Genomic DNA, 119487 nt, shown 5'->3' on the forward strand with positions numbered 1-119487 from the left:
TTCCTTTGGCCCGCTACCTTTTTTTTTTTTTTTTTTCATTGGCCAACTTGGGATAGAAGTTTTAGTTTCTTTGTCATCAGGTATTTCTTAGAAGCAAGTTGAAAATAATCATAGAATGTCTTGATGTTTTGTCAGGTACAATGGTGGCGCGCACTGGAGTATTTGGCCTCGAAATTCGGTCAAGAATATTCATCACTTAGTATCATAAAATAACCGATTCAATTAAATTGTTTTGAATTTACCTACATTTTTAAAGATACATTACCGCCAAAACTCGTTTGAATATTTTCCTTTGTCCTTTTAACTATAGTTTTCTCTTGTGATTTCCTTTGCCATTGTTTAATAGGGATTTTGTAGGCTAAGTCAGTGTTTTATTTACGAATTTTCTAGAGGGGAGGGGAATCTTGAATCTTGGGCTAGCAGTTAACCACATAAGAATTGCAGCCCTACCCCGCCCTCGGCCGAGGGGAGACCATCTCTCCAATTACTTGGGCGCAATTTCCCCCCGAATATACTAATCACCCCCAAAGCAGAATGCTTAATATCTTAGCGAGATTCCCCCTATTCAATGAGTTTTCACACTGGTTTGCATGTCGAATACATTGCAGGCTACATCACTTAATAGTCCTTATCCATTCTTTCTAAACAGGATCAGTCTATACTGTATTTTCTTCCAATTTCCGTCATAATTTTATCCTTTCAAGCCACAGAGACTACATTCATTCACCTTCACAGTTGCCGTTCTTAAAAGGAAAATTATAGTATAATTAAAAGTGCTATTCTGTCATTTTGAAAGAGAATATTCCCTCCCCAACAAAAGAAAGTCTATCGGGTCCAACGCCCTAAAACCAGTCTGTGTGCACCCCTGCCTGCTCCAAATAGGAAATAGAATTTACATATTTGCTGGGTGAGTATTTGAGATTAATTATTACATTTTGATAAGTATATAAAATTTCATATACACCGACTATTTACTTGGAAATAAAATTCATATAGTTAGCAAGTAATTGTTTTTGTATAAATATAACTGTGCGGAACAGCCATAAATAAATGTTTTGTATTATTAGGGTAAATGTGCCAGTCCTCGACTACTTAACTCATTTACGTATAATCCTTAATCGTTGTTCAGAGAGCGGAACAACTTAGGAGGATGGAACTCGCTCACATGTGTTCCTAAAGCTATATTTCATCTATATTTTATCCAAAACGGAGATAACTTATACCATTTATGTAATATTAGTCGGACAAACACCAATGATTGAATTATTTTTAGTGTTCGACCTAGAGCTGGATTTGATGTCTTGCCACCCCTAGGTCCAAAAGCGTTTGGCGCTCCCCCCAACCCCGTCGTTGTACAAAATTTTAACAATACAAAATAATTATATAGAAAAACTTATTTTCTAAATATATTTGCTTTTGTAAAAATTTTAATGCATTTTCACTTTGTATCCTATAAAGAAAGGTTTGAATTGTTACAAATTCATTTTTAATTAAATTTACAGAGAATGATTAATTTGAGTTTTACAATACGAGCTAATTCAATAATACAAGAAATTCGTTTCGAATTTTCGACTGTAAGTAATAGTTTTAATATTGAAACTACCGAGGGTATATCTAAAATGACCAGAATAACTGTTTGGACTGTTGAAATTTATATAGATAGAGATTGGTAAGCTGGCAGATGTCGAGGGTGACATGCGAGAGAGAACTTAGAGAAGGAGGCGAAGCGCATCATACGGACAGACCTCTATGCAATTGTCTACTGCAAGTGTAAGGTTAAAATTTCACTTAACTTCGACCAATCATTCAAGCCATAGATTTGCAAAATCAATTAGGTTTAGGAGAACTTCATTTTTACTTTTATTATTATTATTATTATTATTATTATTATTATTATTATTATTATTATTATTATTATTATTATTATTATTATTATTATTATTATTGAACTTTGACTTTTTGGGGGCCACGGTGGTTCAGTGTAGTAAATATATATATCGCTTCCGATTTTAGTAGATTGTTAAAGATGGAAATAAAAGGTCTTCTTGGGACGCTGGATCAATTGGAAGAAACCATGTCTCGCTATATGTTACTGTCTTTGCTCTATAGTAATCAATGTTAAACCGAAAATGGCTAATTTCTACCTCTATTCGCGTGTGAAGCAAAAGTCGTACGGGCGTACGAACTAATATTACAATATTGTAAATCCCACTTGGGTGATCCTGATAAATCGACGTGTGTTTGCCATATTTGTTTATATCAGGTAGTAATCCTGTGGAACAGAGAACGTTGAAGTATTGAAAGTCTAAGTCCTGTTATATGAAGAGGTTTCGTTATGTAGTGAAAGTGGTATCGGTATACCTTGATATTGAAAACAAGAAAACATCGAAAACTATCCAAATACTGAAAACTATCGAAAAATCGACATCGCAAATTCCCGACATTTCAAACTATCGATCGATACATCGAAATATCGCAAGTTGTACCCACGACCGTGTGCACCAAAGGTGCGCGTGCTTGGCAATAGGTTAGCGGGAAGATCTGTGCCCAAACTCACGGAATCGACGCTCACGAGTTCGGAAGTCACGCTCACTCGACCTCAACCTCATGACGTGAGCGTGAGGTTGAGTGAGTGTGAGGTCAGACTAGTGAGGTTGAGTGAGTGTGAGGTTGCGTCAGCGTGAGATCAGACTGGTGATGTGAGCGTGACGTTGAGTGAACGAGACCGCATGAGGTCGAAATGAGTTTGTGAGCGTGAGGTTGAGTGAGGTTAGGTCAAAGTGGTCATCTCTGCTCTGCGGAAGCCTCTAGTACGTCTTGTTATCTCACAATATTAGTGTTCAAATACTGGGATAAGAATTAAACGGTTTATGATATTTTCAGTTATTTGGAAGATTCAAAGAATACTTTGAGAACTTTGGAAATTATTCGGATAGTAGCAAGACAGCGATGTCGGAGTGGTACCAAAATCTTTTTCCTGTCTATTCTCTTTGAGTTCCAGAAGTGCGAATCAAACATTTTGAAACCCTACAGACATAGGCAAAAAGACTATGGCTGCTTTCTGAAATTCGAACTTTATTTTTAATTACATTTAAGTGCTTTTCCCTTCTCATCTCGGTAACGAATATTATCTATCTATTAAAATGCTACAGTACCAATTAAGAGCGACCGAGCTCTAACCTATAACCTTAGCTTTCAAACCTTTGATTTACGGTTATTTGTGATTTCACGTTTATAACAAAGACAAATATTTTTAAAAGAGTATACTTTAAATAAATTACCTAAAGAAATATTTTTCAGAAAATTTTTATCCTTTTAAATTATTGTTCAAAGGCCTTTGCCTTTAATAAGCCTTCTCCGAAATAAATGCAAATGAATTGTGCTGCCATATTTGGAGCTCTTTTAAACTACGTTTATATGTTTGTGGACAATCCTTTCGACAATGAGATCTCGGAAACTACAGGCTCTAGAAAGATGGCGTTTTCACTGATCGATTGCAAATTGCAGGTAGATTGTCCAGTTCAAATTGAATATTTAAAAAAACATGGCCACTATTTCTTTATTACATTTTTACGGATACATTGGAAGTGTTGAAATTTAAAAAAAAACTAAAGCATCACATCCTAAGCATTATACATCCCAACATCACACTGTTGTATATAGGGGTTGTATATGTCTCAGGCGTTTGTTTCATGGCCAAATAATAATGGAAAAGGAAGGATAACCATTTCTCCAGTCTAAGATGAACCTTTTTTAGAGTGTTTTGCCCCATGAACACCATATATAACTGACATTATAATTAATGGTGTGTGTAATGTATTTGCTTATTACATACTGCATGCAAGAACAAAGAAAACACTAGTCATACATGAATTAGAAACTTCAACCGGGAGCAGGCTCAAATCTTGCAAACGGTGCGAGATATTGAGAAAAATAATCGAAAAAAGTCTCCCCTTTATGATACCCCTTGACTTTTTTTTAATCAATACGTCTTTCACTTGTGTCTGTAAAGGGACATGTACACATGTTGTAAGGAATGATAAGGAGATTTATGCTCATATGCGAATGATGAGCTGTGTAAAGAGCGCAGGTTCAGCTAGTCATTTAAATAGATTGGAAAATGACCTCAGTCAAATGCATAGTCATTCTCATTATACTCGTATTATATTCACAGTTTAAAGTCTTTTTTGCAGGCTATTGTTCATAATTGAACATTTTATACTCTTCCACATATTTTAATTATTCTTTAAACAAGTACGTTACTTCGTTATTAACCTCGATATAGTTTCTATTTTTTACGAATTGCGTCACTAAAGGTTGCGTGATAATAAATGTTGATATGTTTCCGTCTTTTGATCGTGTAGAAACAAGAGCTTACATACTCCGGGAAACACTCGTATGTCCTTGAAAATTCAAGTTATTCTCTAGGTTGTAATAATGAAAAAAGTATTCATAATTTCGCAATGTAATATTATCTGTGAGTCGTAAGAAAATACACATCCGAATTTTCTCCCACAATACCAAATGAACAAACATGATATCTTTATTACAGTTTGTTGCTGGAAGGGTATATTTGAGTGGTATTGTTGTATTGTAAGTACACCTAAAATATTTGTTGACGCAATATTGTTCTGTATTTTGTTTCATTTTGTGAACAGTCTTTAAGAGTTATTGAAGATATTTGCTTACTTAGTTCTATGTAAAAGTTTGTTAGTTTACTAAATGAATTAATGCATATGTTTATTAACAAATCCTTTGCAGACAAGAGCAAACGGTTACTTTCTTCTTCCAAGCTTCTACTAATGGACTTGATTTATTATAACCCAAATGAAACTTTGCGAAGTATGTTACACTTCTAAGTAACTAAGTCTAGTCTAAGTCTGCTATTAGATGTATGTGTGTCACTGTTATAACTCCATGTGTCACTGTTACAAGAAGACAACAACGGATGCGGTCTGGTAGTGAACAGTGTATTTTTCACATACAGTGACTAGCCAAATCATTATGACCGCCCAGTACTTTTAAACGAAGTCGATCGGCTGACAATGCTTCACGGGGTTGTTACTTGTCGTGTGTTCGTGATTAGCTTTGTTTAATGTCCCCTAAAGCTGGGGAAAAGGCAGTGAAAGTATCATCAAACCACGAGAAGCCGCGTGACCACACCTTATTAAAAATGTTGGAGGTTATTGACTGTTGGTACAACATTATAAAGCGCAAACTGTAGCGTAATTAACAACAGACTCTAAGAGTAGAGAAATCACGAGCGTCTGATTATACACAGTTAGATCATAGTACACAGTTAGATATGGGTCTTCGTACTCCACATTCCACACGTGTACAAATGTTAACCGCATGCCATCATCGACAACGACTGGAAGGGGCACATTCTCCTCGTCATTGGACTGCTGCGCAGTGGAACAACGTTACATGGTTTGATAAATCACGGTACTGCCTTTATCATATCTATGGCCAGGTCAGAATCTATCGTCTTCAAGGGGAACAACTACAGGGTGTCCAATATACAATGGGATAGTATTACTTTTGAACCTGACGTAATACACGAATAATGGTTATACCAAAATGAAGCCTTGTTCATGCATACATTTTTAAACTAGGAAGCAACGATTGCAGTACTCTAGAAACCACACAGTGTTGCCAGATGTAACCGAAGGTGTAATTTTTTTTTTTTTTTTTTTTTTTTTGCAATACATGTAAATTGACCCATAACTCATAAGTATGGATGTTCTGTCGTTAATTTTCAGTTTGTTTATTTGTCGTAGGTTGGAAACTATGGAGCATAAAAAAGTTTTTCATTTCCACCGATAATCGGATGAGGCCTCTGTAATGGGTAACTAGGGAAATCGTAGTTTTCATAAATTCACACTCTGAATTGGCAACTTTGCTGATGTTTCAGTGCATCAAAAGCTGTGTTAAGGATCTGTCTACATTATGCAATTTCTGAAAACAATGAAAAACAAACTTTGAAATTATCATGATAAAACGTTTACTTACATGCACCCGGCAACACTGCTACTATCAGAAATGAGTTACCAGCTATACAGCGGATGCTGGGAGTGTACCCTGTTCTGATTCAAACACTGGTTCACACGTTTCACCAGGTTGGCAGTAACTTTACGAAGATTACAAGTGTTAATGTTCTCAGTGTTACTGCGAATGTTCGTTTCCAGGTCTTGAATAGTTCGAGAATTGTTCTTGTATACCTCTTGCTTTAAATAGCCCCATAGAAATGAATATCAGTGTTACCGAGTGCATGTAAGTAAACGTTTTATCATGATAATTTCAAAGTGTGTTTTTCATTGTTTTCAGGAATTGCATAATGTAGACATATCTTTAACACACCTTTTGATGCACTGAAACATCAGCAAAGTTGCCAATTCAGAGTGTTAATTTATGAAAACTACGATTTCCCTAGTTACCCATTACAGAGGCCACATCCGATTATCGGTGGAAATGAAGAATCCTTTTTTCTGCTCTATAGTTTCCAAACTGCTCCAACGAAACAAACTGAAAATTAACGACAGAACATCCATACGTATGAGTTATGAGCCAATTTACATGTTTTGCAAATTTGCAAAAATAAATAAATAAATAAATAAATAATAATAATAATAATAATAATAATAATAATAATAATAATAATAATAATAATAATAATAATAATAATAATAATAATAATATATGCATGAACAAGGCTTCATTTTGGTATAACCATTATTTGTTTATCACTTCAGATTCGAAAGTTCTACTATCCCAAACTCCGGGTTGCATTGTATATTGGATACCCTGTACTTGAGACGTGCAAAGTAGGACGACGACAGGCCGGTGGTAGCTTTCTTATGACTTGTGCTACCTTCACATGGTCATGCAGGGCCAACTAGTGTGTGTGAAGGGCACCATAATGTCTCCTGGCTATCAGGAGGTCATTGCTGATCACGTACATCCATTCAAGTAGATCATATTTCCAACTGGAAATGACCTCTTTCAGTAGGACATCGCTTCTTGTGACAAGACCAAAGTCCTGCTGCAGTGGTTTGAGCATAGTGGTGAATCACATTTGCTGCAATGGTTGTCAAATTAATCCAATCTTAAACGCAATTGACCACTTTTGAAATGTCATTGAACGCCAGATTCAAACTCATCTACACTCTCCGGGGAATTTGCAGAAATTAAATGACTTGTATGTGCAGATGTCATGCTTCCATCCACTACCCAAGGTCCCATTAGTTCGATGCCAAACCGCATTTCTGCACTTCTGCGAGCGAAAGGTGGGCATACCACATTTTAGGCATTTGGGCATAACGTTAACTGATAAGTTCATATAACGCATAAATAAGTAACCCGTACGTTTCAGACAAATAAAGAAAGTAAAAACTATTAGCTATTATTAGCAACGAACGACGTACTCTCTACATCGTAAAAATGGTTTCTCCTTAATTTTTTCGTACACTACAAGCAACTAGGTGATGACCAGTTGTGCTCAACCCAATGTTCCCATTGTTACCCTCCCTAAAACTTTCAGTTATATGTTGTTTAGATAAATATGTTCCAAAACTGAGCAGTCAAGAACAAAAGATGAGCTCCTCCTAAAAGTTATTTCGGCCCCCTGTCTTAGTACTCTAGCTACGGGCCAGATGTGGCACCTGTAGAAATAAGTTCCTTAGATTTCACCAGGATGCAAAATCCTGGGATAGTTGATGGACAATTCCAGCGGCGGATCTAGAAGGTAGAAACTGGGGAGGCAGCCAGAACCCAGACTATGATAGATATATCATGAGTTTACTATAACTTTCAAAAATATATAACTAATACCTTAAATTATTTTTGACGCTCAAAAAGCTGGGACCTAGCCCCCAGCCCCCGTTCTGGGCTAGGTTTGCTATTGGACAATTCCTTCCACTAAATACTTTTGGAAGATAATACCACCTTTCTGAAAATGTAACAGGGGTGATTTAAATGATAGTACTGTCAGAAGTTTGCGTATTAATTACAGTAATTCGTATATGGAGATAATTAAGGTTATTTCATATGTATACGTAATTAATGGGTGAATTAGTACTCAATGGAAACCTTAGTCTTACATAGTTTAATGATTATGGATGTTCAAATATGCTGACTCTCCATAAAGAATCATTTCAGGGCCAAGAGTATTTTTTTCGCATCTTTCCGTCCCGCTCTTCCGACTTCGATTGTTATGATTTCTCATTCTGGATGTTACTGTGTCTTAGTATTCCCTACGAGACTAGGTTCAAGGTTCTCTTGTCTCGAAAAGGTGCCGAGAAAGTGCTGACTCACTTCGAAATTATATCAGATTTTACTGGAAGGACTGTGCCTTCTTGTATCTGGTCACAAAAATTCTGTCTCGGCTCGAATCGGCTCGTCTTGCAGCAAACACTGCTTTTTTCTGTTAAGCATCAGTAGATCTTACACGTAAATTTTCTAAGTAGGGAGACCCATATTCTTAATGTGGACCTTTTCCTGTCAAATTTACGTTGTCTTCAAAATGGTCCACAAGCGCCAACAATTTAGTATCTATTGTTATTGTTTTTAGCAGAATTCACAATACACCTCTCACTTCACGCTTTTGTGTAGAAATAATTGTCCATCACCATGATAGCGGAGAAAAAAATGATGACGTCGCTCTTTTAGCCTATTCTATTCCTGAGGTGTTTTCAGGCTAAGGCAGCACACTAAAGACTTGACGTGATTATGATTCAAGTATTTATTTATTTATGTTTAGTTATGCAGCAATTCGTAAAGATTGAATGAAACATGTTAGCTCCGAACTTGAACATGCAACATGGCTAAGGCTGTTAATTTCAAAAAATAAAACTGCTTGTATCTCATTACAAACTAGTCCTCAGTTCGGAACAACAGGCACAAAAACTAGGAAAACAAGAAAGAGAAAGAGAAACATGAGAAAAATTGTAAATTTGCTAACAAGAATAATAAGTACACAATAAAAGAAATTAGAAACCACACAGAATTCAAAAGTTCTTTTTAATAATAATTCTACTAACTTGAATGCCTTAATTATGCTCCGTAAAAATCCCCAAAAATAGATAGATAATAATTAAAATTTGACCTTGAAATATATAGTTGAGCCTGACAGAAGTTATGTATCACAAATTAAATTTATTAAGTAAATTTCCGTTGGATGTATTACTCTCAATATTTTTATCTTCACTTAATAGTGTTAAAAAGAAAATAAATACCATCCCATAAATGGCAGGTAAAGAGTCTGTGCCCAAGGTATTTAAAATAACAGGTAACTCCAGTTCGATTTTAGCATTCTGATTCGCTCTCTGTCCGTGACGTCTTGTGGAGGAACTTTTGCTCATCTTGCAACACTATACCAACTAGCGTAATTGCGTATACAGTATGTCACTTGTTCTCCTGAACGATACCTCGCAATACCCAAGGATGTTATAAAATAGATCTACTCATATGTATTTTCATCCTATTAGATAACTGAATGACCTCCATATACCTCGTATGTTGGCTCAAAACATTGATATCTTCATTTGTAGTATGTCTTTCGTTTATTTTTATTTAAGCCATTGCTTCAGATTTATAGTATACAATAATTATATGCTGCACGTATGGGTGTACAAATAGAAGTGAGAAGAAATTACAAGAAAAAAACCTTCCATAGATAAGAAAATCACCAATCATAGGATACGTATGGCTGTGACGTACGGCTTCATGATTTTGTGGTATGGGCAGATTCTCTATTTTGAAACATCCTTGCCGATACCTCCACATGACATCACCGATAGGATTGTATAAGAAATCAAATTTTGTCATGATCTTACCTCTTAAATGTGGAATAAGGGAGAAACGCAAAATGGCAAGTGAGCTCAGTACCACGTAGTACTCGATAAGGAACACATAATGAAGTTAAATGTTATATGAAGACAGTGTAGAAAACTACCAAAGAAGTGTCGCAAAGCTGTGCCATAAGCAAGGCATGTCTTTTATGCCGTATGAAGTGTTCTTCCATTATCCTCGTTTACGCGCATATCTACCGTCTCGGGTGCACTTGGTCCCTACAGACGTACCCTTGCACGGACCAGTCTACTATGATCTTCCTCCGGTTAGATAGCATTTGTGCGTTTAGTGGCCACTTAACACAAACTGGTTTGTGTTTTTAAGTTGTTTCGTGTTTTATGCACTGCAGTTTTCATGCCATGTGTCCTCACGCTGTATTTATATTCAGTTTTTCTAAAAATCAATATTCATTAATAGAACTTCCTTAAGAATACTTTCTAAGGCAGTAAGAGCGCATTTCCTCCTAAGATAAGTTCTTATTTCATAAATATAGGTATGCCCTCATAAAATTGTATAGCATGACTTCTTTTTATTTTTACTATTTGGGCCTTTTTAGTATACAATAAATATTCTTATCGTTTATAACTTCTCAAATTACACATTGATTAACTATATATCCATAGGGACAGAAAGCACTAGAAAATAAAATGACATCAATTGAAAATTTGAATTTGTGGAAAAGAAGATTGAAATAGCTTATTCTGTGATTTTTAAAGCTTACTTGAAACTTGTGTTCGAAAATTTGTATTTGAACATTTATTTATTTATTTTTAATGAACGTATGCGTTTAGAAGCAATATGTTGAGAGAAATTTTGTGCTTGGTATTCTCTGTATTGACTTTCGCCCAAATTGAATGTATTTCGAAATATCCAATAGTTATAATTATATCTTTCGATGGCTTCAGGTATAACTATTTAGAAAGAGTTCCAACGCCTAATATAGATTTTCTTATGTCAGTTGGAACGTCTTCTCCATATGTGAGAAACGTTTTTGTAACAAGCACGTCTCCTAATCATCATTCCATTGCAACAGGAGTTTATCCTGAAATTCACGGAATAATAGATAATAGCGTGTTCGATCCTGCGTGCAAAAAGATTCTAAGTATTTGTGATAAGGAGTTTTGGACATATAATAATAAAGTTGTACCAATTTGGATACTCAATGAAGAGACTAGTTCTGATAGACACAGCGGTGTTTTGATGTGGCCAGGTGGAGAGTTCAAGTACAGAGGGAGGTATCCTACTTACAATATGCCCTTCACGGAAAGCTATCCATGGCACGAAAGAATACATTTACTTGTAGAGTGGATAACAGATCCTAATAGACCAGCAAATCTAGTTATGATGTATTTCGAGGAACCTGATCTTACGGGACATTCATATGGACCAGAATGTCACCATGTTGATAAAGTAATTAAGCGAGTGGATAGAACGTGTGGTTATTTATGGACACAATTGTTAAAATATAATTTGACAAAATTTGTCCATGTGTTTATCACAAGTGACCATGGTATGGCAACTGTAACTGCCGAATCGGTTATCAGTTTAAGAGAGAGAATTGGAGACCACAGTTTCATAGCAGTCGGGAAATCACCTGTACTGCACTTATGGGTTAGTGAGAATGTAACAAATATAGTTTATAAAAATCTTAAAGAAGGATCGACGCAAGATAACTACAGAGTTTATTGTAAGCAAGAAATTCCAGAAAGGTGGCATATTAGGAACAACAGGCGAATAGCTCCTATTCTGGTAGTGGCCAATGAAGGGTATGCGTTCGAAGACATTGACAAGAAGTTGAGTTTACGTTCACGTTCTGGTATACCGGTCTATGGAGTACATGGATATGATAACAATGAACTAAATATGCATCCGTTTTTCTTCGCGTGGGGGCCACACATTAAACAAAATTATTCCATAAATCCATTTGATTCTGTTGATCTGTATTTAGTTTTCTGTAAATTATTGCAAATTACAAATACACTTCCAGCAACGAATGGAAACTTTGAAAATGTTAAAGATATGATAACCAATGTAGTATGAGACAACAAAACAAGAAACGGTGGAATATGATTGAATTAACGTTTTGCTAGGTATTTCATGTTCCTAAAAACCATCTGAACATGAACTATAAACATCTGAAGATGAAAAATGTTTACACCATATGCGAATTGTGACTTGGAGCAGTGTTGGATACGAATTCAGGAATGTATCGCATAAACAGTTTGTGGTATATATAATAGAGGGTTCGCGCCAGCAGACGGTTCTACCAAATAGAAAATTTATAGGTAAAGTACGATGTGAAACATTTTCTGTGAAGGAACGAGAGTGTGAATATATTGTAAGTAATTACTGTCAGTCCACGGCATATTGAAATGAACTTTGAGTGACAGTGAAAGTATTGCATGTGTAAGTGTGCTTTTCCACCATTCTCGTTTATGTGTATAACCCTTGTCGCTGACGTGCCTGCTCTCTATAGATGCATTCCCTCGCTAACCCTCGGCCACTCCTGCTGCGCTCCTTCCCTGACTCGGTTAAATAAGATTAGTGATTTTTAATGGTCACCTACTACAAGTTATGTTCGTGTTTTATGCACTGGTTTTTGTGTCATACGTCCACACCAGAGATGGAGTGGGTCAGTGAGTCAAGTTTTCTGAGTGGGTCAGTGGGTCATGGGTCAACAGCATGTGACCCACTGTGACCCACCACCCACCGTGACCGACTGCGACCCACCACCCACCATGACCCACTGCGACCCACCACCCACCATGACCCACTGCGACCCACCGACTCAATATGATTTACCGACGAACTCTGCTCACTGCGTTGTAGACAGTATCTTCTGAAGACTGGTAAATTTGTCTTCGTTTCACTTTCAAGACTTTCATTTCCCTTCCTTTTCCATTTGTTTCTGTCTGCTTACCTGAGGTGAGTATATATAACCAAGTGAAAAAATGAACTTCAGGCACTTTTGGATATTGATATTTTTAATTGTAATAATAGCAATAGGACTTACACTACTACTTGGCTTTCGAGACCTGTGAGTCTTTAGAGGAGCTAACTACTGGAAAAAATACATTTTTGAATCACTGTAATATATAAATTATTATATAAAAAACGAATGTAACAATGTGTGCCTGATCATCACGGTCAAATTGCAAAGTCAAATGAAATTACCTTTGGTATATAGTTAGGCCTTAATCCAAACTGGGATGTTATATTGCTTTCATTATAATGCATATTATCCTAAGGAGGTAGTGAGAATCCGAATTTTTGCGAAGAAAAATTAGTATTTCGCATGCCGTTAAACTTACGGAGCTGAAATTCAGTGTATTAACTCTTTATTGAAAATAAACAGAATGTATCCTAGCATTTTTAAAAATTCTTCTTTATGGGGGGGGGGGGCGGTGCACTCTCTATATATGGAAAATTGGTAGTGAGTTGGTTTGTAAAAATGATCGAAAACGATCGATGTTATTTAAGAAAAAAAATCAGAAACAAAAAATACAGTGCTTGGCTTCATATATTCATTGCTTTCTACTATAATAATTGCTGAAGCTTATGAAAATAGACATAAAATTTGTACTGTAAGCTTAGTTACACGGAAATTTTAGGTTTGGATTGTACGCATAATTATATAAAAAAATTTACACTCTTTTTCTTTTTACGTTGGTCTACTTACCTTGATTTGGAACTTTCAAATTTCATCCCTTTTTACACTGAAAAGTATCGATAATTCAACAAAGAAATAATTATGCTACGATAATTTAATTGAAATTCATCGTAATTTGGCACATGGGAAACATCAGTGTGGTAATTGAAGGGGAAGAAGGAGGGAAATTCCCATTCACCTCTGAACACTTTCCAAGAACCTCGTTCCCTTTCGCTTTCTAGACAGGGAAGGGAACTTGGTAATGGCATCAAACCTTCATGTGTAATTACGAAAAATTAAATTCATAAACAAATAAGAAATCATCAGTTTATCAGGCTCTAATTGATAATTTATTCACAAGATTCCCTATCGAAGGCGTGGTAGATGAAGTTTCTGTTGTCCATGATTCGACATTGCCAACTGACATGGTCGATGTGGAAAAGATGTTGTATGGTGATAGAGAGATGATACTTCTTCCTGAGTATTTCAAAACTGACCAAGAAAAATCGTTATCAGACTTAAATCTAACAAGCAGATTGTCGATGAGGAGTTGCAGAAATTGGGTAGAACTATTATCAATTTCCACAACAGAGTGCGAACGGGGATTTCCCCTTATGAATTTACAGATTACTGATATTAGAAATAGACTCGAACGGGGATTTCCCCTTATGAATTTACAGATGACTGATATTAGAAATAGACTAAGTGCTCAAACAACGTCTCACTTGTTCATCAATGTTAATGGCCCACCGCTAGAGAAGCTCAAAGTAGACGAGCTAGTTATTTCTTGGCTGAAAGATGGACATCATTCCGCTGCGGATGATTTACCACGAAAAAGTTACCAACAGGAAATAAACCCGATTTCGGACTTGTTTTAAGGTGGAAAATTACGAGTTATGGAAAATGTATACTTGTATTACTAATGGCTTATTTGTGTTATTCAACTTTGTACCTAATTTTTAGTAAGTCTCTTCTTTGCTTTAGGTAAACTACTTTGAATAAATATTTATAATAATTGCAATTATGCATATTTGTAACTTAAATTTAACTTGGTGTTTTAGTGATTACACAAATTACAATTATGAGCATACTTTATGGAGATGCTCTCACAAAGGGTACCCGAGCATCTTTATACACTATGAAAAACTGATTTTTGAAGTCTTTTGTGAGAAAAATACTGTGAACTGAGAAACTATAACCTTTTCCATATTGTTCAGGGGTATTTTCCTGCGAATAGAAGTTTCTTTTGGAATGCGTTCAGAAATTAACACTTGCAAGAATACTCTCTTAGTACAAGTATATTTTAGGCACACACTAATTTCCCCCCACCTCGGACTGTTTGAATTTCCTCACTGACAAACACTTTACCATATTATATCGTAAAGGTAAGATCCACCGTTATTGTAACAGAGTGTTGCTTGATCGATAGACTAGAAATTCAAACTCCGATTAGTGACAATTTCACAGTCTTGTTTTATTACAAGTGTAAACTCTTTAGTCAGTACAGAAGAGGCCGTGAATCGTGTTCAGAGTTGATGACGATGGATTTTGGATTGGTTCATGGTGGGTGGTGGGTCAGAGTGGGTCACGGTGGGTGGTTGGTCATGGTGGGTCAGAGTGGGACACGGTGGATGGTGGGTCACAGTGGGTCATGGTGGGTGGTGGGTCAGAGTGGGTCATGGTGGGTGGTGAGTCAGTGGGTCGTGGGTCATAGTGGGTGGTGGGTCAAGTTTTCATTGACCCACGCCAACTCTGGTCCACACTGTATTTATACTTTACAACTGTATAAGCTCTCCTGAAGTCAATCTAGAATTAGTAATGGAGCCACTCATTTAGTGCATGATCTCCTAAAAGAAATGCAAAGCTTTGACTTAACCTGAATATGAAAGACATTTGAAATGAAATGAAATGAAATCTTTTACATCCCACGGTTATGCCAGCTAGGCTAAAGGAGACGGTGAAAGAAATTTTGGTGGAACCGTCTGGACGACTAATGTTACAATAGATACCACCTATCTAGCTTGATGTGGCGGAAGGACTAGCTTGATGACAAGAAACCTGGATAGGTCGGAGTGGTATAATTGCTCACTTTCTCCCTCACCATTACTGTTAAAAACATTTTTATACCAAAATCTGCTGTTATATATATTTTCTGATCTCTTACAAGGGAAGTATTTGAACTGGTATGCGGGGATCTGTATGCGTTATATATCGTTGGAAAGGTCACACCAAGTAGAACTCACATGTGAAATATCTTGCTTGAATGGGCCGGTAGAGGGCGTGGCTACCGTTTGAAATTCATAACAAGGCACGATCGGAAACACCAGAAAATTGGGACAAAATAGAAAGCTATGATGTAATTGTTTTGAGACGTGGTGTATATATAGATTTAAGAGGTAGCTAAATACGAATATGACATCAAATATTTACAAATCAATCCAATATTTCGGACAAAAATTACAAGGAAAAGCTATGGATCTGAAATTGTGTATATAGAGATAGATATTCGACGTCGTTATGTATGAATCGAATATCAAAATTGTAAAATTCAAAATGGTGGATCCAACATGGCGGACAAAATGTAAAACACTACAATGGAACAAAGCGGACAGGTAGAGTTTTCCATGGTCACGGAGTTACGAATTCAATGTTAAAAGTACAAAACGAAATATGATTCCAGCCTTCTTCTTAATGATTTGGTTTTCTGTTCAACTTGCCTATCTTTAAGCTTTGGTTCCTTCGACTTCTTTCCTACCTTCAACATTAACATAGAAGCTTCGTTTTCACAACATTAAAATAGAAGCTTCATAGATTACACAAAACAAATCAAAGCTTGACAAAAGGCATTCAGCAGCGATTGTAGGTTTCACAAAGCATAGTGTCAATGGAATGTTGTTAGTAACATATTTTATTTATAAGTATTCAGTTTTGTAATCATTTCTCACTAGTATGGGATTAATTTCAGATCTCTAGTATAAGCAGATTAAAATTTCGTGTTGGCATGGTAATCTCTAAAATAAACGATTGTGGAATGAGAATAATGATTACGTTTCCCGTGCTCCATTAAAGACGCTATCTACTATTTCCTAACCAGAAACATGATTTTCTCAGAACACATTCAACAATAACGTGATGCCGAAAAAGGAGTTGTGATGTACGTAGAAGACTAAGAGTCCTTCCTAAGGGCCATCTTATGCATCCTCTTGCATTATTTGTTTAATATATGGCCAAGCATGTCTTGAGGATATGAACTGTGCCACCTTTTACGTACTGTGAACCTTAGCATATTGCAGACGATCTACTGTAAAACTGAATAAAATTTTGTTGTGAAATAACTTGATATTAGACTTGATAAGTTCCTTTTATGATCATTTCAGTTACAATGTCAAACGGCCATCTTGCAACTGAGGCAATCAATTTTCCATTTCCTTGCAGGTATTTTTTAAAATAACATTCGTTTTTACTAAAGTAGTTGTAAATAACACTGCAAATAACAGAACTATATCCTAGTCATTTTTCCGAGAACAAGTAGAATCACATCTAAAATTTATGATGGAACTTAACACTTTCGAGCCTAAGCCCGAGTCAGACTCGTTTTTCCAGTTTATTCCAAAACTCTGGAGCCCGAGTTCAACTCTTTTTTTTTTTTTTTTTTTTTTTTTTACATAATAGCCTTTATGTAACTTATTATGTGTTTCGGTGGTTGCCGACTGTATTAAATACTTACTGAGACTCAGTTCTTGAAGAAATACTATTCACCTGGCATCCAGCGAAGAGTAAAAGAATTTTTGCAGATTAATTGTTGTAATCAACTTTTTGCGTTTGACTGCCGCTCGTTCAATAATATAGTGGAATATTTTGTTTCGAAAGCTATTTAATTTTACAGATGTTGTTTTGTTTGAAGCAAGTAAAAATCAATATAGAAGAAATATCAAAAATTTTAATATAGTACAGTTTAGATCCCGTTCGGAAGGTGATATTAATGATTCAAATTTAGATCCTGATTTCGAAATTTAAAAAGCAGTTTAGTACATAAGCAGTGCCGTGCCGTGGAAAATCAGCGTCCGGAGCGAAAGTATGCAACGGCGCCCTTCCCCCGTATATATGAGTGAAGTCGACAGACAAGCCGCGAAGCGCCACCATGGTTGGCGCGAATCGCAAAAAAAAAAAAAAAAAAAAAAAAAAATCAAAATTAAACCCTACTTTTCCTTGATTTTGAGCACTTCTTATTACTCCTTCCTTCCATTTTGCGCCTCCCCCCCCACCCTTCGTGGCACAGTACTGTACATGAAAACACCCATACAAAAACATTTGTATGAGGCCAATACAGAAAGTAACTTTCCCACGCATCCCATAGCTAAGAAACTGTACGTGGCGCCCAGCGATTGCATTGGCGTGAGAGAGTAAGGTCCTAGCTTGGCACATGCGCCAGTGGAAATTTTCTAGTGCTCTCAGAAGCGTCGTAGCAGTGGTTGAAGATGGAAGTGGTTTCCTATTCCAGCTCCGCCGCGTGTGAAGTGCGAACAGTTATAAAGTCTCTGAAGGCATAGAGCATAACGTCGATTGAAATCCATCGTCAGTTTTACCAGGTCTATGGACCTAACGTTATGAGCGAGCTGATCGTGCGTTGCTGGTGTAGACAATTTGCAGCAGGACGCTAAAACGTGAAGGGTAAGGAGCACAGTGGGAGGCCAACCGTCATCACAGACGATCTTGTGGACCTTGTTCGGGAAAGCATCATGCAGAATCGTCGCTTCACTATAATGAAACTCAGCGGTCAGTTCCCGCAGATTTCCCGCTTCTTATTACACACCATTGTCACTGCTCGTACTTCACACGCAGCGGGAGTGTTATTTTTCTATTGTATTTTTTTTTTCGTTTGTTCAAAAAGTACATATTTCAAACAGCAATGTAGCGAACTACCTCTTCTTACATCACCAAATTATATATTCATAATAAAATCTTAAGTCCAAAAACTTGAGTCCAATGTTTTTAGTGCATCTATTATTATTTAACAATGTGTTATAAACTTTTTTAAAAGGCCTAAAAAGGCAGGATACTGGAATAAACAAGGTCAGATTAGCCCAGGATCAAAAGTGTTAAAGAAATAATTCTTCCTCTTACAGAATCTGTTAGAGTTAGTAAAGAAAAATTCCCTAGAAACAATCCCTCCCTGCATAGAATTCCCCGTCTCGAATGATTAGGCAGAACGGAAAAACACGTTTCGAACTCCTAGATTGTCAAAATATCACACTTGTGCAGTGTTTAAGTTGCAACTGAAGAACGTACAAGAACCACGTTATTACACAATCCAATTCAACTAGTATATCATCCCCTTTTCATGTTGGCCCGGAAACTTTTCAAAACGCTAGAATTCTCTGCTTGTGTATATTATTACAATTTCAATTTGGAAACATATTCCCGATTCATAAATATATGTAATAATAAAAACCGTGTTAGAACGAAACCCGAATTCTTGACAAGACACACTTTTCGATGTAGGTGCAGTAGATGAACGTGAAACAAACTATATTATGTTTTATATTTCAGAAAGGAAATGATGTCTGAAAAAAATAAAGCTTACCATTCTCTTTCTTTTGAAACGGAATCTAAACTTTCACTGCCAGAAGCTTATGACAATGCTCTCAAACAGGAGAAAATAAAGCAAGCCTTGGAAGAATTGAGACGTTATATCAGAGGTGAGATTTTAAACGTCAATCTATAAGCGGTTTTTCTAATCGAGAGTCAATTTAGAAGAAGAATAACAAGAACTAATTTTCGTTTTAAGTGTTTGTGTTGCTGGTTCACTAACAAAGTACACTTTGATAAATTATAACTACTATTTAATAATAATAAAAATTATTAAGAAATTCTTAGCTTAATTGACACTCTTACTGAAGATATTACCTGCAGATCAATACTATATAATCAGTTGCATGTATGTTATACGTTATATTATAAATAAGTCAAGAATTATTGTCGTCTGCATGGTATTTATAATATAGAAATATTTTACTGATAATGTATTACTTCAGCTTACTGAATAGTTTCCCCGTATTATTATTACGGCTAGATTTCCATTTCTTCAAATGAATCTATAATATTTGTTTTAATGTAATACTAATTCTAAGCTAAAACTAATTATAATGAGTACACCGATTATTATAATAATAAAACTCTCTTAATAGAAAGTATGAGATAGTAGAATGCAGTATAAACATATTGCCTGTTTACTTCAAGACTGACGTAACTCAAAGATGCCATATGGACTTCTTTCAATGTAAGCTGGTTTCAACATTGTATGAAACATTTCTGTAAATACAGTAATACATTTTCTTCAAAATTGGCGCTTACTTCTGTTTGACTATTATATAGACACTCTGTGTAATGTTAGTTGCTTAAAGATAAATCTTATTTCACTTGATGCTAAAATTAGGTAATTTATTCTTTGCTTTAAAATCCTTTTATATACCCTTCACATTATACATATTTAAAAGAATTAGTTTCCTAAAACTAAATTTCGAATGGTGTTCTAATGTTTGATTGAGACAGAGTAGTTCCATACTCCGTTTATTTTATGTAATATAAGATTTTTAATATAAAAGTAATTTGAATAATAAATTTCATTTAAAGTAACTAGAGGTTTATTGTTTATTATTTAAAAAATAAATAATGTATGTTGTAGGATAGTGTAGTAATTACCGAATTATCAATTTCTTTATTAACAAGATAACCATACATATTACAATCGGTTAACTATTATAGATGATTATGTCTTGATTTGAGTTCGAGATAAAAATATTTTAACTAAAATTTAATCTTTCTATTTTATAACTAGGTGAAAAGAATTTAAAAACAAGAACGGATGACAACTACCTAATGAAGTTTCTTTGGACACACGAACTCGACCCAGAAAAAGCATTTGATAAAGTAAGTTAATTACATTTAAATTTCTATAACTTTTTTTTTTTTTTTTTTTTTTTTGTAAATATCAAATACACTGGTGTGAACAACTTAAAAACGATACAGTTGAGTTGATTTTCAGTTTAACGTCCCTTTCAGTAGCGAGTATGAGAGGGACTTACTGATTAACGTGGAATCCGAATCACATGAACTGATGCCGGGAATCAAACCCGGGTCTCTCACGCCAAAGACACGTGCGCTAACCGTTAATAATGATATAGGTAAAGTAACATAAAATACTGTCTAGTCGGTGCAAATGAACTTAAGCCCAGCTGCATGTTCCAGAGCTCTTTTACATGAAGTACACATGAAGCAAGATGTTATAGGGCGTAAAGTCAGCGTGACCGTAACGCCGAATGGATCTGCTTCCCTAACATGAACCAACTGAATGAAAGGAACGAGACAGTGTATGTCAGCCAGAGAGCTGCTAAGATTATTGTGGTTGTGTTACTCAACAACATAGCCATGAGATAAAATTTGGATGACTTCATACGGTGAAGAATCATCGGGAAACTTGAAGAAGGACGAAATGGGACGAGTGTAGCCCAGGACTTTGTTATGCCCTCAGCATTGTTTCATGTGCATGGGAAGCGTCCCAAACCACAAGGAATGCTGTGCGAAGAAGTGGTGAAGATCAACTACTGTCAACTACGGCAGCAGAGGACCGCTACATTGTGCAACAGGGGCAGACTTCAAGCTCAGCGAAATTGCAAACACATTTAACAGTATTGCAAGGCAATTAATTTCACACTTTACAGTGACACGTCGGCTGCATGGGGGTGATATTTTTGTATTCCGTTGACATCCGTAATTGGCAGCACCGTTTGAGGGAGGTCACGAAAATCAGGACTGGCCTGAGGAGGAGTGGAATCGAATTCTCTCCTAAGATAAGAACAGAATCAGTCTGAGTAGTGGTTCTGTTCTTTTACTCATCTGGCGAAAGGTGAGAACAGGCCAATAAACCCAAGAACATAGTTGAAGATGTCGTTTTGTTTTTTTAATTGTTTTATGTAAGAAGTAATAATGTTATTTGGGAATACCGACGTCCAACCTTTTGAGCATAGTACACTCATACCAGTCAATGTTGTTGTGACACTATATTTTTGTCCCCGTGTGACATTTTAGAGGTACATTCGGCTCCGATTTCATCTTCATCGCTAATAATGCGGGACGGCATTGAATGGTTCAGGTAGCGGAGCTTTGAGAACGCGAGGATGTTTGGCAAATGGAGTGGCCTGTCTATTTTACTGACTGGGATTACATCGAACACTTTTGGAGTGCTATAGTAAGACGTCTTGCATCACTACCTGATACACCAAGGTTCATAAGTAGCTGTCAACAGCGTTGATGGAAGAATGTAACCCCATGCCACAACCACGCATTACCAACCTTGGGAAATGCATAGTAGCACGTTACAGACCATGCATCAGTGTCCGTAATAGTCACACACCTTTCTAAGAACCATTTCTCTTCTCTATAATGTCAAGGGGACTATCATGAATTGCAGTAACTCTAATATGTTATTATTTTTGTATAAAAGTGACATTTTTTCTTCTAACCACGCGTTACAACCTGTTGTTTAGATAGTATGGCATCAACTTTTCACCACTAAAGTATGTTATTTCGACCTGTGTTTTTGTCTTAATTTGATGGAAGAATCGTTGATTATACACAGAAAGACTTACGTTAGAGTTTGTTTTCCATTCGAAAAATATATAGTAAACTAAATTTGTTAACTATGAAAATCTAGAATTACAGATAGCCCTAATATGGACATTTCCTTGAAGCTATATTACACTTAATGTAAAGAAAAAATTCAAATCATTAAAATAACATATGTAAGATTTAACTATGCTTGTCTTCAACTGAGATACAGGTACTTGAAGAATATAATACTAAGTAGTCCTTAAAAACTATAGTATATATTGTTTAACATATCACAGTATTACACTAAATTTACAATAAGAAGTTTGATATGAGTAGTGTTATATCCTAAACGTACTTCATATTTGTCAACAAAGCAATTTGCTTCCCTACAATTACTACAAGAAAGCAAACCACGGTCATCATCGTAATCTACATATGGTCCTGGAAAGGACGAACTCATAACCACCCCGAGGTTCTATGAGGACTCAAGAGGATAGGATATATAAGACGCCACAGCACCTTCGAAAGCATCAGTTTCGTGTGGTCACACCTACACTTCTCTCTTAGTTGCCTGAAGCTCTGAGAGACTTGACCTAACTCAAACCTCTTAGCTTGCCTAGAGCTCAGAAGTTTCTCGTTCATTTAGCTTTCCTAGAGCTCCATGGGTAATAAACCACACTATATTTTCTTGCTGAGAGCTTGTAACCGCAACTTCTTAGCTTGTCAGAGCTATGAGTTTCATTTGTTTTGACTTGTCTGGGTCTGGGGACCTACCATTTACCAGTAAAACCAATAGAGAACATTATTTCGGTCTCCGAACGGCAGTTATACTGATTTGCATCATATTTGAATATGACGGGATTTGGATCATAAAAACGGTTGTGGGAAAAAGTCCAAAAGCCCGTGTATTAATTTCTCTACCCCCTGCCTTAGCAGACTAATTTTACAGTAGTATAATAATATTTTTATGGTTAAACATGGAAGACAAGTTTATGCTAAGAATATATGAAACAGGATTGTTCAGAAAAATATTATTTTTACCTTGAATATGTTGCCGAATGTACATAGATTAGAAATTATGGTTTTACTTAAATTAAAATTTAGTATTCATAAAATTTTATCTATATTTAACTTTAAACAATGGAATTAAGTATCTTTCAAGAATATATAAGCAAAAAGCATTAAAGTGATTTAAAACTTCAGTAGCAGTCTTCCATCGATCATCCTGATGTAGCATATCACTATCTTGCCTCGAGATCATCTTTTATAATTAATAATATCTACAGCAACGTACTGCTATGCCACAATTTAACGCTAATGTTCCTTTTTAAACACTAACTTACGTTTAAATCAATTCAAACTTGACATTTATTTGGTAGAAGAATTTGTGACCTTTCTTTCTAACATCATTTTTGAGAATAAAATGAAACTGTTAACTATGGATATTTTTAAAACTTTAATTCTAATTTATCCTGAGACAATCCAAACGTGGCAAAGCACTAGCTTGTTCAGAGTTCTTCAAATCGTTATTTAGGGGTGTTCGGTACAAAATCACATCTAAGGCTACGCAGGAGACAAAATGACACATCAATTTCACGATATATTTTCGAAATGAAGTACATTTTCGATGTCTTCGGCGCTTCCCAAGTTACATCTTTCTTTGTGTTCTAAACTATATTAAGGGACACCGCTTATGGCATTTAAAGGCGACGTTCTGAGTTCTTTTTAAATGCTTTGTGAAGATAAGGCTTCACACTCTCATAACCTCGGTACTACCGAGAGGACTGCAGTTGATCTTAGAATAATAATGATTCATATTTAAGTAACAATCAATAATAGTAAAGACTAATCATTGTTTATTTTAACATCAATACTGTTCCTCCTGTTACGTATTACTGTAATTCAAAGATGACGGAATGATAGCGTTTTTGCCTATGATCAACTTGTTCCTAGCGGAAATATGTTTTCTCTTTTGTTTCCAGTAATGTGACATTTTATTTCGTTCCTCCAATAGGGAAGAATACATTTTTGCGCAGAAGTCTGGAAACATCCTAACAAGTGGTAAATGCTGCAAAATATAAGCAAAGTAACAATACAGCTGAAGAATATGTTTGACAGAAATGTTTGGAGATACATCACAATGACATCCACCATCTTGAAGTCCACTATCTTGAATTTTGTGCAATTGAATTAAATGCAATCTATAGTAAGTGGTATATCACTTTAATAGCAATTGTTCGCAGAAATTGAATGGTATTGTTATTTTGCTCTAGAGCTAACCATTACGAAGTTATGACTTTTTATTTGTTTGTATCGTTGCAGCTGATTTACTAGCAAAAGATGATTTTGATGCATGCATAGTGCATTGAGATCGTGCTGATTTTTGGAGGAAAAAGCACAAGGGTAACTACATATTATTTTAACTGCCGTCATCCGAAAAGGAATCTTATAAGCAATGGTACTGTGTAAAAAGTGCTGGAGAAATTCAAAGAAACCGAATCTTGTTTACAGATGAGGCAGATGTTTACGCATCAAGCAATATTAACAAACAGAACGCACGTTACTGATCGGATACTAGTCTGCATTGCTTTGACACATCCTCAGATTTCCCCTTCAATGGTGTGGTGTGATGTGTAAAGGACTCGTGTTGTGGCTCCATTCTTTATTGACGGGATCCTGACAGCAATGAGTTATCAGTGCAGGTTAAAAATGACATCTTGCCATCACTCCTGTCAGATGATAGGTCACTCTTTACGTTTTCCATCATGATGGCGCCCTATTCCATTATGGTACCTGCGTCCGTGAGTACTTTGATCAGCAGTTTCCTACTAATAGGACCTTTGTTGGATAGATTGATCTGTGATTTCCTCTTTTGCGCCCCTGGCTTGATCCACTGGACTACTACCAGTGATTCCATGTAAAAAAAAAAAAAAAAAAAAGTATGTGGTGAAAATCAGGGTTATTCAGCATCTCAAGGAATGAACTGTGGACGCAGGTTTTAACATTGCAATCAGCACTTTAATGTTGACAATCGGAGAGCACATTGAACATGACCTGTAAAAGTGAGTAAGAGTGAGAGTGAGCGTGTGGCCCCCCTCACTCCCATTCCATTTTAAATTTCCCAGTTACTGTTGGCTGAATTGGAATGAGGCTCTATGTACTGTTCGTCGACGTAAACTGTGTTCTAGTTTTATCTTTTTATAAGTTGGCAATCCTGTGAGTGGTGACTCGTGCTTCCTGTTCACCGAACAAAGGATGTGCAATATGGTCAAAATGATGCAAAACATAGTTCGTCGAATTCAAACATCATCGAGACTTACTTTTACTGTTTTTAACATTTCAATTATTTCGCTTTAATGGTGAACTCCTTTAGCACCTCTCAATGTGTATATTTTTTATAAAAAAAACATTTACTATTGATATTTTTAAAATATTATTTTGTTAGGTATAGCGCAAGCTTACTGACTCCCAGTAAGAAGCGCGGGTGTGCTTATCGATGGCGGCAAGCTGAATGGTTCCGTATACATCACGTTCACTAAAAATCAAAGGATTCTTCAACCATCTTCATGAGAATTTTAAATCTAGTTACGTAACGTACTAAAGTAACGCCGAAGTAAGTATAAAAATGTAAAATTAGTGCAAAACCAAGGGATGTATAAAAACAGCGCTTGACATTCGAAATAGTGAAAAGCAATGATTTGTGAGCATGGAACCTTAAGGCTGTTGCTACCTCTTCGCTGAGTCGAGTTTTCTCCTATCTAATAACATTGGAACTTTTTTCGTGTTTTTCTCAGCAACCAATGAACAAATCCTTATAAAAATTTGCATAGAGTCAGGTCGATAATAAAGGATTTGTTATATGAGCTTATAATTTTACTAAAAGCCTCCAATTAAGTTATTCATTCCCCCCTTTTTTTCATGTGAAGATTTGCAACAGTGCGATCTCTGCTTCTCCCTGTTTGTATTAGCAGCGTGAGGGAAATTCGGGCTAGCCATTTAAAACAGGTTTTTAAACTCTGTCCATATCGCATCTCTGGAATGAAATTTTCTAGCCCTCCCGTCCTTTTCGAGGACAGATTTATGGCACTGAGAAGGAGGGGGCGCTCTTTATTTCCTTTGCTAAACCTATTGCTTTTAGTATATTCGTCTAGTCTCATTCGGAGTTCTTGTGGTTACTTTCAAACATAGCAAGATGCCTCTTGCGTCTCATGTATTTCAGTCTTATACCTGGTGATTGGTTATACAAATATAAATTAGCAGACGATTGTGATAGCAGATAAATTTCCTGTATGGGGGCCGCGGTGGCTCAGTGGTAGAGCATTCATCTCAGTTGCATGGGGTCCTTGGTTTGATCCCAGCTCGCGCTAAGTGAACTTTGTGGTGGACAAACATCGTGTGCATGGGTTTTCTCGGGGTTCTCCTGTTTTCTCCCACTTTCTTCATTCCACCATTTCATTCATTACTTATCATCACTGTCTCCTTTAGCCTAACCGGCATAACTGTGGGACGTAAAACTTACAGATTTCATTTTATTTTCAAATTTCCTGTGTGAAATAATAATAATAATAATAATAATAATAATAATAATAATAATAATAATAATAATAATTATTATTATTATTATTATTATTATTATTATTATTATTATTATTATTATTATTATTATTATTATTATTATTATTATAGGAAATTCTTGGCACAAGAGATTGTAACGAGCAAGGAATATCAGTGCGGCTTGGCACTAGTAATTTAGTTAAAATTTGTGGTCACCACATCGGTTCCTCCTTGCCGGTGTTTCCTTGACCAGAGACTGGACGCTCTGCCGACACCAGTGGGGTTTTCACATTGAAAACACCAGCGCTCTTTGACTTTTGCAACCTCACGGAAACAGGTAAACCAGTGGAGATAGCATTTTGGAATAATTATATATATATGTATATGCAGACCCGTATTCAGGAGGATCTAGGGGTTTGCCCCCCTAAATTTTCGCTGGCCTCTCTAAACTTTTCACGGTAGGCTTGCAAATGAAATATAATATGGTGATAAACTATGATATGGTTGGATCGGGCTCCCCTAACTTCAGCCGCCCCCCTACATTTTTGGGCTGGCTACCGGCCTCTGTATATGTATTTGAAACTGTGAATAGTAGTATAGAATGTTTATGCTAAATAATAATAATTTCATTTTTACCACATACGAAGGAAATTTAGAAATAAACTTTTTTGTTACACAAATGTGTTCTTAGCGTGAATGCTGTCGAATTCTATTCCTAATGATGACAGATTTTTCGGTGTTGTTTCAGTATCGTGAGGCAACTGGGAAACTGAAAAACTGACCACACATTACCCTTCTAACAGAGCACATTTGTAGGAAAAGTGAAGTGTAATATCAGGGATTCTTTTACTAAACAGAAAAACATCTATACATAATGAAATATGTAGTGTTAATGTAGATACAAATGTCATTTTCTTGGTAACGTCTTTTCTTGGTTATTACTTTACGAAACATGAATAGGGACTTATTTCTTGGTAACAGGGAATAGGGACTTATTAGTGTTACTAACCTTGTAACTTACGCATTCTAAATAAGAAATATTTATTTTCCAGATGGTGAACGCGAAATTTCATCTATAGCTACTATATATATATATATATATATATATATATATATATATATAGTACAACACATATTAACAGAATAATTTTAATTTTATGCATTATTTTTTCATGCTTCATTTTAAAATATATTGCTTTTTTTTGTTGAGGTACACCAATTTGTCATTGTCATACATATTAAACTAAAGCATTACCGTATGAGTATAAAAATATGTGATGGAATACTTCGTTACATCAAGCCACAACATTATGTAAATGAAGTTATTAAAAAATAATAAACAAGCAGTATAATCAAAATGCTAAATGTCACCGAAGCACTATTCACAATTTAAATATCTATGAGCATACTCCAAAATCCCTGGTAAGTTTCTATATTGAAAAAAAAAAAAGTAAACAAAATTCACAAGGCCACGCTAAACATAAATACAGGAAAAGTTAAATAAAAAAAATGTTATCAGTAAAATTTTTACTCTTCCCCTCCAAAATTATGTCTCAAATCAAGTAAGTAACTTGCTTAAATTATACTGGTCTACGACTTTTTAATTTTGTTGATAAGTGGTCAAAGTTACACTCGAAGTATTGACTTCAATCAATACAAATAAATCAAACAAACACTAATATTTCACATTTATTTATACAATGAGTATGTCATAGTTTTTTAAAAAACAATTTTCATTTCATGTATAAATTTTAAAGAAATAATTCGGTTTCAAATGTTACTTTCACGCAAAAAAAAAAAAAGAAAAAAAAAGAAAGAAAATATACTATGGTAAATTAAAGTGAGATTACAGTGTTACGTTAGTTCAAATAAGATGTTAACGAAATTTTGCGGACAACTCTCGAAACTTATCTGAGAAGCAACTTTAAAAATTGACAAAAGTTATAGATATACTTCATGAGTGAGTAAAGAAAGAATACAATTGTAGATTAAAAAGAGATCTTTTTAAAAAATCTGCAGTTAACAGGAATATAGTTAACAAATCTAAAAGATTCTATAAAATAGATTTAAACAAATCTTCAATCAGATCAATTGATTCCCTAAATTTTCTTTGTATCACCTTATATATAAATATAAAAAATATATAAAAACAAGAATTTTAGGAATAATCCAAAAAAATGGATCTGATCCAAAAAGTGCATAAAAAGATTGCGATCTTGCCAAATAATTAGTTTTTGTATCAGGGGCCACAAAAGTTAGCAACGGTTCCTAAATCGAGTTTTCGTATTTTCTACGGAATTTGCACATCATACTGAGTAAATTGTTAGTTTGGGTTTGGCTACACTACCTGTAGTTCTCCAGATATAAGGCTACAAGAAAATGTTTGATTGTATGAAATATATTGGATTTTTTGGATCAGGGTTCACAAAATTTTTGAATGGGCCCTAAACCGAATTTTCGTATTTTTTACGGAATAAGCACATCATGCGGGCTAAATTGTTACTTTTTGGTTTGGCTATACTATATGTAGTTCTCAAAATATGGGACGTACAAGAAAATGTTTGAATGGGTGAAATATATATTGATTTTTTTGGATCAGGGCCCACAAATTTTTTGAATGGCAGCTGAATCTTTTTTTTTTTTTTTTTTTTTTTTTTTACGGAATAAGCACATCATGCTGAGTAAATTGTTAGTTTTGGTTTGGCCACACCCTTTGTAATTGTCAAAATATGGGGCGCACAAGAAAATTTTTGATTGAATGTAATATATTGAATTTTGTGGATCAGGGCCCACAAAATTTTTGAACGGTCCTTAAATCGAGTTTTTGTATTTTTTACGCAATAAGCACATCATACTAAGTTAAGTCATAGTTTGGGTACGCTATATGTAGTTCTCGAGATATAAGGCCTACAAGAAAATTTTTGTCTGAAATAGATTGCATCTTTTGATCCAATAGGGTCTAAATGTATACAATATATATTGGTGTTGTTGTCCATTATTATGTTTGATCTAAATCTATAGTTGACTGGTAATAGGTGCTGTTTTGAGCACTATTCGTTGTTACAAACGATACACTTTATTTTAAATTGAAATATAATAAATAAAATACAAATAATACGTCACTATAAAAGTAGCTTTTCTTTTAGCAGTATAGAAGTTTATTATAAATACCTCATATATAGATAAAATGGGCACTGGAGTCAAGAAAGGTATGTCTCTTCATGTTTTGAAAAATGTAATAATAATAATAATAATAATAATAATAGTGATAAAGTGACATTCGCTTTCGTATACATTAAAAGTATCTTTATTCAATAGAGACAGTTCGCTTCTAATTACTTGTAACTGTCTATACTTGACGGGAGGAAAAGCTAATGTAAAGAAGAATGGATCTGTTCTCGCTGTGTTTATTTTTTTCTGCTTTCAGCAAAGAAAACGTACTCCAACGCCTCCTCACTGAAATGCCATAAATATGTCATTGTTGAAAAGGGTCCCCTCACAGCTGTGGACAATGTTGAAACTTCAAAGTAACCCTCAGTTACTCGCCGCAACCTGCTAGAAGAGAGAACGCAGTGTCGTCAATGCGTTGTTGCAAATCTTCACATGAAAAAAAGGGGGGAATGAATAACTTAATTGGAGGCTTTTAGTAAAATTATAAGCTCATATAACGAATTCTTTATTATCGACCTGACTCCATGCAAATTTTTGTAAGGATTTGTTCATTGCTTGCTGAGAAAAACACGAAAAAAGTTCCAATGTTATTAGATAGGGGAAAACTCGACTCAGCGAAGAGGTAGCAACAGCCTTAAGAAACAAATAGTTGAATGTATTCGCAGTTGAGAAAGAAAACTAAAACGGAGCCTAAATGATGACCATTGATCAATCAACCAGCATCTATAAAAACTTTTCATCAATGGGAATAACAATGTAACCCCCCCCCCCAAAGCCACCAATTTTTAGTGCAACAAAATATAGTGTGAATAAGTAGCGTGTGTTAAGTGTTTGTGCATTGTATAATTTAAGTATCAGCCGGCATTCACAATCGATTATTTTCTTCAAAGAAAGAAAGAAATCAATAATTCACCATTATTTCTTCGTAATGTTTGCGTATGAAAATCGTTATGGGCTTATGATGTGCTAATGTACGTTGAGTAAATTTTACTATAATATGTAATAATATTGTGTACGTAAGTATTACATATAACTTGTGTTCATTGAATAAAAGTTACATATGGTACATGTTTGGTTTGCAATCACCTTTACTGTGTGCTCTACACAAATCACTACTGAAATGGTGGATATTCCATCTAACTACTTGTAATTATTTTGTTGATGTCAGCAGGCGTGGTGAGGACGGTGGGCGCCCGAAGTCGCAACCTCAATTGAGTGTCATATTGGTTCGAGATCCTGCTTGGAGGTTTGCTCATGTTTTATTTTAATGTTGTCTGCTGTCCGGCGAATGTCCTCTTTCCACCAATTGCCGAAATCCACCGCAGGTAAGGCGTACCGAACAAGACTCGAACTCAGAAGGGTATGTGAATTAGCTCATCCCGAATGGGACCAGGTAAGAATCAAACCCTTCCGGTCATAAGAATGGCGCTCCGAAACAGGAACAGAACTCCTTCACCGTACATGTAAAAAGTAGTGATTTATGTGTAGAAACGTAAAGGTATAAAGTATCTGACTCGTACTTAGAAATTTTCTGCAATTGTGAAAAATGGATGAAAGTAATGTTAAGTTAGTGCTGGACGCACTTAAAGCAAATAAAACTGAAATGCAAAATTTACGTGAATCTTTAGAAAACAAAATTGAAAGGGTTAGTGAACAAACTAATATGGTACGCGAATCATTAGAAAATAAAGTTGAAAAAGTTAATGAATCTTTAGAAAATAAAATAGCTGAAATAAATGAATCTTTGGAAGGAAAAATAGAAAAAGTTAATGAGTCTTTAGAAAACAAAATAGTGGAAGTTTCTGAAATAACAAAAAAGCAGATTGACGATAAGCTTGAGGTGCAATTAGAAATATTCAGAAAAGAATGCGTGGGTAGATATGAACAAATATCGAAAGAAATAGACGAGAAATGTGAGAAGGTAAATGATAAATGTGAAAAAATATGAGGGAAAACACTTCAGAATTATCAAGAACTTGAGAACATTACGGTCGATTTGGGTAAATGTGAAGAAAAGGCGGACCGAGCTTTTGAGAAAATTGAAGCAATTGAGGGGTCAGTAAATAAAATTGAAGGTAATTTAGAAAATAAAGAAAAAATGTTAGTGGGATTAAGTGATACGACCCACAAGTTAGAAAGAAAGGTCGCTGTATTCCATAGTAGGGTTGATACTCTATCACAGAACACTATCCCTCCCGGTATTGACGTTGTTAACATGAACCAAAATATTGCTTTGATAGGTGACAGGTTGTTAGGTTTAGAAATTAAGGTAGATGAAACCCAAACGAAGTTAACCTCATTGACTGAACATGCTAGCAGAGAGGGGAGTGAACGTAACTGGCGTAGATTAAGTACATCCGGTGATGATAGGAGTAGCCATAAGTCAAAATACAGCAGTAAGGAAGAAATTAGTAGTGACAACCAAACAGATTGTAGTTCCTCGACGGCTAGTGAGACAACAAAACTAAAGAAACGTATTAAAGTGAGAAAATCAGAAAGGGGTGACGTAAAAAGGGCTAAACGACGAATATTGCGTCATGGTGACATTGAAATGTTCCCAAAGTTTTCTGGTTTAGAAGATGACGAGTCACCAACTTCGTTTTTAGAGCAGTTTAAGATTGCAGCGCACGCTGTAGATGTACCTGAATCCCAATATTTGGATGTACTAGGGTTTATTTTTACCGGTAACGCTCGTGAGTGGTACAAGTCAAAATTAGGTACATTTCGTTCATTTAAAGATTTCACTAAAGAATTCAAAGCTCAATTTGGTTCTGAACAAGTCATCGCAAGCAAACTCTCAGTGTTGCAATCGCAAGCGTTCAACCCGAAAACTGATGGTACGGTTACTGATTTCGTTCACAAAAGGTTCAATAAGATACGTGGTTTGTCACCTAATATACCGGATACTTTTATTGTGAATACAATTAAACAGTTGATCCCTATTTCTTACCGACGACAATTAGCGTTGTTCCCAAATTTAGATTTCAGTTCATTTTTAACAGCCCTACAAAATCTTGAAGCACTGTATTATGACAGCAGAAATACTAATGATAGAAACAATTTTTATGGTAGAACTGTACGTGTCTATCAGGTAGATGAAGTGCAAGGGAATTACGAGAATTTTAATAAAAGGGGAAATTATGGTAATGAAAACCACAAAAACTCAGGTAAAGGTAAGTTTGACGGACCCAGAAGAAAGGGAACTCCGAACAAGAGAAAGTTCCATTGGAACAAAGGTAAGAATAATCATAGAAGGAATAATGATCGCAATGAAAGTCAGGGTAATAATCGTAGTAATTACGAAGATGATCACGAGTATGAAAATTCAAATCAAAACGAAAGAGTGAGCTTTGTAAATAGTAACCATGATGAAGGTATGAACCGAACACAGCCAATGTCTACATATACTCAATCTGCACCACAATTTCCGTATTATGGCCCAAGAGTTATGTTTCCACAAAACAAAGATCAAACTTTAAACTAAAGTTGCTCTCCAACGCGAGTGCGGTTGGCAGAGTTGGTAATGTAAATGGTAATTTTGGTACTGAAAGTCAAAATGCACTCAAAAATGATTCGCAATGCGAGTTTGTTGTAATTGGAAAGAATGTAGTGAATGTAGTAAGTTGGGACACTGATTCATCTGAAAGTAGTGATGAAGAACAGAAATTTAATAGCCAAGCTAGGTCAGCTGAAATAAAAGTACATATTTTAAATCAACCGGTAGTAGCCTTGTGTGACTCTGGAGCTTCGGTTAGTATCTTGTCGTTAGAGACATGGAAACGTATAGCGTCAATCATATCACACCCTCACTTGCGACCAGCTCCACATATTTTGTTGGTGGATTTTTCAGGTAAGAAAAAGAAACAGGTGCAAGGTGAAACAATATTGTGTATTGAAATAGGGAAAGTTAGTTTTGACGTACGTGTGCTAGTTGTCTCTGATTTGAATACTGAATGCTTATTGGGTAGAAATTTTCTCACACAATCCAAGGCAAAGATAGATTTTGGTGATAATTCTATTACGGTTGAAAAGGAAGGAGAAATTGTTAACGTACCTATGCTAGGTGGTCAAGCTGACAACATGAAAGTTACAAAAATTCTGACCAAAGGTGATGTACAGAAAAAGGTAAATCTTGTATCTCAAGTTGGTATTGATATTAAAATGAATGTTACTAGCGACAGCGAGGATGAATCAGAAATTTTATTTGAGATTGGAAAGGTAAATGTAGAGTGTCCCATAGTAAATAATTTGGTAAGTGAAAAACAAAAATTAGAAAAGGAATGGGTTAATCATGTTGTTCTTTCTGATCAAGCTTATAATAAAATTCGTAATTCTTGTATTAATGAAAAGGAAATGAAAGTGTTAAATTTAGAAGTTGCTAACGAAGATAAATTTTTGTTTGATTACTATTCACAGCAAATTTCAGAAATAGATTGTGAGATCGAAAAATCGCATTGTAAATCGTTAGATAGAGCTGCAGTTTGTAATACATTTGATAGTAAAATTGAAAGTGAATTTGTTCCAATTTCAGAAATACGGGAAAGGGTTATGGAAGCACAATTGTCTGATTTTGAGAAAGAAAAATTGTTCAAATTGTTGTTGAAACATAGGAAAATTTTTAAAAATATTCCCGGGCGTTGTACCAAATTTGAATATGAAATTGAGGTAGACACTGATCAACCTTTGGTTAAAAGGCAGTATACATTACCATATAAATTCAAAGAACATATTGATTCGCAAATCGATGAGTGGTTACAATGTGGCGTAATAGAATCTTGTGTGTCAATCCATTCTCACCCAATCTTTTGCGTGCCAAAGAAAAACACTAGTAAAATGCGAGTAGTAGTCGATTTAACTGTCTTGAACAAGCATGTAAAAATAAAACAATTAAAGGTAAATAAAATTGATGATCTGTTGTTAAAGTTTCAGGGTGCTAAGTACGTATCAAATATTGATCTAGTAGGAAGTTACACACAAGTTCCAATTTCTGAAAATTGTAGAGATTACACAGCCTTCTCGTGGAATGGCAAAATGTATAGATTTACATCTATCCCTTTTGGATATGCAAATGGAGGTGTAGGATTAATGGCTTGTCTTTTGGTTGTCTTAGGTCATGCATTGTTTGATAAATTAGTTACGTACATCGATGACATTTCTGTACCAACATTTTCTTTTGATGAACAGTTAGAAATTTTAAATTTGTTGTTTACAAAATTAGAAGAAGCCAATATGACTGTAAATTTAAAGAAATCTTCATTTTGCAATACGAGTTTTCAATTTCTTGGTTTCGTAGTCACACCTGAAGGCGTGAAAAAAAATCCGTCGTATGTAGAAACAATTCGAACATTGCCTCGTCCGAAAAATGTAAAGGAACTTAAGCGAGTGTTAGGTTTGTTCGAGTGGTGTTCTAAATTTGTATATCATTTCGCTCATTTAGCCAATCCATTGTTTGAACTTCTGAAAAAGAATAAAAAATGGGTTTGGACTGACGAATGTGAGCAAAGTTTTACTCAGTTAAAAGCATCGTTAGCTGAAGAAGTGTTGTTAAATCATCCGCTGTTAGATCACGATTTTTGTTTAGTGACAGACAGTTCCTTGGTAGCAGTGGGGAGTATATTATTTCAAGAAGTTAACGGTGAAAAACACATACTTGGTTTTTACAGTAAAACTTTGAATAGTGCACAGCGAAATTTCACTATCACAGAATTAGAGGCGTATGCAATCGTTACAGCCGTACGTAAATGGGGACATTTATTATATGGCCATCATGTGAAAGTTTACACAGACCATAACTCATTAATGTTTTTGAATAAAATTCGCCATTGGAACTCTCGTTTGGCTCGGTGGAGTCTTGAACTACAGGGATTTGATTTAGAAATAACGCACATTTCAGGGAGTGAAAATGTAGCTAGTGATGCATTGTCCAGGATAGTTTTAGCTCCTCCTAGTGAAATTTTGGACATAAACAATTTAGAAGTACTTCCATCATTCTTCAGAAATCTCACACCAGGAGAGTTAACCGAAAAACAAAAGGAACATCCTGAGTATAATAAAATTATCAAATTTCTAGAGAAACCAAACGATCCCTACAGTAAGATGCAAAACAGAAATGTAGAAAAATTCTACAAACTGGAAAATGGTATATTGTTATATAAGAACTTTCACTTTCCCAATAGTTGGAGAATTTGCGTCCCACCATCTTTAGTAAATCTGGTAATTGAAGAAATGCATAATAACCGTGGACATTTCGGGTGCGAAAGAACAGTAAGCTTCATCAGCGAGATCTGTTATTGGAAATCTATGCGGCGAGACGTGATGAATTATATTAACGATTGTCTCGAGTGTAAACGAACTAAAGTCGATACTCGACCCCCGGCGAGACCTTTAGAAACCATACAGGTGAAAGGCCCCAGGAGATTAATTTCGATTGACATTATCGGACCTCTTGTGCCATCTCCCTCAAAGTGTAAATTTATACTCTCAGTTTTGGACGTCTTTACCCGTTACCTTGTTCTATATCCGATCCGGAACGCTACTACGAAGTGCGTAGTTAAATGTTTGGAGACATTGTACTTTGTGCACTTAGGAATACCTTCAGCTATATTGGCGGACAATGGTAGTTGTTTTATCTCTAAAAACTTCAAACAGAAAATGGAAGAATATGGTGTTAAGATATTTTATTCAACGCCTTACCATCCGGCGTCGAACGCGGTGGAGAGAATCCATCGGGACACGAACAGGTTGTTCAGACTGTTTTGTAAAGATGATCATGGTTCTTGGGAGAAATTTATACCACAAGTCGTTGTGTTGCTGAACTATTCTATATCTAGCAGTCTTGGCGCGAGTCCAGCCAGTTTACATTTGAACATACAGGCTGAAAAACCTATCTTCGAACATTTTGGCATTTTTACAAATGATACAAACGAAAATGACAATGAAAGTTGGAACAATAAATTGGTAATGGCTGATTTTAAAAGAGAGGAAGTGATCCGAAAGCGAAATGAAAGGTATAACTCACAACAGGAGAGTAAACACAAAATACAGGTGAATGATCTGGTCTTTTTGAAACAGACAAACTTAAGTTCCGCAACAGACAAGAAAATCGCCAAATTTTTCAATGTGTTCAAAGGACCCTATCTTTGTGTTAACAAACCCTCCAATTCAGAAAAGGTGTTCGAATTGTTAGATCCTTTAACTGGTAAATCAATTGGATCACATTCTGTGGATAGACTTAAGATGTGGAAACCTACGAAACAAACTCGTAAAATCTGGTTAGATCTTGCAGTAAAACATAGTTCTGAGAAATACCATGATGTAATTTCAAGCGAATTTAAAAATTCAGATCTAGAAAGTAGTGTTGAAATTGTTCTTTGCAATGCATTAACCACAACACCAGTGTGTTTATCTCAAAGTGTTCAATCCAGAAGTAATAACCAACGAATACATAAAATCTTGGAGAAATTGTTGGGTATTGATAAGTATTTGAATTTTCTGTACTGTAAAAATTTATGTTCATCTGATGTATTGGAATTTGCGTTAGTAAATCTACAGAATCCTTATGTGGCACTAAATGAACAAGTACAAGGAATGTAAAAAAAAAAGTCGTTTCATATGATATATGCAGGCATCTGTGACCCGCTATGCGACCTCCAGATGGCCGTTGATATTTCTTTTCCAAAGTAATGGAAAAACTAGTAAAGAAATATGCCAAGTCATGGAGATGAGGTTCTCCCCCCCTTTTTTATATATATTTTGGGTAACACTATATTTATGTAATGCTCGAAGTAAGCTATTTTGGTACAATCCCATACCTTATTATTTTAAGTTTTTAACCTTGCATTCTTTAATTCTGCCTCATCGCAGGGTGGTAAAATAAATAATTTATCGTGGGTAGGTTTCTTCAAAATTTTGCCAGGCAGATCTAGTCGAGTGATCAGAGAGAGTCATAGTTGAATTATTACGTTGTAAAAATTTAGCTGTGAATCTTAAAGGCGCCGATAAATTTTATTAAATCTCGACAAAACGTATATTACTCAATATTGTGTAAAAATAAAGTTCTTAACATGTAGTATGTTTTGAAAAATTATTTACTAATGAGAGAACTCATTTCGTATCTTCATGTCACTATACTATTGCATTATATTTGAAAATTAACTTGTAAGTTGATATAGTGTTGCTTAAATGTTGTATTTTAAAGGTTTGAAGAATGGAAATATTACATTATTAGGAGTTATTTTGGGAATTAGTTATAAGGAAGCATATATTGATGAAAAGGTTATTTTTGCATTTCATGTGTCATTTTTCTTAAAATATTGAAAATTTTATGTGTTATGTGTGAAAATTTTATGTGTTTAGTATGATAAGAATATTTAGTGTGAGGTGTAATAATACGAGTCAGATACTTACAAAAAAAAAAAAAAAAAAGATTGAAATTTTATAATTTAAGTAATGGTGTAAGAAATATATTAGTTTGATGTTAATAAATAGAATATGAATAGTATAAAATATAAAATGAAAATATAATAGATAATCAATATTACTCAACTTATATTGAAATATTGTCTTATAAAAACAAATGTAATTTTATATTTTCGCATACACATACACAAAAAAAAGAAGAAAGCCCATTTAAAGTGAATAGCCCATAAAATAAAAAGCAAATCTACGTTTGTGTAAAGTGTTAATGAACCATAATGGATCAAATGTTAATAATGGAAGAAAGAAGAGGAATAATAACCGGAAAAATAACTTTAAGAAGAGGGAACCCAAGATCCCAGGATTCTGATAATCTTCAAAGAAGATCATCGTCCGTGTCGCACGCCATTTGTGAGCGTGTGGCCCCCCTCACTCCCATTCCATTTTAAATTTCCCAGTTACTGTTGGCTGAATTGGAATGAGGCTCTATGTACTGTTCGTCGACGTAAACTGTGTTCTAGTTTTATCTTTTTATAAGTTGGCAATCCTGTGAGTGGTGACTCGTGCTTCCTGTTCACCGAACAAAGGATGTGCAATATGGTCAAAATGATGCAAAACATAGTTCGTCGAATTCAAACATCATCGAGACTTACTTTTACTGTTTTTAACATTTCAATTATTTCGCTTTAATGGTGAACTCCTTTAGCACCTCTCAATGTGTATATTTTTTATAAAAAAAACATTTACTATTGATATTTTTAAAATATTATTTTGTTAGGTATAGCGCAAGCTTACTGACTCCCAGTAAGAAGCGCGGGTGTGCTTATCGATGGCGGCAAGCTGAATGGTTCCGTATACATCACGTTCACTAAAAATCAAAGGATTCTTCAACCATCTTCATGAGAATTTTAAATCTAGTTACGTAACGTACTAAAGTAACGCCGAAGTAAGTATAAAAATGTAAAATTAGTGCAAAACCAAGGGATGTATAAAAACAGCGCTTGACATTCGAAATAGTGAAAAGCAATGATTTGTGAGCATGGAACCTTAAGAAACAAATAGTTGAATGTATTCGCAGTTGAGAAAGAAAACTAAAACGGAGCCTAAATGATGACCATTGATCAATCAACCAGCATCTATAAAAACTTTTCATCAATGGGAATAACAATGTAACCCCCCCCCCAAAGCCACCAATTTTTAGTGCAACAAAATATAGTGTGAATAAGTAGCGTGTGTTAAGTGTTTGTGCATTGTATAATTTAAGTATCAGCCGGCATTCACAATCGATTATTTTCTTCAAAGAAAGAAAGAAATCAATAATTCACCATTATTTCTTCGTAATGTTTGCGTATGAAAATCGTTATGGGCTTATGATGTGCTAATGTACGTTGAGTAAATTTTACTATAATATGTAATAATATTGTGTACGTAAGTATTACATATAACTTGTGTTCATTGAATAAAAGTTACATATGGTACATGTTTGGTTTGCAATCACCTTTACTGTGTGCTCTACACAAATCACTACTGAAATGGTGGATATTCCATCTAACTACTTGTAATTATTTTGTTGATGTCAGCAGGCGTGGTGAGGACGGTGGGCGCCCGAAGTCGCAACCTCAATTGAGTGTCATATTGGTTCGAGATCCTGCTTGGAGGTTTGCTCATGTTTTATTTTAATGTTGTCTGCTGTCCGGCGAATGTCCTCTTTCCACCAATTGCCGAAATCCACCGCAGGTAAGGCGTACCGAACAAGACTCGAACTCAGAAGGGTATGTGAATTAGCTCATCCCGAATGGGACCAGGTAAGAATCAAACCCTTCCGGTCATATGACTAGGTCTTTTGTTGGACACAACAAAGAAACAGTCATAGCTTCGCAATAGTTAGCACCAGACCAAACATAATAGTGCTCATCTAATTTCTATTTTAAAAATGTTATTAAAATTACATATCACATATGATTTCCAGTTTGCGTAAAATTCAAGATGGTGGACGTCATTGTGAAATGTTTTCAACCATTTTTCCCTATCCCTATTCCACCTACTTTGTTACTTTTGTTATATTTTGCAACATTTACCACTTATTAGAATGTTTCCATACTTTTGGACCATCCTGTGTTTATTCGTTGTTCTGTTAGAAGTAATTAACCCCCTAAGTCTGAGATACAGAAAAAAGATATTATGTATGATCAAGAACAATGATATTATGTCTAAGAATGTGAACATAAGACTAAGAGAAACATAGAACTTATATTAGTGATCTATATTATAAAATTGAAAGTGACTATGTTTGTTACTCTTAATCTCTTGGACCAGCCGAGCGATCTCGATCAAATTTTCAACATTCATGAGGTTCTAGTCTGGAAGTGTTTTTATCATTTCACTTTGACGGTAGAACTGAGAGGTGGGGGAGGTATGAGAATTAGAATAAAATAAATACAACTTAATAACTCTTGAACCAAACGACCAATGTCGATCAAATTTTCAGCATGGATAAAGTTCGTGCCTAGGATAATTTTTATAATTTCACTTTGACAGAGCAACGTATGGAAGGAGGAAGAGTGCAGATATATGTTAAAAAATAAAAATAAAAGTTACTGTCTTTGTGACTTCATCACGCTTAAACCACCCGACCGATCTTAATCAAATTTTCAATATAGATGAAGTTCGGATCTGATGGTTTTCTATCTATTACTTTGACAGTAGAACTTAAGGAAAGGGAGGAAAGGGGAGATTTATAAATAAAAATAAATAAAAGTTAATAACTCGAACAATCCCATGCATCTCTATTAAATTTCCAACATAGATGAGGTTCGGGACTGGAAGTTGTTTTTTTTTTTTTTTTTTTTTTTAATTTTCAATTAATAGAGCCTAGGGTGGGTGAGGGAAAGGAAGATTTATATATAAAAATAAATAAAACTTAACTGTTGAACCACCCAACCGATCTCGATCAAATTTTCAACAGAGATGGGGTTCGGGCCAGGGGCGGATCCAGGACCGACTTCAGAGAAGGGGGTTGTCATACTGTTACTTAGAGCTACTTTTAAGAGTTTCAAACTCTGGGCTGGGCTTTATTTATATATATAAAATAAGAAAGTTTCCTCTTCTGGGGGATCGATCGCCCCCTGGATCCGCCACTGGTTCGGGTCTGGGATGGTATTTATCTATTCACTTTGACAATTGAACGTAAGGAAGGGGGAAGGGTAAGTTAAAAAAATAAATAAAGCTTAGTAACTATTGAACCAAACGATCAATCTAAATCAAATCTTTAATATAGATTAGGTTTGGGCCTGAGATGTTTTTCATCATTTCAGTTTGACAGTAGAACTTAGGGGAAGGAGATGGGAGGGGAAGATACACACACACACAAAATAAAACTTAATAACTCTTGAACCACCAGACCAATCTCGATCAAATATTAAACCTATATGAAGGTCGAACCTGAGATGATTTTTGCCGTATTACTTCGACATTGTAACTTAAGGGAGGGGAAGGGGGAAAGACATTTAAAAATGATCGATATTAGTGTAGAATCTGTAGGTTTTGGGGTCGCTGAGATGAGAGGCACTTCTGATGCCGTTTAAATCCTAATTCAGCTTGCAACTTGGAGGAAAGGAGAAATATATATCAAATAAAAAAAGTTCTAATAAACATAGGGCGAAAATCGCTTCGTTTACGTGTTATAAGCTGCCGAAAACGTGGGAAAACAAGCTTTAGAGTTAAATATTGCACATACTACTGAGCGTAGACGTGATGCGGCATGATATCATCAAAGGATCCTTACCTGCCTATTCAAATTTGTAGTTTTCAGATTTGTGCAATGGCGGCGCTGGAGATTCCCCAAAGGACGTTAGGGATTCCCGGACATTTTATGACGTAAATTGAGCTGACAAGAGTATGTAAAAGACATCTCACTACCTTGGTCAATACTCATACACGAAGATAAAAAAGAAATGACGGATAAGGTAATGATCACTGTGCGTGGTTGCATACCTCCTTAAAAAGCACAAGTAAAGACGTTGTGCAAGATTTCACTTGAAACGTCACGTCACCACAATGTAAAAATACGTACAACACAAGCCGATAGGTAACAGAAAATGAAGATATTTAGATTACTAATCTGCTCATATTAATGACAACCGAATTCTTTTCATGACGATCTGTTATTGATTGGAAAAAAGAAAGTACTCTAGTCTCATTTGTGTGATGTACTGATCGAAATGAATGTGCTCAAACAGTTATGTGTATTATTATTATTATTATTATTATTATTATTATTATTATTATTAATAATAATAATAATAATATTATTATTATTATTATTATTATTACGCGTTCTTTGTTTGTCTCTTGATAGTAGTTCTTGTTTAATTCCCGTCTCAAAAGTGTTGCGATATCATTAATATGAGCAGATTAGCAATCGGAATTTCTTTATTTTCTGTTACCTATCGGCTTGTATTGTACGTATTTTTACATGACGTGACGTTTTAGCGACGTGACGTTTCCAGTGAAATCTTTACTAGTCTTAACTAGTACTTTTTAAGGGGGTATGCAACCATGCACAGTGATCATTATCTCATCTCCCATCTTTTATTTGCGTCTATGTATATTAACCTGCCACGTAGTATTATTTCTAGGTAGTGAAACGTCTTTTACATACTCTTGTCAACTCAATTTACGTCATAAAATGTTCGGAAATCTCTAACGTCCTTTGGGGAATCCCTTGCGCCGCCATTGCACAAGTCTGAAAACTGCAAATTTGGATAGAGCAGGTTAGGATCATTTGATGGTATCATGTCGCAAAGGTAGTTTGTTTTCCCACGCTTTCGGCAGCTTATAACACGTAAACGAAGCGATTTTCACTCTGTTTATTAGAACTTCTTTGTTTGTTTTGCTCTCAGGAATCACCCCTCTGGTTTTGTACAAGGAATTTAGCGCCATACTGTACATAGCGCTATACAGTATCGAATTCATTGTTTTCGGGGTCGCTGAGATGAACAATTATATACTTCCGATGCCGTTACCAGCAGAGTAGGGAGGTTACGGGGATATATAAAAAATCATCGAAAATGACCGATATCAAAGGAGTGCTTAGGAATAATAAAAACTGACTGCGTAACGCAACTATTTTTTGTTAACTTAACCCAGCGAAGCCGGTAATTGATGCTATTAATTAACGTAGCCCAAATAATTTAGTAATGATTTTCTAAAATAAAAAAAGTTATATCTCAAAATTAATTAGAAATATAGTTATAATTGTAATATTATGTAATTGAAGTACATATTTTTAGGTATCTTCCAAATACAATGAAAAATAAAAATTTTGACATAAAACTATGACTGTCATTATTCATATTTAGTAAGAGTTATCTGTTGGTTTCGAATATCAAGGAATTTAATCAGTTTCGTGTACATAATGTCTTTCATGACTTCTGTCAAAAAAATTTCAGTTCAAACTCGGTATAAAAAGTTTAGTTTGTGTGAATATAACGCATTTGACAATTTTGTTTGACGATTTGAAATCTTTGCAGAAGGAAATTTAATTTCCTGCAGGGCAAAATAATGATGTAAGAACACTAATATATCTTGCCTCTGCATCCAGAAAAATAATCTTAAGACTATAAACCGGAACTGGTCCATTATCATTTCTTCTCATAAATCAACTATCTTTAGAGATATCATAGGTGTATAATTGGTTTCATACTATTGTCTATGACGGATAGCTTTATAATATTGAATTTTAATGTGATTACCAAAAAATAAAAATAAAAAACTCAAAGTTGACCATACTTTTGTTTTTGTACAGATAACAAAGTTTCATCGAACGCGATCCGAGCACAAAGGAAGATTTCTTCTGGGTTCCCCTCTAGAACTCAAGCATCATTTTGGTCTTAATATCTACAGAATATTGAAGACCAGAGGGAAAGATGGACAATTAATTCTTTTGTGCTACGAAGGTAAGTATATATCGCAATTAATACTTTTTGAGGCAATGACTCAGAAAATCGTCACGCTAGTTAATCGATGTAGTATTACCAATTTTATGCTATTACCTGGAACAATATTTTGCCAACAAAATAGCACATTGTCGCTTTCCTTATATTTTTACGTTGTCACTATTATCAGAGATCAAACTTCAGAATCCTCCAGGTGATGAAAATTATACAGCCATCACTTATATACAGTTCATAAATATTCGGCATATTATTTAACAGCAAGAATTGTTTCCAGGAGACAATGAAACTATTGGGCTTATTACTGTTTCTTGAAGTTCATATACTTCTCAATAACAGAAAATTCAATTATTAGTGAAATTCATATGCATGATCATAAGTGCTACTAAATTCAGGTCACGCCTTCTGAAAGCTCTAGTGGTTATAGTAATGCCTTTCTGTTACATCGACATCAGTACCATGAATACTGTAATATTTGATAGAACAAACGGTACACGGGTGTTTTGTCCTTCACTTTTATTATGAAAGTTCCTGTTATATCCAAATATAGCATAACTCACTATACAGTGTAACTGTGATCCAAAGAACAAAATAATGTTCTCTATAGGTTTTTGCTGGTAAATGGGTAGTCCCTAAGCCCAGAAAAACAACCGAAAGGATACTCCGGAGTTGAACTCTCAGTGCTCCATGCAAGCAAAGAAATTGTGATTAAATACCCACGGCTCCTGGAAAGCTAAGTGGGCGACAAACCTCAGAGCTCCAGACAAACTGAGAAGCTTCGGTTAGGTTAAGTTCCTCAGAGTTCCAAGCAAGATAAGAGAGAGAGAAAGTTCAGACCTGCAGACAAATTAAGAAGTAGAAGTGACCAGTCGAAACTGATGTCTTCCGCCTTGAAACGTACGTTTATATAACCAATATTCACAGTGCATATGGAAGGGTGTTGGAAGGAGTCCTTTACGTGTTCTGTCAGTGACGATGATATCAGTCGTCTCCTTACTGGCAATGGTGTTGATGGGCGTGGATTTATTTATCAATATAGACATGTGGTGTCCACTGCCAATATAAATGGATTATGCGATAGTAAACCAACAATCAGTCAATTTGTAAAACACCTGAAGTGGGAATCTATGAAAAGAAAATAATATAGATAGATTGTCTGAATATTATATTAGCAATGATACTTTCATACCATGAAGTGATGACTTCAGAACTGATCCGGGGAAAAAATTCCCTCAAAGCTGCGAAGTTCGCTTACTGCAGAAGCATAACTCCAGTAATTTACCATCAAGGTTATTAGCATTTTTGCAGTACTATTTTACGCCCTCCGCGTGTTGAAAATCTCACCCTCAATCTTTCAAATCACAGTGGTTGAAACTTTTTTTTTTTTTTTTTTTTTTTTTTTTTTTTTTTTTTTTTACGAGGCAAGACTTGACGATAGAGATATCTTTCAATATAAACATACATTTTTCGAGATTGGGCAGCCTCAACGCTTGTCTTGAGCGTATCCATACATGACAAGATTTTCATACAGAATAGAAACTGAAAAAAAAGTACTGTTTGGCAAATCACTGAGTAATTTTACAACATATTCTGAAAACATTTTATAAACGTTCAACCATCCTACCACCATAGTAACTTCATATCAAGTAATGACTAATTTGTGATGACATGTAATTACGATTTTGTTTTGTAATATCATTAGACTGAGAATAAAATATATTAAAAGATTGCTTACTCTTATTATTATTTTCGCGCACTGCCTCGTATTCTGCATACTTACCATAAGGTATAAATCACCGTTCACTGAAATATTATGTTCCATAAATTGAACTAATTATGTGTCCGGTGTTTATATTAAGATATTTACATTATGTTTACAAACTTTATGTGTGCGTGTGAACATACTGTATTTCCTTCTTATAAAACGTATGTTTGTTAAGTTTTAGTAGATATAGCCTGATAAGCATTTTACTTCAAAATAATTCGAGATAGAAAATTATAATGAATTTATGCAACAAAAAAATCGTCCAAGGTATATACATTAAAGGTTCCTCTGTATAGGCATTTCTCTGATTAAACTGGAAAATATTGTGCAAAACTTTCGGATAAGCAGCAGTTAGATTCGAACATGGGACATCATTGTCCCTGGACCAGAATGTTAACAACTCACCTACGCCGTATTTCACACAATATTCTCAGATTTTGTTCATTTATTTTTGTTTTTATTATTTATTTTTGAATGTGTGACGTCTTTATCTTCGTTGTACTTTTAATTCAACATGCTGAACTACAACACATACTAAATACATTCTAACATCATTTTACGTTATAAGGGATAATCGAATTTTATATCACATTGTGCTGCTAATAATTTAGTCATTTACTATAGGCAATAATTTGGCACCAAGAACTGTTCAAATACTTCTTTGATTGTTGAACATTAAATTTATATTATGATTTCTTCATGTAATTCACTGTAAAATGTCATTACACATTAGTTATATCTTTAATTGAACTACATAGGTTCAATATATGTAGCTAATCGTAATTTCTCCTTTCCTCTATTATAGCACCAGGGATTTTGTATGACATATTCAAAGTGTTAAATGTATATTTGTTTTTTTAAAGCCTATTCTGAAATTAATGAATATTATTTTATTGCTACATATCTTGTTATCAATCAAAAGTAAAGTTTTGAAGTTTAATAGTGTGAGAACTTACGTAAAAGAATATAACAATATGATTGGTTATTTCCATTATCTTTAAACATTAATTAAGTAAAATGACAACGTACCATTTATATTCTAAAAAAAATGTTTTTGAATACAAAGTGTGATATGGATTTAATAACTTTAAAGGTGGAAAGGTAAAAATTGGTAAAACGTGATGTACAATAATTATCACCTGAAAACATTTCATATACACCATGTTTCAAAAAGAATATACGTATTTCGAATGCATATATTTATTAAACTTGAAGACATACGAATATGAAGAATATAAAATTTTACACACATATTTACGAACCTCTCAAGTTCAAATTACAGATGATCAATATGTCCTCCATCAGCAACACGAACAATATCACATCGATACTCAAATTCCTCCCATACTCGGGCAAGCATTTCGTGCGTCACTGATTTTATGGCAGTACAGATCCGGTTCTTCAACTCTTCCAGGTTCTGTGGGAGTGGTGGTACATAAACGTTGTCTTTAACGAAATCCCACAGGAAGAAGCCACAGGGTGTTAAATCCGGTGACCGTGGAGGCCAGCTGAGACATGCTAAGTCGCCAGCTCCTTGACGACCAATTCCACGGTTCGGTAGAGTTTCATTCAGATATTCACGCACTTGGTGACTCCAGTGAGGGGGTGCCCCGTCTTGTTGAAAAATGAAGTTGTCTTCGTGCAGCCTCGGAAACAACCAGTTAACAGTGTTTCCATTAAAGAAGAATGGACTGTAAACAGATGATCGGGATATCGCACAAAACACATTGACTTTACATACACATCCTGTATCTACAAACTGTCGATACCATCCGTGAATGTTCCACCCATTCGGAGGATCAATTTGGTGCCTCAACCTGAAGCGTCTTTGCACTGTAATCACGGAATTGCGCTTCGCAAATTCGAGAACACAAAATGATTTCTGCCGCGGAGTAGAAATTTTAAACGTATGACGGTTACCAAGCAAAACAGAAGACAGCTGACGTCTAGCGGCTATTAATCTAAATTGGACTATGTATTCGTTTCTCCAATAGCCGAGCCGAGTTGCAGCGATCGATAGTTTGGACAAAATAATTCTTCGTAATACGTATATGCTTTTTGAAATAGGGTGTATTTTCTGGCTTTACATATAAAGAATAGAAGTAGCAAAAACACACATACAAAAGAAGATAATTTTCTAATATCTTGACAATAATGATAAACACGCCTAACACTTCTCGATTTTTTGTGGATATTTTAAGAAAAAGATATTGGAGGTACTCTGAAGTATTACTTACTTAAAATCTGTGATTTAACATCACCAGGATTATGCCTATAAAATTTAGAAGGGAACTTCACTGAAATATATGAATAACCTGGAAGAACCCTGATTATTTCTGTATTAATTATGAGTTCTTCAGTCGTACGAAATTTTCTACAGTTATGAATATTGTAATGCACTTTTCACCAATATATTGAACTGTAAAAGTTATTAAATTTCTTACGTATAAGTGTTTCATTTGCTGTTCTAGATTGTGTGCAACGTAGTACTTCTAGTCTGGACAGTTCAACATTAAAGGAATGGCACAAATATGCTGTAAACCTTATGATGCGATTGACAGAGTCATTCCTTATAGAATGTCAATGGTTAGAACATAAGAGATATGTGTTCAGTGCTCAGATATGTGCTTACAGTGTTTTTAACTACTCACGTGTACTCTTGTTCTTGATGTCCATGGGGAATGCAACTCCAGATTTTGGTATACACTTTCAATACACAGAACTTTCTTAATGCAGTAGCAGAAACTTTCTCGCATAACCAAGTTCGATACCCTCCTTGAGCCTAAAGTCTGTCTGAAGAAATATATGCGCAAAAGGGTGGTGGTCTTCATCTCTGGACGAGAGGACGATGGCACTTCATCTTCAGTCTTCAGGTGGTGAACATCGAGGTTCGAGATGACTGTCATCACAAGCATCTTGATTTACTGATGAAATGAAAGTGATGAGTATGTCGTCGAACACTTATCATCATAATCGAAATTCAATCAGGTCCGTTTCAATCAAATGGAAATGAATAGTTCTGTGTTAGTCTTGTCTTGTCTTAATACGCTAGGTTCCGTTAAATAGTTGGAGAAGAATTCTAGCTGGTCACAAAACACAGACGGTGACAAAGCACCATGTTCGCTTTATGAAAATATCGCGGTCTGTTCTAGATTACGATTGCTTGACAAATGACCAAGAGATAGGTGGCTTGAACACATGACGTCTATATTGTAACCTTCAAAACGGCTCCTTGTGAATGATAAATAAGTAACCATACATTTTTATCAAGACAATTGATTAGAAGTTGCTAAAGATACGTCTGCTTAAGAGAGAACGGAAGCAAATCAAGACTCAGTATTTTAAAAAAAATATTCAAGGTGGTATATTAAACTCGATGGGATTAATTAAACCTTGGTAAAGCAAAATCGTGATGACAGCATTCGGCATTCATTTTTTCATTTTCAACAAAAAAATAAAGATATAGAAAGATAGACAGATAAGTACAAATTACAAGCATAGTAATATAAACTACAGGGAATAAATAAGTTTTCATTAAGTATTGTCTGAAATGCATCCTGCATTTCTGATTTCAGTAAATTTAATTTGTATGCCATGTACTTTTTCCAGCGATTTCTGAATATTAAATTTAATTAACACACTTCGTGTTATTTAAGCTATGTACCTCATGTTTTAATTTTATTTTAATTAACAATATTTAATCTTCCTTTTGCTTGAATAGGAAATATCGATCCATCAAAGATAACATTTGATGAATTTATGCAATTGACAGACTTAATGATGCATGTTCTTATTGAACATGAGGAAACTGTGAAAGCACGGGGAGCTCGAGTTATTCTTTCTGGGCGAAATATAAGTTGGCGATTAGTAAAGTGGTTCAGTTTCACGAATGTGGCCTTTTTAGCTAAGTTATGGAAGGTAAGTCATATGTTAATTATAATACATTCATTTCCTTTAACTGGTTTACCTGCATGTATTCCTGACTTATTACGGAAAATTGATTGAATCATTCCTGTTAAGTTGATTCCTTCAAGAACCAATACAAATCCTGGAAGGAAGGTATAACAACATGGACATTCTTTTAGTCGTATTAACTATCACTGAAAATGAAACAACTTTTTCCTTAAAATTTACATTTGTAGCTAACGCAATTAAGATGTGCCTCACATAATAACTTAAATAAAGTGTCTTACAAATATAATTTAATATTTGATGTTCATTTGTTTTCTCTAATTTTGGGTAAGAAGGAACTGTATCATGAGGGACGTGCTAGAGGGTATGATGGCAGGAAAGAGAAGGAAAGGGCGAAAGAGACTACAATTAATGGACGATATCAAAACAGAAAAATCGTACGTGAATACGAAGAAGATAGCGGAAGACCATGGAACATGGAAGCTTCTCAGTTGCAGGAAGTGACCTGCCAATAATGACAGAATACCTATGATGATATGATAAATGATGTTTTCTCTAAACTCTTGCAAGTAAATTCTTATGAGAAATTTGCTCTGAAGGAAATCAAATCCTTTATTTCAGATGATACTAGGAATCTTCTCTTGAAGTTTGGTTATAGATTCCTTTAAACCTAATATAAAAAAGTTTGTTTATACGATAATCCTCGTAATAGGGTCAATCCATATGAAGTGGTCCAGAGGTGGTTGCTCGACCATCTCCGAAAATGATAAAAATTTGAGTGTGATGAACCTTGTGTATGAAAGGTCAATAACATCATCCACGTTGTCGTATGTACGAGTGTTCCTGAATAGCGGCCATCTTTGTTGTCGGTGGAGTGCCAATTTTTGTATTTGCAAGCGTTTACGGAAACTACAGTTGCTCAGGATATACGAATCAGACGAACATCAAACAAAAACGAATGTTTAGAGGAAGGACTGAGGTACATTATGCACTGAAAAAAAGGTTTGGTCAAATTGACCAAAAAATAGGTGCTGGTTACCAAATCGTTTGGTCAATATAGCGCCAACCAAACGCTTGGTCACCAGCACTAAATCATTTGGTCACGATTTGTTTGGTTGCAGGAACCTGTTATTTGGTTACCAGTACCAAATATGCATTTGGTAATTTTGACCAAATAATGACCAAACAAGTAGAATTTGGTTGGGAATACCAAAAATTTGGTTAAAATGAACGAAATTTGGTTCTTGGAACCAAATAATTTGGTTGCAAATACTAAACCCGTATTTAGTGAATTTGACCAAACCATTTGGTAGCAATTACCAAATACTGTTGCTATAGGTACTAAGCTGAAAATAATACGAGGGTTATCTCAAAATTCATGGGAAATTTTTTCTAACGAAAATGGTAACAAAGCAAGAAATTCTTAAACATGCAAATGGAAAGTTAATACATATGTAAATATTACGTATAAATTGGATATAAATACACATCCCATAATACGAACAATTATTTTTACTTTTTTTTCTCTCGTGCTATATTCTGATGGAGATGTGTATGTTTACACAATTCCTTACATGTAACGTTTACGTATATGCTAACCTTCCATTTGGATATTTCAGAAGTTTTTGATGCGTGACCATTTTCGTAAGAAAGGAAAAAAAAAAAAAGGTTGCCATGACTTTTGCGGTAACCGACATATAAAGTTAGAAGTTATTGCTTCTAGTTATTAAGAACTTCTTCACAAATAAGATTTGCATATATACTTTGAAGCAACATACGAAATATGTACACGAATACATGTAAATTTAAAATTCTATGTATATGTACACAAAGTTTCAAATCAATTTTTTGAGGAAAATAAAACTATTTAATATATAAAGAATTTACACACAACATTTTTCTACAAAATCATTTTACTGTAAATAATAATAGTAAAAAAAAAAAAAAAAAAAACAGCAACTGAGTCAATGGCTTCAAAATTAAACAATGATATTAACATCTGTTAAAGTACTGAAAGTAAGATTTTTAGATCAAATGCAAAACTTCAAGAAAAACCGTAAAGAACTTAAAGCAAACTTATGCTGTAATTTTACTCCCAGTAAACAACATTGAAGATTTTTCAAATAAATTAGAAACTAGTTGCTGAAAAACTTCGCATACGTATTTAAAATGTTAATGCCAGAAAAAAGTTTATCTACGACTTTGGTCGGAAATACATATTTACGTAACTGGGGCCAATTTAAGATAATCAATAGAAATGTTCCCAGGAGCGGCTACAATGAATAAAACAACCGAGAAACGTCGCACACGTGTTCAGAACCTCACTATAAGTAAAGAGTTTATTTGCGACTTCGGTTGGAAAAGCCTAATTACAGAAATGAGGCCAATTGAAGGTAAGTAGAACATACTTACTTTTCCGTAATCAAACGTTTCGGATCAAATTAAAACAACCCTCTCGTATCGAGGTACTCAACCGTATGCAAAGTTCCTCGATTGTTTTATTCAATGTAGTATCCTATGATCAATTTAAATAATTACATTAATATATTGATAAATTGAGAAAACAACCAATTTTGTCACACCAGACCCTTTGTAGGCACGAAATCAAAGATATACAAAGACTGAAAAACATATAACTGAACCGGAATTCCAACCTGGAACCTCCCGCTTACCATGCAGATGCGCTACCACTGCACCATTCAGTCCGCTCCCAGAACAGCCATACATTCTTCCACCTTGTGGAACAGCATCGTTATAGAGAGTGAAAGAATGTATTGTTGTTACTGAGAGCGGACTGGGTAGCACATCTGCATGGTAAGACGAAGATCCCGGGTTCGAGTCACGGCACAGACGCATTTTTTCACTCTTGTATGTCTTAAATTATCTTAAATTGGTGTCATTTGCATAATTATGCGCTTCCGACCAAAGTTGCAAATAAACTTGGTTTTCTTATACTGAGGTCCTGAACACATATTCGAGGCTTGTCGGTTTATTCCTAGAATAGCATGCATGTACATGAATACATGTACATTTTCATGAAGTTCTAATACATGTACACACATATATGAACAAAGTTATAAATCAACTTTTGGAGAAAAATAGAACGAATTTAGGATATAAAGCATGTACTTACAATACTTTTCTACACAAGAATTTTATTATAACTGAGTATAGTAACTGAGCCATACAGACTTCAAAATTAAACAAAAATATTAAATTCAAAATTAAACAATGATATTAACATTTATCAACTGCTGACTGAAAATAAAATAGCATTTTAGGCCAAATATAAATCTTTTCAAAATTGCATAACGAAACTAACTGTTTACTGAAGATAAAGTAACATTTTTAGGCCAAATATAAATCTATTCAAAATTAAACAATGATATTAACATGTATCAACTGGTTAGTGAAAACAAAATAACATTTTTAGTCCAAATATAAATCTTTATAACAAAAAAGGTAAAAAACTGTGAGAAAAGTTATAATTTTACTCCCAGCAAACAGCATTGAAGATCTTTCAAATAAATTATAAACTATTCTTAACTGAGCTAGACAACGTGCTCAGGGGTGTGGACATATGTTTTAAAACTTTTTTGTGTTTAACGCAGAATTCCCTAAGGAAGGGGAACATCTTTGGCTTCTTCTGCAAAAAGTTGTATATGACATAAGTACTCCTCACGATAAACAGACGATACACTATTGTTGGATATGATTTTTTTTTTTTAACTGATATGAAATATCTGTAAACAATAGTGGTCGAAACAGATACAACTACTGATATTTTATGCTTGCTTGAATCACGTTTCTCTAAACAAATGTTATTTCAGTACCATGCGTTATACGTAATTGAATGAATTATATAGAATTGTTTGTAACAATGCCTGTTTGTTCAATTTGCAAATCAAATTTTATGCTAGTAGCAACACTTATCCTTCATTTAAAGCTCAAACACAGAATATCCTTCAATGGAGTCTTTAGATGTATTGATGAAGGTTGTTTTCGCGAATTTCAAGGGGCCAAATCACTTAGAGTTCATTTTCGGAGGAAACACAAAAATCTATATTGCAGACGAAAGTTATTTAACGTAGCTGTATGTAAAGCAGCTCCTTATTCCGTAATTGCCAACAACGAACACTCAACGAATGTTGCAGGTCTCTCGTTTCCATGAAAGGTTGAACATCACCCATTACCTGTTGGAATCAGAGAGAGGTTAACTGATCATGTTACATACTTAAATAATTTTTCTTACATATAAGAACAAAGACACTTCTTCTTCCTCAATAGTCTGAAAGCATTATTTATTGCACATTTACAATGACATATGCATTTTGTGCCTATAAATATATGTTATTTTGAAGCTAAAAAATTGGTAAGTAATACTAATACTGCAAATGTTTTAAAAGCTATTAAATGCTTTAAAAGCTGCAAAGGTTTTCAAAAGCTATTTATATCTGACTGCAAAAACGATACGTTCAAACAAGACAGAAGCTACTAAATTACGAAAACTCGACAACTTGTCCTCAAATAGACATAAGAACTTCCTCACTAGCATTTACCAACAGAGAATATAGAACAGTTCACATTTATCCTCAGTAAGTGATTTTGGTTATTAAAATGAAATGAAAGTTTTGAGTTTTATGCCCCACGGTTATGCCGGCTAGGCTTAAGGAGACTGTGATGAGAAATGAATGAAATTGTGTAATGAAGAAAGTGGGAGGTAACTGGAGAACCCCGAGGAAACCCACGCACACGGTGTTTGTTCACCACAAAGTTCACTTGGTGGGAGCAAGATTAGAACCCGGGACCTCATGCACCAGAGGTGAACGGTCTATCACTGAGCCACTGAGGCCACTATTTTGGTTATTATTAAATAAATGTATCGAGTTCGTATTTGTTCATACGTAATGAAACGTCGTAGCTCAGCTTCACACTCCGAAAACAGGGTTCTTGGCGTAACCTTAATTTTCTTTCCAACGTATGTCTTTGAAGAGTGTGTGTGTGTGGGGGGGGGGAGAATTATTGGCGGGAACAGTTTTATACTACTTTGAAAGGCACAAGTGACTTTAGTTTACGCTACAATCCTATGTATACAACTAATGTATAACTATTAATATGATCATTACAACATACTTGTTGCAATAAAACTGGATTCAGATAGAAAAATCTACTTCATTCGTACAAGTAATTACAATTTCAAGTTAATGAAACAGAAATAAAGGAAGAATAAAAAACATAAAAATAATATTACCTTCTGTAACACTTTCTGTGTCTAACAGACTTAAAAGTTCGACTGCTGAGGCGTCATGTAGCCGTTTCTTCCTTAGTTTTTCCAATTTTTTACTGACAGAATCCCATTTCACGAACAAGGATGTATGATCAGGATATAAGTCTTTGTTATCTTGAACAATCTGGAAATGGAATTCCATTGTATTAAAAGATTTACATTGATAACATTATATCATTGTTACATAAACTCAGTGATGACTTCCACGAACATGTGTTCCTTACCATTTGTTATTTTACTTTTCAGTCAGTATTTTATCTATTTCTTATAAGAATCACAACTTCCTTTAAGTGCATAAATGAAATTTCTTAACTGTAACAATTTCAATACAAACTACTGGTTACAGCGTGTACTTTTACGGACTTGGACTTGGGTTCAAATTCAACCTGCTTTCCCCTGGTGTTGTCCAACATCTTGAGGAAATTGACTTACTGCTAGCTTAAATAAGTAGATCACAAAAGCCACATACGTAGTGCAAGAAGATGTTACATTGACGATAACTGCCAGTTAGACCCATATTGAGGTTGTGGCATCACGGGCTTTCGTCGTGTTATGATGGTTTTTGGTTATATTGCTTAATATAAACAAAGGTCTATTTACTCGGATAGATTAGGCAAGGATGGGGAAAGTATTGATCTGGACTTAATATTACAGGTACCATCCCGGCATTTGCTGGAATGACTGAGGAAAAACCCACGGAAATTTCACTCACGATGACCGGATTTGAGCCCGGAAGCTTCCGAACGTAAAGCCAAGGTTCTACATGCTGAAATAAGGCCACTAGGGTTTCATATTGATTTGTCAAAGGGCAAAGTGAAGAAAATTCTACAATATTGTTAGCGTTTATCAGACAATAAAACCACTTATTGCCATCTACTGAGAAAAAGGCTTATTGAATCGAAAAGTACTTTATGCATTAAAAAAAAATCACCGTCAAAGTTTCTATTGCTGTACGTATATGCTTGGTTGATACGCAATCACAAGAAAGATTGTTTATCAGTCATGTAAGTATTGTCCTTCTGAGATCTCGCTTTCATAAACAAGTGACATCGTGTTGCAAGAACTCAGTTCTCAATTTTTATCTTACTGAATATGACTACCTTTCTTTCCATTGCAAGGTAAACTCAGTGCAAGTGTTCGTAATGTATGGCCACTTAATCATATGCGTCTTAAAAATGGAAACAATAATTTTAGGTTTAGAGCATTTGTTTTCAGACTTGCAATTGAGCATTTCATCTAGTTGTTCAAAGCAAGATCGAGTTGCTAATAAACTGAACTTAATACTTTCCCACTTTGTGTTCCATGCGTGGGGATGAATATGTTACAAAGAACCAGCAAGAAAAATTATTTCCAGCTAAAAAGACATGTTTTAGTTCTTCAAACATGCAATCTGAATACAATGCAAAATATTCCCTTTTTGAAAAGGAAACTGCAAAACTTTTAAGATTCATTGATTGTCTCTATCCTCTTTCATCACCGGAGCTACACAGGAGGGAATCTATAATTTGTAGTTGAATCTGAATTACTTTTATACAATTATACACCTACCGGGCATCGAACCGATAACCACCAACCCACAGGCAGTTCAGACCTGCTTCAACATATCTCAACATTCATGAACAGATATTACATAAGAGGACAAGGAAGTAATTTATTTGTCCATCATTTATATATATTTTTATTATGGTTTTATGACAACTAAGGTCTATTAGCTCAGACATACAAATACCTAAACTAGTATATGTCATTTCAATATTTAGTATGACTTTATCCTGAAGGTTTTTACTATTTTCTGTACAAACGCGACACAATTTTAAAGGAAACTTCTGTTCTAAAATGTACGTTATGAAAAAATCAACTTCTGGACGTAAGTAAAAGATTTTATATGAATGTTCTCAGCCCCAAAGAATAATTTATGCTTGTAAATTATGGCCTATTCAATAACAACACAGTACTTAGTAGTAAAACAGAATGAAGGTTAATTAAATGAAACTTACCAATGTATAGCCCAAAGGCTGCTTCAATGCTAGCCAAGTTGAAATTATTTCATGAACAGTTTTGCCCTCTTGCTTGCATCGAACTTTCAACGTTTTCTTCCAAAGATCAAGTACTTCCTGCCAGGGCTCGACACTATGCTTTAACCACGCTAAGCTGTTTTCAATATCTATGCCACATTCTGAAAGAGAAGAATAAACTTACCAAACAGATCTGTATTACATTAAAAACTTAGTAATAAATTCCTATATTTTTCAAATATCAGTTAAAATGATTCTATATTTTCATAAGTCCTCTGTACAAGTATTTATATCCATATGTAATATATAATAAAAAAAAGAAAGAAATATATTTACAAAAAAAAAAAAAAAAAAAACTGTTCTGGAACTGTTCCTGTGAAGCTGAACTTGAAAATTGCCTTCAAATGTTAATCTATATTTCCGGCACAAATATCGAATGCCTTTCATCAGAATGGTTTAATTCTTCAAATATGTAGAACTTATGTAAATTACATGTTCTAGCTTAGTACTTCAATGGTATAACGTAATAGTGGTACTATATAAGTATAATGACTATCTACGACGAAGAAAGTCGCAAAATATTTAGTAATAAATGCTACTTATCATTTCTTATGAACAGAGTAACTCTTGTAATGAAGGATTTGAAGATTAAGCACACAAAATTTGGACTTGTTCAGTCTTGTAAATAGAAACACACAGAATCTTAGTATTGATTAATATAGTGCACTATTTAATCCTTAATAGATTAGTTGGTTGCTTAACTGAAGAGTAGGTGAAAAATTTCTCGACTGTAGTTTTATGTTGCAAACAGTAACAATATCTACACAGTCCCATTATTACCTTCTACTATTGAAATACTCAGCTTGAACTGAGCTTGAACGCATATGCACTTTAAGTTTTGAGCCATCCTGATGAAAGGCACTCGATATTTTTGCCAGAAATACATGTGAACATTGAAGAACCACGTTTTAATCTTACAGGAATATTTTCAGGTTAGTATCGACTTATATTAATGTGTGTTTCATACGTTCAATTAGCAGAGAAAAAAGAATTAAACGAAACTAAACCATTTTTTAAAACATGGTTCTTGCAAACCCTGGCACAAAATAGGTAAATCATTGGCACTTTTTAAAGTATGATCGCGGCCTCGGTAGTTCAGTGGTAGAGCGTTCACCTCTGACGTGTGAGATACCTTGTTTGATCCCAAATCGCGCTAAGTGACACCGTCTGCGTGGATTTTTCGGGGTTCTCCCGTTCCTTCCCACTTTATTCATTTCTTATCATCATCACCATCTCCTTTGGTCTACCTGGCATAACTATGGGACATAAAACTCAAAGGTTTACTTACATTTTTAAACGTATGATCAGAGATGAATAAATCATTTACTAGATTACATTTTAAACATTACCATCTAGCGTAGAAGTTCCAGTGTCACGCTTTTCTGTTGAAGGGCCTGACTCTGCAACAATGCCAAACTTTCTTAACGACTTGCGTGTATTTCTATATTTGTCAACGAGTTTTCCTTTTGAAATCTTCTGATTTGGACCTTGTGACTGGTGGAATATAATACACTTCCTAAAAAAGACATTGTTACTGTAAGATTTAGAATTATAACCTTAATAAATTAAATTATGTATAAAAAACATTTCAGACAATTACAGAATAATTTATCATATTTATACTCTTCTATGTGATGTTCCACTTTTAGTATAGCATACGTTATCTACAAACAAACCCTCCATTCTGCATGGGGTATTCTCGCATGTATATATATATATATATATATATATATATATATATATATATATATATATATTTGGGAGGGGGAATAGATAAACTATTCTTGTCTCATAGTCACATAGACTGGTAACATTACAAAGCACACGTTAAGATTTTCAGCATAAAATTTACCCTATAAAGTCAGCATATTTGCTTCCCCACCTTATTTGCTTCAATAGTTCTCCAAATTCTCGTCGAACTCATTCTCCCACATTAAAAGGTCGAAGTTATGCTATTCAAATGTCCAGCAGTAACATTGATTGAAAGTTATGTGAGTAAAGTGTCTATATAATAACTGAAACGTTAGTTATATGCATACCTGACATTCCGTTGGAAACAGCTCCTTTATCTGTAATGCCAAATGTTGAAATATTTCATTGCAAAGAGTTACATTCGTTTCCATAAAATGATCAATTAACATTGTAACTAACTGCTTCCTAGTGATAGCAGACAATTTGTTGTTTTGAAGATATTCATTGCAAACTTTTCTGCCTGTTAAGCTCTGTTTTAGAAAAGTCTTAAGATTCTGAGGAAAAAACAAACAGCATTATATGTACGATTACGTCATTCAAGATCACTTAATCGAATTCACTGAAATAGAATTTCAATTTTGCATTTCTGTATAAATTAATAGCTGATTAACTTCTGTTGAAGGATAACCATATTTAATAATACATAACTATATAAATAAATAAATGAATGAATAATAATTACGCCTAGAAATCAAACTGAGAATTTCTGCTTTTCACGTATTCCTTACACAAATTATTGGTGATTGATATTCAAAGAAACACAATTTTGCTTAAAATATACAATGTCCCTTATTACATTTAAGTCTGTTTGTTCTATAAACTAAGGAAATTAACTTACGAGGAGCTCACAGCAGCATTGGTGTTTTCACTTCAAACATAATAAGCTCTGTGCAGCTCTAAAATTGCACTATTCTTATAGAACACACTTTTGAAATGACACCATTACTATATACGCGAATCTTTGGGTTTATTGTTTGACAAATACTAAAGTGTATCGACCTGGCGTGACAAGAAACGAAAGTTGGTATTTTAGTATGATCTATTTTTACTAAGTCCAAGGAAATATAAATTTTATAGATAAACGCAGTAAAAAAAAAAGTTACAATTTTAAAGATCCTGCATATCGTGATATCATTTCGCTTAAATTGAAGTAACCGAAAATATAACTGAATACCAATCTCTTCGCCCTCCCAGCTACTCTAGTGGATAACGCGTGTATCCTTGATGTATGTGGTCCTGGATTCAATTCCCGGTGAGAGCACAAAAAAAAATGCGATCGTTCACTTTCATTAATCACCTGTTTACCTTAGTCTAAACAGCATAACCGTGGGACGTTCCAAAAGCTCTTTCAATGTACCTGATGCTTTCCTGGTATCGTGATGCAAATAAATTTTCTTGGGATATCAGCCAGGTGATGTGTTCGTTGTGCAAAGTCTCGAGAACAAACATTGTTCTCATGATACTGACCCTGATGATGAGAACAACATCTGTTCTCGAAACTTTGGACAACGAGCACATCATGTGATTGATATCCCGAGAGAAGTTACTTGCACTAACAAAGATGGAATAAATATAACGCAGGCTGTCACCAGATTAAAAGGTGAACGCCAACATCTTTTACATTTCGACTGGCAATGAATCATATTTGCACAGTTCATATTTGCAGCATAAGTATCACTGTATCAATTCATATTCAAGTGACTAAAGGCAGAACACTTACAAAATCTGTCAGCTTGAAGAGCTTCGAACTCCGAGACTCTGTAGAGAAATTTGTCTCTCGTTTCAGCATCGTATCAGTTCCTCTTTTAGTAGGTGCTGGCATGGAACAACTGCTTTCTGTAGTTTCAGATCGAACTGACACTGAGTCATCTGGCGTTGACACTGATGGTGAAGCAAATGAGAGAGAACCGTCATCTAGCACATCATAAATTTCAACTGTGTTTGTTTCTACAAATTCCTTAAATTTTGCTCATAATTTTGCACATGTCCCTATTTTGGGAATTAACTGAGTAATTAGTTCATCAGTTAATGAATTAAATGCTGCTTCGTCTATTTCCTGTTCTGAAATATAGATTGAAAGTTTATAATTAACCAGATATTTACTGAATATCAAAAAAGAATTATACACTGGTGAAAGCATTTAAGTTTTATTACACTACCAAGCGAAATTTGGTATGTTACGCGATCATGTGCCACACAAAGAGTATAGGAAGTTGCTCACCCCAGTTTTTTTTTTTTTTTTTTTTTTTTTTGCCTTTACAGAAATGGGTGTATTTGGGCTAAGCTAAAGAGAATAATGTTCATGGTAACTTCATACATCAGCTTCATACTGTCAAAGTTACAAGGGTATAGAAGCAACAACAAGAATTTAAGAGCATTTTTAACTCATGCAAATCATTTTGTAATTTGGTACATAACGGGTACCTATGGCTAACAATAAGTCTAGTGCTAACCGATTGTTTTCAAAGACTAATGTACTTCTAACAAACAATGAAAGATTCTATGCAGAAATCATAGCCTGTCTCCTCTCTCTCTCTCTCTCTCCTCTTTGCAATTTCTGACATTGGTCGTTTTGCTCAAAACCACAGAATTATCTTTTGGAGATAATACACTATTCTCTGAATGCTTTGAAGAATGTAATATTTTCCGAATACCTAATAAGAAGTATACACTCGAATATATATAGGGAGGGGGTAGTGGTTCATGTTACGGAAGCACAATTTTGTAAAATTTACAGAAGAAATATGATATAGTGTACACAAGCTGAATTTTACGTTTACAAGTGGAGCGTTACTAGTGTCAAAGCATGACAAGTGCTATTGAAACTCGTATCATTGCAATATCCCACCTCTTTTCATATCTTTACTTACGCGTATACCCGCCATCACTGACGTGCCTGCTCCCTGCGCTGCCGCTTCGGCCCACCATCTTTGCTTAGTCCTGACTGTTAGATAGCATTCGCGCTTTTTAGTGTCCACCTAGCACAGGTTACGTTTATGCACTGTATATTTATGACAATCAGAAAGTTTTATTTATACGCAAATCGTAAAAGAACTGTGATTTTTTCACAATTACTTCTGGTGTGGCCATCGATATTTACCTGTAATAAGTGAGATATTTTCATGTCGCCCAGCGTAAGTCTTTTAGGGGTCAGTAAGAAGTAAATTAGTGAAACTTATATTTTTTTAAACAATTATTTCGAGTGGTGTACCGAAAGTAAAAATGCACGCTTTTATCAGCGTATGTCACGATAAATATCGATTTCAAAGGTAAGGATTCTATATTTGCGTTCCATGAAATGTTCTTTCAAACTTATGCTTTATATTTCGGATGACATTTAGTATCTCTCCCAAATCCATCGACGGCTCAGGACCCAGTACTGTTGACTTAGAGTAAGCTGTTGTTAACTACCTCGTTTATGCGAATACCCACCGTCGCTGACGCGTTTACTCCCTACGGACGCACATCGTTTCTAACTGTCGGGCCCCCGCTGCTACGCTTCTGTTCTGATTCTGTTCGATAGCATAAATGGTTTTCAGTGTCCACATAGCACAAGTTAGTTAGTGTTTTATGCGTAGTTTTTATGCTATACGTTCGCACTGTACTTATACTCATGACTACTTTACATTTACAAATAACGAATGGTAACCCCTACCATGTAAGTCAGAGTCAATACCAAGTGATCTGGAGGGGAAACTAAATAATAACCCATATTTCTTCCGTAAATTTTAGATTTTTGTTCATCTGTAAACTATAAATGAACCAATTTATTTTGCAAACTACTAGCGTTAGTGTCACTTTATTTACCCCTTTCCGGAAGTATCTAGTGGTAATAGAAATTACCCCAACTCTTGCCCCTGCAACTTTATACCCTGCTCTAGTGTCGTTAATGCCCCCTTTATCCATATGTAAGGGCCTAGGTTTTACTTAATAATGCCCGCTCCGGGTGGTAAACTCACTTTGAAACCAGAAATTACTCTCTGTTAATTCTATGAAAATTGATCAAAAATTCCCTAACCTTAAGCGAACCCGTTCCTACAACTACCTTACTCTACTGTACCCTACCCTACTCTAATCTACTACACCTTTGAAAGCGGTTCTACATATCGATGCGCAGTTGGGGCGTGCATTGTAAAGTTTACCCAAGGCGTATTTGTTACGCCAAATTTACAGCCAATAGAATAAGTACATGTGAACTAACAGCAAAAGTAATAGGTAAGTCTTTACTTTGACTCCAACTGTGACTTTAATCGGTTCTTATAGGTTCAGTTACTTCCTGGAACTGTTTGTGCGTGAGTCACTTGTTAGAACTGTTCGTGGCTTTGGTGTGACGGCTTAGTTCATATTTTTCCCACTAGGTGTCTGTGTAGTCATATGGTAGTTGGTTAGTAGTCACATGTTCTGTGTGCATGTATGTGTGTGCTGCTGTTTGTGGCATGCGGGAGCGCGTAATTGAATTGGTTGAATTGAGTTAGAGAAAACCTATCATAGTTGTGGTCTAAACTGAAGATATTTTCGACGTATTCTAAAAGTGGACGTTTATTGGTTTCTTGTTTGTAATAATAGCAAGTGTGCTCGGTTTAATAAAACGACGTGTGTGCGGAAAGGAACATTTTTCAGTAATGTTGAGTATTGTGCATGTGTTCTTGGTATCTTATTTTTTCGTGTGTGGAATCAGCAGTTATGAGTTCATTATTCATGAGATTTCTCCTATGGCGAAATGGTGAGTGTTTTCTTTCACTGTTAATTCATATTATTTTTATTCTTGATTTGTTTTGCATTTGAGTATTAGGCAAAGTATTTGGTTTGCTGCTGCTTGTCCTATTGTCTTGTTGAGATGTAATTTTTTTTCTTTGTCATGCACTCATTTATGATTAGAGACGAGTGTTTTTTTTTTAATTTTTCCCTTCTTATCTTAGCTTTATAGTAGTGGTGTGATTATTTATTATTATTTTGGATGTTTTTATGGTACTTGAGCTGGGGGTTGGGGGGCGGTAGCCCCCCATTTAGATCTCAAAATTCATAGTCACCGCTTCACCTGAATTGATGTTTAGTAACATTGTGGCCCTTGTACTTATAGTATAATTCTTAACTTCGTATAGTAACATTGTGGCCCTTGTACTTATAGTATAATTCTTAACATCGTATAGTAACATTGTGGCCCTTGTACTTATACTATAATTCTTAACATCGTACATTACTTTCACTGTGTTAGTAATTGTAATCGATTCATGTGATCCGGTTCCGGGAGCAGTTTAGGAATGATTCCTAAACTGCTCCGGGAACCGGATCACATGAATCGGTTGAAGTCACAGTTGGAGTCAAAGTAAAAATTTGCCAAGTAATATATACGAAAAAGTACACTTACCTTGAAACACGTCGATTAGCTGCGGTAAATTCCAGCTTCTTAATAAATTTATATCATGGATCCATTACGTCGTTGAAAAGTAACAATTACTTCTCACTTCACATCACTGTGACTTCGTTGAGAAAGTTGTATAGTGCACACTACACTCATTTACACACAGTTCTTTTACGGTGTCCCTTATGATTGTTGTTGTACGTGTATTTTTATTTTTGCGATCCACACTTTCGTAATCGAAATGTTTATCCAGAATGCAAATAAACACATGTGACCTTGTAAATAGACATTTTGGTCCGCAAAACCAAATAATTACCAAATCAGTTAAAATTTGGTTCGCATAACCAAATTAATCAACCAAATGTTCTGACCAAAAAATATAGTGTTCATGACCAAACACGATTGGTCAAAATGACCAAATTTTGGTTAAATTAACCAAAAAAAGTGACAAAATGCTCTGACCAAACAAATTTGGTATTCCTGACCAAGCCCTTTTTTTCAGTGTGTATGTGAGTTTTTGCGTCTAAATAAATATGCAGGGTTGCAAACCACTACATGAAATCAGCAGGAAAACTAGAGAAAATTACACTTTTAAATGGGCTGTATTTTGGAATGGCATAAAGTGGGGGTTCATAAATTTTGTGCTGAATACTATTGCATATAAAGATACTGTAGAAATATCCACGGCTATGATACTACTGACACCGTAGATTTATGGGATCCGAAAGTTGAAGTTTGTGATTTTGATGTCATTTTTGGGGCGTAATGTCTCTGGGGGGCAAATTGCTAAAAATTGCTGCTTATACCACAAAATAATTCTGTATGTGAATAAACTATTGGAAAAAAATCATGACTGATAATACATGCAGAAAAAAGTGAGAACATGGTAAAAACGCAAAAAATTGACCTGCGTGACAATGGTTAGCTCCCGCTTGCATCCAGGACACAAATAGTCAAACTGGATCGCGGTATTAAGGCATTTAATGTATCAGCAAAGTGTCATTTAAATCCAATCCACGTTACGTAAGTTAATATGTTCACAAGGTTACGTTATAAAGGATAGGTTAGCTTTAGCTACCTGAGAACTTCGCTCCAGACCCCCGTGTTTGCTTGGCTTACGGTTTCGAACCTAAAAACCTACAATTCTACCAAACTTCAAGTTTCTTTTCGTATTTCAATTATCTACACTGAGAAAAAATGTATTTGGCGTACTTAAAAAGATAGGTTACATGAGTAATTCCTGTAGTTTTTGGACTTAACATACAGCAGACGTATAACTGAAAACGCATGTTTTATAATACTTTCTGTATATAAGTGTTCCATCTGTGCGTACTTTCCGCATGAAACACTATAGGCGGTCAGGATCTCACATACAAATGGACGTATATAACATACAGCTGAGGAATGTAACATAAGTATATGCATGTGATATACTGAACACTGTTAGATGTCAGACATACTGGAACGGCATGATGCAACATCCAAGGGCAGTGCCTAAGTAGCATACGGATAACGTATGCTCCGTACTGATTTCTGTAGTAAGCAAGTGGGTAACGTATATTTGTACAATATACTGCTGTCTGGAGAACGGATTTTTCTCAGTGTAAGAGATAAGATTTTGTATCACAAGAAAACACCCATTTAAATAACATGGAAATTACTTCATCCCCCCAATAGGTACCTTAAAAACTAAAAATATTCACTTTTGGCAATTTTCCTGTGGGTTAGTCACAGAAGTCTACAATCATGCCAAATGTCATCATTCTAATCCTACCAGAAGTGCCTACACATTTTGGGGTGTAGAAGATTTCCCATATAAATAACACTGAAGAGATCTTTCAGTTCCCCATAAAACCTCTGTAGGTTGAAAATCTTTATTTTTTGGTCATTTACCTAAGTAACGCTAAAGGTAACATACAAGCATCCAAATTTAAAGTTTTTATTCCAACTCCAAGTATCTAAATTATGAGATTATAAGTCCAAAAACGGGCTCATTTAAAAAACATAGAGAATTTCTTAATCCTCCTTTTAGTACCCCTTAAAAATTCAAAATATTAACTTTTGGCAATTTTCCTGTGGGTTAGTAATTGAAAGCTACAATCATGCTAAATTTAGCCTTTCCACGTCAACCAGAATTACCCTTTTATTTTATATCAGTTTATGTAGTTTTATATTCAGTTCATGTAGTTTTCAGTTAGGATAGATGTGACGCAACTTTGTGAACATATTAACATCCGTAACGTGGATTGGATTTCAATATCACTTTGCTGATACATTAAGTGCCTTAGTACTGTGGTTCAGTTCGACGATGGGTGTAGTGGGTGCAAGGGGAAGCTAACCCCCGTACCATATAGACGTGGTAATGATCATGGAGCTAGAAAGATGGAACAAACGCCACTCGCAAGCTTTTGCACAACTGAACACAAACAAAAGCGGGTCTAACTATTATACCATGCATAGTTTTTGAGATATAGCATAAAAATATCCAAATATTTAAATTTTTTTCTGAGCTACGAGCATCGTCACGCAGATGCTTTCTTCGCGTTTTTACCACGTCCTCACTTTTTTCTGCATGTAATATCATTCATGATTTTTACATACAGAATTACTTTGTGGTATAAGGAGCAATTTTTAGCACTTTGCTCTCCTGAAATATTACGCCCCAAAAATGGCATCAAAATCACAAACTTTAACTTTCGGACCCCCATAAATCTACGATGCCAGTAATATCATAGCTGTGTATATTTTTACAAAATCTTTATATGCAATAGTATTCAGCACACAACTTATAAACCCCCCACTTTATGCCATTCTAAAATACAGCCCATTTAAAAGTGTAATTTTCTCTAGTTTTTCTGCTGATTTCATGTAGTGGTTTGCAACCCTGCATATTTATTTAGACGCAAAAATTCATATTCATCGTATACCTCAGTCCTTCCTCTAAACATTCGTTTTTGTTTGATATTCGTCTGATTCGTATATCCTGAGCAACTGTAGTTTTCGTAAACGCTTGCAAATGCAAAAATTGGCACTCCACCGACAACAAAGACGGCCGCCATTCAGGAACACTCGTACATACGACAACGTGAATGATGTTATTGACATTCTCAAGCACACGGTTAGTCACACTGAAATTTTTATAATTTTCGGAGATGGTTGAGCAACCATTTTCACAATTTTTGGACCACTTCAGATGGATTGACCCAATATCATTCTCACTACTCGTTCGCAAAGTTTATACAATTTATATATACGACGATCGAAATAAAATCAATCTCCAGAATCTGCTGCGTAATCCTGTAATTAAAGCCTTCAAATACTGTTATTGTGCAAATCTTCTTCTTTGTTATATGATTTTATGCGTGTGTCAGATGCACCAGATTCAAGTCTCGACGAGGATTGGAGATCAAGTAGTTCCTCTCTATCATAACCACAATTTTTAAATCAAATCAAATAAATCAGAAGCATGTGTCTAAGATGCAGAACTAACCTATTTGAACAGTGTTCTTCAAATAATTCTTGCCACCCTCCACTCTTCGAAAATTTGTGTAACATTACTTATGGAAAAATTTGAATCAAAGAAAAGTTATCCTTCTCGGACTTGAATATTTCTTTCAAGTTAAGATATTACGATTTAATTTTTAACAAATTTTTATTATAAGTGCGCACTGTATTTAGGTAGCATTTAAAAAGTTTGTTAAGTCTAACTCTGAATTTTGATGTCCAATAACTCGGGAACCAAACGTCTCCAATTGGCAATATTTGAAATGGTAGTACACCTTAAAGTGCTTGAGCGGTATATGAGATATCATCGTGTGCAGCCCTTTGATTCTCGAGTTATTGAGCATTAAACTTTTAAGTTTGGTTTAAAAATCCCAATTACAAATTTGGTGATTAATAACTCCAGTACCAAAGATCTGTACAGGATAATATTTCAAATCCACATTAAGCTGTCAGAGATCTACCACCGTGTTAAATTTAGTCAAGATCAAATGAGTTTCATTAATTGCGTTTGGTGATTTTACTCCGGCTATTATTATTATTATTATTATTATTATTATTATTAAACATCTATATATTAAGAGTTCCTTCGCATAACCGCAGGGACTATCGATCTATTTTATGTAATAAGAAATTAATTGATACTCCACCATTTATTAGTGTAGGGAATATAAACAAAAAATCTCTGCGAATTGATCTATTCAATGTAAATTTTACTCTACTTAAAAAACAATATTTAGATTGTACTATCAAGTAAATATATAAATTCGCCATTGTTCTGTCTGGTGTATTGTCTATTAAATTCCAATTATCTTTGGTTTGATACCGGTATACGTTTATTTTTATCTAATCATATTTCTTGTTATATATATTCTTATGAAGTTTAGTTTAATTTTATTAGTGTCCATTGTATTTTACTTTATTATACATTACATCACAGTTTTCAATTTATTAGACATGTGAATGGAGATAATGTTGAAATTTTACTTTGTAATCAAAGCTTGTATTAAGTTCATGCATGACGTATAATTTTGTATTTGATTAAAATAATTTGATGTACTCCCATGCGCAAAAAAATTGCGCGTATACTGTAACTCACGATTTTCCGCATTTATTCCTTTTTCCTTACGTTTATGGGTAAAATTGAGTTATTAGTATGTGGAGATAATAGAGAGCAATCCATCTAAGGAGATATTTCCAAAAAATATAATAAAATAATAAAAATATAAACAAAAAACAAAATTATGCTCGGCTTTGTGTATACTGGCAACGATGATTTCTAGGGATTTTTTCAGTAGCACAGCACGATTGCGGAGGGAATTCAGTAGGGGAGTCGAGGAGATGATAGTGGATAGTGGACTAAAATGTTGCATTTATTGGTTAAAACCTAGTGTGTAGATTGCCTGCCAAATATAAATTAGCTTCTGTAACTAAGATGTCGTACGAAAATATAGAATTAAACAGAAAAACTCTTATGTTAAGGTTCGAAGCGATACGCACCATGGTTATGAAGATTATTTCTTAAGAAAAAAGAACAAATACAACGTAGCCTCTGTGGTTAGGTGGAAAGAGTGGCGGACTCGTAGATATTTTATTATTTTGACACCACATCGAATCCCATCCTATCCCATCCCACTTTTTTTTAACAAAACATTATTGGAAGTGTATAAGTTTGATCTTAATAAGAACCGAAACAGTATAATAAGGAAATAACTTATTGACAGTATCGACGTATTTATTCAGTATTAGAATACGTGGAATATTGGAAACAGTTATTGTTTTCAGTTTATGGTCTTGTATGTTACCCGCCCGTTCTTGAACAGCAGACAACTCACTTCGGATTTGTGTGTCAAGAACAGGAAAAATAACATACGCGACCTTGACAGTCTTCCCAAGTTTACCCCTTGTTACAGTATATCAACATGACACTACATCGAATGATGCTTGTTGTCGTGAAAAAAAGGAAGAAAGGAAAAAGCTGATGTCAAATTATCGTTTGTGTGTGTGTGTGTGCTTGTGTTTTTTTTTTTTTTCTTTTTAGAGTATTGACTTTCTCCCTCTCTCTCTCTTTTTCATATCCACAATTGCAAGAAATTATGACCGACCTTTGTGGGTTTATTGGGAATAGGACGATTTATTTTGGATTGCTAACAGACGACATTTTTTTAACCATTTGCTTTAAACTTTGGCTTTGTGGCTCTTAGCACCCACGAAAGGTCATTATAAACTATAAAAGAAGTTCCCGTTTTCACCGGCCGCTGAAAAGATATTGGGGAAGAGAACAGTGTTTGCCGTAAAGATAATGAATTAAAAAAAAGCAAATTAAAACAAATAATTTATAAATCTTTATAATGCACTGTAAAGTTACGAGCGATTACGGCTAAGAATTTAACGTAAGATTAAAATTACGAGTATTATGTATTATGATTAAACAAATAATATACAATAAGTAAGCTACAAGCAAATAATATATTTAACAACCTGAGTGCTTAAAAACAATTACTTTATTTTTAATTTTTATTTTTTTAAAATTATTTACTTTGATTAGATGGCCTGTTTGATTTATAGGAATGATTTTTTTTTAATTTTATTTATAATTTGCGCTAGCGGCAACGAATGAGAGTAGGGGATAATTTATATAACACTTGCGTTTTATTATGCACTGCACAAGGAGGGTGGGGATTAGGTCAGCCGCAGTTTTTTTCTTTTCTTTTTTTTCTTTCTTTTTCTTTTTTTTTTTTTTTTTTTTTACAGAAATTTGGTTTTCTGTAAAAGTCAAAAACTAATTTGAGTTTTATGCTTATGTTTACTAAATTCTAACGACGACAAAAACACGATTTCAAAATGCAATCATAAGTCTGTGTAAGGGATGTTTTCGTTGAACGAAGCTAAATTATACAGATCTATGTATGCGGAACACGAATATTTCCAAAAGATAGCATGAATATGAACGATAATCATACCATATTTCTACATTATATAGTAGCGTGAAAAACTGATATTAAAATGATATAACAAACAGGCATAAGCTTTTTTTTCTAGCACGGCAACACATTAAACTTAACTCATTAAATTTTGGGAATTACAAATTATCACCTTACGTGTCGTTGTATTCCTATTCGTTTTCACGTTCGAGCGACGAAAGAAGAAATTGTAGTAATAGTGATAAAAATCGAATTCGAGATTTCAATGAATTCAAGTTTCACGCCCCCACATATGGAAAAAGTAATTTTGATGTCTGTCCATCTGTTCGTCTGTCGGTTCGTCACGCTTTTTCATGTATTCAAATAGAGGCCATATTGTTCGACGTATCTGGACCAAATTCTAGACATGAAGTTTTTATAACACTTTAAAAAAACTAACTAACTCTATGGCCTATGGAACCCGGAGGTTCAATGCCGCGTTCACAAAAGCTCTCCACTGATTTCTATTCTTAGCTAACTGCATCCAGTTTCTACTTTGTATTCCAATCTCTGCGAGATCCATCTTAATATTGTCCTCCCATCTGCGCCTAGGTCTTCCTAATGGTCGTTTTCCGATTGGTCTTCCAGTCAAGACTTTGAAAGCATTTCTACTTTCTTCCATTCTAGCTACATGACCCGCCCACCTAAGCCTCCTAGACTTGACGACCCTAACAATGTTGGGTAGACCATATAAATTGTGTAGTTCCTCGTTATGAAGTTTCCGCCATTCCCCATTCCCGTTCCTCTTGGGTCCGAATATTCGTCTCAGGATCTTGTTCTCAAATACTTTCAGTCTATGTTCTTCCCTCAGAGTAAGTGACCATGTTTCGCAGCCATGCAGAACAACGGGCATAATTATCGTTTTGTATATTTTAAGCTTCAAATTCCTCGACAGAATTTGCGACAACAAGAGATTTTGAACCGAATAGTAACACGAATTCCCTGCTTTGAGTCGACATTTAATTTCTTCGTGAATATGATTTTCCTCTCTTAATATTGATCCTAGATATTTGAAACTATCCACTTTACCAAAAGTATTATTTAATATTTTAACGCATCCATAATTTGCTGTATTCCGGTCCCGACGCACTTCCATGTATTTAGTTTTCTCTGCATTTACTTCTAAACCCATGTCCCTGCAAGAGTTTAATAAGATCTCTGCATTTCTTTCTATTGTTCTCCTATCATCCCCTATTAAATTTACATCATCAGCATATGCCATAACCTGGTCAATACCGTTCAACTGTAGGCCCTGGTTGCTATCTTTGATTTTTCTTATAGCGTATTCCAGAGCGAAGTTAAATAATAATGGCGACAACGCATCTCCTTATTTCAGGCCATTTTCGACGTGAAAGCTCTGGACAAAAATTTTCCTACCCGGACTTTACTTTGGGATTCATTTAAACATATCTTAATTAATCTAATTAGCTTTCTCGGTATTCCAAGTTCTGTAAGAACGTTGTATAATGTTTCTCTCCTAACCGAGTCGTACGCCTTTCTAAAATCAATAAATAATGTACCGGGGTATTGTATTCCCACTTTTTTCCGAGTATTTGGCGAATGGTAAATATTTGGTCGATAGTTGATCGATTTCGTCTAAATCCGCACTGATAATCTCCAATAATTTCATCTGCGTATGGGGTCAGTCTTGCTAACAGAATATTTGAAAGGATTTTATAGGATGTTGATAGAAGAGAAATGCCTCGATAATTATTACAGTCAGTTTTGTCGCCTTTCTAGTAAATTGGAACAATGATTGATTCTTTCCACTCTTGTGGCAATTCTTCCTTGTTCCATATAAGGAGAATGAGTTTGTGTATCTTGTTCCACAAATTTTCGCCTCCAGCTAAAATTAACTCAGCCGGAATTTCATCTACACCCGGAGATTTGTGTTTATAACACTATCGTTTCGAATTCTATATCCTCCGACACCTAAAAATAAGGGTAGTTTACTGAAGGATGAAAATTTAAAATCATTAAATTGTCTCAAAAACGGCTGTAAAGATTTTGCTTGTATTTTTACAAATATAGTATGAATCATTGCTCTGAAAAAATACGTAAGGTGTAATTTACTGTATGGGATGCATTTTTTTGAACAATTTTCTCAATCACATTTTATAAATAAATGTATCATTAATAACCTGACAATATGACACAACTCGTTCGTCCTGTAAACATTCAGAAGAGGTAGTTTAGCCTACTCTTCGACGATTTTCCCATTAACGCCTGACCCAATTTTGTTCATATTTCATAAATAAATTTTACATAAATAGCCTAACGATATGGTATAATTCCATCATCCTAAAAAGCTAGAAGTGGTATATTACTTTTCGGAGCAAGTTTTACCCTACGATTTTGTCGATAATTACTCTGGCAATTTTGTTCGTATTTCATAAATAGCATAACTCGTTTGTCCTGAAAATATATACAAGGGATATTTTATTCTTGGGGATGACTTTTTTAACGATTTTCTCAGAAAGTACTCAGACGCTTTTGCTCATATTTCACATACAATTATCTCCTTAATAATTCCAATTTATGGCATAAGTTATTTCTAACAGAAATATGACGAATGGGTACTTTACTTTTGGACGTAAGTTGCTTCGAACAAAGTTTTCTAAAACACATTATTTTATTCGCATTTCCCAAATAAATGTTTCAGTAATAGCTGCAGCCTAACACGAGTCAGTTTAAGAAATTCGAGCGAGAAAATTCAGTGCGTTTCATCCGTACCCATTCTTAAATATATTTTTAAATGTTACACGCAATCACAATTTTCCTAACAAAATCGAAACTTCTTTTTAAATGTGCCTTGTTGTGGCCAAATGGTTCAAGTGCATTGGTTCTGGATTTGATTCCCGGTGAGAGCTAGTGTATTTTTATCCAACGTTAAGGAAAAGGTGCAAAGAGAAAAGTGTTTAAACAAGTCTAACCAAGCTAATGAATAATACAAAGAAATAATACAATATTACGAAATTATAGAAGAAACGTTGTTAATATTAGATATTTGCGTGTAAAATGTCCAACCCATGACTGTCAACTCCAAAGGTAAGAAAGTGAAACATCCAATACCAGGTTAATCAGTGGTCTCTAGTTAAAGCTATCCTACTAGGAAGTGATTGAGATACCAAAAAATATTGTAATCGCTGGGAGACATGTTAGGAGAATACATTGGGTGAGAGAGTTTAATACTGGAACTCATGAATAGTCTCTGCACCTTCGTTGAGTATTGAAGTGCGTAGGTCTATATAGGTTTGCATTGAAATGAGCATTAATACACAACATCTGTTGAACATTACGGGGGGCTTGCGGACAGGTTTACAATACATTTTACGGGGTTCGATATTGTAACGATCCTAGCAAACTCCTCAGCCTTTCCGCACTGTACTCTATAAGTTAAATTCGTGCTTAATTAAAACTGTGTTTAAATTTAACACTGTTAACCGTTAATACCTGTGCACTACGGGCAACAATCCGCCAGTAATTCTTTATTTTTGCCCTTTGTTTTAGCGTCATAAATGTCTTTGTTCATAAATTTCTTTGTCTATGGGAGTTTTGCATATACGTAGCGTGGACATTAAATTTTGACTTCTACGCCATATGCATCTAATTACAAACACACCTATAGAACGAACACAACAAACTTGGAATATATAGTTTCTGTATGGAAAATCATACACGAGGCGCTGCACGGGAGAGCAGTGTGCATACATATGACAGTCAACTTCCTAAGAAATTTATAATAATAATAATAATAATAATAATAATAATAATAATAATAATAACAGAAAACGAAACAGTTATTTACATAATGTATTTATTTAAGCATGGAAGTGCAATAGATTTAAGTTATTTCTCTCTCTCTCTCTTTGAAGGCAACAACCTTTAGGGTGCCAAGACGTAGAAAAGGACTTGTGGCACTCATGACTATAGAGTGGTGTGTGTTTGGCACATCGGGTTCCCTCGTTGTTAGCCCCAGCTTTCTAGACCGGATGCAGTTATTCCCGGTAGAAAATACAAGAAAATATACCTTTCTATTACTATTAAAGTAAATAATTACACTCATTCCCTCAACGTGATACTTGTTTGTTTAACTGTATACAGACAGCTGATCCATGGGAGAATCGTTGATAATAATAAATAAAATAAACTCGACAAATATTCTTGTAATTTGCTGGGCACGCCAGTGTGCCTGTTATCCGGTTGTGGCACACTGGAATATAGGGTATGGCTTTCTAATTTTTCCCCAACTATTTTAACTGCTTCAATTGAAATTAATCTATAATAACAAAACTGAATTTAGTCTTCTTACCCTTCGATTTAGAAATAAGGTCCGCTAGAATTGTATATTTAAAAAATAATAATACTCAGAATTTTATAGAGTAGTTTGTTTTATTCGAAATGACATACTTCCTGCAACTGTTTGGGTTGGAATTATTTGAGATCAAATCTTTAAGTTTTACGACCCACGGTTATACCGACTAGGCTAAAGGACACGGTGATGATGAGAAACGAATGAAATGGTGGAATGAAGAAAGTGGGAGAAAACGGGAGAACCCCGAGAAAACCCATGCACGTGGTGTTTGTCCACCACAAAATTCACTTGGTGCGAGCTGGGGTGGAACCAAGGATCCCATGCACCAAAGGTGAACGCTTTATCACTGAGCCACCGCGGCCCCTCTGAAATTATTTATAGGAGAGAGTGACTACTTTATGAAAACTTGATATCGAACACATTTGTTTAAAAATACCAGCTTTTTGTGAAATATTGCTTAATATTCAGGAAAACCTAAGTCAATAAAATAATAATAATAATAATAATAATAATAATAATAATAATAATAATAATAATAATAACAATAATAATAATTATCTTAAATTAAAAACTCTCTGGACCTAGTGCATTGGCACAATTCCACGAATTAAAAAGAGTTTGTTTACTTCTCATGTAAGTGTAGAAGGACTTAATCCCTGTTGCTTTCAATATACGAAGAAAGTGTCCAACTGTCAAATGATATGCTACATAAAATGCTCTATGCAACATAATGTAATATAGAGTCATCATTTCAGGTTGTCTAAAGAACACTTTCGTTTTAGCAAGAAAGGAAGAAAATAGAAAATACTCAGTTTTAACCTAGTAGATAGTTTGCAGATTTAAGAGAAAATGTACAGAGTTGTTGGATATTAAATGTAGTTCGGATTAATGGAGTAAGACACTGTAGTTCATTGTATGAAATATACTGGGAGTGACCAAGCCATTGCCTATGGAAATATCGAAAGAGATACGTTAATGGTGTTAGTTGCAAAGTGTTTTAGAAATGAAAAATTTAAGGAAATCTCTAAAACTCTGAAATCACAGATCCAAATTGACTAACTGCTAAGTAAAACTGCTAAATCTGACTAAAGCAAAAAAAAATCTTAATGACCTGTGTTACAGTTTCAGACACATCATTCTCATATCAAAACTACGATAGAAGTAAATTATGAATACAGGTGAATTTGCAGTTCTGGAATACCAACAAATGATTTTGCTAGATGTAAATTTTGGGAAAACTTTTTTATAAGGTTTTAGATTTATTTATTGCTTTGTTTGTTTATTAGTTTCTCCATGCCGTAAACGTCGCCAACACCTAGTGGCCCACTTGCTGGTAAATGGCGATCGTCAATATAGCGACGCGTCGAAGGATTGCCGCTAGTGTACCACTAGTGGCAGGGATTCGTCGAGTCGAAGCAGATATCTAGAATCGGGGATATTGAAGTTACCACCACGTAACAGCGAGGACTTCATTTTGATCCCTGCTCCTTTGATTTGTCACGGAGAATCGCAAAGGGACCAACACGAACTATCGCCAGTCATGTGCATGCGGTTATTATTATATATTACTTTTCCCTGACGAATTGTTATTATAAGGACAATACTTGAGCTCCGGGGGTCAAGAGTAACTCCTGCCTTTACATCATGAAGTGAAAAATCTTGAGATGGGTGCGTATAATTGTATGAATTTAGTTGGCAACTGTCGCCGATCACTAGCAAGTGAATATGGGAGAACTATCAAAAAAGTAAATAGACGCTTGCCATTTTGTTATAAAATTACATGACGAGTGCATTTGATCTGATTCCAAACAGTTATCGTCAAATATACACGGTTAATGGAGCACTCTGATTAGAAATATTAAAAATACTTCAACGATTTATCACTCTACAAGCTGTGTCTTCATATTCGCCTCCGTGGCGAATTCGGAAGAACACGCAACTAATAACCCTAAGGTTGGTGGTTCACGCCAAGCTCAAGTCACTTTATTTTTACTTTTTTAAAAAATGTTTGTAGACTCACCTTAATGCAAAGGCGATTTAACGTATTTTAGGGGAACAATTTTGTGGTTCGTTGGCGTTCCGTCGCTTCTCTGCCGGTGGTGGTATAATTTTCAAAGTGGAAGTGGGACCAATTTTTGACTGCGGGACCACCGATTTTTGGGGACATGTCGCTAGTTGCCTATCGGTAGTCCACCGACGCTTACGGCATGGGGTTGTCCCCTCACAAGTGAGGCAGATTGTAATCGACCAAGAGTGTTTGGGAAAAATGGGAAACATCTTCCGACTTCGACTTCTGAATAATCCGTTTAGGATCAAGTCGAATCAAGGCTGCGTCACGGGAAGGTAGAACAAGTGAGGCAATCTTTCCAAGCACTACGCTGAAGAGCCTCTGTCTGATTCAAGACTTAGACTCTTCAGGAAAAGTAACAAGTTTATTACTTGTAATTTATTCTTTGAGTCAAAGTATTTTGCAATAAACCATCGTTTTGTAAGATATTTTTACGATTGTATACTATTAATTTCGAAAATTGTACTCATTCCCATCATGGATTTGAAAAAATCAAAGTCCGAACAAAGAAAGATCTTCGATCCACATGTCTCTTTCATTATTGACCCTTAATTTATTTTAGTCCTAGGCAAAGCGAATCGACGGGATGGCTCTAAGTGGAAACATTCATTTAGATGGTTAGGTAATCTGGAAATTCCTGCTGTTATTTCACGAAACACAACAAATCTTGAGAAACAAAAACAATTTTGCTTACCAGGGGAAGGGAGTAAATCATCTGCTTACGTTTGCTTAACTAGGAAGAAGGCAAGGGCGCCGATACTAGGGAGCCGGGCCCCCCAAAGCTCATGTAGATCCCCTTTGTATTTATGAATATACAATATTTGGCATAATTTGAATGCAATTTGCCTTAAAATCCTAATATATATCGTCTGCATTTGAATGCCCTCCCAGAAAAAAAATTACAGAGAAATCGGCGCCCTTGGAAGAAGGTCTAGTGAAAGGAATAAAAATGTGATAACGTAATGCTTGAACAACTCTATCTAATGGAGAAAAGTAAATTAGTATTCAACACTTCTTTCAATTTTAAGCATTTCAAACATTCTCGTAATTTAGTAGCGTCCCGGATTTGCATTTTTGAAGTACGGGTACTCTATCTATACCTTACGTTTCAGACCACGCACTTAAGCCGCTTTGCCACAAGAGGCACATAGGAGTTTTTCTTTCGATTTCCTTAGGAATATTGAGAATGGTATGACTTTTAAAACTATGTTTAAAAAAAGAATACATATCGACACAATAAGATGATAATCTAATACCTAGGAAATATATTGAATTGTTTTTAATTTGTTCTCACGCTACCAAAACAGTATTTATTTTTTTTATTCCAGCCTTTTAATATAAGCATTTCACACTATTGTCTGTTCTAGGACAATACAATTCTAGTTCATGTATATGCTAGCTTTGGAAATACAGTAGAATTTCGCTTATCCGACATAAACAGGCAGGCAGAGCGCTGGATAATATGGATAGATAAAGACCTATTAAAAGTAAAACTTATAATATAATTTTACATATTACACATCTAATAATAATGTTTTATAACAAATAACTGCACTGCACTGAATCAGGGACGTATCCAACGTGAGGGCCTGAGGGCTGTCCCCCTCCGAAACTCAAGCACTTTTTAATAAACATGCTTTTACCCTTTTGAGATTCTTTTATATAAGTTTACTAATAGTCAGTGTCCAAACTTTGGGCAATGTGCTGTTGTCTTGTTATAATTCTAAGAACATACCATAATGCCATTATACCATTTGGAATTAAAGAACAGGAATTAAATAGGATTAACATTTTGTTTCCGTTCTGTTTTTAACTTTAATATGTTAGAACGATACACGCAATGTCTTCTTGCTATTTTTGTTATGTGATATACGTAGCAGACAGTTTTCTTTAGTTACATTTCTCTCGAAAATATGTTTCATTTTGTTTGTGCTATAATGCAGTTTCCAAAGTAAACCGGTTTATAAATGAAAAGTAGGAAAAAGTTTAAGAGAAATACAGAACTGTTGCATTATTATTATTATTATTATTATTATTATTATTATTATTATTATTATTATTATTATTATTATTATTATTATTATTATTATTATTATTATTATTATTGATATTGATATTTTTAAAACATTAGAATTACGTGCTTACGAGGATTCGTGTTGGGCCCCCTCCGAATAGAAAACCTGGATACGTGTCTGCACTGAATGATAGACATATGAGTCAACGTGTAGACGGGCGCGCTAGGCGATATACTCCAGAGCATGAAAAATAGATTAAGACCACAACTTGCAGTTCTTCTTGCCGATTGGTGCTTTCTGCAATGATGTATCGGATCATACGGTATGTGTAACAAAGGATGGTCGGATAAGCGAGACCATGGTGTATTAGTGTTTCACGCACCTAAACCTGTAAAATGTTTGTATAAACGATTATCTTTCACTCCCTAGCTAAATTTGTGGGTATGATCACACACCTTGCCTCATAAAGTATAGTCTTATAAAGAAAAAAATATTTTTTTTTAGCAAAAAGCTAAAAGGGAAGTCAACTTCAGTAATTTACTTTAGTTTTTTTTTTTTTTTTTTTTTTAATAATGGCAAACTAGTCCATTTCATCACGATAAATCACGTTTGATACTAAGATGTCTTTTTCTGTCCGTATATATCCTTTACATTTTGTTGGAGACAAAATTGTTATTTTCCCAAGAAAACAGGGTGAGAGAAGCTATAAAACAACATGAACTGAAAACAATAGCTATTACCAATAATACTGTAATCCTGGATATCAATAAGTTGTCCTTAGTATATTGCTTCGGTTCTTATTAACATAAAAATTATAATGTAAAAAAAAAAGAAAAAAAAGAAAAAAGAAAAGAAAGAAAGAAAAAAAGAAAAAATAGAATGGGATAGGATGGGATTCTATGTGGTGTCAAAGTAATAAAATATCTACGAGTCCGCCAGTCTATCCACCTAACCACAGAGGCTACGTTGTATTTGTTCTTTTTTCTTAAGAAATAATCTTCATAACCATGGTGCGTATCGCTTCGAACCTTAACATAAGAGTTTTTCTGTTTAATTCTATATTTTCGTACGACATCTTAGTTACAGAAGCTAATTTATATTTGGCAGGCAATCTACACACTAGGTTTTAACCAATAAATGCAACATTTTAGTCCACTATCCACTATCATCTCCTCGACTCCCCTACTGAATTCCCTCCGCAATCGTGCTGTGCTACTGAAAAAATCATCGTTGCCAGTATACACAAAACCGAGCATAATTTTGTTTTTTGTTTATATTTTTATTATTTTATTATATTTTTTGGAAATATCTCCTTAGATGGATTGCTCTCTATTATCTCCACATACTAATAACTCAATTTTACCCATAAACGTAAGGAAAAAGGAATAAATGCGGAAAATCGTGAGTTACAGTATACGCGCAATTTTTTTTGCGCATGGGAGTACCATTCTTTTTAATTTGTTTATTTTGTATTTACTATGATGTAATTATCCATTGTATATTATTTGCATATTTGTGGCCATTTACGACTTAGGCTGTGGTCACTGCTATCAATAAATTCAAATTCAAAATTATTATTATTATTATTATTATTATTATTATTATTATTATTATTATTATTATTATTATTATTATTATTATTATTATTATTATTAATAATAATAATAATAATAATAATAATAATAATAATAATAATACAAGTATTTCACTAAATTTTCAAGTTCTGAATTTGATGATTAATAACTCGAGAACCAAAGGTTCCTACTTTATCATATCTGAAATGGTGTTAAACTTTACTGAGCTTGGTGAGTGTATGAAATAATGTGTTCTTTCCCTGACTTATTGATCATGAGATTTTGAGATTTGGGCTAGTAAAAGCATAAGTACAAGTTTGATGGAAAATGACTCGGGAGCCAAAAGACTTCACACCATAATGTTTCATATGTTACCACCACGCTGATTTTGGTTAAAATCAGAGAGTACCATCAATCGCGTTTTAGTCACATTTCTTAATTTTTCTGACATGAGCCCAGAAAGAACGTTGATGATCAGTAACTCATCTGGACATTATAACATGTCATATGCACGCATGGTAAACTTGATAAAGATTGAATAAACTTCATTGAAGCAAGCAATATAATATTCTTTCACAAATTCCAAATTCAATTTTCATGACCAATAACACAGGGTCCAAATGTGTGCATAACCCTACCAAAATATTTCACGTGTCTCGTCAAAATCTATCGTCATCACAGTTTTGGTGAAGACCGAATGAATTGCATTGATCGCGTATGACATATACCATCTTTCTCATTGATTTAAAAAATGACATGAAGAATGAAAATGTTTTCATTCAAATCTATATGATCCCTACATCTTTTATAATAAGCTGTAGGAATAAAAACGAATGTAATTAAGATCAGAAAAGTTGGAATGTTATGGAAACGTTATATCTTGCACTGAAGAAGCTGAATTAAAATGAAATCGATTATCCTTTCCTTAATATTTAAATTAATGTGTGTATATTTCAAGTATATAATTTCAAATATATATATATATTATTCCAGATATTTCCACTACAAGAGCAGGAGCATCATTTCATATGGATACCTGTAATCCTTCGTGCTGCTGTGGCGTTTGGTTACTCCTTGGTTTCACATCTTCCAATTGCTAAAAGTGTATGTTTATATACCATCAATTTCTTATGACTTTATAGTGTTTCAAATTAAATACTTTACTTTATACATACCTTAGTGCAGAAAAAAAAAAGATATTATGAAAGAAATTTAGCCTTAAATTTTTGAGAAATTTTTACACGGGAGAAGGACTGCTATGTTGCAATAACTCGTCAAACGCATAAATTATTTGTTTATAACACTTCTTGAGCTATCGTAGTCAAACGTTGAAATTACGATTCTAACTATTTTAGGCACAAGGAAAATCAGAATAGAAGAAATATATCGCAAAAAACAATGAGTTTTAAACCTTTAAGTCTTCTTTTTCTACCTAGGTATGTATAAAGCAAAATTCACCTCCACTGTTACAACAGCAAAACACCTACAACTAGATATCAGGATTATCTTGTTCTTATACAACCTTGTTTTCATGTTATTGTTTTAAAGATAGATAACCCTTTCAACTTGTACATCACCAGTCCAGAAAAATCCTACATTTGGAGCAGAAGATGTTGAGTCGTAATATAGGACTTCCAGAAGATACATGGGAAGCAAAATAAGAAGCTTTTCTGTATTTGCACAATATAATACACAACTAGGAAGAAATCAAACCCATTTTGGAAGTTTTGACCATATGTGCCAATCGAATCAAGTGCCAAATGAGAGATAAGTGTGAACATTTTTTTCGGTTATTGGACCCCCTGTCTACGAGCATCTGGTTCGAACACTTGTTCTCTGAATTTTTTGCAAACAAAAAAAAAACTTAAATATTTGAAACTGTTGATGATCAGCAATTATCGGCTTAAAACCAATCAAACTACAAGGAAAAATACATTTCACCTTTTAAGTCATGTTGTGCACCAACCTGTGGTGTAGTTTGTGATATCTCCGGGACAATAGGAATCTTATAATCTTGATGCATTTTTGAACCACTCATACTTTGTGAGCTCCCACGTGGCTAAGCGGTTAGTGTAAGTGCCTTTGGCATGGGAGACCCGGGTTCGATTCCCGGCGGGGGCTCATATGGTTCGGATTCCACGTTAATCGGTAGGTCTACGTCTCATATAGCCTCGCTGTTGAAGGGACGCTAAACAAAAATCAACTCATCAACCTCACGCTTTTTTTTAGAAGTGAATTTGCTCGCTACAAATTACTAACTGCCAAGAAATTTATTTTTGAGAAGGATTATCTATATTTCTGTCTAATATTGGTGTCACTGATAAAATACTAGCTTTCAACTTTATCAAATACCTTCAAGATGTCACAGAAATTTCAGTCATCTTCTAGTTCGATGCCACAGACGTCTTTGTCTTCTTTACGAATCAGCTGTCAGCGTTGATTCAACGTCAATAAGATCAAATGTATATGATGTCACAAGTTTATGGTAATTCTCCTGCCTGCGGCAAACAATGCTTTAAGTGTGCCGGTATAATCCACTTCAACCAGGTCTGTTCAAAAATGGAGATCGAAGAGATGAGGGAGAAAATAATTTTAAAATGTTTATTTATAATGCAAAGGATGAGATTAATAATGTTCCTGTTCCTAATAAAATGATAAATCGATTCTCAAGGGAAAGATTTGATGAAAATCTTCGAATGGAATCTGTCAGGTGAACGAAATTGTTGAGAAAGTGTTCATAGTCTGGGCAGGCGAGTTCACACAGAAATATTATGGAAGAGACATATGCCGACATATTGTGGTCGCGGATATTAGTCTGTGAAAGAAAATTAATGTAGTAAAAGATTGTAGATGACATAGGGTAAAAGAGGGAAATTGGGTGGTGGAGGTAATTGGGCGGAAAACTTTATAAAAACATATATTTTGCATTTCAGTATATTTTTATGGAATTTAATTACACCCAAATATTGGATGGGTAAATGTTGATAAGAAAAAAAGCTTTGATTAATTTTGGGAAGGTGTAATAATGACACACACACACACAAACTGATTTGATTGAGAAATGACATATTTGAAACCGAGTTTCAGGTTTGTGTGGGTTTTGGTTTGAGTCACAATAAATTGCTCATCTGTTAATCTTTTGAGCCAGATTTATTATTGCTGGTTAAAAACATCATACGGATGCTGCCGTAAAGAGCAGCAATCTTGAATCCTCACGTTGAGGCAGTTAAAATTTTATTAAAATTTTTACCTCCCATTTACCCCAGGGGGTAATTGGGCGCATGATGTGGGAGTAAAATGCCGGAAATCATTAAGTGAACATTTTTCGGTTATAATTCATTTAAATGTTGTGTTATCTTTGTATTTTATGGTGTACACATTTGCTTCATAGTGCATTGTGCTTATTAAGCTATTTTATTCAACCTAGGCCTCCAATGGCCGTTGCGTATGCCAATAGTGATGATGGTGTAAATAGAACCTGTTTATCAATCCAGAGTTCCAACACATGTTCTATTGTAATAGTTATAATTATTTAGTGTTAGTCTTTACCTTCTTCTGTGTTTGTTTGAATAACAGGGGCCTGTTATCTTGGGTTTATTTTATTTTTATTTATTTATGTATTTATTTATTTATATGTTTTCGCCTAAAGTTTTGACGGCTTATAGTTTTCTTTTTCGTATGTGATACGTTTTGGATTACGTTCACAGGACAATATATTATACTATAAACAATAACTGGAAGGCTTGAAACGGTATTCAAATTTCTTTGAGATTTAGAAATAAGTTACTCCTTATTCTGTGTAAACAAAGGTATAATTTTTTCTAGGCTACATAAAACTATTAGTTTTTAAGTGGAATACAAGTTATATACATCAAATGAAAGCTTGAGCTTTCTTCAGTTCACCAAATCACCCTCACGGGTTTATGTGCACTGGCAATGGTTTTAATCGTTTTGCACCCAATTATCCCCAAGGGGGTAATTGGGTGGAAATCAGACCAACAGATGTTGCAACATCAAAAGTAAAGATGCCGAAAGTTTACCAGTACCACAGTAGGTGCACAAGAACCTGCAACATACAATCAGTTCTTAAAAACTAGAAAAACATCTATAACTTGTAAGGAAAAAATTTGGAAAACAACATACCTCCTAATTCACCCATTCTACCCTATTGATTCTTTTGATTTGTAGTACATAGAATCTAGAATGTATAACAGAAAAGACGATTATTGAATGAAAGAAGACTTTAAGAAATGCTGTAGAAACTAGTTACAGAGATTACTAAAATAACCGAGAATCGTTAAGTGTTTGATCTTTTGAAGATCGAAATAAAAGAAAGGCGATATTAACATAATATAGTTATTGCTTAAAATAAGACTTTTGATTACGAAGGTAAAAGGGTTTGCCAAACTGACGGTTCAGATGTGCTGTAAAAAATAGGAAAGAAAAGAAAGTAATTGTTCGTAGGTTTGGATTATGTTCTTAGTTTGTTTCCGTTGTTAGATCATTTGTAAAAATAAAGTGAATGCTTTTAGCTTAATGTGCAATCTTTTAAGCTAAAGAAGGCGAATTAATAATGAAAGCGAATGATTGTGAAACTAAATATTTGTTGTTCTCCCAATGGGAATTGAGCCCGATACCAGATGTATCAAAACTACACGACTCACTAAAACCAGGAGGGAAGGCTGTAGGGTGTTTGTGATTAAATTCAATGTAACAACGGGAGATTGTTGAGAGTGTGTTTAGATTCTGCATAGGCGATTTAACGCAGAAAGTGTTATGCAAAAGACACACGTCGATATATTGTAATCACTATTAGGTCAGTCTCTGAAAACAAATTGAAATAGTGTTAAGATCATAGATGGCACACGTATTCTTTTGATTTGAGATATAGCTATAGGGTGTTACAAAAATTCATCACAATAATTTGGGAATAAATTCTCGCATCAAAATTAAAAAAAAACGTTCATAACACCCATCAAAAGTTCAAAAAAGTTCAAAAAAAGTTTGTAACACCCTGTGTAGAATCTAGATATGATAGCAAGAACGAGCTACCCAAGAAGGCTGTAAGAAGTAATGTAGGCTAATTACGAAGGTTATAAAGATAATTGAGAGTTGTTAAGCATGGCGGCTTTAGCGGATAAGCCGGGTAGACACAGGCCTACCCAAAAATGTTGAAAAATATAAGGTAAATGTGCCAGTCCTCGACCACCTAACTCATTTTCTTATGGTCCTTAATCGTTTTTCACTCAATGGAACAACTTAGGAAGTTGCAAGTAGCTCACATGTGTTCTTAAAACTATATTTTATCTACACTTTATCCAAAACTGAGATAACTTATACCATTTATGTAATATTAGTCGGAGAAACACCAGTAACCGATTTCTTTTAGTGTTCGACCATTTTTCGTTAATGTTCGACCGCCTACTGTTTAGTCATCGACCACTACTCGGTTAATGTGCTTTTAATTACAGTATGAAGGCTAAAGCATAACTTTACCAAACTAATAACATCTATAGATGTTACAGCATTAGTTTTTCAGTTATCACTTCGCACTTTCGCACAATAGCCGCTGAGATTAAGTAATTTTGTGATAGTTTTGTCAAGAAAGGGACCACAAAATTCATTTAAGGTTCAGTGGAATGCAGCACCAAACATGCTTCGTCTTCTCTGGGTTGAAGGGGTATAAACCCCATCTTCTAAATTCGTTTTTAATTTCTAATTGTGTTGCTACCTTGTATATCACTCTTTTACTTAGTGGTGCAGAAATAACACGTGTAACATTTTACTCAGTTTCCATGTAGAACTCCCGAAAACGATTTGAACACTGATACATCGCAGGGTTGAAGAATATGTGTGCTATTTGGTGGAAGGCAGTAGAGTACTATAGCATGGCTGGAACAAAATTCTCTGACTTCCATTACCAAGTGAGTCTTGTGGCCGTCGATTAGCAGAAAGACTGGTTTCTTAATAGAGGGATCATTCACCCATTTTAGGAAGCCGTTTGCTATCCATTCGTGGTATTTCATTTCGCATCAGCCGCTATCTGACCTGACCTGCCTATGAAAATCTCTGAAGAAACTGCACTGATGATGTCCTTTGGAAGATCTCTTACATACAGGTATATGACCGTCCGGGATACAATTTCTCCTGCTGCGGAAAAAGTGCAAGGCAGTGTTAATATTTCTTTCTCGTTGCCCTTCACCTCGTACATATTTTTCCACGCTTTGGACCCCAGCGCCTTTCCTGATTTGGGACACAGTTGAAAGCTAGATTCATCAGCATTAATTCACTCAGAATCATTTAGAATATCAGATTGTCCCGTTTCTTTCAAGTATTTCTCAAGGTCCTAAAACCACAAGCGAATGTTTCCCTCGGTTATATCGTTTCGCACCTTGTTCAATGTTTAGGAACACGATTTGTGGGTGTCTCCTCAAGTAAGTGTAGTACCAGGTTTCACCAGCTCTATTGTCTTTCAACGGCATTTTGCGTTTTTCTGAATCGACATTTTCTTAAACACTGTTCAGAAGATCGCATTTCTTCTGTAGAAAGCCCTTTTCCTCATATAAAGGAGACAGTTTGCTAATCCCTCTTCTTTTTTCTGTGTTAGGTATGGTTCTGGATCTATTTTTCGCTTTTTGGGACTGTGACCATGAAATTTATCCATCAGCGTTACCCGAGGGATTCCATAGATTACTGATGCCTTTCGTATGTAGCGCTTTTGCGACAAGCCTCCAGAGCTTTTTGTAGATCCTCGTTTGAATAAGCTGGCAGTTTAAGCTTAGGCCTACTCTCTCATTATCTCTGAAAGAAACAAAAATTCTTAAGGACATGCAAAGAAAACAAATGTATTCCAGACGTAAGCTGATAGTAGCTATTCCGCTAACAATATTTGAATGCGTTCCACGACATAGTGAGAATAGTGTAGTTCAGTATTAAACGAATTAGACCAAATATAATAAATTTATTATTCAAATTAAATGTCATACCCTAACAGTGCCGTTAATTTTCCATGAAAATGTTGGGAAACTACATGAATATTCAGTTACTTCAATTTGAATTTATTTTATGACCTTTAGGCATCTACGGTTCCGACCGGGATAGGATGGGGGAGAGGATGTTGGAAGTTAGACGGCCAGGGCCTATTTTGAAGATACCATCCCAGCATTTGCCTGGTGTGACTGAGGAAAAATTCGAAAGAACTCAGTCAAGATGGTCGACCGCTGGCCCGACCGAATGCTAAGCCAACGCTTTACTATTTTTTTTTCAAAGTTCGTCTCAGCCGGGACATTAAGCCTGAATGCTCCTCGAGCCAATTGGAGGTAATCCAATCCTGACAGGGACACGAACACAGAAATATCGAGGACAATTAAAAATACCCTAGCTCTTGAGAGCGATTCGAACCCTCAGTGGATTGCCTCTTCACCATTACCATTGAGCTACGGTCATTCGGTGAATATTCATGTATTAACGGTAACACTCAGCAGATGATTATACAAATGTAAATTGATCACTGAATTAGTGTTTGAATCAAGAAATTCTGCGAGAAAATACAAACGCAAAGCATGGTCGGACACTGAGAAAGAAACAGCTAATCTTCGACCAGTACAATTGTATTACGAAAAGTAGTGGTCGAACACTAGTAAATGTTTTCGTATTCCATTATAACTTCAAAATTGATAACTAGGTACTCATTTCATGCAGATGAATCGAAAGTTAGTCGTTATTGATATTTCTACAATTTTTCAGTGCTCGACCACCCTGTGGTCGAACACTAGTTAACAAAGATTATTTCATAAGTCATTGTCCGACCATTACATTTTATTGATTTATTCTTCATACCTTACAGTTATCACTAAAATTTAATTACTAAAATGTGCTCTACAGTTTCATGTAACAGAATCATATGTGCATTTCTTACCTCGTGAGATAAAACTATGGAAAAGCACGAAAAACAGGGCGCTGTCGTTCCCATTTGCAACAGATTAAAGTTGTCGAAAACTCAGTGCGTCTTCCATATACATACATTTGATTGGCTATTACCGAATGCATGTGCAATCTATTTTGACAGTATCTTTGTGATTGGTTCAGAATAAGCTGCAATTCAGTTATAACGGAAAAGCATGCTTTTTTATCGGAAAATAAGCCTAATATATGGTTTTAAAGTGAAAAGTGGTCGGCAACTAGGGGGTGGTCGAAGACTGGCACAACCACCCTATAAAAGCTAAAAGACGCAACAAAGAGTAAATATATTTTCCACTGTTTATATTAATGGTAAATAATTATTTAACAAGCAGCATCAACCACTACTGTAAAAGTAATTTCCTACTGTCATTAATCAATCAAATGTGCATATATATCCATGCGCGAGGGAGCGGGCCTACCCAAAATTAAAATCCTAAAGCCACCCCTGTTGTTAAGTGTATATGCACTTCAAGACAGAAATGAAAGGGAGGTGTTTAAACACCATAGAGTTATTGCTTAAGGCTTAATTATTGATTAAGTAGGTGAGTGTCTAAAATGTAACAGGAGCATAAGGCAATATAACAGAAATAGCTTACTGCAACCTAATCCAATATAAATGGATGACAGTTTGGGAGGATAGAAGTAAACTGAGTAGTGCCTAAAGATTGTAAGAGAAACGTGGAAAAAATATTTTTAAAAAAAAAAAAAAAAAAGAAAGAAATATGGGGCCACTACGGCAATTGAGCATATTGATCGTTTCTATGGGTGACTTGATCTTTTTGTGAGCGATTTGACGGTTTTGAAAGTTGGCCGTTGTGATCGCTCAGCGATATAACTGGGTCCCAACCAGTCCAACTCCTTCATCTACATATCTTGTTTTCTTATGATCTGTTTTCCATTTGCTTCATTTGATCTGATTTTGAGTTTAATGTCCCTTTCTGCACAGCCGAGACTACATGAGACGTGGATTTACAGCTTAAGGTAGGATCTGAACCACATTAGCTTCCGCCGGAAATCGAACCTGTGTTTCCCACCCCAAACGAGCACTGACCACTTAGCCACGAGCGAACTCAGTGTTCCATTTGACCCAATGATCCTATTAATACATTTGATTTAGCATTTATCGCGAGATAATAAGTATGTTAACGAAAGGTAGAAAACTATAATGAACTTACGTAACAAAGTAGTTCTTAATGATGAAATTATGTTGATATTTGCAGTTTCTAAAATCTCGTTTTTCAGATGTACTTCCACTATAATAATCCAGAATCATTGCTCGAACACTTTGATCCAGCAATACTGCCAAAAGATTTAGGAGGTGAGCTAGAAGAAGAAGAAGCATTTGAGGACTTTGAAGAATATCTCAAGAAGAAGGACGAAATATTAACAGGTTTGCAATGTTTGAATAATTTGTTCTGCTTATAGTTCTACTTTCTGATTACTGCGAACTATGCACCCGAAATTACTAAAACTGTTTAGGGTTTCAAAGATTAGAAGACCTTAAAAGGAAGTTTGTTCATCTCTTGAAACCACTGAATAATATTCATTTGAGATCTAACACACTATCATCATCATTTTCATCAATAACCGTCCTTCACTGGTAGGTCACTTGTCGAAAATTCAGAAGCTTCTATTTGGACCTTTAGAGAAGCATTCTGATTTTGAAGAAGGTATTAATCGACCCGTTTTCTTTGTGTCTTAATCGAAATACCAATATATTCTTCGTTATTTTAGTTTTATTATCTTCTAGTTTACTGTAAGATATATATATATAATAATATTAATGTATATAATCTATAACTATTTCTAATAAAGTCAATAACTAAAGATTGTATTATTCCAACTATAGAGGAACCGTAGAGAAACAAAACAATACATTGTAGTAAATTTCCTTTTTTGCGTTTTAGTTTCATTTCTATAATATAGTTCATGGATAATACTATCGACAAAACAAGAAACTTCTCGTCTTATCTCGAAAATGAGACCAGTTTTAAGACCAGAAATACATTTTTTTTAAATTCGAGACAAGATGATAAATTTCTCTAGCATTATGGGCAACACTAGTTAATCCACATCTTATATCTCAAACATTGTTTTAGTCAAGGATGTTATAAAATAGAGGATCTGCCCATACGTATCTTCATCATATGAACTCGATGAAGCCAAAAAAAAAAAAAAAACAGAGAATCGTATTGGTTACTCTCGTTTCCACCGTAATTGTTGGCTCGAAACATTGCGATTTTAGTAGCGCGGAGTGGGCAGAGTAGGTGTGGCGAAGCTGTCACCTATGGCTTCACGATTTTGTTGTATGGGCAGATCCTCTATTTTATAACATCCTTGGTTTTAGTGTTACATATTCATATTATAAAAACTATAAATTGATAAAGGGATTGCCCGGAATAAATGAAGTAAATTTATGAATGACTAAAGATAAGCAAATCATTACACAACGTACTCTAATAATAAATAAGTTTTAAATTTCTCTTTACATATCTTTGTGAACTTCTTGTAACGCAAAAGGTCTCTGGTTACATATAAATCAAAGTAAGAACAGAATCAAGGCGCAAATTTTGAATGTGAATTTGAAAAGAAGACGAGAAAATATTTTCGAAAATCTTTATCTCATTTCGTTCATCTCGTAGACATCACTCAGGGAAGGTACATAAATGATAGCGCTATACATGTAGAAGAGTTTAGCTTGCGTTAATAAGCCTGTGATGTAGGTTCAACGTATATAGTCTTCAAGCCGTGATCTACAGGTGATCCTGCAATCTATCTTCTTGGATTGATTTAGTGTCCCGTTTCAACACCGAGGCTATATGAGAAGTGAATCTACAGTTCTAGGTGATTTAAAGATGAAGACCTACAGTAGAAAAATCTTTAAGTTTTACGTCCCACGGTTATGCCAGATAGGCTAAAGGAAACGGTGATGATGAGAAATGAATGAGATGGTGGAATGAAGAAAGTGGGAGGAAATGGAAGAACTCCGAGAAAACCCACGCACACGGTGTTTGTCCACCAGAAAGTTCACTTGGCGCGATCTGGGACCGAACCAAGAACCCTATGCACCAGAGGTGAACCCTCTACCACTGAGCCACCGCGGCTCCTTAGACCTACAGTAGAATCCGAACTAATGTAATACCTTCGAGTTTTAAGACTCTCCTACAAGGTATTGAATTCAGGACCAGATGTACCAAAGACGCGCGCGCGCTATCCATTAAACAAGAGAGAAGCGCTCTGCTTGGATTAAAATATGATGAGAAAGGCATATTTTTGTGTGAAATGGTCTTAACATAATAGTCAATTTACTTGCCAACAACTTTAGACTGAAGCATTGGTAGGATTAGGAGTCCACATGAGTAGTTGTTTCCGTCCTCCTTTACTTCAGTGTTCCATACGAACGTAAATCAAAATCGATAGATGCATTTTTAGCTCTCTGAAGACAATTGGAAATTTCAAGAAGTAGAAGACTCTAGATGTGAAGAGAAAGAATGCCAGAACTAATGTCTTTGGAGATCGATATCTGAATCATGTATCACTTACAGCAGAACTGGAATTAATTCACTTGATTATGGATCACTTCCCAGTCAATGGCTTTCCTTTAAAACTGGAGCTCCTTGCATCATTTTAAAATTTCAAAATGCAGCCTAGTTCTTTGTCAATTTAGAAAACGTTAACACCAAAATACGATTACAATACAGATATATTTAAATTCTATGTTATTATAATCGTTCAACGAAAAACATGTTCAAAAACAAGACATAAACAAATCTATAGATCTCATCAAACCGATAGAAAATGATACAGATGAGTGTAAATCCTCGTGCAAAATTTGCAGGAAAATGTGGAATTGCTGTTTTCTTTGTAAAGCTAAAAAATTGACCCTGTACGGTAATCATGTTACCTATAAGGATGAAACTATATTGAAGTAAGACACTAATCATGTTTGTTTTTATATCGCTAATAAAACAGCAGCACCCAGTGTGGTTGATATGGTTACTGGTCCAAAATTAGCATTAACTCTTGTACTTTAATGTTTGTTTAAGTATAATATTGTTGAAAGACAAGACACAAGTTGTACTACAGAATATACTTACTTATGTGAAAATAATCTGACTTAAACAAGAACCGATAACCGATATTTTTAAATACTACCAAAAAGTTGGAAACTTATCTGCTAGCCCGATCTGACAGCGTCGATACTTGACTCTGACTGATGTGTGTCTGAGCTCTTGAACCAGCAACTGTTGAATACCCAACGCGTAGCGGGTACTCTAGTTAGCTAGACTAATACTAGAGAATATGAACTGTAGACCACTGTTTCTCTGCGATATCTCATGCGCTTATTATTTGGCTAAGAACTCAGTGTCTATTACCGGTACACTTACCTTAGTTAAACTCCGGTTTCTGGTCTAATATAATAATAAAATACACTTATTAGCATATTTAAATCTTTATGATGAGAAAACATAACAGATCACGTTTTGAATGCGTTTTAAACTAGAAGAATAAATCCTATTAACATATTATTGTATATGTACAACGTACAGTACTTATTTTATTGCTTTCCTTTACCTATTCTACTAAATTTATTCTTCGTTTACAATAATAAACTGTAATAAATAAGGATTCACTGAAACTTTCTATCAACTTTAGAGAAGGGACTCGACATGTGACGTCACGCCAATAACGGGTCGTTTTTCTTTCTGAGACGTAAACAATACTTTTTTGGATTGTTTGGTGTTTTATATCTCCGTAATTAAAAAGTATTATTCTGAGATTTTTGCTATATATTGAACATTACTTCTAGGCGATAGTACCACTAAATTCAAATCTTTGATTACAAAGGAAATTTCCATTAGGTATAGTTGAAACAGTTTCCAGAGATGAGGAGTCACTTGAAGGAAGCCGGTCAAGTTGATCTGTAAAAATACCTGATTTTGGAAATACAAATAAAACCTGACCAAAACAAACTCTTTATTATTAGTATCTTATAATTTTTGAATTTCGGCAATAAGGCATTCTGATGAAGTTAATGATATGTTGTCGCAACTTTAAAAGAGATTAAATGTTCTCTTCGGTCAAATTTTATTTTTATCTTAGTTATGCGAAGTTCAAATCTAGATTGAACAACATTCAAACCTGATTTTTATCTTAAATGTGTTATGTTTGGACATAAAGTTAATTTACAATAGCAATCTCGGATTTCTAGCGGCGAACACATGTGTGTCATCTCTTTTTCACCTTTACTCTAACACAGATGCACGTTTTTCTTTCTTATTTTCCCTTCCTTTCAGTTACGAACTAACAAAATAGGTGTGAACACTAAAAAGTGAAATGTAAATTACTTTGGGAAATAGTGGTGGCAATGACAGCTTAGCAGACCTCACGATGCGGCAGAGTTCTGCACGAGCCGGAATTCTTAGCCCGTGCCTGTCCCGGCCAGTGAATTTACAATGTGAGGCCCGACCCGAGTCCGAAATGTTTTAGCATTTAGGCCCGAGCCTGGCCCGAGCTCATGTGATAGTCAAATGAACCCGAAATAAGCCCGCATTACAGAAACTTGATAATTAATGCAAAATTGTACCTTTATTTACAGCAATTACAGACTTAATTTTGTAGTTGTGCTTTAAAAGTTCTCCAGAAAGAACGGTGCAATATGTATATCGTTGTACAGTATATTTACAAAGTTAGGCCCGAGAAATATGGCTGTATATTTAAAAATTTGCGACCCGGGCCCGAAGTGATATATGCTTTTTAGGCCCGAGCCCGTGCAAACCTCTACTATGCGGACCCTTCCTCAAGTTATGACACTCGATTCATATGGGACTTCGATTTAGTTCCATGTATTTGTGTAGGGAAAGACAAGCCGGTTTCATAATTACTGTTGGAAAGTTAGCAACATGAATCGAAATTGTTCAGAAATTTGACATTCGTCGCTATAACACATCAGAATTAAAATTCGTGAAATCAATAGAAACCTCGCTTGAGCACATACTGATCCTAAAATTTAACCAAATTTCCTATTGTTCTATTTCAGTTTGTAAATTATTAAACGTAGTAGTTGTACTTCCAGATATTTCTGCATAATTTATTATAAGTAACATCTAATGTCATTGCAATTCTAAATAAAATTTAAATTTATCGTAGTGTGAAGATGTACTAAAGTAAATTGATTTGCTGTTTTTATTTCTTTTTCAGAAATGATGCAGTATGGGTACGTGGAAAAAGAATAGAAACAAAATCACCAGATAAAGTCTGATTCTCTTAAAGTGATTTTTACTCCGAACTAGGCCTAAAGTATTATTGTATCAGAATAGTGTATGACATTAATATATAGTCTCTTGAGGATAAATTTCTTCTCATTCTTATTACATGAACGTAACATTGAAATAAAGTATATTTAAATGTGTTCTTATTGTCGATATTCTGACATATCTAAAAAATGATTCTCAGTACTTTCAGGGTTTATAATAAGTTTATTTAATAAAGATACAAAAATGCCGTTTCATAATCACGGCATTTATTTATTTTAGTTTCTTTCTCAAGTAGTACTTTTGTTTCTCTGTAGTGGCTTCTGCAATTAAGAAAGTGTGTTTACAATTCAGTATTTGTGAGTTCTATATTCAATCTGGGGCTGGCCCTCTTGATTGTTTAGTGATGAACATATACAAGGCTAAAACAAAGATCCAGGTAGTCTGAAGCCCTTGATCTTGGTCTTGCTTGCAAGTGTCTTGTAAGTCTTCCTTTTAAGAAGTATTATGTTTTTCATAGGTATATCGAATACAAAAGATTATAGAAGCGTGTATCGTTGCCTGTCTTAATGCATCAATAGTAACGGAAATCTATTATTATTATTATTATTATTATTATTATTATTATTATTATTATTATTATTATTATTATTATTATTATTATTATTATTACTATTGTGATATTGTTCACCTTCATGTGAATATGATATGATAGTGTACAGAATTACGGAAGTTCAATATTACATTTCCTTGTAGTTTTAGAAGAACTTCACTAACATGTTTTGTTAGTTTACTGTTAGTTTACCTGCTGTCTTAGGTTCACAACTATTTTTCGTGGGATTTCACAGAATCCAATTGTGGGATATCGTAAATAAATCAAATGATAGTTAAAATAAATCAGACATTGAGGTTCTTAACTTGTAACAATTCGTAAAATTATGTTCTCTGTCATCTCCTAAATACCATTCCAATTAATTGCCATTCTCTGTGTTCCAAGTAAGTTCCAAAGAAAGATCAGAGATACAAGGGGATTATATTTGATTAATACTTACTTTTGTTGCTTGCCTTTTCTAAGGAGGTCTCGTGCTTATAACCCCAGACGACTAATGACAATAAGACTACGAGTCATGGCTCAAGAGAATTCTGGAAGGCTGAGGTGAAAGATCGAAAGTAAAATTACTTTTGAGATAGTAGAGTGCAACGAATGTCTCAATGTAAACCTTTTGAATTTCAAGTCTTTCCGTGATCAACACAACGATCTGTTGCATCTTACTCACTCGCAAAAAAAAAAAAAAAAAGTTTTTATTGTACGTTTAGTGTAAGTATCTAAAAAGGAGCAGTAAAGGAGAAGCAGTGCATGCTCCAGAGTTGTATGGAGCTTATCTCGATCTCGTCTCGATAATCTCAAAATAATGTGTGTAGAATTAAAAATGTATAAGTAGTATCATCACCGTTTCCTATTTTTATTATTTCACTTCGTTTTTGACTTTAGAATTACTGTTGACGCGTACACCTTCTTAGCCAAGTTGCTAACGCTCGAGCTTTCTCTCTGTGTGTTAGCGCTTTCAATTCTCAGTAAGTACACTCATGTCCAAAATTATTGTCGCATGTCTATAAATATGTTGTTGTAGGAATATAATTTGATAAAGAATTCGCCCGGTATTTCTTATAATGTTAGTAATGTGTATAATCGGCAAAGACATGTATGTAGTAAATTTCATGTCAAAAGAGCAGTAAATAAGAACAATAAAATGAAAATAAAACTTTCTTGTTCATTTAGCGACATTTTGTTTTACTCATCCTAATTTTCGTATTTATAATTCTTTTCCTATGAAATTTTCCACAAATATACATTTCCCGATTATACGCGTAGTATCAGTATTAAAAGTACCCTGCAGAAACATTATCAAATTATATTCTTACAAAAATACATTTATAGATATGCGACAATCATTTTGAAAATGAGTGTACATTTCGGTTCCATTTAATCTGCGTAATGGGGAGCACAGTGACTCAGTAGTGGAGCGCTTACGTCTGAAACGTGGGTTCCCTGGTTCGATTCCCGGCCAAGTAAGTTTGTGGTAGATTACATGACCATGGTTTTCCTCAAGGTTCTCCCACATTCTCATTCCATCGATTCTTGCATTGTTATTCACCTGCTTTAATGATCCGTCTCCCTTAGCCTAAAGAGCCGAAATATGAAACGTTAAGGGGCCACAGTAACTTAGTGGTAGAGTACTTACCTCTGGTGTGTGGATCGATCTCCAATCAAGTAAGTTTCTGGTGGGCAACATCATGTCCATGGATTTTCTCGAAGTATTCCAGTTTCCTACCACATTCTCATTCCACCAATTCTTCCATCACCATTCGCTTGCCTTAATCATCGTCTCTTCTAGCCTACAAGGCATATCGTGGGACGTTAAACTGAAAGATTTTATCTCATTTCATAGAAAGTTAAACTAAATATAAACTGTGTGGCAAGGAAGATTGTCTTGCATTTATGAATTGATTCAATATAACGAATAAGACACCTCATTTAAAAAAAAAAAAAAAAAAACTTTAGCTTTGTACTTTTGTCCAGCGTCGTCATAATTAAGAGTCACTCAAATATTCTACTTAATTGAACTAAAGTTTAACGTTCTTTCGGAGCACCAAAGCTAAGCAGAAGTGGACACAAAAGTGGATCGACAAAGCTGGGATGAATCCATTCAGCCAGCCCAAAAATGTAGGGGGTTGCCGGTAGAAGTTAGAGAGGGCCCGATCCAACCATATTATAGTTCATCACCATATTAAAGTTCATTTGCAACTTACCGTGAAAATTTTAGCGGGCCAGCAAAAATTTAGGAGGGAGGTCCTCCTAGACCCCCCCCCCCCGTGTATACGGGCCTGGATCCACTTAAGTTCTAACCAGTATTCTATCTACGAATTTTCTGAAAAGGGAAATCCTGAATCATTACCTAACATTTAGCAATTTAACAAATGTATACCTCCTCACTCTGCGTGAAACAGAAAAAGGAATATAGATATTTCCACCAAGCCTATTTTACGGACATTATTACAACTGCCTTAATAGGTATATAGAATTTCATATTCAGTACCTTCTATTGTATTTACTTGATACTACACTTCATTCAATTAGCAAGTAATTGTTTTATTATAAATACAACTATGCAGAAAAATGGGAAACAGAACAAAGGTAATGTTAAATATAAAAAAGGATAACAGATATGCTGTGTGTCATCTTAATATAGTAAAATTAATAGAAAACAATTCAATACCTTCAATGCATGTTAGCCCAGAACCTTATGTAATGAGCATAAACTTACATAAATAACAGTACTTACGTCAGAACTGTGAAGACATTGGAGACTGGTAAACATTCAATGTTGATTATTTGTCAGAGGACTTGTCATTCACAGAATGCCGACGTGTTAAATCAATTTACACCGTAATTTTCAGCATTGAATGAAAAAATGTGTGGTCTATTAATATTCCCACAATTTAGAGACTCTAGTCTTTTAGCACTTACGTAAACGGTTCCTAGATGCAGTATGATGAAGGTTCAAACTCGAAAAATTTCTTTTAGATTTTGCAGGTAAAATTAAAAGAACACCGAGTCTTAGGTACAATTTCGACAGGTTTTGCCCTGCCTAATTAGGCTGAATCTTGTGCTTCCGAAATTCCTACAAAATTTTAGTTGACTCGTCAGAGAAAAATTTTCAATTTTCCTGAAATTTCAAGTACATCCTGGTCACCACCATACAACATTTTTCTAGCTGCATCCTTGGGCCAGTCCAATTCTATCAAGACTCCGTTCACACTTGTCTGGGGGAAACGAGACTTGATTGCCCACTAAGCTTTTAAGAAAAACTGTAGTCGTCTTATCCATTATTATTTATGAAGAGACCCTTCTGTTGGTTTCATTACTGGAACACAACGAATAATACCTTTCTCTTCGAACTGACAACAGAAGGTGCTCAGAAGATTTCGTTTTCAAAGTTTGCGATATATGGACAGTTTTCAATCGTGCAAACAGCTGTTATGATGGATCCTTATCTTTCTTGGAAATATCAGCTGTATGCTTGAAATGGTTCCAATACATCTCAAATCATGACTATTTCACAAAATAATATTCACTTTGATAGTTTCTCATACAGTCCCCAAAACGTTGCATGAACTCGAGCATTTCTATGGAAAGCTGGGTAGCACTTGCATAAAGATTGTACTGAATAGTATGAGGATGACCTTATATCAAATGTTTCCGTTATATTACATGTAAAATCTAACTATTAGATCCCCTGAGACAGTTTCAATTTCCCGTCTAATTTTAGATGACGTTGAGTACACACTATACTACAGCTCTTGACAACTGTTGTTGCTAAATATATATATATAATACTTGCCAGGAATTTTTAGAGGGGTGGAAAATATGCTTCCCAGTATGGAAAAACAATAATTAAGATGGTGCCAGGGAAATAAAATCTTGAGAAAAGGAATTTCCTGTCTTCTCTCCCGTAGAAATAAAATAGTGTTTCTAACTGGAAATCAAAGCCGGGTCTCTCCCGTCGTAGCCTTGAAACGGTCCGCTAACCTCACGCCAAGTAAGAAGGGTCGATGAGACTAAGACATCCTAGGGGGACTCACACTAATATTCAACTTCAGGTAAAGGTTGATTTGTCATTTAATTAAAATATAAAGAACGCTTTTTAATAATAGTAATTACTAGCATCAATTACTCGCTTCGCTGGATTAAATTAAGAAAAAATAGTAATATGCTTCGTTAGTCAGTCACCTTTTACTACTATTAAAGCGCTTCTTGATATTGGTCATTTTCGATGATTTTTATATCCCCTCTCCTCCCCATGTTCCGGACCACGGCATTGGACTAATAAATGTCGTAATGAACTAACTTGGACTAAATTAGTTCTTCTGTACTCTGCAGCATTTTGAAATTGTCCATATGTAATTCTGTATAATGGTTTCACTTGTGCAACTGGTTATCTTTTTGTCCTTCTGAAATGACTCTTGACAGTTACATTAACAAATACCTATCAGCACAACGTATTTTTACCAGGAGTCCTTCATGAGTGAGTCGGCAGACATATCGCATTTGTGGTCAATTAGTCCCGGTTTCGAGTTCAAATGGAGGACAATTTCTCTCGGATGTAAGCCGAGAAGCGGTTTGATTCCGCTTTAAGCTTATGTGACCTCTTCCAGCATAACCCGGTTGTTGCATAATAACACCAAGATAAACGAACTTATTTCTCTCCATATGTGATATAAATACATGCAGCAAATTATTTAAACAAAAAACCTGGTTTAAACTCAAAAAATACCGTGTTTAAACAAAAAAAACGGGTTTATTTATTTTTTTAAACATGATTTTTGCCAACCCTGCATCGCACCATGCTACTCGTTTTTATGGTCCAGTCACGGCATTCTGTTGCCAGTGTAAAACATTAACCGTAGTGACATATAATGACAATTAGTAGACCCTAATCTCGTGGGTTATCGGCTTCTGAAGTCCATACGATGAAGCGAACGTTGTCTACTAACTATCCGGCTGAACCCCTTATTCAGTTGAGTGTCCGTCTTGGCAAAGGTTTACTGGTGTTCGGTGCAGTAAGCAAAGTTATGAAAACATTTATACCTTGTTCTCTTACAAGTGAGTTTCTTTTTACATTGTTAAATTACTGTAGATTTCCAAATTATGCAGATTCAATATTGAAACCGGAAATATATCTATAACTTACGGCAGTAATAGAGTGATAATGTGAGACATGCAACCAGTTTATCGGAAACTGAATTCTCATCAAAAACGATTTCTCATTATCTCTTACTATTTTTAATATTTAGGAATCAATATTGAAACCGAAAGTTGTACTAGTTCTTACTTTAATAGAAGACTCAAGCTGAAATGAAATCTATTCTTAAGATTTGGAATCCGTACCATAAATCGTGTGGATCATTAGAGAACGTGTCGATATATATACGATATATGAGTAGGTCAATGGCAAAGCCCGTTAAATTCACTTTAAAAAAATGAGATAGTGGTTGCTCTGGAAACCTTAGTTGGAAAGCTATTATTTCCAAATAGTATTCAGTAGAAAAAGCCATTTTAACTAGTTGAAAATTGAGATTGAAATATGTGCCAATTACCAAAACTTGTTAAATCCATCATGGCAACAGATGCAAAACCAGTTAAATCCCTCTTCCATATTCAGTTTCATAAACTGTTAAATCCCAAACCTGCAAATAACTTCATGAGAAAAGCAGAATCATACCCGGTTAATTCCATATTTAAAACAATTTGTGGTTTCGTACTTTATAGGATTAGTCTAGTAATCTGAATATTTATTGCAACTCTTCGTAAATCATTCGAAATTTTATTTGGTAGAATTTGAAGTGTGTGCTTTCATTTTATTTTTATTTTTGGACTGAAAATTGAAAAAAGAAAGAAAATGAAATCTGTAGTTTTACATCCCACGGTTATGCCGGTCAGGCTAAAGGAGACGGTGATGATGAGAAATGAATGAAATGGTGGAATTAAGAAAGTGGGAGGAAACGGGAGAACCCCGAGAAAACCCACGAGCACGGTGTTTGTCCACCACAAAGTCCGCATGGCGCGAGCTGGGATCGAACCAGGCCCCCAAGCACCGGAGGTGAACGCTCTGCTACTGAGCCACCGCGCACCCTGGACTGAAAATGGAGACACTATACATCTTAAACTAACTGTTCGTGAAACTTTTCTGTGCTTATTTGCTTTTTTTTAATAATTACTAGACAAATGCAGGCAAAATCGAAAGAAAGCGATACTCTAAGCAGCGATGATCATAATTTTGTTATCATACAACACCAAAATTGTCTAGAAAACGTACAAGACACATGAAAAACTGGAAACGAAATGTAGCCAAAAAGACAAGGTGAGTGGATGGTTAAAAGTCGTTTGTTTTGTATTTCAGAGTAACTCTTTACTTTGAACAGGACATTGTTGGATTAGGTTCTTCTCTAAACGGTCTCTTCAGCTTCAGCAGAACCTCTTTCTTAAAATGTCTCGTGTCAATTATCATTCAAAATTATAACATGCTTCTGGTACAACATGTTAAAAAATTTTGCCACTTATTTATCATTTATGGTTCTCTTTCTGCCATTGTTTTGCTCAAACTCAACATTTGCACATTTTGTTTTGCTATATTTCAAATTCATATATTGGGATAATTGGCAAATTAATATTCACCCTATGTTAGTCCATAAAAGGTTACAAACTCTTCCAAAATATAGTCACTCAGTTTAGAAATGTATACGAATAGGTATAACTCCGCTTGTAGTTACGAAGGGTTTGACGATTGAAAGCACCTCAAAGCTCACGTTTTACAAAGAGGTTTTTGAGGAATAGAAAACCGAGAAAATGGTGATGCACCAGAGGACAACGGCGATATGGATTTCCATTTCGTAGATGATGATGGAGAGGAGGTTACATAATTCAATTTTTTGCACATTTGGATCCATTGTTTTTAATTTAGAACAAAATTAATGTAGCATTTATGTATCCATATTCATTTGTGCCAATCTTGTGCAATGTACAGTTGATAATACATTCCCGCCCCCCAATATTTTAGTAGTCATAATACTGATTTCTGATTCTGACTCCCTTTCTTTTTGATAGGTTTTGTATCTTGAACCTTAACAACAATGGCCACTCGTCCAGATGCAAAAGCTGTTATTTCCATTTACATAAGCAAAACCTGTTAAATCTAAACTATTTTCTTCAATAACGCAATTCACAGACTAGTGTGATTATACAGCTTTCGACAGACCAACACTCACATTATTCTAAATTTTTTAATGTTCTCTAGTTTCTAATGTTATTTTACAATTGAAGGGTAAGGGGAAAAAACAAGGAATGTCACAAAACTACATTTTCGAGAAAACGGCGTTTTAATATTGAAAACCGCGTACAAAGAATAGGGTTATAAAATATTTTGCCACTTTTTACATGAACATTTCTACATCTACGCATGCACGGCATAGACAGTCAAATAGTGCCAAGAGTCACCAACAGATAGGACAAAGCACCCGAAAAAGCACATACATGGACATTCCTTGTTTTTTCCCCGTACCCTTCAATTATGACTTATTTAAACAGTTTTTCTCGATTTGTCACAAATTTTAAAATGTGAATTTAACGGGTTTTGCTATTCGCCTACTCATATAGATTCGTATATACCCATGGTCCTAGTAAATACATAAAGGAATTTTGGTAATCCTAACTCCTCGAAAATAGTTAATATAATGTTAATCTATATATTTTGCATTTCTTAATTTTTTATATACTAGGGAATTTTCTCTTATATAATTTCCCTTTAGTTGAATTTCGACGATTTTTTCTTATTGTCCACCATTTTAGGCGTAACGAGGATTAGGCCAAACGAGGATCCTTTTTTTCGCCTAAAATGACGGACACAAATCTCATCATTTATCTGTCATAAAAGTGTCAGATAATTGGTTAGGCGAAACGAGGATTAGGCCAAACGTGGCGACACGTTTTGGGGGTGTCCGAATACTTTTGATCACATAGTGCATATTTCCCCCTTCTCCCTCCCCTTCGTTGCATTGTAAAAGCGAAATGAAGGAAACATCCCAGGCCCGAACCTTATCCATGTTGAAAGTTTGATCGAGATCGGTCGGGTGGTTCAAGAGTTATTAAGTTTTATTTATTTTTATAGATTTCTCCCATCCCATCCCCCGCCCCTAAGTTCTACAGTTAAAGTGATATGATAAAAACCACCTCATATCTGAACCTCATCTCGTTGAAAATTTGATCGAGATCGGTCGGGGTTCAAGAGATTAAGAGTCACAAACATAGTCACTTTCAATTTTATAATATAGATCATGTTTTTTCCCTGAACTTTTTTGAGTGTCATATTTTGTTAAGATTAAAAAAAGATAAAAATAAAATCATTTTAAGTTTCTATGATTGTACTCATTTGGCTAAGGGAGACAGATAATTAAAGCAAGTGAGTGATGGAAGAATAGGTGGAATGATAATGTGGGAGGAAATGGAAGTACTCCGATAAAACCGACGGACACGATGTTGTTCAATACAAACTTTCTTGGCCAGGGATCGAATCACGCACCAGAGGTAAGCGTTTTACCACTTTTTAGTTGTATTTGACGTATAATTTATTAACTATAAATCAGTAGAAGTATTTCACTACGGAGAAAGAAAGTATTCACTCAGAAACAGCCTTGAAACCAATATCAGTATTTATTACTTTAGAAAGGTACAGAACGCATAAACTTAATAGTTAATCTTTCGAGATCAAGATTTAATTTTCAGCTCAATTCAGTTAATCTATATTATAAAATTGAAAGTGACTATGTTTGTGACTCTTAATCTCTTGAACCGCCCGACCGATCTCGATCAAATTTTCAAAGCAGATGCAGTTCTGGCCTGGGAGTGTTTTTAGCTATTTACTTTGACGGTACAACTTAGGGTAAGGGTTGGAGTCGGACATAGAAAAAATAAATAAAACTTAATAACTCTTGAACCACGAGACCGATCTTGATCACATTTTCAATGTAGATGAGGTTCGGGATTGACATGATTTTTATCATTTCACTTTGACAGAGCTTGTAGGGGGTCGGGGTGAAGAGGGAAATTACAAAAATCAATAAATATAAAAATAAAAGTGACTATGTTCGTGAATTAACTACTTTTGAACCACTTGATCGATCTCAATCAAATTTTCAAAAATATGAAATTCAAACCTGGGAAGTTATTTTATCATTTCATTTTGACAGTAGATCTAAGGGGAGGGAGAGGGGAGGAGGGGAAATGTTTGAAAATGAATAAAACTAAATAACTCTTGAACCACCCGACCGATCTCGATCAAACTTTCAACATAGATAAGGTTTGAGCCTGGGATGTTTTCTTCATTTCACTGTCTTTGTGGCTTCATCACGCTTAAACCACCCGACCGATCTTTATGAAATATTCAACATAGATACGGTTCGGACCTGAGGTGTTTCTTATCATATCACTTTAGCGGTAGAACTTAGGGGGCGGGGGACTAGAGGGGAGAAATCTATAAAATTAAATGAAACTTGATAATTCTTGAGCCACCACACCTATCTTAATCAAACTTTCAACATAGGTAAGGTTCGGGCCTGGGATGTTTTCTTCTTTTCACTTTTACGGTGCAACGAAGAGGAGGGGGAGATATATGTAAAAAGAATAAAAAAGAAAAGTGACCGTCTATGTGACTTCACTCTTGAACGACTTGACCGATCTCGATCAAATTTTCAACGTAGACGTAGTTCGGGCCTGCAATGGTATTTATCTTTTCACTTTGACGATAGAACTTAGGGGTGGAAGTAGAAGGGAGGTGGGTTTCCAAATCCCTGAATGCAGTACAAGACAACAGCGCAAGGACGTGAGCAGTGATCTTCTGCAACGCTACAGCCAGGCTCCAGAAGGATTCACGTCCAAATTCTTTACTGGCGATGAGACTTGGCTGCACTACCATGAGCCAAAAACCAAATACCAATCAATGACAATACAAGCACATAGGCAACCCTACTCGAAAAAGTTCCGTACACAGTTCTCCGTAGGCAAACGCAAGGTTACAATCGTCTGGGATAAGGATGGAATCATCCTCATTGACTGGTTGGACCTTGGGACCACCATTAACAGCGAGTCATACATGACAACGATTCGGAGTTTGCACCGTACAATTCAGAGGAAAGTACCAGGAAAATGGGCAAAAGATGTGCTTCTGCAACACGAGAACGCTCGTCCCCACACGAGTTGGTCAACCACGACTGTCATTATTGAGTTGGGGTTCCACGTGCTGCCACACCTACCTTATTCTCCTTGACTTGGCTCTTCTGATTACCACCTATCCGGGGTATTGAATAAACCACTGCGTGGACATCATTTCGCCGACTTCCAGGAACTGCAAGACGCTGTCCGGAAGAAAATGCGACAGATTACGAAAGAGTGTTGGCAGAGGGCACAGAGAAGTTCCTACATTGGTGGCGCAAGTGTGTAGTTCTTAATGGAGACTATGTTGAGAAAGTTAATATATCTGCCGAGGCATCAAGGTTCTTATAAATGTAAAAAAAGAAAAACAAAAAAAGTGTAAATCAATATAAAACGCTCCTCGTATATGAGCCAACCTTCCAAAGCGTCTCTTGTCCATTTCTCTAAAATTCTTTTTTTTTTTTGTTTTTTTTTTCATGCTTTCTGATTTGCCAATACTTTGTTTCAAATGATTTACCCCATTTAATGTCCTCAGATAATTATTTGACATTTTACAAAACAGACTAGCTTACTTGCAGAAGTAGAAATTAAGGTGATTAATATTTAAAAAACTGATTTCACGAAAGTTTTGTAAAATGGACGAGAGACGTTTTGGAAACGCAAAACATATACAATATCCACAGGGACCGCCGTCATTGAGTTCGTACTTTGCAGGAACTCAAATCCACCCTTGTTTTTCTTTTTTTTCTCTGTGCTAGTTTAGCAAATTTAATATTAGAGTTGTAACCTTAAGAAAAGGAAGTTCAAAACATTTTCAAGTGTCGATCAGTGTTACTTTTTAATTTTATATTTTATTCACATGTAATATTGATTTACTACTAAAGAGACCATCCAAACTTGGCATAAATTGACACTTAGAAGTAGTTTTGACATTTCTACACAAAAAATTTCAACTTTCTAGCTTTCAATTTGTGGAAGCAGCAGAGAAAATTTATATATATATATATATATATATATATATATATATATATATATATACTACGTGAAGGTAACAGTGCTGCCATCTTCTATTGCGGTTGCCCCTTTATACTTACCTTAATAGCTCTACATTGTACTCAAGAAAAGCAAGATAGTCCTCATATTTATCTCTTATAATTAGGTGCTTTGCTTAATATGTAGATTGTAATCATTAAAAAATTGAAAAATTATTTCACTATTATTACAAAATGAATTCATAAATCTCTCGATGTTGAAATAATAAAATCCCATAGTAACCTTCACACACACACACAAAAAAAAAATGATAGAAAAAAGTTTCCTTACAACAGCGGTCACAAATCACACATAGTTACAGTTGCAAATACACTAAAAATTAATAACGATACCAAAGTGCATTGAAATTTCATCAGATATTAATATAAAAGTACTTACATGCATTTATAACACTATATAAAACAAAAATCTACATATGAAGAAAATGTTCATGATAACATAATTTAACATAATTCTGAAAGCGTCACACAAGAATATAAAATAAACTAAAGTAGCCCTAGGATTCTACAACATAAAAATTGAATACATATATTATACAATCTAAAAATTAAATATATATTACACAATCTATCTTAAAACTGGCTCTCCTAAGTTTTGGGACTCCGCACCTGCACTAGAAATAGCGGGATTTATTTTGATAGTATACATTTAAGTATGTATCCTGCAACCTTGTGAATTTTCGTTTTGTCTGTGGATCAATCACGCCACAATTAGTTCAAAGTCAATAACGCCTCATCTTTTTAAGTTAATATGCACATAAAAGTGGCATGTGCACTATCTGATTTGATTATATATATATATATATATATATATATATATATATATATATATATATATATATATATATATGTATATGTATGTTTGTGTGTGTGTGTGTGTAGGTGTGTAGGGCGAAAAGAGACTATTTTTTTTAAAAAAAAATCAGCAAAATATTCCCTCATGTAAAGCTAAAAAACGTTCCGTGCCAAGTTCAAAACTAATAAAATGATAATTTTATATTCGTCTACAGGAACTCCACTTTCAGTTTATCAGCATATAAAAGTGGGCTATGTATATTTCATTACCACATGTACGAGGAAAGGAAAGTAATTTTTCGGAAAAAGATGAGCAAAATATTCCCTCATGTAAAGCTCCTCAAGTTGTCACACAGCAAAAAAGTCGCTCCATTTTTTTAAAGTATAGTAGCACTATCGTTGTGAAGCTAGCACTTACCAGCACTAACGTAGCACTAACGATTGGTATAGTTACTTTCGTTAGTGCTTTAACTTTTGAATATGCGTATGCTAACTTGACGTCAAGTTGGCATACAACCAAAAAGTCGCTCTATTTTTTCAAGTATACCAGCACTAACGTTGGGAAGCTAGCACTAACCAGCGCTAACGTAGCACTAACGATTGGTATAGTTACTTTCGTTAGTAGTTTAATTTTTGAATATGCGTATGCTAACTTGACGTCAAGTTGGCATACAACAAAAAAGTCGCTCTATTTTTTAACTATAGCAGCACTAACGTTGGGAAGCTAGCACTAACCAGCACTAACGGTTGTATACTTTTGGCCATGTTGGCTAAATGTGTGTATGCTAACTTGACACACGTCTAAAACCTTCCTGGAGGATTTCTCGGTACAGAGTCTCTGTAACCGAGAATCTATCATAATATAATGAGTGGAAAAAACCAATCAGATTAATTTATGCCACTTCTTTTCAGGAGAAAAATAAAACGGAGCATTGCTACAAAGTCATACTTCCATGAAAACCAATGATTGTGAACCCTGTGAAAGCTATAAAATACAGCTCTCTCTACCGCTATTTGGTGGATGAAGATGATCAAGATGGATGAAGTTTAAATTGAACGTAAAATAGGACACACAAATACATTTAATTATTAACCTAGCTTGCATTGTTGCCACGTAATAAGTAAAAGAATGACAAGAAGGGACATTTTCAGGGAACTTTTCTTAAATATCCTTCAATTTGAGGGGGTGAGCGCAACAGTGGTCTAACCCACATTTTTTAAAAAATAGAGAAAAATCAAGTTAAAGTTAAACACATGTGATTTTTGTACAATATACCCAAAGCAACCACAAGTGGTTGAATGTGTCATATGTTGTACACACACACACACACATATATATATATATATATATTGTACAAAAAACGACATGTGTTTAACTTGATTTTTCTCCATTTTTAAAAATGTGGGTTAGACCACAGTTGCGCTCACCCCCTCAATTATTTTTCCTTCTTCAATAGAAATGTCACGTTCTTTACTTAAAATAAAAGCCTACAATCTTACAAATCGATCGAGGTATAACTTGTTCCAGTGTTGCACTGACGGTCTGATCTACGAGCATTTAAAGACATTCCATCGATGTCTGTAAAAATACACGGGCACTAAAGGTTAAGGGCTCCAGAACCCAGGTCTTTGCACTCATAGGTTGATTGTTGTGCAACAACTTTTTTTTTCTAAGTACCCTAAGGAACATTACTAATATAGTGGTGAAAATTCCCCAAGGATGAAGTTATAATCTCGTTGGCACTTGCTCTATATGAGTCCTAGTGTGATCCTGATTGATATTAGCGAATGCAAACCCCATTGAGGATTTCGAGCCTGAGCCTGAGTAAGCCCTGGTTGCAAATGATCATCTTTGTTTGTTTGTTTCTTTCTTTTCTTTCTCGAGTGTACAATGTTCGTAAACAGCAGAAGTGCTAGAAAGAACTTAGTCAGCATGTGTTCGAATTACCCACAGGAATTGTTTAGACCGATTATGAAACCAGCGTTCCCGTCTCAACCCTTCAGATTGTAATCAGAGTCTGGATACTGAAAAAGTAATTCTTCATAAACAAATACAACTAAAGGGCTCAGGCGGTTTTAGTTGAATTGCATGAAAAGATTAACAGTATCCGAACTGCATATTATTATGAACTGAAAACATCTCTTTTTACCTACAAATTCGCAAAAGGCGAACATAATTAATTACATCAAATCGTGAGTACTCCAAAGGGGTTGTAAAAGCTTGTACTTCCAACTTCTCCAATCCTGGCTTTGAACAAGAAATATAAGACCATTAAATTCAAATTTTGTTGTTCAGAAAACTCTTGTTTTCTTGTCCATCTTAAACAACACATATTTGCATTTTTAGCAGACATGTATTCATTAAATTCATCGAAAACGGGCAAAGAAATTTTAATACTAATTTTAAATTTCCCAATGTTTTGAAAACTGTAGCGAAATAGGGGTGGCCAAAGCATCAAAATGTTTGTTGACCCCAAAGCAGAACAACTCAAAAGCCAGCAAAATATCGCTTCATCAAGTATTCATTGTCTTATCCAAGTGTCAGTTATTTCCTGTCATAACGTGTAAGATTTTATGCAAGTTAATCGGAATGTTGAATATTTCCTAGATTTTTATTTCCAACGAACTCAAAAAGTTCGTTACTGAATTCTCTATGGTGTCTTTCTGTGTGTGCGTGTTGTTGTTTTTTGATTAATAGGTGAACTTAATTCTTTGTTTCTAGCTGATTACGAATAACGAATTCGTTCCTCCCTGTCACGCAAGGTTTTCTTACGAATCAAGTATCAGGGCCTTTTTCAGTATTCAATACTGCTTTATTATACTATTTCTTATCTTCTAGCAGACTAAAGAGCTTATTATACTAAATAACTGAACATATTTTGTTTAATGTGAATGCAGACAGACAGACAAAAAAAGAATATAAAATTCTCTATACATACAGATTACTACATATATATAATATGGAAATGTATACATAAATAAATACGTTGTAAAATGGAAATCAACACAGTCATATAACTTACTTATTTTCACATCTTTTTAGCACGCTTTCTCTTATAAGCTTTCCTAATTTCCTAGTGATTTTCTTCTGAAGTTTCTCTGTGCAATGTTCAACAGTAGTCAGCCATCATGCTAACACTCCAAAGTCTCTGACATCTTTTCTCCACACCTCTTACGCCTTGGAGGAATCGTTCGTCTTGTTCCTCCTTAATTCTCCAAGATTTGGGGGAAAGTAATCAAGATGCAAATGCAAAAAATGCAACTTGAGATTCATGTTGCAAACCAGTTCTTAAAATTAAACTCACATACTCTCAACAACTTCTATGTAATTAGTACTTTTGTCGTTTCCCTTGAAGTCCATCAACACGCTTTTAAATGCTATCCAAGCATCTCTTCCAGCATTAGTCATTGTTATCTCAAAGTCTTTATCCTTCATTAATTTCCTAATGTCTGGATCAACGAAGACACCTTCTTTCTTTTTGGCGCATGAAAGTGAAGGACATTTGTTGCATATGAACTTGAAACATTTGCCTTCCTTGTCGAGTGTCTAAACAAATTGTTTCATGAACCCAAATTTTATGTAAAGGGGAAGAAGTATAACTTTCTCAGAACTGAATAAATTTTGTTGAATGTTTTTTGATCCCAAGTTTAGTTTTTTTCGTAATGGCCACTGTTTTCTTCCCCAGTGGTCATTTCGTGCCTTACTATCCCAGTCGCAGATGTAACATGGCATTTTTTTACTCACCTTCTTGTCCAAGTACAACGCTCAAAATCTTCAAATCTACACACACACCACTCAACCATGTTCCTCGTATTTAATTTTATTAAGAATAAATTGCACTTTGTCGTATGTTTCTTTCAGTGACACAAAATAAGCAATAGGAACTGATGGGAACTTATTTCCATTATGTAACAGAACAAATATTAAACTTGTTTTATTCGAGTCAATGAATAACCTTCAATCACTAGAAATGCAAGGGAAATTTAACTTGGTCAACAAACCAGACACATCACAACAAAACACGGCAGAATCTTCTTTTGAGAAATAAAGCACAAATTCTTTTCCCCGATGTCTGCACCAGGAAAATGTTGTTCCACAGGCCAGCAAGATATTTTCATCAAATCTGGAACTAAGAAGTTTAGCAGATTCTTTAGACAGATTTAAGTCTCTAACTAGATCATTGAGAGAGCGGTATAGGGTCACGAGATTCACTAGGGGGGTTGTAAACGTCATCTCCCATTTCACTACCTTCTACGGAATCACTGTATGAACTAGGATCACTTACAACAACTCAAGACGTGATGGGATGTCGGAACAGACAAGTCTAGGCCGTGTAGCATAGGTCTCATTGTAGAGGGAATATTGGGATACACTATCTCAATCTTGTTTCGAGTATTGCGTCTTACAATTTCGCAAGAACAGAAGTAGCAAACGTCGCTGTGGTTTCTGGGCTCTCTCCATATCATTGGTATTGCGAATAACATAAATGACCGCTTTCCACTGTTCCAGTTCCGTAACGATTAAACACAAGATCTACACACATTGTGTGGAGCCCACGATTTATCTTGATCCCTATGTTTAAGATGGAAGTATGCAAAAAATGCTCTTCTTACAAAATATGTAATTTTCTGTCTTTGTCTCCGTGGAACAAAACTAGTCTTTACAGAACTACAGAACAAAACTAATCTTTTCTTATTTTGCTAGCAGAAGCCCCTAGCTCCACCCAAGGTTACGCCCTTGACTCGGGAAGAGGTAATCAAAAAATAGAATATGTAGTACTTTTGTTGGGATAAGTGATATTTATCCATTTATTTAATAATTTATGTATTTATTAGCATATTAATTGTCATGGGATTTTATGATCTTATGATTATAAACAAGCATAAAGTAGAGATGGAATGATTATGAGGTATGAAAGTAATGAGTAAGTGCAATACACATCACAACACATAGGTGAGGTTAGAAGAACAAGTGAGGGTACATTCTCGCCCCCAGGCAATGAGGAGCATTGATGTAAGACAGTTGGTGCCCTGTTAGTACAGTAGGATTACTGTGGATGATGTGATGTAAAGACGAAATGTGAATGAATATTGAGATAAAATGCATCGAGAAGAGGAATGTCGGGATGAACTGGGAGGACAGCGTAGCGATATACAGGGTGTTTCAAAACAACACCGACAACGTTTGGGATGTGATTCCTGACACCAAAATAAGACGAAAAGTATAGACCAACCTGGGTGCTCAAATGCTTCCTTTCAGAGTTATAGGCTGCCGAAAACATTAAAAAATGAACTTTAAAGGTCCATAGCTCCAAAACTATGGGACCTACCGTCCTCGGGTCAAGACTTTACTTAGGAACTAATATGTGCTCCATCCAAAAATACATGTTTCAGAATTCTAAGGTACTCACGCAACAATCTTTGTACAGGCAGTTTGATTACTGGCATATAATCTGAAGTACTTACTAACTACCTCTTTAAAAATTATTGCGGAAGTACTGCAGGATTCTGTAGCAAGTATTTTTTGAATAGGGGTCACATTAGTTCCTTAGTAAAGTCTTGACCCGATTATGGTAGGTCCTATAGTTTTGGAGCTATGGACCTTTAAAGTTCATTTTTTCATGTTTTCGGCAGCCTATAACTCCGAAAGGAAGCATTTGTGCACCCAGGTAGATCTATACTTTTTGTCTTATCTTGGTGTCAGGAATCACCTCCCAAACGTTGTCGCTGTTGTTTTGAAACACTCTGTAGAGTAAAAAGCAGAGAGAGGGGTGGGGTGCAGTGGTGGGAGAGTGACGTAGTCGGCTGCAGTATGTACTGTGACCATGAGTAGGAAATGGCTCATTGTCAGGCGATGAGTTATATATTTCAAGCGAAGAGGTTATACATCAATGCCAAATTTGGTTTTCCTAGCTTCAGCAGTTTGGTATGCCTATCCTTCCAATATAGGTTTTAAGCGGCCATCTTGGATTCAAGGTGGCCATAGATTTTCAATTAAGTTTTGTGTGCATTTTGACCGGCCGCAATTTGGGATAGGGTTATCGTAGAAAGTCGAGACTTGCTCCATCTTCTTTCATTTAACAAGAGCTTTCAAACGATGTACTACTTAACCCCTCTTGCCATTTAAAACTTTTTCGTTGGACACCACGTGGAACCCCGTGAGAAATCTGGGGCAAGACGTTTCAACTTAAATTGTTGTACTTGAAAATAATGCCACACTTCCTTTCCTATTTTCACATTTGTCTCATCGTTTCTGATTTATAGGGATGACCACGGACTTATCCATTAAGTTTTTGTTTACATTTTGACCCGTCGCCATTTTGCACAGGGTTGTCATAGAGAGTCGAGACTTGCTCCATTTTCTTTCATTTTATAACAGCATTCAAACTATATGCTACTTAGTTATTTCTTGTCAAAATATGTTGTAACTCATGACATTTCGCCCGGTGGCACGTATAACTTTGCGATTCGTCTAGTTACAACATATCAAATGCAAACACAATTGTCTCGTTCGGATCTCAACGGAGCCACTGCGTGACCCTACCTTGTCAGATATGCTCTCAATAGAGTTTTCAGGCATACTCTGATTTCAAGGAGGGTCCAAAGTAGGCAGGAGGTAAGCCTTGGCAACAATGGACATCCAACGCTTCCGAGGCAGTTCGGAAGTGTTAGAAATCGGCAACCCCGTGTTCTTTTGTGTTCGGAATAATGTGTGATGCGATGTATTTCGTCATAGTATGTTTTACGTTTTCTTCACTTTTAAAGCGTGAAAGAAAACATTGCAGCATGCGTTTACCGAGTAGGAGAAACCGTGCTCCTGACTATCCTTAACACTTCCGACATCGCGCCAAAGGATTCTGTGTTCACTGCTCTCAAGGCTTATCATTTGCCAACTTTGGACCAATCATAAAGTCAGCGTATATTTCAAAATTCGGCTGATGGCATGTCTGGAAATTTCACCCTGTGTGGAATACTCTGTACACCCACTGAAAATTAATGAAATATGCATTTTTTGATTGTGTATGCGTGGCTTATTTTACGCTGATTAGGACAACCATCCACAGTTTCTGGAGTTCGAAATAGCGCTCGAAATATACCTCTTGAAATTGGGTTTTTTCGCGATTTTGGACAGCCCTAGCTCTGAAACTATGCACTTTTACCCAGAGGTCCATATGAACTTCTTCTCCTTAAGAATCACCTCTTAAAGTTTGTCGCTATAGTTCATTAACACCCTGTGTATATATATGAGCATCGAAAGGAAACACCTTGACATATTTCTTGCTCGTTGGCAGGAACATGGTCCATTACTAGGTGAAAGTCAGATGGTGAGAGGGTGTTTCCTCTCGGCGTTTCTCCCATTGTGCGCTTGTTTCAATGGAGGAACAACCAACCCTTGTTTCCATTTCAAATTTTGCAGATGACCCCCGTTGGAGATATTCACGATGCGTCACTGATGTCGCTACTATTTTTATTGCATTCTACACATACGATTTGGTAGTTCAATTGCTTGTTTGACGGTTCTATGTGCATTACTAGCTGAGATAAAGGCCTGCTACGGGTAGTCATATACAAGTCTGCAACAACTCCTCTAGCGGCTAAATGGGGAAGGATATGACAAAGTTTGTCCTCTAAAAGTTGCATGACATTTAATGTCCTTTCGAACGATTCCAACAGTTATACCACTTTCCTTTGCAAATTTTGAAGTTATTAATCGTTGGAAATATTCACGAGACGCCACTGGTCTCGCTACTATTTTTATTGCATTCTACATATACGATTTGGTAATGCATTTTTTTTTTTTTTTTACTGAAGGCTCTACGTGCAGTATTAGCTGCGATATAGGCCTGGTACGTTCTTATTGAATCACCCGGTGTATATATATATATACAATGGCGGATCCAGGATATGATCAAGGGAAGGGCTAAACCATAGTTTGCAGCTTTATCCAGTGTAAAGCAGGATTGAAACCCATTTTATCCAGTGTATACCTGAGCATCAAGGGGGGGGCTATAGCTCCTATAGCCCCCTTGGACCCGCCTCTGTAAATATATATATATATTTGTGTGCGTGTGTGTGTGTGTAAAAGTGTAAAAGAAGGGAAATGAAATGAAATCTTTGAGTTTTAGGTCCCACGGTTATGCCGGTTAGGCTAAAGGAGACGGTGATAATGAGTAATGAATGAAAGTAGTGGAATGAAGAAAGTGGGAGGAAACAGGAGAACCCCGAGAAAACCCACGTATACGGTGTTTGTCCACCACAAAGTTCACTTTGCGGGGGCTGGGATCGAACCCGGAACCCCAAGCACCAGAGGTGAACGCTCTACTACTGAGCCACCGCGGCCCGACTGTAAAAGAAGGGTGCTGCAGGTATCCAGGCTGTGAATCCCTAAGTCAGTACTTGTCGGAGAAAGACCTTATATGTAGCAAGAACTGTAGAGGCTTTAACACCCCAATTGGTGCCAGTCAAGCGACGGAGTAAGATAATTCGATTATAGGCTTTGGACAAAACATTTTAAATGGGGTGTCCAGGTGAGATGTTTATCCGAGAGAAGTCCTAGATATTTGGCTGTATCGGAAGCTTGAATTCGTGTTCCCTGAGCGTGAACGTTCAGCAACGTTGGGTTGCGGTGGACCCTAGGGCGTTTACCAGGAGGCACGAAAACAATTGCTTGAGCTTTGTCGGCGTTGATTTTAAGTCGCCATTTGGAACACCAGAAGGTGAATAGATCGATAGCTTCCTGAAGATGTTTGTTGATGTGTTGTATGGTTTTGCCAAGTGCCAGAAATGCAATGCCGTCCGCGTATTGAAAAGTACTGATAGTTGCTGGAAGAGGTGGAATATCTGCCACATAGAGAAGGTAAAGGAGCGGAGACAAAGTAGATCTCTGTGGTACGCCTGAATGTAAAAAGACTGGATGAGATAATGCTTTGTTAATGGAGAGTAGGCTATGCGTCCGGTATAAATCGTACGTAGGTAACAGGCAGATTATATTTCGTAAATTTGTAAACCAGGCGATAGTGTCAAACAAGACCAAAGGCTTTTTCTAAGTCAAAGAGAGCCAGACAAGAAGGTTCCGTGGAATAAGTTTGTTGTAAATATGGTTGACAAGGCCAATACTAAATTGAGGGCGAAATGCGGCTTGATAAAAAGGCAATATGCGATGATCTGTGTAGTAAGCGTGGAGGCAAGTAACTAGAATTCGTTCGAAGAATTTGCTGAGTGTACTGGTTAATTAATGGGGCAGTAGGAAGATACAAGGTTGGTAGGTTTGTTAGTTTTCGGAAACATTAAAGTTTTGGAAATTTTCCATCAAAACTGGTCCAAGAGACTAATATTTCATATCAGTGAAGCACATCTAAGATTTGGAATAATTAAATATGAAATTTATTTGAAATGAGATAATAAGGTTTGATATAGGATTATTTTAAATGGTCTTGAAGGCATCATGTTGGTTAATTAAATTAAACTTCCCTACATTTAAAGCACATTCATTTTTATTACCGCCTGGATATTTTCGTCACGTGCTAGCGACATCTAGCGTCAATCAGTTGAATTACGCTTAAACATGCATACTGCAATTAATATATATAAATCGTGAATTGTAAGAAATTTTTGCGTGATATGAGAAAACTAGTACCGGTTTCGGTTTCAGCATGTTCAAATACATATAAAAACCAAAAATTGTAAAAACAAGAGAACCTATGCGGCCCTATGTAATCGAAATATTTTTGTCTTCCGTTGTCACTTGCGTTCTACTCAGTTTCGCTTTAGTTTGTAATCCCCGTTCCCCTTCTGCTTCAAATCGTTCAATTAAATATCTGATTGTTTTAATATCCAGGCTCATGGCTCGAGAAAGTTGCTTTTTAGGCATTCCAGCTTCCCATATGCAATTATTTTTCCTCTAGTTATAAGAGACAAATAACCAAATAACCTATCATCTTTTTTTTTCTTCTTTTTTAATAGAAGCAATTTGCTGTAGGTATCAAACAGTTCTTTCCAAGTTTGTTTTAGCAATGCTCTTGGATCATTCTCTACTGGTTTATTATATATTTTACCTCGTATATTTTGTCTCGTGTCAAATTTCGTGACGAGTCGAGAGTGCAATATATTTTGTTGTCGAAACAGTCTTAAATCTCGACTTGACGCACATCCCTAATCTGCGTAGAACAAAAGATATAAGAGATAGTAAGAAATGAATTTTGGATATGGAATCAGTGATTGAAGAATAAGTATAATCTTAGTCTTTACCTTTCTATTCAAACCTAAAGTAGTGGAAATCTACAATTGCTGGTTTGAACAATGATAGCTATAATGATGAAACGGTAATATAGCGAGGAGCAGTTCTTTAATATGGATTCGGCTCTTCATACATAGATTTCATCTTCGGCATTATGTTCCTATTGCAGCCAGAAGTAATCAGAATGAATATACGTTATTATGTGCTTTATTTGTATATATTAACAGTGAATGTGTTTTGTGTGTGTGTGTGTGTTTTCTATGTCATTTTTACGCACAGAACTTTATTTGGTTCATTTCACAGACAACTTCAGCAGTAGAAAAAAATAACATAATTCATAGTTGTTCCACATAATGTGAAGAAGGATGGTAAGTCCTAGGAAGTCAAGAAGTATCTTTTCTTCACAATTTTTGTGAAGTGTGGGAATTCCACTCTGGTAATACCCAGTTGCTTGATGTATAGCTACTTGCTACACTTCAGGAAAAACATCTTTTTAGCGTGAGACAGGAAGAATATAGTTTAATTTAAATCTGAGACTCGTACATGTGTTATAATTTTGATTTGAGTTGCATTGGGTGTTTTATGTGTGTGCGTGTGTGGTGTGTGTGTGCGAGAGAGGGTGTGTGTGTGTGTGTGTGTCTTTCGCATGTTCCTTAGTCTTTCTTAAGCATACAGTGAACAAATGAATAATAACTAAATGCTCATAATATAATTTTCAACATTCAATTTTATTAATCCGATTAGCACGTAAATTACAAAAACAAAATAATTTTAGGTACAGAATGATTGCGTTATTACAGAAATGATTTCACGAATTCATATCTTTGTTCATCTCTGCGACTTTTAATAAATATCTGAAACTAGAATTACGTGTGACAATAGCAAAGGAAATTAAGAAATCAAGTTCAATATTTGGACCAAAGCCCAGAGATTCTACATCAAAATTGACATATCCAATACTTTTGATGTGCTGATGCCGCTTCCAGAAAGACGCTACATGCTGAGGATTGCTAAGAGCCTGCCCTTCCTCAATATACAATGTGTGCAATTTGCTAGAAAGGTTTTGCGTGGAAAGAGTAAGTAAGAAGTTTTCTGCATCAGACACGGTATCAAATATCATTTCTTCCAACATTGGGGCTCCCTCAAGAAATAATATAGCCACATCTGAATCTATATCATACGAAAGGTCAGCGTATTTCAAATTTGGAGATAGTATTGGTTTTCTTTCGCCACGCCAAATAATTTTGTCAACACTCAAATCCAAATATTGTAAATTTTTACAGTGGTTTAGAATTAGAGACAGATCAAATTCTGTTTCGGAGTGTACACCTTCACATTCAAATTCTAGATGTGATAAGTTACTGCAATAGCTTGGTAGATATTTCTGGACTTCTGTGCATATAGCTTGTCTTTGATCATCAGTAATAACATAAGATGACTTGACTTTTAAGACTTTTAAACTTGTAACACTATTATTTAAAGATATTAACTTTTTTATTGTTTCAAGGCGAACAGTGGTAAGGTACCTTATATTTATGTCCGAAAGTTTCCAATCTAGCTTCTTAAACTCTTGTTCACTAGTCCCTCCTAACTTATGGAAAGAGTCCAAAATTTTGTCCAAGTAAAAGTTT

General features: G+C 35.1%; 3 protein-coding genes across 7 annotated transcripts; 2 read left to right on the plus strand and 1 right to left on the minus strand.

Annotated features, from left to right (window-relative positions):
- Nucleotides 1-10555: 10555 nt before the first annotated feature.
- Nucleotides 10556-12387, plus strand: LOC145691860 (ectonucleotide pyrophosphatase/phosphodiesterase family member 5-like). The gene has a single exon (XM_081767171.1). The coding sequence runs from the start codon at nucleotides 10648-10650 to the stop codon at nucleotides 11887-11889; it is 1242 nt and encodes a 413-aa protein (XP_081623297.1). The 5' UTR covers nucleotides 10556-10647; the 3' UTR covers nucleotides 11890-12387.
- Nucleotides 12388-19054: 6667 nt separating this feature from the next.
- LOC145693279 (retinaldehyde-binding protein 1-like) lies at nucleotides 19055-95615 on the plus strand. The gene is made up of 7 exons (XM_081769124.1): nucleotides 19055-19197; nucleotides 20337-20428; nucleotides 44055-44205; nucleotides 49689-49885; nucleotides 81785-81895; nucleotides 89996-90143; nucleotides 94955-95615. Exons 1-7 carry the CDS (start codon nucleotides 19056-19058, stop codon nucleotides 94987-94989), a joined length of 876 nt encoding a protein of 291 aa, XP_081625250.1. The 5' UTR covers nucleotide 19055; the 3' UTR covers nucleotides 94990-95615.
- Nucleotides 53540-64840, minus strand: LOC145693281 (uncharacterized). 5 transcript variants are annotated; one of them, XR_014132741.1, is made up of 6 exons: nucleotides 64362-64840; nucleotides 60714-60874; nucleotides 59281-59487; nucleotides 58591-58757; nucleotides 57164-57342; nucleotides 53540-54072 (listed from the first exon to the last, which is right to left on the minus strand). XR_014132741.1 is itself a non-coding variant. In XM_081769127.1 (6 exons), exons 3-6 carry the CDS (start codon nucleotides 59285-59287, stop codon nucleotides 54062-54064), a joined length of 357 nt encoding a protein of 118 aa, XP_081625253.1. In that variant the 5' UTR covers nucleotides 59288-59487; nucleotides 60714-61054; nucleotides 64362-64836; the 3' UTR covers nucleotides 53540-54061. The 5 variants fall into 5 exon arrangements, 3 of the variants coding, with proteins under 3 accessions (XP_081625253.1, XP_081625254.1, XP_081625255.1); XR_014132740.1 differs by having other exon boundaries at nucleotides 60714-61054; XM_081769127.1 differs by lacking the exon at nucleotides 58591-58757 and adding an exon at nucleotides 55131-55290 and having other exon boundaries at nucleotides 60714-61054; nucleotides 64362-64836.
- Nucleotides 95616-119487: the final 23872 nt, after the last annotated feature.

The sequence above is a fragment of the Thermobia domestica genome, chromosome 8, assembly GCF_964235325.1.
Source record: "Thermobia domestica chromosome 8, izTheDome1.hap1.1, whole genome shotgun sequence".
Lineage (NCBI taxonomy): Eukaryota > Metazoa > Arthropoda > Insecta > Zygentoma > Lepismatidae > Thermobia > Thermobia domestica.

Coding starts and splice junctions, on each gene's coding strand:
- LOC145691860 (XM_081767171.1), top strand. CDS start 10,648: ATGTTGAGAGAAATTTTGTGCTTGGTATTCTCTGTATTGACTTTCGCC.
- LOC145693279 (XM_081769124.1), top strand. CDS start 19,056: ATGATGTCTGAAAAAAATAAAGCTTACCATTCTCTTTCTTTTGAAACG. Junction 44,206..49,688: donor AATTCTTTTGTGCTACGAAG/GTAAGTATATAT, acceptor TTGCTTGAATAG/GAAATATCGATCCATCAAAG. Junction 81,896..89,995: donor ATCTTCCAATTGCTAAAAGT/GTATGTTTATAT, acceptor CTCGTTTTTCAG/ATGTACTTCCACTATAATAA.
- LOC145693281 (XM_081769128.1), bottom strand. Junction 55,291..57,163: donor AGCCTTTGGGCTATACATTG/GTAAGTTTCATT, acceptor TTCCATTTCCAG/ATTGTTCAAGATAACAAAGA.